This window comes from Rattus norvegicus, chromosome 20 (assembly GCF_036323735.1).
Source record: "Rattus norvegicus strain BN/NHsdMcwi chromosome 20, GRCr8, whole genome shotgun sequence".
NCBI lineage: Eukaryota > Metazoa > Chordata > Mammalia > Rodentia > Muridae > Rattus > Rattus norvegicus.
Genome location: NC_086038.1, coordinates 9,026,074 through 9,170,252, shown reverse-complemented (window position 1 = coordinate 9,170,252; position 144,179 = coordinate 9,026,074). Strand labels below are relative to the sequence as shown.

Here is a 144,179-nt window from a genome sequence, read left to right as displayed (position 1 = left end):
GCCAGGGATAAAGAGGCTGGCCACCCATGTGGTCAGCTCTACTCTGGAGGACCCTCCCCCTCTGGTCTGCTCATCTCCACACTTCGAGAGTCGGTGGCTGGCCCCGGGCCTTGGGTCTCTGGTTTGAGCCTAAGAGACATAGCTCCTTTCCCAGCCGCTCACCCTCCAGAGAGACCAGCTTCTTCCATATCCGGGAGGGAAGTCCGCGCAGCCAATATTACTCTACTTGGTGGCAACTGTCAGATACTGGCGAGTCATCACAGAGGTTGGATGGTGCTTTGGGCCCCTGTAGAACCCGAGAGGCTGGCAGAGGGGAGAGACCAGGGACAGGAGGTGGTCCCAAGGCTATCACAGTCTGGTAAGTCACCAGGAGCCACAAGGATGCTCCAAAGGAGAGAGCGCCCCCTGGACTCGCTTCTGGCTTCTGCCAGGTTCAGCATGGGCGGCTTTCCACTTTGCCAGTGAGGATGGAACTCCGGGCCAGGGAGTGCTGGGGCAGGCATCAGATAAAGGACAAAGGACCCTGTTCTGTGGTATAGGTCATCTCAGGCTCACTTTGGCACACCGTGTTCTGACACTTGGTTTTCTCTTTCCTTCTTTCTTTCTAGAGCTTTCTTTTGTCATCCCGATGGTCGCTTGACTTAAGTCAGCTCAGGTTGCCATGGCAAAGTACCCCAAACTGAAGGTACAGACACTTGAAATGCCACCTTAGAGTCTGAAAGGTGGTTGGTTAAGCTCAAAGTGTGGGAGGTACTGGTCCTCCCAGCCCCTCCTGATCTCTCTCTTCCGGGTTTACAGATAGTGTCTTCTCCCTGGACCCTCAACAGAAATCCTTCTGAGTGAGCTTATGTCCTGACCCTCCTCTTCTTGTAAGGACAAATCAAGATTGGAACAGGGCCACCCCAGTGACCTCTGCAAACAGCCCGTTAAGTCTGAAGCTTAGACTTGTAGCAATATCATCTTGGGAGGTCAGGCCCCTAAGCCTTGTCTCTTCTTGTCTTCATTCGAAGGAGAAACGGAGGTGATGGGAGTCAGTGGAGACTTGGGGGGTGGTGTCACATGATTCAGAGAAGACTGGGGACCACGGAGGCTCTTGAAGCTCACCCTACAAGATGAGGTCATAAGCCCCATTCTACTGCCACATGTAGTTTCCTTTTCTTCTTTGTGTTGGATACAAATGGTCTAGCATCTCCCCCTCAGTGTCAGGATAAGAGAATTCCATGGGAAACAGTTTTTAGTAGTTCCAGGGGACTGTTTCCACCTCAGAAACGAGTTCTTTGTCTCCATAGTGCATACCTCACTGGCAGGGAACCCCAGAGAAACCGTGAGAGAGGAGAAGGAGGACCCTCAGGCTAGCCGGTGCTGCCTTTCCATAGCCAGACACTGCAGTATACATTGTTTTAGCCATTTTAGGCAGTGAAGGGGTTGGGGCTGAACTTGTGAACAGAAGGGCAACAAATACTGTCCCTGGCAACTGCCGGTCAACAGCGCTACCCCCACTGCCTGGCCTTGGAAGGTGTCAGAAGGCATGGAGAGCATCGTGTAAAGGGGCCTTCTGTGGCATTTCCCTTCTGCAGAGCACCTCAGCAGCACTAGAGACAGCAAGGAGGGGGCAAACCGAGCTTCCCCAGGTGACCAGTGAATATGGACTGAGAGACATTTGCCACCACCACCAGCACTACCCCTTGCGCCTGCCATCCCCCCTTTCCCCGGGAACTCTTGAAGCTCCTGCAGGGTCCTGCTCATTTCCTTCTCTGCTCCTTGAGGGCTCAGGGAGCCGGGGAGACTGTTAAAGACGTCTCAGATAGGCTGAGATGTTTTTATTCTATTTTATTTTATTTTTTTTTATAAATGGCTGGTTAATAAGACGCGAGAGCCCAATTTCTCCTTGCAAAGGTATGTGGGTGGAGGGGAGTTATTTTTAAACCAATGACTAACCATCCCATTGTCAGTGTTTCTTTTTTAAAAAAAGAATAGTTTAATCTAAAATATATTAAATACCCAAGGGGGTGGAGCTCCTGGCCAGGCCCTGAGGTTTGCATCTTCTGGTTATTGGGGTGGCGGGAGGGGCCAAGGCTGCAGACCGCTAGTGTCTAGATATCAGTCTAACCCCAGAGCCATGTCTCCTGGACTCCAACTGCTGCATGTGCCTTGCCTAACATGTTCTGATGCCCTCTCCCCCGACACACATGCTCAAAGGGAGGCAAAGAAAATCAACAGAAAAATATCTGGAAGGAAGGAACAAGCATCCCTCTACCCCTGCCAGTTCACATGTATTTGCATCATGCTCTGGAACACGTGTGGCTTGGAGCAGCAAACTCACCATCTCCCGTCTGCCTTCATCCTTCTCTTGCAGCTTCAGATGCGCGGACACCTATGGGCAAAAGAACAACAGTGAGGCTGTGTCTTAGTCAGGGCTTTACTGCTGTCACCAAGGCAAGTCTCAAAAGGACAACATTTAAATGGGGCTGCCCTACAGGTTCAGAGGTTCAGTCCACTATCATCAAGGTGGGAGCATGGCAGCATCCAGGCAGGCATGGTGCAGGAGGAGCTGAGAGTTCTACATCTTCATCTGAAGGCTGCTAGGGGAAGACTGGCTTCCAGGTGGCTAGGATGAGGGTCTTAAAGCCCACGCCCATAGTGACACGCCTACTCTTACAAGGCCATGCCCACTCCAACAAGACTACACCTATTCCAACAAGGCCACACCTTCTAAAAGTGCCACTCCCTGGGCAAAGCATCTTCAAACCATGGCCAGCAGCTCCAGAAAGCATGAGTTTCACAGGATCCAAACAAGGTCCACGGACAAACCATGGTCAAAGCCACACAATGATCCAAAGTCATACTACAGTCAAAGCCACACTATGATCCAGAGCCACACCATAGTCGAAGCCACACTATAGTCCAGAGTCACACCACAGCCCCATCAACTTCGAGCTCCTTGATGGATTCATGAGACCCTAGAGGTCTCAGCTTCCCTCATCCGTGGCCTGATAGAGGTGGGTGTCCAGGGAGAGCCACATGGGTCTGCTATGCTTCAGGTTGTCTCTGGTATCCCCATGAGATAACCCAGATGTGTACAGCACAGAGACAAGGAAACCCTAGGCAGTAGAGTTTGAAAATGGCCTAGAAGGTGACCTCCACCAATTGGATGAGAAACCATTACTGACTTGAAGTTGTCAAGCTGGGAGAATCCACAGTTGGACAGGCATGGGACAGTGGAATGAACTTCCTGGTTTGCTTACCAGGATATAGTGTGGGGTCCCCAGCCTTGCTTGGTTAAACCCTGAGACAGACTCACCTGACCCAGCTTCAGCCCTGATTAGATTATACCTGACTCTGTACTTGGGCACGGCTGGGCCTCAGCTTCCTGAACCAGCACGGCAATGCATTTAAAACCTACCTCATTAGTTAGCGAACTTGCTGAAGGGGTTAGGTCTGAGACTGAGAGGTGGGGGAGGGGACTGAAGAGGCTCTAGGCCTCAGAGTGGGTCAAAAGTAGGCCTGCATTACCTCTACAAGGCCAGCTGCCCATCTTGTGACACTGAGTATTTCGAGAACGAGGCAGGATGGGTGGGAAGCCAAAGAAGCACATTAAAATGTCCAACTGCCATAGGTTGGTAGCCAGCGGCCAGGAAGCAGGGCCCATGGGAAACAGGACCTCGAAGGGTAAAGGTTAGAGAGGAACATCCCCAAAGGGGCTGTGCAAGCCCCGAACTGATTATGTGATTATGAAAACACATGTATTTCACAGCAAGACCCTGAGGAGACACCATCGCCACCAAAAGGACAGGGAAGGAACTGGAGAGTCAAAGCGACCACACGGTCCACTAGTGCCTCACCAAGCATTACGACCGGGTCACCCAAAACGCAGAGGGTCACTCAGGGACTCACGGGAGTAGACAAGCACAGGAAGAACGAGCCCTGGGGTGAGGGAAACCTTCTCAGTAGGCTGCCTGGCCCCGTCTGTGTACAAATCCTTTTGTATCCTCTAAGCCCACCAATGCTCCACTAGAGACCAAGTAAGCAAGCAGATCTCCCCGGAAGCCACTGTTCAAGGAGACTGGGAGGTGGACAGGTGTCCTCTTATCTTGTAGTAGGGCAGAAGAATGAGTTGTAACCCTGAGGGCCCTCAGAGAGCAGGTGGAAGAACGGATCTCAGATCTGAAACCCTAACCCACTTTTCTTTATTGATCTATGACTCCCCTGGAGTCACACAGAGTGCTCTGTAGTGGCCACTGTCTGGGCTTTGCCCAGTTCAAGTTGTGAACACAAAGGCAAGACCTCTCCGTGTAAGACTGCCAATATCCCATCTGCTACCAAAGTGCAGAGCCTCTTGCAAAATTTTCATCAGGACCAGGGAGACCTATCCTACCGAGATTCTATGCAGTGTCAGGAAAGCAGAGAAACAGCGCCAGCTAGGCACGAATTGAGCTGTGACCTGAGCAGAGGCTACCAACCAGAGCTGTGTTAGTTTTTAATCTCACCCATTAATGAGAGGCACCCTAGAGGCTTCTTCTACCGACAATGAGATCACATGGGTTGTCACTGACGGTGGGGTAGGCCTTTATAAAATAAATGGCCCTAGAGGCCCAGAGTTCCTGCATTGGTGTGGACATGGTCTCTGCAGAGAGGACAGCCTGGTTTTCCTGGAAAACCCATGACATAGGCTCCATCTGGTCACTTGCATGGCTCTGGCGGGAAAAGTATTTTTAAACTCCTCCTGGACTTATGCACTGGAGTCTCATGTGAAGATACAAGGAGAAGACATGGGAGAGTGAATGTAATCAGGGCAGACCTGTAAGGACAGCACTGATGAGCCCCAAGGTCCAGGTCCTCCCCCACTCTCCCCTGCGATGCTCATCCACTACTCCAGCAACAGCAGGTTAGTCTCACAGATGAGGAAGCCACAGCCCAGGGGCTAAGGCAACATCATGAAAGGCCCATAGAGTTTAGACAGGAAACTCAGAGACTCCAGAGGCTCCGCCCCAGAATCCCCACACCGCTTTGGTAGACCTGTAGCCCCGCCTCAAGGCTTCTTCACTCTTAGAGGCTCCACTTATCCCTGCTCCCTAGAGCCTGGACAGCCTAGGCCTTGTGGTACCTGACAATGGTTGACTCTGTCTTTTACCTGGCAGACAGAAATGTCTAATGAAGATCTCAGAGAATGGTCACTCCATTAAAGACAGAATGATCCAAGGACAGAGATAGAGGGGTGTGCCTACTAGGCTAGGTCAACTTGACGCAGGTGAGAGCCATTCAGAAAGAGGGAACACCTCAATTGAATAAAAGGTTCAGTCTGATTGACCTGTGGGTAAGCGCCATTACCCCCTCCCACCCACCTTCCCATCCCTCCCCCGATCCCCGCATCCCCTTACCCTCTACCCCTCATCCCCTCACCCCTGCCCTGGGGCTGGTGGTCCTACGTGCTATAAGAGGCTGAGAAAGCTGTGAAAAGCAAACCAGTAAGAGGAACATTCCTGGGCTGGAGAGATGGCTCAGTGGTTAAGAGCACTGACTGCTCTTCCAGAGGTCCTGAGTTCAATTCCCAGCAACCACATGGTGGCTCACAACCATCTATAAAGAGATCCGATGCCCTCTTCTGGTGTATCTGAAGACAGCACAGTGTACTTATATATAATAAATGAATAAATAAAAAAAATCTTTAAAAAAAAAAAAGAGGAACATTCCTTTATGGCCCTGCTTTAGTTCCTGCCCCAAATTCCCCGGGTGATGGACTACAACTGTAAGGAGAAATAAACCCTTTCCTCCCCGGGGTTGCTTTTGGTGCTTAGCCCGTAGGGAAAATATGAAGGCAGTTAACATGGAAACAGTCATTCAACTTAGTGACCAATGACCTCAGGGACTTGCTTGAGACTTTGCCAAACGAGATCTATTAGAACACTGGGCAGGCAGCAAGACCAGGGTTGAAACTGCTAGAGAGAAGAGACCGGATGTGGCCGAGTGTAGCAGGTCTGGGTAGTGCCGGGGACAGGGGTGGCTCACCATCATGGCCTCCTGGACAGTGAGGTGAGGCAGCAGCATGTCATCCTGCATGATGTAGCACGAGACCTTCCGGAAGCAGCGCAGGTCGCGGGGCATACCATTGATAAGGACTGCCCCCTTCATGCCCGTCTCCCTGCCAAGGAGAGAAGAAAGCTGGTCATCAGCGAGAAGAAAGTTGGTCATCAGCCAGGTCCTTCTGCACCTCACCTTCAGGTGGTCTGGAGAAGCAAACAAGAGAGGGGACCTCCCTCCCTCCTAGACTCCTCCCAGTAGGGCCATTCACCATGCCAACAGGATGAGCGATCCAGAGTACCCAACTGGTACTCTGCGGGAAACAAGTGATCAGCAGGGAGATAAGCCACACACCAGGCCTTCTCCCAGATGGCATATTTATCAGACCACTCGGAAATGGCTTTTCTTTGCCTACCAAAGATGTCTGGGGATGTCCCTCAGTACAGCCACGGGGCAAAGGTATATACCAATGGCTACTCTTACCTGCAACCTAGACTACACCAAGTGCCCCAGGACCACAAGTGTACCCATGGCCCACTGCCAAGGCCCAGGGCTTTATAGTGGGTCCTACTTTGCTCCCAGACAATGGGCAGCTCCCTTGGCTTTCCCTGGGCACCCAGCCTGTCAGGGCTGACTCCACATCTCTGGGATACACAAGTACCCGTGGTCTTCTAGGAACTTCTGTGGTAGTCTGGAAACCAGCCAGTCCCAAGAAACTATCCCACTGTGCTTCCTCCCTTTCTGGACTCTGGGAGTTGAGAAGTTAGCTTTGATCTTTAAATGGGAATGTCATTTAAATGTCTTTAAATGGGAAGAGGAGCTTAGAGTGACGACTTTAAAAAAACAATCATAATTTCTGATATTAGGAAACAATTCAGCACTCTAATGGATGGGTGAAATCTCTCTCTCTCTCTCTCTCTCCCTCCCCCCAGTAATTGAAATCATTACTATCACAGGTGTCCTTCATTATTCTCAGGAACGATACCATGTTCTAGCTTGCACCCGAAATGTCTCCCACAGGGTGTGCTTGAACATTTGATCCTCAGATTGTGGTTCTGATATGGGAGGCTGTGGGGCCTGGGCGGTAGAGGAGGGTCGCTGAGGTCAGGCCTTTAAAGATTGAACCCTCGCTCTGCCTCTGGCTCCCCTCTATCTGCTTCCTGGGCAGTCCCAGGACGTAGAAGCCTTCACTTGAGGGACAAACCCAGTTGCTTCATCTGCCACGCCTACCTTCCCAAGGCTATTCCCTCCGAGACTGTGAGGCAAAACAGATCCTTCCACCCTTAAGTTGCTTCTGCTACATGGATTTGGCCATAGCAACAGGACAGTAACTGACATGTGTCCTAGGCAGATACTGAAACCATGAGGAGTATGGACCATGATTTCCATATGTGAGCGCTCGTGTTCTCTCTCTCTCTCTCTCTCTCTCTCTCTCTCTCTCTCTCTCTCTCTCTCTCTGTGTGTGTGTGTGTGTGTGTGTGTGTGTGTGTATGAGTGTGTGTGTGTGTGTGTGTGCAATTTATAAATTAAGCATGGCAAGAGATTAATAATAACCACTAATGGAACAGAACCATTACAATGTGTCATCAACAGTCTCGTCTTTGTCCTCTGAGGACATTATTAAGGAAAACAAGGGTCCCTTGAAGGCCTCTCCACATCGCTCCAGCCAGTCTGATAGCCAAGACAGTTAACAGGCACAGAGTGTGGAAACACTGATGCATGGCCAGGGTAACAATGGTGGCATCAGATTTCTCTTTTGAAAGATGTGTGCCAGTCAGGTTCGAATAGTTGAGAATGGGATTTTAACTCTTTCTGATCACGGCGAGCTATGGATTATTGCTGAGGCTACTCCTTGCTCTAGTTACCAAGGGAAACCTGTGAGAACAGGATTTTAGAGAGCCTTTCTTAAGCACCTCAGAATCAGTCATAGATGAGTGATCTTGGCATGACCTTGGAGGTGGTGATATCCCTAAGACCTGAACAACCATGGAAAGGGCAAGCCTTGGACATGGCAGCGCCTCCTTCTCGTCTGTCTGTCCATCGTGCTGTACTATTGGCTCTCTGTCTTCTGACTATTGCTTCTGACCAGATCTTGACCTTAGTACATTTTGCTGTCCAGGTATTGGGAAGCTGCCTTGTCCACCTGCCTACGGTCTCTTCTCCATACTCTATGCATATGCAGCCTTCAGCAGATACAGACTTTCAGTATTGTTTCTCTGTGCTTTTTCCTTCATGGATTCTCAAGCTCTGGATGCAAGCATACAACACATACACAAGCACACACACATACAAACATGCACACACACAAGCACACACATACAGACACACACACAGACATACACACCACATACAAACATGCACACACACAAGCACACACACATACAGACACACACCACACACAAACATGCACACACACAAGCACACACACATACAAACATGCACACACACAAGCACACACATACAGACACACACACAGACATACACACCACATACAAACATGCACACACACAAGCACACACATATACAGACACACACACCACACACAAACATGCACACACACAAGCAAGCACACATACAGACACACACAAACACACAGACACACAAACACACAGACACACAAACACATAGACACACAAATGCACATACAACACACACAAAGACACATAAACACACACACATACATACAAACACAGATACACATACAGACACACACATACACAGAGAGACACACACACAATATAACACACACAACACACACAGACACACATAAACACACACAAGCACACACACACATACACAAGCACACACACACAAACACAGATACACACACAGACACACACATACAAATATACAGACACACACAAACACACAAACACACACATAAACACACACAAACACATACATAAACACACACAAGCAACACACACATACACATAAACACACACAAAGACAGATACACACACAGATACACACATACAAATATACAGACACACACACAAACACACAAACACACAAACACACACATAAACACACACAAGCAACACACACATACACATAAACACACACACAAAGACAGATACACACACAGACACACACATACAAATATACAGACACACACACAAACACACAAACACACAAACACACACATAAACACACATAAACACACACAAGCACACACACATACACATAAACACACACACAAACACAGATACACACACAGACACACACACAGACATACACACAGACATACACACAAACACACACACACACAACTCACACAGACATATAAAAACACACACAGACACACACACAAACACACACACACACACACACACACACACACACACACAGGCATGCAAGCACAAATGTACTCATCCACACACGTGGCTCACAGGAGCCCATGTGAGCAGAACTTCTGGTAGCCAACGGCTAACAGAACGTTCCCAGAGACCGCACTGAAGCAGCCCCGTCCCTCGCCCAGCTTTCTCTGCTAGCATCTGCTCACCTGTATCCCGCCAGAATATTCATGAGTGTGGACTTCCCAGCTCCAGAAGGACCCATGATGGCCACCAGCTCTCCACTGTTGAACTTCCCAGAGATCCCTTTCAAAAGGGTCTTGTATCCTGCAAAATGCAGATTGGGTTCATTGGGTTCATTGGCCCGACTGTTGCGTGCTTTACTTGACCCCAACACTGAACTGCTGGGGCACAGTCTCCCACGGTGCGGCGTGAACGACTCAGCGACATTTTAGGCTAGAAGCAGACTTGGTGCCTGCTTTATGTTGTGCCGGTTTCCCAGACTGACCTCACGCCTTATATCCACGATCACGGCACATGCATCCTGCTTAAGGTTTTCAGAGCGCATGTCCAAATGGCCTCTGCCTTTCCCAACAGGATACACGTGTGCCTGTGCCAACGGGCAATCAGCTCGGCATTGTCTAGGCAAGGTTTTTTACTTACCCCTTACGTATTTACATAGACACAAATAATTTGTACACGAGCTATGAACAATTACTTTAGGATTAAACAATTCAACCAATGGGATGTTGATTGGTTTATTGGACAATTGAAAGGGCTTAAGGTCCCATCAAATGTCTAGGGAAGTGTCTTCTGCCTGGATCTTTAGAAGGGGCACAAGGGGGTGGCGGGGACAGAGGAGAGATGCACATCTGAAACAAGCCAGAGTACTATGGCTTTCAAGCATCCTGTGGAAATGTTTTATAAACGATAAATAAGGGCAACCAGTTCAGAGATAACGGTGCCGGCTGAGACGCCATGTTTGGTGTGGTGTCAGATAAGAGCCCACCCTATGGAGACAGGCAAGCGTCACGTTCCAGTCCCTGTGCATAATGTCCAAAGAGACCTCAGGAGCCAGGGACAGGTGGGGGAACTTCCCTGGCTTCCCCCAGGCTCCGGCAAGCACCCAAACCTCCAGGTCTGAGAAGGCTGGAGCCCAAGAGAACGCCCTCTGCACTGTCTTAACTGTTTTTCACAGACGGGACACTTGGACATCCCTACCCGACACAGGTGCCACCTTAATTTGGACGAGGAGTCCCCGGAGCCTTGTTTAAGTGAGGCAGGGAGAAGGGGAAGCTAGAGCCAGGAAGTCTGCTGCTCAGAGACTGAATCATTAAGTAGAGGAGGTTGGCTGTCAGCTGTCACCCCAGAGGGCTAAGAATCATCCCAAAGGGAAAAGGGGGCCCAGGAACATAGGGAGGGGCACTGAGGGAAGCTCGAAGCTGTGGAGGAACCAGTCCCCTACAGGACAACGATGATGACACAGGAGAGCAGAAGGAGGTGACTCAGCGGGAAAGGTCAGTTCGCCTCCGGTGGACAGACAGAAGAGCAGGTGTGGAGCAAAGCCAGGGACGGCAGAAGCTCTTCCTGTACAAAGCCAAGCTCCTACAGCTCATCAGACAGAGTTCTGCCCCTTGGGGATAGAGGTGGACCTCCAGGGGCCCCAAATGACATCACCAAGGGGGTAGTGAATGCCCGGGTGCCTGCTCATTACTACACTTATCTACCTAGGCTGGAGTTGGGGTTACTGTCGAGCAAACGATGTCTTAATGCTGCTTCCACTCCAAGGTGGAACCTCGCCTCCTACTGAACCCCCAGGAACTGGAAGCTGCTACCAGTGGAACGAAAGCTTGAGGTAGTGCAAATTCCCTCCATACAGTTCAGAGGAGAAAAACACAACAGACGGGGTGTGTATGACCAGGTCTAGAAGGCCCCCTCACACTTCCCCTGACATGACAGGCAGCTGCTTTAGAGTCTTGCTTTACACAGCCAGGTCGGCGCTGGATAGCTTCTTCTCTTAGAAGTCAGGACTACATACATTCCTTTGCCTACGGACAAATCAGTCCTTCCTCTTTCTCCCCCTTTATCCATTTTCGTGTGCATGCCTGTCAGTCTGGAAGGAATCTTGTCCCCAGCATCTGCCCTACCAGAACCCGCCACTACCACGGCGGATGGATACTGTCCTGCAGGCCAGTGTCTGCTGACTGGCACTCCAGGGGCTCAGCAGACAGAGGTCACCCCATAAGTGGCAGCTAGAAAACCTACCCACAAGGAAGAAAGGGAGACGTATGTCTTGACAGTATACTATTAGCATCTCTGTTGGTGGAGAACCATTGTAGATTTCCGAGGAACAGGCTGTCCCCAGGTGGAATGCAATCTATGCCTGTGACCTAGGCACCCTTAGGGGGGACAGCAGGGAGTGCTTTGCTGTTTTGGGGGGGGAGGAGAGGCTGTGGGGGCCAAGAGAACTTCCAGGGCCTCAGGGAAGAATTGTCCATAAGGCCTCTGGGTCTGGGCTACGCAAAGGCCACCGGACTCCACCCACTCTTCCTGGGACAGGCAGATTGTCAGAAGACAAAAGCTCTCAAGGGCTGGACCATAAACCCCAGCCAGACTCCCAGGGGAGCCAGGCAGTCTGAGGTCATCTGCTAAGAGGCAAGTGTGTGTGGATCCCTGAGCCTCAGGGCCTGGAGCTGGTAGAACCTGAAAATGGTAGGGGAAGCAGGATGACCATACCTTCCCTAGGGAGACAGGTAGCAGAGCCAAGGAAAGGAATACAAATAAAATGAAGAGAGGCTGAAGATTTGCTTCTTCTTAGCTAAATAACTCAGCCTGGGAGCAGGGGGTGGGGGGGGGGGAGAAAAGAACAGACAAAATGTAAATGCTAACAGCTTTCCAGCCTATTGGGACTGTCAGCATGGGTTCTGGGACATTCTTGTCTATATGTGAACATACCAAGTGCACTCACATTTATACACGCCATAGGGGCAGCCTATTCCCCCTCCCCCCACATGTGCCTACAGATTGCCACAGACACCATAGGGACAGCCTATCCCCTTCCCCCACACCCCCAACACGGTGTCCACACTCATCCATCACAGACATGCACACACCTGAACCACACAACCCGTGTACACTTAGGCTAGGTCCTGAGATCACAGCCGGGCTGGCCCCACCCTAGCACGTATAAAGCTGGTGGTTACCCGCATTGGCCTTCAGGGAGCAGCTTTCTGTTAGATAGGACTTTTATGCTTCTAAAAAGCGAAGGTAGTCTCTTTCCAAGCATGATTTGAACAATTTGGTCCAAACGATGGCACCGTACTGATGAGGTCTCCAGATGGGATCCCAAATGTCCCATCAACCTTAACCTGAAGGCAATCTGGCTGCCCCGGTCTCTACACCCAAGGCCCAAACTGCCTCTGCATACGCTAGTGTTCCTAGGATGACCCTAATCTTACTTCCCTGCCTCCCCACCCCCATCCCCACTCTTTAGCTCCTATCTGATCTGGCTCCAAAACACATTGCCTGCCTTTTCTGAAGCCAAAGACCCAAAAGACAGAGGTACGGACTCTTCTCCTCCCTCCTCTTCATCATTCGTATCTCATTATTATATGAGCGTTTGGCCTGCATGTGTGTCTGTCCGCCGTGGTGACCACAGAGGCAAGAAGAAGGGCTTAGATCCCTTGGAATGTGTAGTTGCGAATCACAGTGTGAGTGCTGGGAATCGAACCCAGGACCTCTGGAAGGGCAGCCAGTGCTCAATATTGCTGAGTTTTCCAGCCCCAGAGGTATGTAATCCGCCCTCTTTGGGGGGGCTTCTCCCCCAATGCCCAAGGACCTTCTGTACAGCCAGCCAGCCACAGCAGGAGACAAATCTAACCCTGTCAATCAAATGGATGCTCCTGGTATTCTGTGCTTCCTAAAGGACAAAGGGGCCTTGGAGCAGTGATGGTGGTGGGCATGGCGTCCGGGACACGTGAACCTGAAGGTACAAAGGAATCTGTCTAAGTCATGGGGAACCAGTACCTGAGGAAGACATTGTGATGCATCCCCAGATGCTCCATTGGCTGTGCCTCTCTTTGGAAGAGGCATAGGAGATCTCCTACGCCAGCCCAGGGAGTGGCACTATTAGAGGGTGTGGCCTTGTTGGAGTGGGTGTGGCCTTGTTGGGGTGGGCGTGGCCTTGTCAGAGTAGGTGTGTCATTGTGGACGTGGGCTTAAGACCCTCATCCTAGCTGCCTAGAAGCCAGTCTTCTCCTAGCAGCTTTCAGATGAAGTTGTAGAACTCTCAGCTCCTCCTGTGCTGTGTCTGCCTAGAAGCTACCATGCTCCCATCTTGATGATAATGGACTGAACCTCTGAACCTGTAAGTCAACCCCAATTAAATGTTGTCCTTTATAAGACTTGCCTTGGTCTTGGTGTCTGTTCACAAGCAGTAAGACCCTAACTAAGACCCAAGTCTTTGGAGATCCACCAGGGGCTTTACACCAGCACTGTGTTCTGTCAAGTAATACACAACTGCAGAGCAGGGAGCCCTGTGTCCTTCTGTTTCTGGCTCTACTGGATGGGCTTAACTGGGGTCACTTGGGCCCCCTAATTTACTGTCCTCGCCAATGGTTCCCCTCACATGTTGTGCTGTGAATTCCTGGCCCCCTACATGTATGCAGAAGCCATTTGCCCTTCCAACCCAGATCCAGAGGTCTAGCTGTTCTATGCACAGGGTGACATCAAGAAAAGAAAGGGCATAAATACAACAGGAAATTCGAGGGAAGATGGCCTCTCATCTTCCCCACACCCTCATGAGTCGAGCACACCCTCCTCGCTTCTAGCTTCCCTCTATCCCCAAAGCCAACAGCTGGCTAATCCATATGACTGTTCCCTGTATGCCACCAGGCAGCTTCCATTTTGGGTCTTAGGAACCAGACAGAGAGGCTCATGGGTACTGGCCGGGCCCTCCAAACACCTCTTTCCCCATGAGGCTCCATACTAGAGGTGCAAGGCCCACCCTATCACCTGCCAGGTGGGTATACTTCAATGGCATCGCTGACCTCCAAGGTGACTCAAGGGTTCTCTGTGAAGAAGGTTCTGAAAGAACGTGAAGTCACAGCTGCCGGACTGCGCCTCATTCTGGATCTTTTCTGTTACCAGCTCTCCTCGGTAGCTAAAGAATGTGCTGACCTGGGTCTGAGCTTCTGGTCTGTCTCCAAACAATCCTTTTCACACTGCAAGTCCTCCTGCTGGGAGAGCACTGCCTTGATTGGGGCCAGGATCGATGCATGCCCTCAGACTAGCCTGAGTCTCGCCAGCTATTGGTGCAAGGCCAGCACTGTGAACATGCCTGGCCCTCTGCACGCTGAGACTCTGGTAACACCGGATGTGGCATGCCAAGACATGGGAAGCACCCTGCAGACCTGTGGTGCTGGCTGCTGGCCCACATCTCCCTTCCATGGCAACACTGGTCCTGGCTTCCCTGTCCTATCCTGACACACTTGGCTTGCAATGACTTCAGAGAGGGCGCTCTCCTCAGACAGCCTGCCCAGATCTGACACCAAAGCAGGGTTGAAATCTGAGTGGTGATCAGGGGCTTGGTAGCACATCTGAAATCCCAACCACTCAGGACATTGGGAAGGGAAGATCATAAGTTCAAGGTCCGGCATGAATATCTTAGTGAGACTCTTGACTCCTAACAGAAAATAACCAAATGAAAGGGAATGGGGTTGTGTGGAAGGGTACTTGTCTAGTATGTATGAAGCACAAGGTTCAACGCCCAGTGCTACAAAAAAAAAAAACAAAAAAAAAAAACAAAAACAAAAACAGTAAAAGAGAACCCAAGTTCAACCCTTCAAAACTCAAAGGCAAGGCTTCAAGAGGAAGGCCAGGCAAGATTAGGATGACTTCCATTAGTCCCCAAGCCAATTAGGTCCTTGCGCTCCCATGCCTCTTGGCCGTGAGTAGAGAGGTTTGTCAGCTCTGAGTGACATCAGAGCTACGCCCCACTGAAGCACTACGGTACAGCTTCTAGAAGCAAGTCTTGGCTGGTAACCACCTGGCCTTATGCTCCATGAGTATTTACATAGTGAGGTTTCCCGGAAGAACAGGGCAGCTCACTGCCCTCTGCTCTCCTCCCTGCAGCCAGCAGCCATGGACATCTGGAGATGCCCAGATAAGCGGTATGTGTGTCGTGCCTGGGAGGCAACTCGGGGATCTGCACAGAAATGGCTGCTTGAAGGGTAGCTTCTACTCCGGTTTTCAACAACATGACCTCAGGGTGGGGGTGGAGGCTACATCCTGGACTACCCTCCCCCTTGCTGCTCTGACAGCAGCCACTCCAAGCAGGAGCATCCCTCACCCTACGAGCTCCGGAGAGGCCCATGCAGGAGCCCAGGCTCCATGGCGGACTCAGTATCTTCTCTCTCCTGATGAAATCCCACTAACCTTCCCATAGGACCAACTCCACCTGCTTCAGCCTGCGGCTCTCGGTCACATTCCATGACAGAGCTGTTCTGTCCGTCACCCTTTACACTCAATATTCCCTCAGCTGTCCATCTGGTCTCCCAAACATGTATTTGGCCAGGTAGATCCATCCCCGCCCATTCTTAGAACCAGTTTTTACGCCTCCAGGAAGCACACGGATTTGATAAGCCACGCCCCCCAACCTAGCGCATACATTGTGAGATCTGGAAATAGCCCCATATATCCCTATGGGCCATGCCTTCTCCCTGTAACTTGGAGACAAGGACATCTACTTAGCATCTGGTGCTACTGAGGCATGGCGGGAGAAATACGAAGCACTTGACATATGGCTAGGCCCTACAGACCCCTCTGTCAATACCCACAGCAGCTCCTTTTCTCCAGGAGGGGTCACTACATCTATCTGTCCCCTTTGTGTCTTGGCCATTTCACACCCCTTAGAGAGTCCAACCAGTGTGGAGGTTTAAGTAAAAATGGCTCCCCACAGGTCCATAGGGAGTGGCGCTATTAGGAGATAAAGCCTTGTTGGAGTGGGTGTGGCTTTGCTAGAGGAAGTGCGTCACTAAGGGGGCGGGCCTTGAGGTCTCAGATGTTCAAGCCACTCCCAGTCTCACATTCACTTCCTGTAGCCTACAATCCAGATGCTCATTGACTCTTCCAGTTCAGTGCTTGGGTCCTTTACTATTAGTGTAAACCTACGTCAGCATCACTGTCTCAGTCAGGGTTTCTATTCCTGCACAAACATCATGACCAAGAAGCAAGTTGGGGAGGAAAGGGTTTATTCAGCTTACACTTCCACATTGCTGTTCATCACCAAAAAAAGTCCGCATCAGAACTCACACAGGTCAGGAAGCAGGAGCTGATGCAGGGGCCATGGAGGGATGTTACTTATTGGCTTCCTTCCCCTGGCTTGTTCAGCTTGCTTTCTTATAGAACCCAGGACCACCAGCCCAGGGATGATACCACCCACCATGGGCTGGGCCTCCCCCCTTGGTCACTAGTTGAGAAAATGCTTTACAGTTGGATCTCATGGAGGCATTTCCTCAAGGGAGGCTCCTTTCTCTGTGATAACTCTAGCTTGTGTCAAGTTGACACACAAAACCAGCCAGTATAGTCACTAATATGAACTATCTCTCAGCCACTGTCACCAAGCTTCAGACACTACAGAGTGAAGAAGGGGACAGGGGACAGGACAAGAAGGATTTTTACAACACCTGAGAAACTTACAAGGCTTAAGAGACTAATCCTTGAGGTTATAAAAGTAGTGAATGTCTGCTGGGGGAAGAGGGGATCTCAAGTGAGATTGTCCCTCAGTTGTGCCTCCAGGGAGGCAGTGTCTGTGACTTGTCACACAGGATAGGGTGAACATTTAATGATGCTATTGTCTAAATCACCTATACACCTATGGAAACTCTCACGCATGTTCCCATCACTAACCCCAACAAAGTCATTGGCTCACCATGCCGACTTATGTGTAATGGTTGGTGTGTTCAGTTCCCAATCTGAGGCATCCTGGTTGTTACCTTTAACTGTCAACTTGATTCAATGTATCTGAGAAGGGAGTCTCCACTGAGGGACTGTCCAAATCAGACTGGTCTGGGAGTACAGCTGTGGGGACTGTCTTGTTAATCCATGTAGGAGAGTCCAGCCCATTGTGGGTGGTTCCATTCCCTAGGCAGGTAGTTCTATGCTATATAGGGAAACAGGTTAAGGGTGAACCTGGACACAAACAAACAAGCCTTCTTCAATGACTTCTGCTTCAGTTCCTGCCCTGATTTCCCCCCAAGTGGCAGACTATGACTTGGAAGTATAAACCAAACAAACACCTTCCTCTCCTAAGTTGCTTTTGTCAGAGTGTTTCTTCTAGCAACAGGAAGCAGACTAAAACTGGAGGTGAACAGTGTTTGATCAAGTCTCTACAGGAAAACTCAAGCGACAACCATCCTGTCTCCAGTCCGAGACACCCACTCAGCCTCCTAGGCCTCAACCCCTCCCGATCGCAGTCTCCAGTTCTGCCCCACACTTCACGTCTACTGAATTTTTTATCCTCCTGGTTTTTTTTTTTCTTTCTCTATTTACTGCCTAACTATATTCGTCCTTAAAGAGTCTGAATAATTTTTTGCATGCTTCTGGAATTTATATAAACAGTGCGGTACTGTCTGTCCCAGGGGTGTTTTTCTCACTTGGTGTTCTCGAATATTCTATAGTGAGTGTATCTGCGGTTTGCTAACTAACTCCTCTTTCTAGTGATCACACACGGTATTGTCCTTAGACGGGGATGCTTGAGCAGCTGAAGGGATCTGCAGCATGGACCACTGTCAGGTCATTCCCCAAAGACCTCAATCACGAGAGAAACCACAGCAAAGAGCTCCATCTGTCTGTCCCTGGGCTGTATCCCCATTTCTCCTTCTTGGGGACACGTGACCCACTTCAGCTGATGCTGGAGGCCACCTGCCACCAAGTCGGACATGGGCTATGCTGCGCCTCACTCTTTCTGAACCTGCTGAGTAAATCTTTACCTGGTCCCGATGGAGACTTTCCTTACACCTCAATCAGCTGTCTGCCTCTGCGAACAGGGTAACATCTCTATAGCTGTGTGAAATCCACTGCATACCCCAAGAGTTAACATTATAAATTAAAACAGGATTAGATAAAGAAAGTTAAAGAAATGGCCCAGTGGTTAGGAACACTTGCTGTTTCTGCAGAGAGCAGAGGTTTGGCTCCCAGCACCCAGGTTAGAAAGCTCAGAACCACCTCTAACTCCAGCTCCAGGGGACCAGATGTCCTCTGGCCTCTGTAGGTAGCCACACACAGATACATGCATGAAAACAAAAACGTGTCATTAAAAACATGGGAATAGGGGTTGGGGATTTGGCTCAGTGGTAGAGCGCTTGCCTAGCAAGCGCAAGGCCCTGGGTTTGGTCCCCAGCTCCGAAAAAAAGAATAGAAAAAAAACAAAAACAAAAAAAAACATGGGAATAAAGGAACCAGAGATTGCCAAAGGTCATAAATGATGAATTCTGCCACTCTTGGTGAATTTAAAGGCCATGAAGGTAATGTGACTTGGAATTTATTGCCAACCAATAGATTCCGATAGACATTGTAAAAAGTAGATACAATTGTGTCCATCTATGATATTGTAGAAAGATACAAATGTGTCCATCTGTGTTTTAGACAGTGGATTCACAGCACTTTATAAACTACAAAATAGGCATGGCTGGGCAAGGGCCTTTTCTAACTTAAAGAAATAGTCATGTTATAAACACAGACAGGCATGCATAGACACACACGTTGCACAGACACACATGTCACTGTACCATAAGACGACATTCCTCACTGTCTGCAGGGCAAAATGGCAAAGAAAGTGAAATGCTCATGGAATTATTTTTCAGTCTTTCACATCAGGGAGTTAAAGCTGTGACTGAATCAATCTCTCCCCTCTATCCCTCCCCCTTGCCTTCTCTCTTCCCCCTCCCTCTCTCCTCCTCTCTCCCCTTCCCCCTTTCTCCCTATATCCCCCTCCCTCTCTCTCCCCTCCCCCTTTCTCCCCCTCCTCCCTCTCTCCCCTTCCCTTTCCCTCCCCCCTTTCTCTCCCCTTCCCCTCTTTCTCTCCCTTCCCCCTCCCTCTCTCTCCCCTTCCCCTCCCTCTCTCTCCCCCTCCCCCTCCCTCTTTCTCCCCTGAGGCAGAGCTGCCCTGGCTATTGTTTATGTTCATGGACTGAGGCTGCTTTATGAAATATTTATTAACAAGTAAATTACCAGAGCAGCGTGGCTGTTCTGCCAGTATCTCTCAGAACTGAACCGCCTCGTAATAATTCCTTTCGGAGCTATTCTAGACCCACTGAAGACTCTGAGAAGTTGCTTCCCACGGACACCCTCTGTGGGAGTCCTCCAATTCGGTTCTGTGGAGCGCTTGCTCGCATGGCTGATTCACAAATCCAGATGCCCTGGGACAATGACCTTTCTGCCCTCATCTCTACTTTGGGCTGCTCCCTCCTCTGGCTCTAGGAGGGTCCCACATGCTTATCCAAGCCCTGGGCCTCCCCATGCTTTCTTCTCATGACTGACAGAACAGCTTCGGTCTCATTCCTCTTCTGTTACCTGTCCTGTCCCCCTCCTGTCCCCAGTCAGCCAGGGAAGCTACCATGTGCTCCACTGCAAGCACCAAGAACCACACATACGCACAGAAGGCCTGGTTGGCCCAGGAGGGATCCCTGGGGCAGCCTCTGGAGCATGAGGGTTAAGAGTCTCCCTTTGCCCAGCTCTCGCATCCTGAATTCAACTGAGAAGACAGCTGTTTTAGAGTTCCTGAAGCATCTGTATAACTACAGCCCTCAACCCATGCACTACCTACGGACTGAATGGCGGGTCTGTTCATAGACAGGCTCGGTCTTTCCTTTGGTTGCTGACTCTGCTGTCTCTCGGAGGTCCTATGACACGAGCATTTATTTGATGAGCATTTATGTCATCTCACACACCTCCTGGTACAGAGCATAGCCATACAGATTCCTTAGGAAGCCTGGGGTTGCACCAGGGTACCCAGGGTGTACCAAAACACCACCTTCCCTCCAGGTGCCTGGCACCTTTTGATCCCCACCCCCATCCCCAGGACAGCTTTGGGCCAGTGACTGAGGAGCATTGTTGACAAACATGGGGTGTTCACACCCTGTTTCTTACCCACCCCTCTGAGTCTGACTCTAGCAAGTCACTTCCTGGTACCCATCAATCCTGTGTGTGAAGATACATCCCTATGCAAAGGTCACCCGGAGCCGCAAGTGGGCGTTTTCCCACATCTTTCTTGGTAGGGATAGGAGTTGCTTGTAAACAACCCCAGCCCTCCATCAGCAGGAGTAATAAACAGCCTCCCTTGTCCCCTCCCCCAGGACACTAGAACCAGTGTGGCCACATCTATGCCCTAAGTGCGGTCTTTAAAAATGGTGGGGATTATGATCCTTACACATTAGAATCTGTTGTTATTTAAATAAGGAGACACTGAAGTTCCTTACCCAAGAGCGAGGAGAACTTCGAAGTCAGACAATATGGAAATCAGGCTGCGGGAAGGAGATGCAGGAAACCAAGCATCCGGGGCTTCTGGTGCAACACTGTGCTGGCCAGGCACTGCTCGTGTTCTGACTATCTGCAGGTTTTAGTTTGGGTTTTATTTCTCTTTCGTGCTAGTCACCGAACCCAGGGTCTGTGCCTGTTAGAGAGGGGCTCTACCACTGACCCTCACCCCAGCTCTACCTGTTTCTTACTTGATCCTGAGAGCCTGGAACAGAGGTCTGTGGAAATGTCTACTGCATTCTGTCCTGACACGTTATAATCAAGTTCTGCTCAGCCACCTCAGTGGGGCTGGACAATGAGAGAGGCCAGTGAGCCACAGGGTCTGTATGCCTTCTATATGCACTGGCCAACCCCTGCCTGCACCCATGACATGTTCCTATCCTAGGGCTGCCTGAGGCTTTGCAAATGGTTATGTTGTTTCCAGTGACAGAGGCTGAGTTTTCTTCCAGCCAAAGATAGAAAGGGTTTGCGGGCGAATACAAAGAGCTCCCTGGTCAGAATGGGTCCTTCTTTGGAATGGGTCTTCTTTCCCTACCCTTCTGACAGGACAGGACCCTGGGATCCTGGGACAGATGAGTGTCCTCCATTCACAGGGCATCCTCTGTGGCAGACCTCAGGGCTAGCTGGCAGACAGTGATGGAGGTGAGAGCTGCCTCATCTGGGGCTTAGGCAACCTGCTTCCCAAGCCGGTAGAGGGAACCTCAGCTCCCGTCTCCCTGCCCACTCTCCACTAAGCTCCATGCCCACTCCACCACCATCACTAAGGACCGATACACCGGCTCATTCAGGTCTATACTAGGGGGAGTTGGAATGCATCTCTGGGGTCAGCGAGACAGAAATAAAATCCACACTGGCTTAAAGAACAGTAGTAGGAACTGCTGAACCCGGGAGTTTTGCCCTAGACTCAGCACCAATGTCTGCTGTCCCTGGCAGATAATCTGGGGGAAAGGCTCCTCAGCCTAGATCCCCAGGAAGGAAAGGAGCTGAGGAGCTCTTTGGGTTCACAATGGAGATAGCACCGGGCCCTCCCTGCCCTCGGAAGTCACCGTCTGCATTTCTCACTGATCCTCTAGTGCTTTTTAGGGCAAAGGGGACGTGCAGGGGCTGCCTGGAGCACTGCGAGTGGTCCTCCACCCTGACTCCAGGGGAAAGATGAGCAGAGACACCTCCTGAGCCTGCTTTTCAAAGGATCAAGTGTGGCTCTCAGGTAGCCACGCACTCCTCACTGATCTGAACCAGCGGTTCTCAAGCTGAAGTTCCCCACAGACTGGATCTGCACAGCCAGGATGATGGGACTTCTCAGTGCTGTGCGTCCGTCTGTCCATACTTACGTACATACGTACATCAGACGCACCAGAGTAGCACAGAGTCAACTGCGTTCTAAGCCCTAAAGACCAACACACAAACAGCTTCATGGACTACTACTACCCTGTCGGGGTCCACTCTGAAGGGGGTGGGACTGTGATGCAAACCGAATGAACTCCTGGAGGCCATGAGTCCTCCCCAAAGAGAGAGTTCACAATGTTAATCCATTAGCACCCATGATGCTTGCTTCACCGGTTCACTCCAGGATCAAGATCTATCCATCTTGATGGACCCAACCTCAGTCTGAGGCCTCATGTGGCCCAGGATAGCTATACAGACAGCCCAGCACAACGTTGTAAAGCTACTTGGAGCACTGTAAACTGTCAGGGGAAATGTGTAATTTGACTGTGGAACTCTCAAGCACAAACTTTACAGAGGGCGCCATTAAAAGGTTGCATCCGCACCCGTGGCGTGCTTCAACGTCCTTTCCTGGGGCCCAGGTTTGGAAAAAAAAACAAAAACTATTTTCTATATGGAAATCTAAAAGTCAAAGTATAGGGTGACAATGGCATGTGTCTCCAGAACTTTCTGCCTCATCAATGGGCCCTGAGAGGTGGTAGGTAAGTCTGGTGCTTCATAAGCAGCCTGAGGGGTAGCTTCTCTACCTTATGCTCAATGCTCACCACACACCTATGAAACAGTGGAAGCTTTCAGAGACCCATATACTTCATGGCAGACCTAGAAGAGTGCTGAGGTGAAGGCTGCAGATTTTGATGCCAGCCAAATTCCTTCTGAGCCTGCCCCACAGCCTGATGCCCTCTTAAACTTACTCCCCGTGCCCTCACTCCCATGGGTGGAGCTGAAGGTCATGCTGGCCAAGTGTGAGTAAGCCTGGAATGTTCCAAGCATGGTTGTTTGTTCTGCCCAAGCATGGCTTGCAGGTGTCACCTGGGGAGACCAGCTGGGGGGGGGGGGCTCCGCCCCTTGAAACATCCCAAGCTCACCAAACCTGTCTCTAGGTTAACTGCTTCCCCCTTCTCCGAAAGCTACTGTAGGCAGGAAGCACGGAAGTGTTCAAGGTCCCTGGGTGGCTCTGCTCCTCGGTGGTCACTGACTGTTTCATAGGACCTCAAGGGTCAAACTGGAGGAACTCAGGAATCAAGTCGTGTTGGGCTTTGCCTTGGGGTCCCTCCTGTTATCGGCGGGGTCTCTCTGATCTTCGTGCTGTGGTCTCTCCTTTGACAGGATGAAAATGGTGCTTACAGGGTTGCTGTAAACACACACAGGCTGGCTGGCATCCTATCTTGACCCAATCACCATCCTCAGCTGCCTTTCTCTCTGGCATAATCCGGCTCCCCTCACAGCCCACGACAAGCATGCATAGCATTCTCAGCACTGTAAGAGAGGGTAACTTAGTACAGAGGTGGTAGGGTAATATCGTCACACACCCCTTCTCTGGGTCTGATTTGAGGAACGAGGTGCTAGACGACTGAACGTCCAAATGACTAGAAGAACCTTCTAGAATAGTTCCTGCAGCTTCCTCGATTCTGAAGGAATCGGGCCAAGGCTCTTAATTTGAGTGCCATGAACGTCTGTCTGCCTGTGGGAGCTGCTTGGAGGGCTGGCCAGGATGGAGGGTGTTCTGTTCCCAACCATGGAGGCCACTCTAGAAGTACACATGACGCACAGACATGTTGAGGTAAAGTAGAGTGGAGATGTGTCCAGGACTTAGGAGGTAACATCCCAGGTCACTCTGGGCTCTACCACATACAGACCTGTGACTTTGATCGGTCTTGAACACACATCTTGTTACAAAAGCAGTAGTGACATGCAGGGGCTTGGGACACAGGGCCCAGGAAAGGTTAAGCCAGCATCTACCAACCACCATGTTCTCTGGCTTGGAAAACCTGGTATCACAGCACACTTTCTTTCAGAATGACTACATCCATTTTATTGATTCTAATATTATTGGTTTCTGATGTCACACACAATGCTGTTTATTCAGTCGTGCCTGTGGGGCATAACACTTTGTAGGTGTCAAAGCTGTCTGGCCCACTAAAATATGGTTTATTGCTGTTCTGGTGCTCTATTTTCTAGGGAAGGTAAAGACTCATCCAGTGCCCTGCTGGTGAGTTGAGAAGTGAGTTTTACACCTCCATTCCCAACCTTTCCCCTGGTCCCTTCCTTTGGCCTTTTCCTTTTACTGGAATGGTCTTACATGGTGCTAAGACTTGGAACCATAAGAAACAGAGAAGCGAAATTCAAACTGACTTCAGAGTGTAGTTTAATTTATCACACATACCACCCCCCCTTGGTAAAAATGAGAGATGTGTTTTCTGTAAATTTATAAGATTACGGAATTTACTGTAAATATTCATAAACCGAAGTCTGATGCTCGCACAAGGCCTGGCCTCAGGTGCCACGGCCGCCCCTCTGCCCACATAGCTCCTGCCCCCATTGCAGCTGCCAGTTAGAGCAGTGGGTACTGTTTTCTCGTGTTCGATCATGAAGATCCAGCCACAAGACAGAAATACACAGGGCCCGATAGTCTCACATCCTCCCAAGATGACCTACATTAACCTCTCTCAGGAGGCAGACTCTGAAGTGTAATGTTGCTTACACCCGGCTCTGTTTCAATGGTGGAAATTTCCACCTGGCCACTCACAAATGCCGAGGATGTTTTAATATAGTCTCCAAGAGGCAGAACTCATCACCCAATGACCTGAGAGTTCTCAGAGGGCCTCTCAGGTGTGGCACAGCTATGACCCGTCCTGTACAGGGCAGGGCCAAGTCCTTAGTAAGATGTGTTTATCAATGGCTCTGAAAGGAAGGTTGATTCCATTCTGATCTTCACCACCAGGGAGACACAAGTGTAAGTCTTAGGAAGGCAGCCGTGAGTCTCTGAGACATATAACTGGAGTTGTTGGGGACAGAGAGAACCATCCCTGGTGGCCTTTATAAGCCATGCCCCCAATATGCTGATTAAAGAGACAAAATAATAGTTTTAAAAAGGGGAGGGGGCTTACTCTATGTAGCCACATCGGGAAAAACAAAGAGAGTTCCAGGGTATTGGAACTGAGGGTGCTGACATGAGGCTCGGGTTCAAACAGAGGGAAGGGTGTCTATATAACTAAGCACTCCCAGTCAAAATGTCTGCCCACCTAGCACCCACCATGGATCCACCATTGTCTGGGCTCCAGGCTCTCCTGCTAGGATGGCTAACAAGTTGTCAGAACCGTGTGAAATGCAGCCCTGGGGGACAAGTTCCTCTTTGGCCTTTTCCTTCTAGAAGTCTGAGATTCCTGGGGAAATTCCAATGTCTTGAAGACCATTATTAGAGTCAGAAGGCCAGAGGGAGGGGACAAATATCTCCAGCAAGCTCTCTCAGTGTGTAGCCCGAGGCTCCAAGCGCCAACATCTCGGTCCCTCAGGAGATGGAGTTTAAGGATACTTCTACACGGGGTTGCTGCTGGTAGCATGTGGTCATGTCTTCAGCAACCGCAGTTATCATAAATGCACACTTCCTTCTTTTAACAAGAGGTTTCCGCCCACTTCCCTCCCCGCCCCCCCAGGAAACAGAAGACATTTTCATGGTATCACTGTTACTTCCCACCACCCATCTCTAGCTTGCTTCGGTCCTCTCTCTTGCAAAATGTTAACTCTACCATCACAAAATGATGGTAGAAGAAGCAAGCAGCAAAAAAATAATTAAAAAAAAAAAACCCAAAAATAAAAAAAAAAAACAAAAACAAAAACAAAAAAAAACTACAAGCCAGAGAAGTCACCAGCCCCAAGGGGTCTCCTTGCCTTGAGCAGGAGCCCCAAAGGTTGAGCAGACCATATGTATGATACTGCTTAGCACTTCATAGGGTACCTAAATTAAGCCCAAAGGAGCCATCAGGCCAGCATCTCAAGAAGGCCCTGGTCCTCAGGGAGGGCATGACGTGACACCTCCTGTTCTGCCCTGTCCTGGGCCTTCCAGTTACCTAAATGTGAGAAATCAAGCTTTTCTTAACACCTGTGAGCACACAGACACAGGCGCTACAAAATGCCCCCCTGGAGTTCAGCTATTGTTCATTTTCTGTGGTCTCCGGGATGGAAGTGACTCAGCTGGGACAGGGAAGCCCTCTGGATTCCAGCTGGCTTAGTGGATCCACTAAGGGAAATTCCATGGTTTGGGAACACGCCCTGGTTCTTTTTTAGAGCTGGTCCTAGAGGAAAGGTCTGCCTCTCATGCCTTCTGCTGCTCTGAACACGAAGCAAATAAAACCATTTCCAAGGAGTCACAGACTAGCAGTGTCTCTTGGAAAAGGGTGTGACCTAGAGCTCTTTGACCTTAAACAGCGGTATAAAAGCATACATCACACAGCCCCCCCCCCCACACACACACAAACACACGTCTGATCAAAACCTGAAGGTCATAGCCCGCACACAGAGAAGGCTTCAGCATTCTGGTATCTGCTGCCTTATTCCCACTCAGCCACATCCCCCGATTAAGCTTAAATAGGAAACAACCATGTGCATCAACATATTCATCCTGTAATACGTCCCGCTTCATCTGCTTCAGAGCCTTCCTGTTGGAGAAGATCTCAGTTCTGGGTTCCTTTTGGACCTGGAGTGGAGAGTGTGACCAGGGGCTTTGCTCTTTGTAGGAAGGTGGAGGAGGGAGCATCGGGACCTCTTCAGCCCCCTAGAGCAGCTACATCCTCTTAGCAACAGTGCCCGGTGCGCGCAGCCAATCGCGCAGCTCCCCGCTGCCGCCGGCTGGAGGTTACTAGCGAGCATTGACCGATAGTAACCCCGGCGCGGGCGGCAGCGACAGGCAGGCACGCTCTGCGCCTGCGCAGCAGCGCACACCTGCCCCGCCCGCACCTGCATACTGGAGAAGGCAGAGCCTTGCTGCATCTCCTTCCAGTCACTGAGAATTCCTAAGAATTCCTGCAGGCAGCCTCTACCGAGCCTGCAGCCAGGGTTACTTTCTAGCGATGGCATGGGTGTGTCCTGGCCGCCCGTAGGATGCTCACAGAACCACAGGAGGAGGGTAGGGATGTTCTAAGCAATAAAAACCCGTTTGGGGCTGTCACTTGGCCGGTGACTTCAATACTGGGCCATGTAGATGACAGTTGGCTGGAATGAACTATTCTCTCATATTCTCTCATTCATATTTATGCTCTCTCTTGCTCGATCGCTTGCTCGCTTGCTGGGTGAAGATATGTAACTCCATTTTGGAGAGTGAGGAGAGGTCTAATGTGCCCAGCAGGCAGTGGCAGTTCTAGACTCAGGCAAACCTGAGGTCAAACCTGCCTCCTGCCCAAGCCTGAAAGATTCTCCACCCTACCCCCAGTCCTCCACTGAGAGTAGGCAAAGAGTCTTTGTGTGGACACCTACAGTGTTTATCTCCTGAGCAAGAATTGAATGCCGGTCATCGTATGTGGGTCTGGGCCTCCTGGAACATTTTGAGGCAGAGAGTTGAAGCTCTGGGGTAATGAGACAATGTGGGAAAGGAAACAGCAAACATTAGCTATTTTTAATTGAAAATAAGTATGACTCCCTCAACAGTGGGAGAAGAGGCCTAAGACTGAGACCTCCCACAATCCCTGCTGGGATGCCTGGCCCAGGGGCTTCTGGGCAAAGCCACCAGTTGCCACATGACAGACACAGAGCAGGAGACTCATGCTGCTTCTCGACTGGACTCTACCCTTACCAATAACAGAGAACCTTCCGGAAGGCATGCCTGTCTCTGCCCTGTTACCTATAAGTGTCACCATGCTATGCAATCTCAAAGCAAACCTGAACCTTGTCTTTCCAGCAACTATGTATTCCTCATGCCTCCAATCATGGCTGCTCACCCTGACGAACTTGATTACTTGTTTTGTCCCTGGCCAGTGTCTCATTCTGCCCAGTTTGTGGGCCCACTTCAAGGCCAAGATCACTTGTTCCACAGAGTACCAGAAGCAGGAACTGGATCAACTCACGAGCCGTACTCAAACATGGAAATTTAGCTCGGAAGCATTTTCCAAGAATGAACCTCGTGCGAGCATACCCTTGTGCGAGCATACCCTTGTGCGAGCATACCCTTGTGCGTGCTGTCCAGGGAGTCTTGGTTCCTGATGACTGCAGTAATCAAACCAACTGACTTGTGGGGAGGGATGGTGCAGATGGCTGGCCCCACAGACACGTGGGAGGTTCAGACTAGGGCAGGTCCAAGGCTCCTGTTGGCGCCAAGATCTAGAGGCTAAATATGGGTCTCAGCTGGACCTAATCACAGCCTTGATAGGCCTCCTGGCGTATCTGACTTTTCAAACTGAAAACCATTTGCCCTACTACACAGAGTAGCTAACAACATACAGCTCAGTGGATGGTGAAACTATTGGCTTTGGGTCATGGGGGGTGGAACCAGCAGCCACATCAGCCATCCTTGGAAAAGCCCTTTGACACGTTTCCTCACAGGAGCACAGCACCCGCATCAGACATATTGGATTCCAAGGCAGCTCTTCCCATGCGCAGTAGGAATTATTTATCAGCATTTGCCTCAGGAAGAATGTGCCTTGCTGCGACCACCACCTCGATGGTGTGGCGCCGTAGTCTTAACTGTTTAATCTGGTTCTTGCGGTTACCTCTTTTCCTCAAAGAAGCGGATCTGTTGCTGCTAGAACGCAGTGGGAGCAGGTGTACGGTTACTAACCACCATTTTCCTGCCAGTTTATAAACAAAAGGAACGGTTTTATGTCCAACAAGCTGTCAGCTGTAGTTATTTCTTGAACCAGGAGAGTGGGCTTCAGTTTAAAAAGGCCTTTCGTCTCAGAACGTGGAGGTTTCTGGATGCAAGCCCACTGCTGAGGTGCTCGGTGCAAGCAGGCAGGCACCCAGGACACAGGGCAAGCATGGCAAGAATGTCCTTGGGAAATTAAATAGTGACAACGACACCCGTCGGGCTGGGTGGCCGAGTACAGGCCCGCAAAGCCATCCTGCAGAGGACATATGGCTCAAGAACCGGGGCAACCTTGGGAAAGTGACAAGGTCACATAGCCAGATAAAGAAACTGCCAGACTGAGTGCTCAGAACAACAAGAATCCAGGGACAATGGCATCAGGGCATCTAATCCATGTCCAGATGTTAGCCTGGCCCACACAATACATTGGAAACTCATGCCTCTGACTCCAGCGCTCAGCTGGACACAGCCAGTTTCTCATGTGGGGGGACGAAGGGAGAAGGTGTGCCAGCCAGGGAGGGTAAAACAGGACAGTCTGGATGCTCAGATTATAAACTAGCAAGTAAATGGCTCTTGGCATTCTCAAGAGTCACCCGGTTGTCAACAGTTCCTCAAATTCTATCTTTAGACTACAAAAGAAGTTCCTTATCATAGAGGGTGCTGCTCTCAGGACCCTGAACAGATGGCCTACCCGTCTGCCACCAGGACTCACCAAATACTGAAAAGCAAGAACTGACCTCTGAGTTTAGCAAGGCAAAACAGATAGCCACTGTGGTACTCTTCAAAACACTTAAGCCACAAGAAGTTTGCAAGTAACCTGGGGCTATACGCTGCCTAAAAGGGTTAGCTAACCCTGAATAAAGCAAACCGCTGTGCTAAAAGCAATCTCCTTTTGGGCCCCAAAGAAAGCCTAGCACAAGATAGGCCGAGGGGATCAACAGAATTCTTCCACATTAAAGGGACTGTGAATCCCTCCCCTTAAAACCCGAGTGGCCCATCACGGGTTCTGGGGGTTCTCTGAAGCCTTTTTTTTCTGGCCTGGGTTCCCCCCCCTTCCCATCTCCGATCTTGGGCACTTGGTTGAAGTCCAAGTCTCCTAATGGAATTCCTGAAAGGGGTTTATTAACGGCACAGTCCACTCACTCTAGCCAGCCTGTGACGACAGGCCCTGTGAAAGGGCGGTGGAAATTAAGCGAAGGCAGACCTTAATTTGAGAAGGGTGTTGGGTGTTCAGTGGCCTTTGATAACTCAGAAGCAAGCCAATACACATAATCTGGCTTGGAGCTGATCAGGCTGCTTAACGCCTTCCGGGTTTTTGGTTTTGTTTTTTTTTGTTTTTTTTTTTTTTTTTTGTTTTTTTTTTTTGGTTTTTTTTGGAGGTCTACTCGGTCCACGGAATGTGGCATGTGGAGACATGGCCTGGCTAAAGCCAGTCAAGAAAATGTCCCGAAGCCCCAGGTGTTGATGGCATTTCTTCTCAACCTAAGCTTCACCGCTGGCTGATCTCTACAGGTGTATTCAATTCCTAAGAGCCGTGTCATTTGCTTTGGAGAGCATGTTCCCTGCCCTCGGCTTCCTCCACTGACAAGGACGCAGGGCACACATGTCTCTCCGGAGGAGGATGGAGTTGCAAAGCCCCTCGGACAGCCTTATCAAAGGTTACATCCAAGCAGGACCATGAGATAGGAAACAGGACAGGCACTAATAACTCCATCTGTACTGTGGCGGCCCAGGATGAAACCCGCTCAGGGGTAAAACACCCCTGGGGTTCCTGCAGGTAAGCTTGGTTTGAAATACCACGGACAAGGTTTCAGGTTGGCCTTCCCTACGACCATGACCTTGAGATGGGGAGAGGAGTCAGAAATGGCTCCCGAGGCAGCTTTATGAGCCAAGCAAACTGAAGAAGTCCCCTCAGTCAGGCAGCTAGGCAGGAAACCACTCAGTTGCTCTTGGGTTGTAGAGGGGACAGTATACAGAGTCCCCCAGCCATTCTGTGACCTTAGCATACCACATCCTAATGAAAAAAAAAAAAAAAAAAAAAAAACTCCTGGGTGGCATGAGTCCCCCATCACCCTCCCGTTCCCCGTTTTGCCGTGTGTATTCACTTTAGGGGGATTCTTGGCGACACCACCATACAGGAAGCACCTCCTGTGTCTTCCACAGTCACTCTGGCCTGAGGGGAGAGGCTCCTCCCATCGGTCTCCACCACAACGGCCAGTGTGACAGCAGCCACCGTGACAGCAGCCACCGAAGGTGAGATGTCCCGAGTCATTTGTCCCATCAGCTCACACTCCATGAGTGGGCTCCTTGAGGGAGTATAATTACCAGATCAGAAGCCGGTGAGATGCTCCTTGGGGTAAGCTCTTCCCTCCCGAGACTGGCTCCTCTCACAATTATGTTCCCTACCAGGAATCTATTACACGATCTAGTTTTTCCTCCGAAGACATCATTAATCATAAGATGAAAACTTAGGTACAATTGAAAATACATGTTTGGTTAAGTACCACTGTCAGTGCGAAGGAGTCTGTCCAGCTCTCCTAGGTGTTACGAGAGACAGAATGGCCTCTCCGAAAGCTATACTGTCGCAGCCCGATTCAGGCATCACTCTGCCTGCTTTCCTTTAAGGTGACATTGTATTTATAGTGTTAGGTGCTTTCAGAGGGCCCAGTATGGTAGCACCGCATTCTGGGAGAAATGTGGGAAGGAACTGGTTTCCATGGGATGGGGGGAAGGGGATCTACAAAATGGTCCAGCCTCTAGGTAATGGAAGAGAACAGCTGGGCCCTCCCTCTGGCTTTGACTTTGGGCAAATGCCTCTCTGCTCTTGGACTCCTGTTGCCTCTTCCAATCTATAAGTATGACAGGCTAGATGTTCCCAGAGCACCTCGATCTTAAAAGTTGGGAGTCCTCCCTCCAGCAGTCCTCCCCCCAGCCCTCCTCCCCCAGCAGTCCTCTCCCCAGCAGTCCTCTCCCCAGCCCTCCTCTCCCAGCAGTCCTCTCCCCAGCAGTCCTCCCCCCAGCAGTCCTCCCCCCAGCAGTCCTCTCCCCAGCTGTCCTCTCCCCAGCTGTCCTCTCCCCAGCAGTCCTCCCCCCAGCCCTCTTCCCCCAGCAGTCCTCTCCCCAGGCCTCCTCCCCCAGCAGTCCTCTCCCCAGCCCTCCTCCCCCAGTCTTCCCCCAGCCATCCTCCCTCATCTGTCCTCTCCCCAGCAGTCCTCCCCCAGCAGTCCTCCCTCCAGCAGTGCTATGGCAGCCAACCCCGGAGTTACAGTCAGCTCAGCGCATCAGGGTGAATCTTGAAAAGTCAACAACCAATCATCGTGATATACAGACAGAAAAACTAATCAGGTAGCAGCATACGAGAAGTGGCTTCTACCCTGACAGTCACCTTGGAGCCACACAGAGAGGACAGCAGATCCCAAGTCATCCTTGTGGAGGAACAGCAAGAGTAGCCAGGATATGACCTCTACAGCTCCAGTTACTGCCGGAGCCCATGATGGTCACTAGCCACATGAGGGGAACAAAAGAGCAAAAAGTCCCACCTAGGGGACAAAAGGAAGCAGGATTTTTTAGACATTCAGGAGCAAGAGGCAAGGAGGAGGGCTATGTCGGGGAAAGACAAGGAATCTAGGGGTGTGCTGAGCATGTCAGCTAGCCTGCTGCCTGGTCCCAGGTACAGTGCACACTTTATTGACTGCCTGCTTACTGTGTGTGGTTCTGAGTTGAGGAAATTGAACCTCTAGGTTCAGAGTCACCAGGCATAGATAGCACTGGTGTTAGGAGGGAGGTGACAAGAACGCCCGCAGCCCATGTCATGTGTAGCTGACAAGACAAATGGCTACCTTTTTCCTAGATGTGGCCTGCAGGCTAATGGACTATTTCCCAGGGCACCCGGTGCCTTCAGAAGAGCCTTGTTTCCCTGCACGAAGATGACCCATAGGGTTCAGAACTGGGCAAGGCCTGCCCTCCATGTTGGACTTCGAGTTAGCAATCACCACTGTGGTCTCAGGCAGGAATACAGACAAGTCTTCTAACCACCCTTTGCCTTAGTTTCCCTTCTGTTCAGTGAGGAGGAGGAGGAGGAGAAGGGGGGAGGGGGGAGGAAGAAGAGGAGGAGGTATTCCTTTTCGATCTTAAATTCAGACTGACTTGGAAGAGCATCTCGATTCTGATCTAGCAGTCCGGGAAGGACAAGGCACACGGAGGAGAGGGCACCTTAGAGATACTGCTGCACAGGCAAGAGAGCAGAGCCCCGGAAGAGATCAGACAGCAAGCCACGGCCAGCTGGTCGGGAAGCCAATAACAGAACACATCAGAGTGAGCGCATCCGTCATCCCTCTGACTCATGGGCAAGTCCCGTGAGGCTCGTGTGCGACTCCTCCCAAGCCTGAACCCACAGAGGTTACTACAGGGCAAACAGCCACCTGGCTGAACATCCTCGAAGGTGCCGAGAATGGACACTTGTCTCGGCCTCTTAGGAATCCAATACTGATTGGCTGACTCTGATGGTGAATGTTTACGCTCAGAGGGCACGAGGCCGGTATAGCACCTGACGAGTTGCCCCTCCTGGGCCCAAATTTACGTTCTGGATTTCAACTCAAGATGCTGCCAGGCTGGGAGGGTTCACCTTGGGTGACGGTTTGATGGGATTCAGAACAGCCATGGAGACAAGTATCCGGCTGCTTCTGTGCGGGATAACTACCTAAATTAGATTAAGTGAGGTGGGAAGGCTCACCCTAAATGCGGGTGGTGCCATCCCACGGGCTGGGGTCCTAGACTCAATAAAAAGGGGAAAGGGGGCTGAGCACGGGCATCGATCACACTCTGTTTCCTGAATGTGGAAGGCACGGACCAGCTGCCTTCTTCTCCTGCTGACATGACTTTTCTGCCATGGTGCGCTGTACCCTAGACCGGGGAGCCAAAACAAACCCTTTCTCCTGTAAGTCCTTCCTGTCTCATATTTAAGTAAGACAAGTGAAGGACAGACAAGGATTCAAACATCTGAGCCTCTGCATGGCGAGCCATCTTCATAGCTCTAGCCTGGATTTTCAAACCTCACCACGACACCTCCAAGACCACATCCAACCCACATGCGGAAATTGCCGTGTGCCTCACAGGTCTGTTGTAGTTTAATCTACACTAAACCATGACCCCCATCGGGTCCGTTTTTCTGGAAAAATCTGTATATTCCTACCTTTGGATTCTAATGGGCTCCACAGAATGGACCCAGAGTAATTTCTTTCTTCACAAAATAAACCAGTGTGTGCAAACAAGGGTGTCAGATAACAGTGCCCTACAATCAGCCCTGAGAGGGGACAGGGCCTGGTTCTTGGTTGTGCAAACCCAGACACAATCGTTTAACAACCACGGAGCTCAAAGGTCCTGGGGATTGGCTTCTCGAGTTTCCAAAATTCTGTTTACCACCAAGACCAGATTGCCCTGCCAATGATCTCACCGGCTTAGCTTTAAGAGGCAGAAAAAAACGAAACAGGGTTGGGGGTAGGGGCCGGGGGTGGGGTGGGGTGGGAGAGAGGACAAGATGACAAATTTAAAAAGAGGCTAACTTTTAAAAAAGAAAACAGAAAGGCTGTGTCAATATTTAAGTTTCAAAGAAAAAAACAAATCAACCTTCTGGAGGCACCTGAGTCACGTCGGACATCCCAGGTTTCCTTCCGGTTGGTTTCCAATTCCCATGCATTGATTCCATGGACCTCCTGGTCTCTTCCCTGACTACCCTGCTTCTACAAACAGACTAGGCTGGGAAAGAAGACCCAGTCAAAAAGGTATGCGCGCTCAAACCACAGCAAGCACTGTGTAGAGGAGGTGGGGGACTGGGGAGGGAGGGCCAAGCAAGCGGGTCCCTCACCATATGGTGCCCTAGGGGTTTCCTCTGCTCCATCCTCCCATTATAATGGACAGAGCTCATTTTATAACCACTTGGTATTTATCTACAGGCCACCAGCACTACACATTGAAGAGTCCTTCCAAGATCTCAAAAACAAGCGAGTTCCCAGAAAGGCTACACCAGACCCTCGTATGCTCTTAAACAGTGGAGACCTGGAAGGCAATGCACACTTGAATGACTGGAAAACTATTCTACCTTGAAAAATGAACATCAAGGGTCTAGTAGAGAGGACCCTCATGCTAGGAGCAAGCAAAGTCTGATGCTGGGTGACTGTGAAATTCTTTATCCAATCCCCGTTCTTAGGAATCTAAGATACTTAAGAGTCTCATTTTTCTTGAGCACTAACTGGAATTTTTCCACGTGACTGGTGGTGACAATCAGGATACAGATGCATGAGGAGGAAATGCATAAAGTTACGCTCGGGTGTGTAATTTATAAGTTGTCCAAGAAATAGATGGATATCACGGCTACACTTGGGTGCTGCCCACCTCATTACGAATGTGTAACTATTGCCCCAAATCCAAAATATATATGCGGTCAGAAGCACTTTTCAACAGAGGACATCCTATCTGTACCCACACCACCGCAGTTTAGGGCCTCTGTGAACTCTGAGATTGTCTAATCCGACCTGTGTACTTCACGGGGGGAGAAGCCAGCCGCGGAGATCACACCTCAACCTTCCAAACTGCAGACCAAGGCTCTCCCCGAACAACCTGTGGCTTCCCTCACAGGCTCCCGGCAACTCAAGCCACCAAGCTGGTGGTTTCACTTCCTACCTTTCTTCCTCCACCAGGGTCCCTCGGGTACGGAGTAAGAAAGGTCCTTGAATTCGATATTCACGGCTGCCCTCCGCGGCAGGGAGGAAAAGCGCTGGGCCTCCGTGAAGTTGTTGTCCACCTTCTTCAGGTGCCCATTAAGCAGATCTGTCTCAAGCTCATCCACGTTGCTGGACACGACCTCGTCCACCGACACGCACACGGACTTGGGTTCCGTCATTGCGGCCGAGTAGTTGCTGGCATTCTAGAGGGCAAAGCAGAGGCAATGAGGGACAATGGGCGTTCCCTGGAGGGAAGGGATTATCAAGACACTTGATGATGGGCTCAGGGTCATTGGTCGTCCAGAGAGGTACTTTCTAGATCTTTCTAGAATAATACCCTTGGGCCCAGAGGGAACTGTCCCCCACTAACTGTCCCTTTTGCTTTTAGTCAAAAGGCACCTCAGATGAGACACCAAACGCATTGACTGTCTTCCTTTAGGATCCCAGAAATCAAATCATAAGACTTCAATAAGTGACTTGCTCTCCTCTTGTAAAGAAAAGGCGGGCCACCATGGAGACTCACCTCTTTCTGGTCTACGCATAAGAACCTGGGGGGGGGGGGAGATGCACGGGGTTTATTTAGAATAAGCTGTTGTCACGTGTTCCTGTGTCAGTTCCTGACGCGTCTGTGACAGTGCTATTAGAGCACTGGCTTGTGGGGGCTGACATATCTTACTGTCACACTTTCTAGATCCCTTGTAACTCCACTCTCCTAATAATATCGGAGGGTTGGCATAGTTTGTTTATTTTCTCTGCTATGCAGGCAAGGACACTGAGGCCCGGTCGACTTAAGGAACCTGTGCTGGGGTGCCACCATTAGGGAGTAGGAGTGAGAGTGAGATCCAAACTTGAGCCATTAAGACACACACAGAGAGGCAGGCGCTCTCTGCGCTCTCTCTGTGCGTTACAAAGGCATCCGTAGCTAGCATAGCACTTTTAAGCCTTTCACGAGGAATCAAATGCGCATAGCGGGTGGGCCAAGACCCAGGAGTATTTATGCAAAGCAAGGGGTTTGCTTTTCTAATGGCTTGGCAACCCTGGCTTGATCAATAAGCTTCAGGAACCCTCCGAACACAGCAAAGCTTTAAGGGGACAAATTGTACTAAAGTGTTTCGAGCTGTCTCCCGAAGCCTCGGGAAAAGGTCCAAAAGCGTGGGCCATATGCAAGCTCGGGGCCAGGCTGCTGCTGAGGTGTGGGAAGAGAGCCCACCCCTCACCACTTCTGGTCACCAAGGCCGCTGGTCTGGTAAGGTACACCAATGTCCTAGAAAGGACGCACACGCTGTTCTTCTATGGCTTGTTTAGCGACATTTTGCTATTTATTATTATTTAATAAGGTGGAGTAGAATAAAACTATAGCAGACTGTCCCACAAAAAAAGCATCCTAAAGGGTTGGGGAGGTGACTCAGTAGGATGCGGCCCCAGCACGCGCCGATCCTGGGTTTGCTCCTGAGCACTGTGCGAACTCGCTCCGCTAGTGCACACCCATCACTCTAGAGCTTGAGAAGTGGGGGAAGGAAGAATGGAAATTCATATCCATCCTTGGCTATGTAGTGAGCTTGAGGCCAGCCTTAGACCCTACCCCACCACCACGAATCCCTATAAGCCCAGCAAGTCAAGCCCCTTACCCGCCTAGCCACTGAGAGCGTGCAATTGAACCCTGGGAGAGATGATGTTCTTGGCACGGAGGCATTTGGGGGTTCAGAGCCTAATGGTAAGCGTTGGGGTTCTGAATACTTAACACACATAGGGTATGGTAGAAGCGGGCCGGGAAATGAATTCAGAGTCTCTTAATGACGGAAAATGGGGCTTTCCACAAACCACAGATCCACGCCCACCCTCGTGAGCATCTCCTATTTTTCATAGACAAGTGCTGACTGACTAAAAGTAAAGATGCAGAGGCATCCAGCTTGGGGCACCAGGCCTGAAGCGTGGACACCCTTTCAGTGCCAACAAAGTGGGTTCACAGTTACCCCAAATGATGTCTATGCCTAAGACTTTGAGACCCACAGAGCCCAGTGGAGAGCACCCACGGGTGGCCTCTGTGTTTACTTATCAGGTTCTTTCCCTGATGGGCCTCTTGAAGGGGTGGGTCACTCTGTCATTCCTCTGTAGGAATGCACCTATATAAGTTAGAACCCACCCAGAAGGCACAGGGGCTTTCCCTCGGCCCATCCACTGTTCTTTGTGGCTGTAACTGCTGTGGCAGGTTCATAACCACAAGGGCTGTGGAGGATCCTGGGAAGCACCAGGCGCTGGCTTTAGGGGCAGGGTATCTTGTGGAGAGGCAGTCAGAGAAGGCCAGGTCACTCCCACCTCACCTTGCCTCTCACAAGTTTGGAAGTGCTCCTGGCTTGGCACCAACCCACAGAGAGGTGGGCAGCCCTTCTCTATCTCAGTTCCCAGAACTCCACCCCTCAGGTTCTATCAGCTGAGGGTAATCGCTCTCTCTCCCGCAGGCCCCGGCCATAAGTGTCCAACCCCAGGGAAGCCAAGAAGGGATTATCTCCTTCCCTGTTGAAACCAACAGGAGTAAGAGGCCTCACAAGCCATCACCCCATCCGCCCACTAGTTGTGGCAGATATCAGACAGCCATCAGGCCTGCGTCCTGACCTTCTCTCCAGACCTATCTGTGCACAACGTTCATTCCCTTAACGGACTAGAACACTAGATAACACCAGTCAGCTAGCCAGACACAGACACGGCCTGTGCCCCCAGCAAGCTCAAGTTCAAAACTGAGCTCAGGGAAGAGAGCAACTGTCACAGCCTGATTAGGCAAAGGCGGGGGTGGGGGGCGGGGAGGGGAGGTATTGGATTCAGATCAGACCCTGGGGTGGGGACCCAGAACAAAGTCTGTTTGCAGAAATAGCCCAGGCTGAGATTAGGGAGGTGAGAGCTGTGCTTTGTGTCTTGTGTACTGTGCTCCCTGCAGAGGTCCTCTGTGAACAGTGGGTCTGAAATATGGACACCTAGACCACAACCAGCCAGAATGCTGGGGTGCAGAGGGGGTAGAGGAAAACAGGAAACAGGGTACTTGGCATAGATAAGATTAGAGAGGCAAGCTCCAGAAAGAGAGTTTGAAGATTGCTGGGGACCCAGAAAGGGAACCGGAGCCCGGGAGCTCTAGGCTCAGAAGGCTCTCTAATCAGTCACCAGCAGAACCAGAGCTGAGGGAGCTTTAATCGGCAGGTGGTAACCCTGTTGGAGCCCCGCTATGCCAGCCGGTAGACCAAGGTGGGTGATTAGAATTGAGTAGAGAGGGAGGAAGAAGCCGGAGTTAGCTACTTAGGACGTAAAGTGTCCGAGAGCAAGGCCATGTGCATGCCCGTGCTAGGCAAGTGTCTTTAAACAACGGTGACTAAGATTCAGCACGTTTAGGACACTCCAGCCTGCAGCCTGCGCTCTTAGCATCTGCGTTGTCCATCTGCCTCAGGACACCTCAGTCAGGAGGTCCAGCAGCTCCCTGGGGCTTCTGAGTCTGAGCTGGTCTCCTCCCACCCAGCCATTTGACTGTTCACCCTACCCAGAGGTGCAGAGTTGTCCTTTAGACTGAAATGGACAGCAAACAGGAACTCATGCGGCAGCCTCCCTCAGCAAAGAGCACAGCCCCACCCTTCCTCCACCGGTGTCCAGTGGCCTCACCCAATTAATAAAATCCTGGGAACCTATGTGATGAGGCGGCAGTGGCCTGTCACTCCAAAATAGACCAGCGCTCTGGAAACACATCCTCCGATGAGAGCTGCTAGCTAACAATGTAGGTTACAGCGAGCTCTGCCTCAGCCTCTTGAGCTCATTAAAAATAAAACAAACACCTATCCGCTCCTGTTCTCCCTCCTCGGCTGCTCTGTTTCCCTACCTTCCTGTCTGGACACTGTGCCCTCTCCTCGTGGAATGTGTGTTTGAGGACTGAACAGATGGTGAGGGCAGGAAGTCCGTTCCTGGGGACTTTGTGCACAGGGGGACCCTGCTGGGGGGCTGCTCAAGAGATTGCTTTCTTGGCACAGTGTCCACTGAGTTCTGCACAAATGCTGGGAATCTAGAGACGCCCGAGTAGTGGGGGGAAGTTCACACACAGCCAGGAAGCCTCACCCACAGCTTGGAAGACCCACTTCACGGAGATACATTCTGACCCAGAACTACTCTGTGCACAACGGGGCAAGCATCATTCCCATTTCCCCTGGCTTTTTCACAACCAATGAGGATGCTTGCCCAGAAAGTATCCTAGGACATCCTGGGTTCATCCAAGGGAAACATGCTAACCTATAATCAGAGCAATTTCCCATAGGAAAAAGTGTCCAAATATCACACGCTGAGCTAGGCTGAAAGGGTAGGTCACACTGGAGTGACCATTCACAATGCCACAACATTCTGGTGCTACCATCCCTTCAGAAGATATGGCCACCTTGTGTGTCTTTGCCGCCTCAGAGACCTCAGCACTCCTGGATGCTCTGGCCACCCTCTAGGATGCTGCCCCAAGACTTATAGCTCACTCCACCAGCACCAGCAGGATGCTAAGGCAGGAGACACTTAAAAAGTAAATCTTGAAGTCTTGTTATAACTAAGATAGGACCTTTTAAAAAAAATTAACCACATCTTTGTTTTGTGCTTGTAGCAACTGGTATGCCTAGCGGCTGTCACCTCCTATTCCTAACAAGGTCCCAACCAGGCTGACCCTGCTTGGCTTCCAAGATCAGACAAGATCCATGGATTTGAGGTGGCATAACCACAGACAGATGTTTAAAACGGAAAACAAAAGTGCCGGGTTTCCAGGAAGAAAAATTCTTTTCAAATATATCGATCATTTTCCTAGGAAATAAAAAGATAACCCCAGGCATTATGAGATCAGTAACTTCACAGCAGGGGTCTGGGCTGTATCAAACCCCAATGTTATAAATCAGTATAAAAACCTATATCCTACAGCATTGTGGTTCATTTATCCACGTTTTCAAGCCACGTTTTCAGTGCAGAGAGAACCCATCAAACTTCCCCTATTTCCAAAGATCGTCAATTATCTTAGTTTTCTGTTGCCAGCACAATCCTCACATTGATAGATAAGTGCGCAAGGGCCAATTTTTCAGTGTTAACCAAGCCGCCAACTAGATAAAAGCGAATACTCAGGAAGTGATTCCTGTTTTCATTGGCTCTGACGAGTCGGAAACGGAGCACATCCCAAGGATGGGAAGCAGCTTGGGGGTGGGGTGGGGTGGGGTGGGGTGGGGTGGGGGGTCTTCCTACCTGCCCCACCTCACCACCTACTAACCACCACCACCACAGTGCATCTTTGCTCCATTCTATCAGTTTACACGAAATCATTACATAATGAGTCGGCGGGCTGGGCTGGAGACGAGTTCCACAGTAACCTGTTTGGAATCACAGGATGCGGTTGTCAGAGCAGAGCATGCGCACAAAGCCGGGTGCTTTTTTTCCCTCTAGCGCTCAAGGCAAGAGGTAACTGTCGGTCAAATCCTGCTGAGCCTTGCTGACTTCAAATACAGGATGCTAAAAATGAAAAAAGGGGAGGGACTGTGCAATGTGGGTTTCCAGCGTATTGGGGAGGAACAGGCAAGCTAGTAACAGAGCTGGGAGGCACAGAAAGGGACGATTCGGGTGGGAAAACGGAGGGCTTGCTGTTTTGTACTCTACACAGTCTGAAGTCAGCCTAAGAGGTTATTAATCGCAATGTCCGCTTGTTAAGCAGATCCGGTAGGGCCAAGGGTGAGACCAGACAGATGGTAGGCTGTGTTCTGTTGTATGTTCGCTCTTTATCCTGGAGAACTGAGTGACGGCGCAAGAGAAGACGCTTGCCCACCTCTGGGGACAGTGCTTGTCTAGCAATTCAGTAGCACCCAGGTTTTGTCCTAAGATTGGTATGGGGGGTGGGCTGTAAATGCCCACACCCTGCCCTCGCCCTGGTAGGGATCTGGGCTCGTCCTCCTCTGTCTCCCCTGGGACTCCGCTGTCTTCTCCAAGAGAAGCTCTGTCCCTGGGGAGCGCAGGAGAGTAGGCTCCGTTTTGTGGGGCGCAGTTTCTCTTTCTGTCTCCCCACTATGCCTAGCGCTCCAGAGGGTGGCGCAAGAAGTCCCCGGCCGCCTGCCTGCCCCGCAGAGCTCCCCAGGGAGACCCTCCCCTCCCCTCCCTCGGGCTGAGCCTGTAGTCCCTCCCCGGTGCGCTTCCACATCCTGAGCCCCTCACCCAGGAGGCGGACAAGTCAAGGCCATCTACCTGTCCACTTGTGGGGCTGCTCGCTGCCCCATGCCCCACTCCGGGCCCCTCCACCTTCCGGGTGCCCTAAGCCAGTGCAGGAGCATCCCGAAGCTCCAGGTGGCCAGGGTGGAGGCGGACACAGCCGGGCACCTCTCCAGAGCGCCCCAGGTCAGCGCCCGGAGGATGCGCTCAGAGGCGGCTGGTGTGGGAACCAGCCAGCCGGGCTTTGGATTTCCTGTTTCCTTAGAAGATAAAAGCCAGCCCCGAGTGCAAAAGATGTGCGACTCACCATGGCGGTGCCGACCGAGAAAGCGGCCATCAGACAGGCCATGCCCCGGGGGCGGCGGCGGCGGCGGCGGCGGCGGAGACGAGGCTGCGGGCGGCGGGGACGAGGTTGCAGGAACGAGGCTGCGCTTGCTCCTGCTCCACGGGCGCGCTCTGCACGGGTTCCGACTGCGCCCTGGCCCCGCCCCGGCCCGCGATTGGGCCGCGCGGAGGGGGCGGGGCGCCGACAGGTGCGCGTGCTCTTGTTTTGCTCCTGTTGCAGAGCAGCTAGAGGATGCTCTGGACTGGGAGCCATCTGCTAGGCCTGTCTCCCGGCCCAATGCTTAGGCGTGGGAAGCCCAGTACACGGACCCCACAGGGGCTGGGCCAGCTCAACCCTAGATGAACCAGTGGGGGCGCCCAACAAATCACGGGGTCCTTGGTTAGGAAACCTCCGGAGGTAGCCCGAGATCAAAAGGATGGGGAATAAGGCAGGTGGCTCTTTTGTTCTGCCTTTGTTGTGTAGAAGCCTCAGGGGACAAATGTAGAAGACTGTTGTAGGGCTCTTCCCACAGCTCTGGTGTGGGGGTAGCCCCTAAATTGAGGCAGCATGGCCTTACGTACAGATAGCACATTGACCTCCATTAGCACCACTCCATCCCCAAATAAGCCATGGGGGTGTTTCCAATGTCATACACAGCCATGTTCTTGAACCCACCCTGCTGGAGCTTCTGTTATTTGTAAATGGGCTGTTAACTGATAATCATGGTGAAATTCTTTAATCCCAACCTCTGATAAGCTAAGGCTTCTGTTGAAACTATTCTGTCACCCCCAGCACAGTAGGGCCACCCCCTCCAACACTTGGGCCAGGGCACTTTTTGCTCTCCTAGAAGGAGGCAGGCAAATGGGTGTCACACCCTCAGAACCTTGACCTTGGCCAAGGTTTTCCCTAGAATCACAGAAAGGAAAGCGAATGTGGCTGAGTTTGGAGGGAAGAGGGTGGGCCTCCATGCCGCAGGGGCTGATGTCCCTATCTGACATCAAGAAGGCTGACAAAGCCAGGGCATTCTAGAAAAAAGTTAAGAGTACAAACCACCGGGGCTGGAGAGATGGCTCAGTGGTTAAGAGCACCGACTGCTCTTCCTGAGATCCTGAGTTCAAATCCCAGCAACCACATGGTGGCTCACAACCATCTGTAATGAGATCCGATGCCCTCTTCTGGTGTGTCTGAAGACAGCTACGGTGTACTCATACAATAAAATAAAATCTTAAAAAAAAATAAATTTAAAAAAAAAAAAAAGAGTACAAACCACCCAGGGAATAAGAAAGGTTTCTGGGACCTGGGCTGCTGTCTGCCCCCGTGCCCAAGCACTGAGCAGCCTAGATAGACAAGGGGAGACTGAACAATGTGACCAGGACAAAGGCCATAGTATCATCATGCCTGTTTTTGCAGATGTCTGCTCTCTGTCTACTCTCCCTACTTCCAGAATTTTCTTCTGGCATTTCTCTCCTTCTCAAACCCCTTCTGCTTAACCCCGCCCCTCCCCCATTTCTATGCTCCCCCCCCCAGTGCACTTGATGCCCTTTAATTCAAACACGGGCCAGTGAGATTCCATCACCCAGAAGACTCCACGCACCCTGTCCACGGGAGCTTCCGATGGAAGGCAGGACTTTCTGGGCTCCTGAAAATGCACAGGCCTCAGCGTGGAGCCCAAGGAGGAAGCCAGAGAAGGCAAAAAGAGACAGCCATGTGCTAGGTCCTCATTAGTGTGGCTTGGGCCACTGAAAGGGTTCCCAATCACACATACATACGTGGGTTATTGGTCCCCCTGACCACAGTGGACCCCACAAGTGATGGGTGCTTCCTACCTACACACGAGTATCTATTTCCGCTGTTTACTACTGGCGGCCCTCTCACGCCTGAGCAGGGAATGAGTGAGCGGTGGAGCTGGACAGACTTACGTTGTAAGTGACAGAAAGCCAGCTTTGACTGGCCGAGTACAGTGCTTTCTATAGTGAATAGGTTCTGAACACTGGTTTCAGGCATGATGGGGCCAAGGACAAGCACATGTGCGCATATGTGCACACACATATGTATACACACACACACACACACACACACACACACACACACACAAACACACTTTGATTTCTCAGTAGCTCTACCTTCATGTGGTGGTCTCCCTCGGGGAATGTTACCTTCTGTGCTGGCTGGTCTCGTGTCAAAGAGACCAGACACACAAATTAGAGTCATCTAGAAAGAGGGGACCTTAACTGAGAACGCCTCGATCAGATCCAGCTGTAAGGCATTTTCTTAATTAGTGATTGATGGGGGAGGACCCAGCCCATTGTGAGTGTTTCCACCCCTGGACTGGTGGACCTGGGTTCTATAAGAAAGCAGGCTGAGCAAGCCAAGGGGGAGCAAGCCAATAAGCAGCACCCCTCTATGGCCTCTGCTTCAGCTCCTGACTCCAGGTCCCTGCTACGTTTGACTTCCTTTGGTGATGAACAGCAATTTGGAAGCATAAGCTGAATAAACCCTTTCCTTCCCAACTTGCTTCTTGGTCCTGGTGTTTTGTTGCAGCAATAGAAACCCTAAGTAAGACTCTGGCACTCCCATTCTATCAGTCAATAATGCCTAATCCTGATGGGCCCTCCCAGCCGGAGTCACACGGAAGGAAAAAATTCACATAGCTGAGTCCCAGAGCACTACAGAGGGAGCTACAGCCAGGTTGCTTTCTGTGCCACTTGGAGACCTTCTAACCACAGGTACCAGGCCAGCAAATGTGAACCGGGCACAACTCAGCACTGTCCGGGCCAGATACAACCCCTGTGGGAATTTCTACCAAGACATGACGGACCTAGGTGGCCTTGAGGACTTCTGGGAAGAAGGCACTTCCTGTTTCAGCAAGAAGGCTTTCCGTTAATATTGTCCTCTTTGGTACCTTTGGGAGTCTGGTTTCCAGACCCCTATCCAATGCCAAAACCTCATAATCCTTACAAGGATGCAGAGTTTGCTTATAACATGCCCATCCCCTCCTGTGTACTCTGAACTGTCTCTGACTCACTTCTACCAGGATACAATCTTATCTAATGAGATACAAGTGTCCGTGACACTTAGAGGAAGGTTTCTTAAGCTGTGGGTCCCTCCTCCCACAAGAGCTGCATGCAAGACTGTGTGGGTCATGGAAAAGTTGGCAGAAGTTCATTCGAAATCAAACATGGAATGAACCCAAGGGTTTCCCGTCAACACTTAACCCTGTGATGTCCTTACAGCCTTGATCCCGAACACGCCACAGAAACACACTTTGCACTACAAGAGGCTATCCTACTAACAACATATTAGTCCAGATTTCCTAATACTCTATGTTGAGTTTTTACTGTGCATGTAAAGGTGTGGGCTGTCACGGAAACGTAAGGGTTTAATTATTGGAAAATAACATCTCTTAGTATTTTCCTGGCCATGGCTCCTCAGCAGGTGTGATGGTTACTTTTGTCAGCTGGACACAAATCTAGAATCACTTGGGAAGAGCGTCTCTGTGAGGAATTGTCTAGATCAAGCTGGCCTATAGGCCTGTCTGTCGGGGACTGTCTTGATTACACTAGTTGATATGGGAAAAGCTAGCCCACTGTGGGAGGCGCCATTCCCTGGGCTTGGGTCTTGAACTGATAGGAATAGAGAAAGCCAGCCAAGTACTAAAAGCACCCAGGCATTATACATTCATTTCTCTCTGCTTCTGACCATGGATGTGCTGGGGCCAGCTGTTTTAAGTTCCTGCTCCCTTGGCTTTTCTGTTATGAAAAACTGAAAACTGGAATTGGGAGCTGAAACAGGCCCTCTTTTGAGTTGTGTTTTGAGCTTGTGTGTGTGGGAATTGAACTGGGTTTCACCCATGTTCGACCAAGAGTTCTACCACGGAGACACGTGAGATTAATTTGTTTGCCAGAGCATTTTGTCGCAGCCACGGAAGTGAAATTAGGACAGCACGTAGGTATCAGATTCGTACACCTTGGGACTGGATTAAGTTAGAAACACATCCGTCTCACTTGCAAGCAGTTTTGCTTTCCTCTTTGATAGACGGCGGAGATGGCATATGCTAACGAACTGTTTTAAAAATAAAGTTGTGACTTATTATCCATAACTGTTTGATTTGCAGACCTCTTTTATAAAATTATATACCCGGAGTCGTGTAAAAAAAAAATTATCTCGGGCAAAAAAAAAAAAAAAAGTGGAAAATTTCCAAGAAGTTTATTTTTAAATAACAGCATCAGGGACTGGAGAGATGGCTTAATGGTTAAGAGCACTGACTGCTTCTTCCAGAGGTCCTGAGTTCAAATCCCAGCAACCCCATGGTGACTCACAACCATCTGTAATGAGATCCGATGCCCTCTTCTGGTGTGTCTGAGGGTAGCTATGGTGTATTTATATATAATAAATAAATCTTTAAAAAAATAGCATCGTGGTGGGGCCGGGCGGGGTGGGGTGGGGTGGGGCGGGGCAGGGGAGCCTGTAGACACACAGAGAGCTGACTATAGAGGCCTCCAGTAACAAGGCACCCCTGTATCTGCCTCCCTCTCATCCCTATTGCTTTCAGTCACAAGGATATGTAGTCTGTTGGCTCCTGTCTGGCACCACAGGCCCCAGTGAGGCAACCAAGCTATAAGCCATCTGTCCAGGCTGCTGCGCCTTTGTCCAATCTCCACATCCCCGGCTCTCCAACAAAGCTTTGCAAGGCAAGCCTCCTGTCCCTCCTTCTCTGGATGCCTGCCAGCTCCCCAGGATCCTTTGTGAAATGCTGGGTCTACTATGGAATGCTGTTCGGTGTGATCCGACCCAGACGAACAGAGTGGTTAGGACAGTCCACTCTCAAATCTAGATGTTCTATTCTGTTAGCCCAGCCAATCTTGAGTTGATGGTGCGGGAAGCTGCAGCAGCCTGGAGGCCTTGAGTGACAGCCAGCCAGCCGGAGCCAGGTCACAGCCCAAATCTGCTGCTCTGACATTCCTCTGGGACAGACACGTGTCGTGCTGGGTTTTCATAAGCCGGCTCCATATTTATGTCGAATAAACATGTCCCTCTATCTCACACTGACTCCATGCCCAGCTCCATGGCAGTGGTCCCTGAGTGATAACACTCAGGTAGTCACCACAAGCCAATACCTGTTTTCATGGCCGGTCTGTCCTGCAGCCAACCACTGACTTGATACCCAGTCAATGGACCCTCTGCCATTTGGCTGCAGTCACCGCACTTCCCGTATGGACTTCTACTGGTCCTGTGTGTGCCTTCTTCTCAAGGTCTAGCCCTAAGGTGTATACAGTTTCTCCATGATGGACAGGTAGCTGTTGAGTATGCTAAGAGGGGTGGGGGAAGGGGCCCTGAGGATTTAGTCTCTGAAGCAAGAACTCTATAGTTAGGATGTGATATAAATGGGTCCATTCAAGACAGGTGCCCAGGATTCTCCACAGGGCTGTGGCTTCCCTGACGAGCATATGTAGGTATCCGAACAAACATGATGCTGGCTTGGCCTCTTAGAGTGTCCCTTTCCTGGAAAGTTCCAGTAACAGGTCTGGTGTGCCTCCAGAAAAGTCTTCAGGGACAATCATTGGACCAATTCTCCTGTCTCTCCTCAGCCAGCTAAAGAGAGCTCGGATGAGTTATGTCCCATGACTTGAGCCTTCGGTGAAGCTGGGTGATGTGACTTTCAACACTGACCTGGAGTTGGCTTTTGTTCAGGGCAGGGCATGCGGCTCTGGATGGATGAGAAAGAACTCCCATAACCCTCTTTCTTCTAGTTGGCTGTAGAGCTGTGTCAATATCAACAGCATTTCCTGACTAAGATCCTGCCTTGGGCTTAGCAGATCCAGAGAAGCTGGGTACCAGAGATGTTCTCGGCACAGAGGATGCAGGTGACCTGAAGAATCCAATCTTGAAGGATAGGAAGGTTTTGGAATTCAAATACATAGCTCTGACTCCCTCCAGGAACCCAACACTCTGGGAACTGTCCTGTGTGTGCTTCAGCCAGAGAGAGACAAGCTGGGGATGTGGATCTCTCATGGTTGCCATTGCTTCCTTTCAAGCCTACCCTCTAGGTATCCGTCCTGGGGATCCCAGCTCTGGGGCTATCTCCCACAAGCTGCCTCACCCCTGTGTAGCATTTTTGTAGCCTGTGAAAGCATAGCATCCTTTGAGTCAGCTCTACTCCTCAGCCTTCCTGGATATCAGCCTCAAGATTCAGGCATGTTTAACCATAGCCAGGTTCCCGCCATGGGATAGTACCAGCCTGGGCTAGGGTATGCAAATCAAGTAGGGACCCCCAAGTCTCTCTGGTTTGTTCTCTTCAAGTGGCTACTCTCCCGCCAGTGTAAACTCCACTAGTCAGTGTGGGTAATGTGGCTGCCAGTGTAGACATTGCATGCCAGTTGATATAGGCATGTGTCTCTCAGTATGGACACACTTCTCAATATGGACACGCTTCTGCCAGTGTAGACACTGTCTATCCATGTGGACACCAACCCCTGGGCATGTGTGTGGACACATGCCGGCATAGACTAGTCCCTGTCTTGCTACTATATGTCTTTCATTGTATGCTGGGGACATTTCTTCCTTTGGCCCCTCTTCATATTTTGAAGGAAAACACAAAACTAAAGAATGCTGGTCACCGGGCTGGAGAGATGGCTCAGTGGTTAAGAGCACCCGACTGCTCTTCCAGAGGTCCTGAGTTCAATTCCCAGTAACCACATGGTGGCTCACAACCATCTGTAAGGGGATCAGATGCCCTCTTCTAATGTATCTGAAGACAGCTACAGTGTACTTATATATAATAAATGAATAAATAAATCTTTAAAAAAAATGCTGGTCACCCTGTGCCCCACATATGTTGCTCACTGCCCATGGCAGTATTGGGCATGGCGGATTAGAAGGCTTCCTTTCTTCTCCAAAGCCACAAGCATGGGTAGAGGGCTGGTTATGGGAGAGGTATTTGCATGCACGATTGCAAAAGCACTGGCCGCCCTTTGCTCCAACTTCCTACCACACCTTACAAATATCCAGTGGAGTCTCTCTGTCCCCCCACCCCCCAACCCTGGCACAGCTAGACAGCCAGAAAGGTCAGGGATGTGTGCAATGGAGAACATAAGGAGCAGGCGCTAGGCACATGGGAAGAGCCTAGAAAGCATAGATGGAAAGGTAAGATTAACTAGCAATGTCTTGAGGGGAATGAGAAAATACACATATATACTTTTCAGAGAGTGGCCAAGTGAAGAAGTGTCCCCAGCATACAATGAAACACACGGAGACCAGTCCATGCTGGCCAGCATGTATCCACACCCACTCATGCCCAAAGATGTGTGTCGACATGGATGGGCGGTGTCCACACTGGCAGAAGCGTGTCTATGTTTGAGGTGTGTCAACACTGAGAGGCACGGGTCTACATCAACAGGTCTGTGTCTATACTGGCATGCAGTGTCTACACTGACAGCCACATATCCACACTGACTAGCAGTGCTATGCATTCATAGAGTCCAAGAATGCTGCATGTATGTGCGGCTATGAAATGCATGCTGCTAAGAGCTTGTTTCTGTTCTTCTTATTAGCCTGCAACATGGAAGGGCAGGTAAGGAAAATTAAGGCAGACATACCAGAGACAGATGGACCCTGGAAACTTCCCGGAGGCCACCTTCCCACTCATACTTAGATCATCCTGTCCCCTATAAAAGGTTCTTGCTCAAAAAGCATTGGTAACCTCTAGTCTTCCTTTCTTTAGAAGAATATCCCTTTTTTTTCTTTTTTTCTTTTTCTTTTTCTTTTTTTCGGAGCTGGGGACCGAACCCAGGGCCTTGCGCTTGCTAGGCAAGTGCTCTACCGCTGAGCTAAATCCCCAAGAATATCCCTACCTAACTCTAGGGACACACTCCACCCAGAGCCAGTCAGCATCCCACAGCTCTAGCATTTCTGGGGTTCCATACATTTATATGTCAAGAGGTCTTCAGATCTCCAGAGACTAGCCTGGTCCCCAGAAGAAGGCTTCGGGACAAATACAGTGGCCTTCTTTCTTGCCCTAAGGCCAAGGTGGAGCTGAGCACATGTGAAGGTGACTCGGTGTGCCCATCTCCCCTTGGGATGCTCTGCAAGAGTTCCTGATTGCCTGAAAATGTGGACCCTCTGAGAGCAGCTTCCCCACCCCTGTCTGTCCCTTAGGGTAAAGTTTAATTTATAATTAGAGAGAAATAAACAACAGCAACTAATAATGAAGTGGAACTGTTAACAATGACATAGTGCCATGAAAGACACACACACACACACACACACACACACACACACACGGCCACTTTTCCTTGAAAGGGTTAATGTAAGCAGAAAATTCCACAGTCCTCGCAGTCTGCCAAATGCCAATGAGCAGAGACAGGGACTGAATCTTTAAGTTGTGCTTTAGTTAGAGAGCAGAGACAGGGACTGAATCTTTATCTGGGAAGGTAGTGTGAGGTGACACCCTAAAAAAAACTGCTCTGTTCTATTTCTCCAACCTGGCAGGGTTTTTTTTTTTTTTTTTTTTTTGTTGTTGTTGTTGTTGTTGTTGTTGTTGTTGTTTTTGTTTTTTTCCGGAGCTGGGGACCGAACCCAGGGCCTTGTGCTTGCTAGGCAAGCGCTCTACCACTGAGCTAAATCCCCAACCCTGAGTCTGGCAGGTTTTAAAGGGTGGGGACAAAGGACATCAGTCCTTCTGGAGCCCCCAATCTGGTCACGTGGTCAGTTGACAACCATCTCTGACGTGGGCGTTGTCTGCGCCTGTTGTGGTATCATTCCCTGAGTTCTTCTTCCTTTACTTTCTGCACAGCTGTACTCAGGCACTTTGTAGAATGCCAGCTCTAGTCAAGTGTCTGCTGCCATCCACCCTCGGACCTCCAGCCTGGAGAGTTAGCTCCGGGCAAGCCAGTCCTCCTTAGCTCTTATGAGCTGAGCTTGTATTGATATAGACTGGAATATGAAAGTACTCCTACCATCTCCCTCCTCCTCTCTCCCATCATTAAAGCGAATAATAAAAGTTTGCAGAGCACGTAATGGTGGGTACCTGAAACATCACCCTAACACTGGGAGGAGGTGTCTGCTTCACTGCTCAACAGTGTTTAAACTGTAAAACACATCCCTTGTGTTTTCCTTGGCAATTTCGTACTTGCATGCAATGTATCTTCATCCCTCCCTGCTTTTAAGACTCTTAGGTACTCTTGCTAGGAATACTAGCCAGTGTGACAGAGCAAGAAAAAGAAATAAAGGGTGGATAGGTTGGGCCTGTACTTTCAAATAAAGCTGGGGTCTGCACAGGGAATTCACAAAAAAACCCTAGAGTGGTGGCTTCAGGAGGTAAAGTCCAAATATAAGAGGATAAAAGGGAGAATATTGGGGTTGGGGATTTAGCTCAGTGGTAGAGCGCTTGCCTAGCAAGCGCAAGGCCCTGGGTTCGGGCCCCAGCTCCAAAAAAAAAAAAAAAAAAAAAAAAAAGGGAGAATATTTATCTTTATATTCTAGAAGTGCACACATGGACATTGGCCATACAATGCTACAGCATTTATAGTTGCTCAAACAAAACTATAATCCTTACAGGTAAATCTCAGCTTTGTTTAATAGTAACTTCAAATTCTGCTTGAAAGTCAAAAGATAAGACTTTTTTTTTTAAATAGGAGAAAAACATTTTAGGCTCCAGGGCCAAATAAATACTTCTTAAAATGCACAAAGAGAATAAATAAAATTGATAAACTGAGCTCATCAAAATGAAAACTGTATTCTCCGAAATGATGATTCCTAGACCAGCAGAAAGCACTTGAAAAAAATCTCACAGCCAGGGAAGGGCTGGGGTTGGGAATTTAAAGAAATCCTCAACGTTTGGCAGTAAATAGTCACTTACATTATAAAATAAGCTGAAAGAACCAACAGACGTTTTATGGAAGGTAGCCAGCTACCTCGGAGGCTACAAAACACCCAACCTCATTAGGAACCTACAGGAATTCAAATTAAAGCACAATGAGACAACAGTCCACACCTATCCAAATGCTAGGGGAAAAACAAAAAACAAACAAACAAACCAAACGGAATTCCAAGAGCAACAGTCAGAGGTCTGAGGATCTGAAAACCCCATCCTGTAGTTATGGCTGGAGACGTGAATGGTGTAACCACTCCGGTAAATCCTGGCTGTCTCTTTAAAAGTTCATACGAGGGGCTGGAGAGATGGCTCAGTGGTTAAGAGCACTGGCTGTTCTTCCAGAGGTCCTGAGTTCAAATCCCAGCAACGACATGGTGGCTCAACCATCTGTAATGAGATCTGATGCCCTCTTCTGGTGTGTCTGAAGACAGTGACAGTGTACTTATATATAATAAAAAAAATCTTAAAAAAAAGTTCATACGATTACCATCCCAACTCAGTAACTACACCACAGAGGCATGGGAAGTCCTGTGTGCACAGAGCCCTGAATGCCTACACTTACAGCAGGTTTGTTTGTGAGAACCAGAAATGGAAGTGAGCCCAGCAGTTGGGCTTTGGCTCACCTAGGGGCAAAGAATACTATGTAGCAAGAACTCTGGAAACAAGACCTAGGCTGAACCTCCAGAATATTCACCTACAAAAAGAGAATCTCACGGGAACATGCCGTAACATTCTTGAAACCAAGGTGGTGTAAGGGCGGGACATGTTAGCCACTGGGCTTAAGAAGGAGATAGAGGGGGTTGGGGATTTGGCTTAGTGGAAGAGCGCTTGCCTAGTAAGCACAAGGCCCTGGGTTCGGTCCCCAGCTCCAGGGGGGGGGGGAAAGAAGGAGATAGAGGTAGAGGGGGAGAGGATGTGACCACAAAAGGGTAACAGGAGGAATCCCTTCAGGGCGATGTGTTTTGTTTCTGGGCCGTTGTCCAGGGCAATACTGTGGTTGTGACATTAGATCACAACTGTGCAAGAAGTCCCCGTTGTCGAAACTCAGGCAAAGGCTATATGGCTCGGTTTGTACTGCTCTTTCTTAAACCTTCAGTGTGAACCTAATTGTCTCAAAAAAAAAAAAATGAACATCTGAGAAGTCACAGGATGGTGAGGGAGACTCACACCCAGTCTGGGAAGAGGAGACATCACATGGGGTATGGGGTAGGGATGGGGTGGAGGTGCTATTGGAAGATAGGGAGAGGCAAGGACCAGGCTAGTTAGGACCAGAATAGGTGGACTCTGGGTCAGGATGGAAAGCCACAACAGTCAACAGCTAAAAAGGGGACACTCTCATTGGACCCATCCTTAACTGACTATGGGTTGATGAGGCTACTGGGTATAACGGCCATCCCTGACGATTAGTCTCAAAGAGTACTCGACCTGTTTCTGGAACCTTCCAGGGAAGGAACAATCCAGAAGGCCAGACCAGCTTCCTACAGACTCCTTGGGTGTCTAACTCGATGAGATCCATCCATTCCACACTAAGTACAAGATTCCCACCCCACAGACCAAGGCCTCAGGGGCCACCTTTATCCTGATTTTCTTCGGTTCATCCTCACTGGGCCACTGACTGGCCACTTCAGTATTTGTCGACTGACTTTCTGAAGTCATAGAAGTTAAAATTCCCATGATCCTTTGCTGTCTCAAGTGGACTTACACTTTCCTTGACTGTATCTAATTAGTGACAATCCACACATTTAATTTCTTTTTTTTTTTTTCCCCAGAGCTGGGGACCGAACCCAGGACCTTGCGCTTGCTAGGCAAGCGCTCTACCACTGAGCCAAATCCCCAACCTCATTTAATTTCTTTTAAAGCAAGAGTCACATTGCCCTAGGCATGGATACTTCTCACTGGACTACACTGTTGCAAAACATCTGCTCTCCACTTTAAGACTCTGCAAGTGTCCAAGGGACCACACTGTTGCAATCCATCTGCTCTCCACTCTAGGACTCTGCAAGTGTCCAAGGGAAGGAGACCCTTTCATTTAGGTGGGATAGGATTTCACTTTTCACTGCAGACATGCAAAACAACCCCCCCAAACCACCCCCACAGGCTCAACTTCCGTTTTCTGCTTCTCCGAGAGCGGAGTTAATTGAGGCCCGATGCAGTCATGTGTTGCGATGGTATTGCCTAATGGAGCTGTCTCTGCATAGGCAGGAAGGGCTGAGGTTACTCCAGGGCAGTTCTGAGGAAAGCAAAACCCAGTTCATGTCTCCAGGGCTGCAGGATGAAATCCACCCGTGCCTTGCTGCCACATCGTCACCTAGACTGGACCTTGCGTGGCGAACACAGCAGGCGGTTCTTAATACACACTGTAAACCTGTGGATCTTGACCTCTTGGCGGGGAGGGGTGTCAAAAGACCCTTTCCCAGGGGTCGCATATCAGATATTTACAATGTGATTCATAAGAGTAGCAAGATTATAGTTATGAAGTAGAGATGAAATAATTTTATGGCTTAGGGGTCATCTTAAGGCTTGGGGGTCTTGTGTTGTGCTGTGGAAGCTGGCTGTGAAGGAGATCTGAATGACTTTAGTCCAGATGTACGTTTGCACTTCTAGATGGGCAGCCAGTGGTTTGTTCGGGTTTTTTCTTTCAAATTCTGTTCCCACTCAGACACCCTTTGCACCCATCTTACCCAGCCTTTCCATGTAAACATGTCATCACAGTTCCCAAGTCCTTGGCTATCAACTCTGTTTTCCCCACACCATACTGTCTTCTGGGAAAGCGGCAGAATCGGCCACCCATAGCCAAGTTGCCTTTTACCCATTTAGTGTTGCTGTTCGCTTCAGTTCCCCGAGCTGTTCCCAAATACCAGGAACCCAGGTAGCAGATGCAATTACCCACTGCACTGAAGTCATTGGACTGTGACTCTGAGTCAGGGGATGTCAGGTCTCTCCCATAGCCAGTTTGGGAACCCTTGTAGGGCAGTGCTGGGAGTGTGCCAACTACCACGTCCTTCAATTGGCCTATCCACAAGGAAGCTCACCAACACATCCAGTTACATAATGAGACTAAGATGTTTTTTATTAAAAAAACTGATCTGAAATAACCTTGGTGTCTCTTGGGGCTTTTTTTGTTTGTTTGTTTTTGTTTTGTCTTGTCTTGTCGATACAGGGTCTTACTATGTAGCCCTGGTTGGCCCAGAACTCTCAGTGTAGATCAGGCTAGCTTCAATCAGTGAGGATTTATAGTGGACAGAGCTCTAGTGAGGGCTCTCGGGACAGAATCCATTAAGGATTGCGGTTACTGCAGACGACCCAATATGTGAGTGCTCGGCGCTATGCAAGTGAGACTAGGTGAGGAGCTCCTGATCCCAGGGAAGAACCCAGAGTTCCCTCGGTTGCTATGTGGCACAGCCCTTAGTCTGAGGCAATCCAAACGATTTCCACTTCAGTGCACTTGACCTCAAGCCAAGGAAGGCGAGAGGTGCTGCTTGCGCTGTTAGATAGCTGTGCTCAGGGAGGGAGTATATAGGGCAGCCAGGCCACAACATAGCTCTGAAGCAGAGTCAGTGAGGGCTGTGTTGGGGCGACCTGAGGTGGGCCTGGCGGTGCCTACTGTCCCGGAAATCTTTCTGGGCTCATGTTACCAAGGCAAACTCACCCCCACCCCTGTGCTATGGTTTGAGTTCATCCCTCAGAGTCCATGGGTTAGGGTATGACGGGTGGGGCCTGTAGAAGAAAACACAGCTCTGCCCTACTAGATGCGGGAGTGGGCGTCTGATGGAAATGTGGGCCTGACCCCTTCCCTCCCTCTCTTACCACTTGAAACCCAGGTGCCTCCTGAATCCTGCACCTTGGTCTTGGCCTCTCGAACAGTAAAATAATACAGCTCTGTATTTAAAGTTTATCCAGCGTTGGGTATCCTTTACAGTGGCGCAAACCAGACCCAGACGCTAAACTGCCCTGGCCTCATGCCTAGCTGCACACCAGCACCTAAACATCCCCATGCTGCCCCTGTGTGGCTCCAATGTAGCCACACATGCCTTCCTCTACGCCCCCCTGCTCCCACCCTCAGACACCAAGCTGCCAGGCCATTGCTCTCCTGCTATGGAGACCAGACAGACATTCTGCCCTGGTCACACACATACACAAAGACACAAGTGACAACATAGAGTCTTTATTATTCCTCCCTAAGTTTGATGTGTAGAAAGCCCTTGACCCTCATATTCCCACGTTCAGGGTGGTGAGGAGCCCAGAGGTGACTTGTGGTCTACAGAGGATGTGTGTGAACTCTGTGCAAACGCTACAAATGCTACAACACTTCATATAGTGGGTTTGAATACCTGCATCCTGGGGTACTTGGAAACTGCGCCTACAGAGGCTGAGGGATGACCATGCACAGGAAGAATCCAGTAGCACAGTGTGGCAGGCTATTCTGTTTCCATAGAGCGGAGCTGTAGGGCTGTTACCTCCTCTGTCCTCATCAAATGCCACTAAAATTCACCCTTCATCAAGGCACTGGCTTCCAAAGGTTTTTTTGTCTCGGGAAATCATGAAACGGTAAACTTCGAGCAGAACTCTATTATCTTTACAGAATGTGCTAGAATACCGGAGGAAGAGTTCCGAGCAGCTGTCATGAGAGCTTTGTGCCCCCCCCCCCCAGTCTCTCAAGACGCTAGAACCCGGCCGTGCTCCGCAGCAGTTCCTCGGCCCATGGGTGATGCTTCGCCTCTGTGCCAGAGCGCCAGCCGCCCCTCCACAGGCTCGCTCGCACTTCCGTGGGTGTTTTGTTTAGAATGCAGCGCACACTTTCCCATCGGGTGGGGGTTAGGTTCCCAGGGCAGCCCATAAAAGCCCTGTTTTGTTCCGTTTGCAGAGTGTGCCACTGTGACTCTCTGTGGCAGTGAGCGGTGGAAGTCAGAGCTGTGCAGTGCTTCGTCGGTGGGAAAGGTTGCCAAATCCAGGCTCCGTCTCCACCCCAACACAAGACTCTGGCCACTGGGACCTGATCTTTCTAGAACCTACCTGCTGCAGGTGGTGTTTGGTGTGTGGCCAACAGGGCAGCTGCATTCATCCAGCCTCCCAGGGATGAGGACAGTTGAGGGCGAAGAGCCAGGTCTAAGACCAGGCACCCATAGCAGTTGAACTTTGGGTAGTTCTGCAATTTCTCAAGGTTATAGACACGGGTACCGCGGAGGTTTAAAACCCCTCCACTGCAAAGATAGTGAAGTGAGCTCAGACAGAGTTACTGGCCAGCACAAAGGAGCAACCCGGGGGAGGAGGAGGCAGAGACAACTCTTCTTGTCTGCCTCATTGATTAGTTTGATCGATTAGTAGGGCTGTCATTTGACCCAAACCCACACTCAGCCGCACCCAACACCCTGATCAATTAGTGATGTCTGCCTCGGGAGAGGACAGGGTAGTGTGCTGGGTATTTGCCAGCCTTTTTGAGTCTCACTGGAGAAGGCAGGACCTCTGATGGTTTTAGGACAACTCCTGTCTCACCTCTCTCCCCTTTTGGAAAAATGTGTTGTTGTTGTTTTTTTTAAGATTTGTTTATTTATTTTATTATATATGAGCACACTGTTGCTGTCTTCAGACACACATCCTGTTACGGATGGCTGCGAGTCACCATGTGGTTGCTGGGATTTGAACTCAGGACCTCCAGAAGAGCAGTCAGTGCCCTTAACCACTGAGCCATCTCTCAGCCCCCCCACCCCCCAAATGTGTTCTTATGCACAAGCAAACACATGTGTCTTTTTCAGAGTCCTTATGTCTGGTGATATCTGTGCAGGGTTAGGGGGTCAAACAGTAGTTGCGACTGGAGAGATGGCTCAGTGGTTAAGGCCTCTCTTCCAGAGGATTCAGCTTTGATTCTCAGCACCCACAGGGTGGCTCACAACCATCTGTAGCTTTGAGTTCTAGGAAACCTAATGCCCTTTTCTAGTCCCAGCAGGCACCAGGCACTTAGGAACAAGTAGGCAGAACACCCATGCATACCAGGTAAAATATAAAAGTAACATCAAAAGTTAATTACACTCTGAGAGTGTAACTTTTTGTCTTGCTTCCTGTAGCCATGTGCTACCCTGATAGCTGAAATCACATCTGGGAAATCCGGTTTCTTTGATTCCAGTATCCAGAGAATCTCTCCTGAAGAGTGTGTGTGCAGCCACTGTGAATCCCACGTGATTTTTTTTTAAAAAAAAAACTCTTAATGCCTTCATGTGCTTGTGAGATATTAATATATTTCAGAAACATTGTTGCCAAAATGATTCAGTTCTAAAATTAATTAATTAATTAATTAATTTCAGGGTCTCGTGTATCCCATGAGAGCTTGAGGCCAGCTGTGTAGCAGAAGGTAACTCTGAACTCCCATTTCTCCCACCCCCACATCCTGAGTGTTGGGATTCAGGCCAGCACACCTGGTTTTATGAGGTACTGAAGATGAAGCTTAGTGATTAGCGCACCTAGGGGCTAAGTGCGCCCAGGGCGAGCACCACCTTAACGGAGGCGCACTCCCAGGTTACAGTTCTCATGTTGGTTAAAAGTGTTCCTCATTTGCACATCCCCCTTACAACACTGAGGGTTTCAAGGAACTTCCCCCTAAGTAGTCTTCGGAGTGTTGGGAGACGCTTCAAATACTCAAAGACAGTGCGGCACTCAGGATGCCCCGCTATGAGTGGTTCCATAAAATCCTCTGATCAGCACCGACAGGGAACGCAATCTAGAATCGTCCACAAGCCTGTGACCGGCTCTCTGAAGACCCGAATGGGCAGAGTGCAGAACTCAACTAGAAAGATGAGCCCCTCACTTGGCAGATGTCGGCCTGGCACTGAAACCTACTTTCATGCTTTTATTAAAAGAAGCTTTCAGTCACTTCGCTGAGCTCAACACATGTGAGGAAATGTCGTGCCGTGTGTGGGGCATATCTCTGAAGAGAGGAGGGACAGGGACAGGTGGTACATAGATAGGAGATGGAAGAGGAGAAACGCCGGCCCTAACCTTTCCTCCCGGCCTTATCTGACCTCCCCCTCTAAGTTCTCAATGGCGGCCAGAGCCCCGGCTGTGCAGGGGAAGACTTACTCATTATCGAGAGCCCCTTCTAAACCACCAGCTGCTGGTTGGCACAGTGGAGGTCATGTGGTCTCAAGCTGAGAACTATCTCTTTTGGCTTGTCACTCCGCCTCCTGGCAGCCCTTCTCTTCCCATGGAGGAGAAACGGTCACCCCCAGGGGCTCTTCCTACCCACAAAGTCCAGGGCAGGCCCTGGCTGCTTTCACTGTGAGCAGCCACTGAGTGTAAACCAGGTATGGAGCGGGCTCTGTGGGAGAAGGAGGGCGCCTGGCCGCAACTCTCTTTTGCCTTCTCTGGCCTTAGGAGACTATGACTACCTCAGGTCTATAGCGAGACTTTGCCAATTCACTCTCCTCCTAAGTGGAGGATGCTTTGTTAACTATTTCCATCTCGGGCAAACCTCCTTACCCTACAATGGCTGGCCCCTTTGTTTGCTGAACGTGGGCGTTGTTTAGAGTTCACCACCTGCTCTGTTTTGCCAGGACTGGAGTAGCCTCCGGGATGTTACAATTGTAGCAGTAAATCCGTGCAAGGTATCTGCTGTTATTTCACAGATAAGACAGCCAGGGACCCGTAGCTTGTCAGAGCTTGTGATGGGGCAGCCGGATCCTGAGCGCCAGCTCTCTTAGCCACTCCACAATGGGCTTCCTCTTTAGCAGGCGCATGGAGGTGTTCTTAGCAGTCTAGACTCAAGCGGCCTCAAGTACATCCTGAACACACAGGTGCACAGTAAGCTATGTCTACAGACCACCTGAGGGGTCCTGTTCCCCTCTGGGGCTAGGACTCCAGGAGTTGTAGCCTCTTCCGGACCCTTCTCTTCCTTGTTCTGCCTTCTACAGTGTAGGACTCCACCAGGAGCCCCACCCTCCCCTGCTCAGGCCCCAGGACCCCCTGAATCTGATTACTGCTCCCCACAAGGCACCTACTAACCCTGGGAGGCTAACACCCTCTCAGTCACCCAATGGTGACAACAAAGGTTGTTCAGAACACGAAAGAAAGTGGAAACTCCCTTAGTCACGAGCTGCACGTCACCTGCATAACAGAGGAAACTAAAAATATATTAAAAACAAGACCTTTTTCTTTCTTTTTAATAAAAGGACATATAACAATTGTATATATTTATGGGGCCAAAAATGCAATTTTGATGTACTCAAAATCCTTATTTAAGATTTTTTTTTTTAATACGAGTATATAGTCACTGTCTTCCGACACACCAGAAGATGGCACTGGATCCCATTACAGATGGCTGTGTGGCTGCTGGGAATTGAACTCAGGACCTCTGGAAGAGCAGTCAGTGCTCTAACCACTGAGCCATCTCTCCGGCCAAAGTTCATATTTAGATCAAATCAGAGATTTGTGGCTGTAGCTCAGCGCTTGAGGCACGCATCACGTGCCCAGCGTCAAACAACAAAACCGAAAGCGAAGGATCAAGTGAGTTAATCAGTACATCCGCAGCCTAAATGGTTATCCTTTCCTGGCGGTAAGGTTGGAATTAGCGATTTTCAAATCTGCTTCATTAGTGCTGAGTCAGCGTGCTGCTAGGCCCGGGTGTCTGGAACCTGTCCCTCTTCTCTCTCATCTCTTAATTCCCCCAAGTACATTCGTACGGCAAACCAGTTTGCTGTGTGTGTGTGGTGGCTAGGGTGAATTGTTTACCTGATTAATCTAGGATCTCCCAGGACGCAGAGCTCTGGGCATGTGTGATTATCTTGATTATATTCATTGAAATGGGAAAGCCTGCCAGCTACGGGTGTTGCCACTCCCTGGCTGGGATCCCAGACTGTGTGAATGAAGAGAGAGAGAGAGAGACCCGAATAGCGGCCGGGCACTCACCGCTCAGTTCTGACCGGTTGCTTCAAGCTCCTGCTTCCTTGACTTGCCTTCTGCCATGGATTGTGCTACCTTGAATCGTGAGCCAAAATACATCTTCTCTCTCTGAAATGGCTTTTGTTCCAAGTTCCCTCACAGCAACGGGATAGGATGCCAAGAGAGTGTATAGACAGTGCGTGTCACCCCGAATCTGTCTATTGGGATCCTGATTCTCAATGTGTTAGCATTTGGATGAGGGCCCTTGGTGGCCATTGGGCTACAGTGGACCTCTTTGATAGGACTGCCGCTTGTAGAGGAAGACGAAGGTAGAGACGTCAAAAATGTTGTTCATTCACTCTTCTCCGTGTCACGAGAATACAGCAAAAAGTCAGCCAAATCAAAAAGTCAGGAGCCGAAATCACCAGGACCTAGCCCTGCTGTGCCACTCAACCTAGACCTTTGTCTTAGTTAGGGTTTAATTGCTGTGAACAGACACCATGACCAAGGCAAGCGTTATAAAGGACAGCATTTAATTGGGGCTGGCTTACAGGTTCAGAAGTTCAGTCCATTATCATCAGGGAGCATGGCAGCATCCAGGCAGGCAGGAGTGGTGCATGGGGAGCTGAGAGTTCTACATCTTCATCTGAAGGCTGCTAGCGGAAGACTGGCTTCCAGGCAGCTAGGATGAGGGACTTAAAGCCCATGCCCACAGTGACACGCCTACTCCAACAAGGCCACGCCCACTCCAACAAGGCCACACCTCCTAATAGTGCCACTCTCTGGGCACCATACAAACCATCACAGCCTTCCAGCCCACAGAAGTGGAGGACACAAATGCCCGTCTTCTATAAGCTACCCAGTCTCTGGCGTTTCGTTCGTTTCAGCAGCTCAACCTGACCTAAGGCAATGCTAGCACGGAAGGCCAGTACCTCACTGCATCAGACACCTAGAAACCTGAGTGTAACTCTAGGCTCAATGTCTAGACTATGCAAAGAAATGCTACAATTCAATAGCAAAACCTTCAGCCTTGTATTTAAAGCCGTACACAGGCTATGAATAGGAAACTCACATAAGGAACCCAGATGTCCAGTGAACACTCAAGAAGATGCTCAGAGTGGCCAGTAGGTGCAAAGCTGGGAATTACAACACTGCCTCTTTCCACTCACTCCTGCCCCACAGTCAGCTTTCTGTTCCTGTAACAGAATACCTGAGGCAATCCTCTTTAAAAATGAAAAAAAAAAACTTTATTTTGTCTCATGGGTTCAAAGCTTTCAGTCTGTGGCGGTCTGAATAAGAATGGCCTCCTCCACAGACTCATGTGTTTGAATATTTGGTCACTAGGGAGTGGCACTATTAAGAGGCGTGGCCTTGTTGGAGCGGGCGTGGCCTTGTAGTGGGCGTGGCCTTGTTGGGGTGGGCGTGGCCGTGTTGGGGGAAGTGTGGCACTGAGCACTGGGAGCAGGGCTTTGAGGTCCCAGATGCTCACCAGGCTAGTAGCTCATGGTCTCTTCCTGCTGTCTGTGTAGAAGTAGAACTCTCAGCTCCTTCTCCAGCACCCTGTCTGCCTGCATGCTGCTCTGCTTCCCGACACGATGACAATAGACCAAAGTTCTAAACTGTAAGCCAGCCCCAATTAAATGTTTTTCTTTATAAGAGTTGCTATGGTCATGGTATCTCTTCACAGTAATTGACCCCTAGAGATTGTCGCTTGGTCAGTAGAGAAGCAGCAAAGCGTGGCAGCTGCACAGGAGGAAGCCTTTACCTCTTTGGGACCCTGAAGAGAAATACAGAAAGAGCTATATCCGTTGAAGGCCACATCCCAGTGACCTAAGATTGCTCACCGGGGTCAACCGTCTTGAAATAAGGTCACACCAAGCTACGACCAAGCCTCTAATGCATTGGCTTTTGGGGAACACATAAGATCTCAGGCCCAGCTCACACGAAACTACCCCAAGCATGGACCCCAAGCACACAGATGAGTTTCACTTCTGCCAAGCTCAGTGGTACTTAAAAGAAGGGAATGCTCCATGTAGGGCACCTTCTACAACAGGTGGTTGTGACTCCTCTGTCAGCCGGTCCTATTAAAGATCAAGGCTAGGTGTGGCTGTAAAATCATAAAAAATAAAATGGGGTCTTTTACCCCACACTAGGTCCGGCACTGCAGTGCCCTAAGATATCTGGTAGATATCGTCATCTCAGCCAGCAAAGCCTCTCACCCACTCTGCTCCATCCCATATCACACTGCCGATGGCTTCTCTCTGAGCAATCTCTCTACCCATCTAGTTCCCAAGGCAGGTTGCCATCATACCAGAAATGTACATCCCAATTCCATGGCGGCCTAGTGTCTCCAGTCACCACAAACTCTCTTGAACTTAAGTCGCCACAGGAAAGAACACACAACACAATAACCTCTGACTCAATTGATAAGATATAATTGCTAGACACACAAAACCCTGTACACATCCATACCTTAAGAATATTCATAGCATCTTGTAAATACACAGAGTGAAATCTTAACATCCGCCTCCATGTCCTCTCTGCTGCCTCTCTCCCCCTTGCTCCAGTCTCCTCCTCCTCTCTAAAACTTTTCTCCCGCCCATCCTTCCTTCTCATCCAATGACAGGCCTCGTTCTATCTTGTACCTGCCTTCACCTATATGACATCATCCTATAGGTAGGTGGCCCAGAAATCAAATGGCCTGCATGTAGGACACAAGGTGAGACGTGGCCGTGTGTGACTGCATCCTGTGCTCTAGGAAGTGACCCTGCTCTCCAAATCAGGTGCTAATTGCGTGACAAGATCCATCTCTAGCGGCATTTGGATATTTCAACAGCTCCTAATTTGTCCACTCTAATGATTTCTCATGACTTAAAAAAAGAAAGAGAGAAAAAAAGAAAGAAAGAAATTTGCAACGTATTTCATTAAAACAGAAAACCTAGCCATCCGACGTCAGATGTTTGGGTGCTTCATGACAAGGGACGTCACCATTGCAAGCACAGAAAAACCTGGTGGGTTTACTTTTAGCTGGGTGTTAGCATGAGGTGTTCAGCTCAGGGATGAAAGCCGGCTTCCGAGAACACTTTTCACCACTTACAAATGGCCTCTTTTCCAAAAAGAATTCAGGACGTCGGCTGGAGAAAAACCCACGTTTCTAAGAAGACAATAAGATCTTTCCATCTGTCAGGCGCTGCCCTGGGAATTCCTCTCTGGTCCTGTAAACATGAATTGTGCTCCTGAGAAGCCTTTGGGTTCCAAGTAGCATGGACGGTGGGTGTCGTTTAGCTTTATCCAGCCAGATTAAAAAAAGGTGCCTGGTCTGTCTGACTTCCCTCCAGTTCCTGGTTAGACCTGGATGATGGTGTTTTTCTAGACATGTGTGACCTTCCTCAGCCTTAGAGGGGTACATCATCATCCCTACTGGGAATGGCTCAGCAATTCCAAATCCTATCAGAAGATAAAAAGATACAGTAACATTGGGTATTATGGGTAGCAAGTATAACCACTTAGAGAGTCTGGGAAAATGCAAGGAGTAACATTGTGTCTTGTTGGGGTTGGGGATTTAGCTCAGTGGTAGAGCGCTTGCCTAGCAAGCGCAAGGCCCTGGGTTGGGTCCCCAGCTCCGGAAAAAAAAGAAAAGGGGGAAAAAAACCCCAAAAAACAAAAAAACAAACAAACAAAAAACCCAAAAAACATCGTGTCTTGTTGCAGCCTCACCCCACCCCCCCACCCCTGCCCCAAAGGTGGACGAGTCAGGATCCCTAAGGACACCTGATAGTAGGAGCTAGAGGGAGCACCAGGAAGCAGACAAGGGAGGACTTTTCACGTTTGTGAATGTTGAACCTGGTGTTGACGCTGTGCACCTGGATAACATGCAATGAGGTGAGCATTGTGAGGAATTCAAAGCTGTTGAAACTCAGTCCTCAGTCTGGGGCAGCCACTGACCCTATTATTCTAGAGATTCTCTGGCTCTCGGTGCCAAACTCTGCCAAATACCTCAGAACCACCTGGTTAGTCTCAATCACACAAAGGCCTCTGCCCCTTGGTTTAATTTTCTGTATTAGTTCTCTTGCTTACTGCCATCACAAAATGCCCGACAAAAGCCAGTTAAGGAAGGCAGGGGTTTACTTGAGAGCACGGTTTGAGGGTATAGTCCACGCTGGTGTGAAAGCATGGAGGAAGGGGTGGGAGGCAACTGCTCGCCTCGCATCTGCAGTCAGGCAGCAGAGAGCAATGATTGCTACCGCTCAACTTGCTGTCTACCTCCCGCCTTCTCTAGAACCATGGGATGGTGCCACCCGGAGAAACTGTTCTCTGCTCAGTTCACACTCCCCAAAGTGTGTTTCCATGGTGATTCTGAATCCCATCCTTTTGTCAATGAAGACCCGTTGTCATAACAACTTTCAAAATACAAGTCAAACCAGCGACTCAAACAGCAGCTTTAAAAACCCACACATTTTAAGCCAGGCAACCCAGTTTTCATGATTTGATTCTTACGTACCACAGAATGGCTGTGGAGAAAACAAGACCGATTTCCTTAATTAAACTGTGGTGTTTCTGAAGGCGCAGAAAACTTTGTGTGTGCACTAAAAACGCCTCCATCCACAGCATACGCTTGCCTGAAAATCTGAGCCAAGGTGTTGCAGGCAGTGTTTGTTGGCACTTGATGGGTGGGAATGTGAACTCACACTCTGTACGACCAGGACCATGGCTGAAGTGAAGCCACGTGCAGCAACATGGGTGAGCACAGCCAGAAACACCTCGGATTCGTCATTCACTCGATAGAATTGACTTTTGGCCATTGAGCACCCAGCAGCGTTTTCCCGCTGCCAATTTTTCTTTTTCTTTTAAATCCACAACTCCCCAATTCAGTTACGTGACCCACAGCCAAGAAGCTGTGTCTCAGAGGCAAAGGGAGATGACTTTGCTGAGTCTCTCAGAATCCTTGAATTGGAAGTGGAGTGCCAGGACAAACGGGCTCAGTATGAGGGCAGAGTCAGACTGAACATCGCCAACAGCAGGCAGGCAGCAAGGATTCGAAATACAACACAGATGCAGCTAGCTGTAGATTCCACGCTGGGAACTTGCCAGGCCCTAGAAATGATCCAGTGGTAGAACATGATCTATTCGTGGATTCATCCACACCTGGCAGCTTAAAAGATAAACTAAAAAAAAAAAAAAAAAAAAAAACGAAACAAAACAAAAACTAAAAAATGTCTGTCACCGGGTGCCTTCCCGCCTAGCACACTGACCTGCCTTCCTGAAAGGAACCAACCAATTGGCCGGGCTTCCTAGTTCACTGATCTAGACCTGACCAATAAGAGCGTCCCCGCTACCAGCCTCCTAAGTGGACTGGTTACGCTCACCATGTGACCTCGGTTGAGCCAGTCAGGGTCCTTCAAGCGTCTGATCTGGGAAGCAATGGGAGAAGCTGTTTGCTTCTAGAGACATTGTTAATCCAGATAATGGGTTTTGGGACTCTGCCAGCCTCCTCTCCAGCCTTGGAGGGACAGGAGGACATCACAGGGCCCCCTACCAAATAACCTGTGGGTTCCCTTTGTATGAGACAAGATCCACTTGTCCTGAGAAGCCTGTCTGAGGAAAATGGCAGTCCAGAGCCCATCTAAAAGGAGTGCTACTAAGGTGGGGCTTAGAAACTATTTTAAGCACATTATAGCCTAGTCCTCTCAATAGCTAATATCTCCCCTGATAGACAGAGGACTAGCTAATTCAGGTCACTCAAAAAGGCCAATGATTCACGTTTTACAGATACAGATAGACGATTATGTTATAGATAATTTTTTCAAGCATGCATACACTCTTGGACTTCTTCCCTTTCCCCTCTTCCCTCTCTCCATACCCCCCATCCCGTGTGTGTGCACACACGTGCTCTCTCATATATCCAGGGTGTTATTTATGAGCTGAAATCAGTTTCTCCAGGTGCTGGGACGTCCCCAGAGTAGTAATTTCCTAAATGATACCCCATCATTCTGGAAGAGTTAATAAAACTTCTCAGACAATACCGGCCTCACTTTTCTCAGAGTCATTTTCAAATCGGTTAAGTCAAGCTGAACACTTCTAGAACGCTCTGAGCTTCCTTATGTCAAAAGGATTTCACACAGCTTCCTCTGGTGGAGGGCTTTGAGGAGTCTGAAGTGGTAATTTAGAATGTTCTGGAGCCATAGAATGCTTCACAAGGAACACGTCTAGCTAATTCCCCCTGAATGTCTTCTAGACTCCCTGGGATATCCACAGTCTCCAGATCAGAGGTCCCCTCTCCCTGCCACCATACCACAGCTCTCCACAGTGGCGTGGCCCAGACAGACCTAGGACTGACCCTTTCATCAGATCCCAGACCCTTTTAGGCTCAGAAAGGTTCTCTATTGGATGACAGACACCAGGAATTTCCAGCCTCCAACCCAGCCAGCCACTTTCACTGTATCTACCCAGGCCCTTGTTGGAGTCCAGGGGGTTTAGCCACTTCCCAAGGCAGTCCTCTCTCCTCCCCACTCAAATCGAGAGCCACAAGGAGTCTCAGACGGGTGTAACTCAGAGAGGTGGTATCTATGAGAGATGAACCTGTGGGGGGCCAGGACAGGTTGCTGCATCTCTCTCACAGAAGCTTGCCTGGGTTTCAACGAAGACTCCATGATACAGAGTGTGGGAAACCGCAACTGAACTACACATGCCTGGAGAAGAAGAAAGTTCCAGAACAGATGGGTAGCTATGCTGTGTACATTGTCTTCTTGTTTGGGGCGTGGAGCGACATGGGTCTTCTTCCACCATAGCAGTAGGAGATGGACCCAACAGAATCCCAACTCACATGCTTAGTAAATAGACAAGGGGGAGTGAATTTAAGGGGGGGATGAATTAATTTAATTAAGTATATCCCCTTTAAACAAGACCATGTGCATGCCTAAAGACCCCTCTTTGAAACGAGTCCTCTTCTATACTAGCTTAGAACCACCCAAAAGGGGGAAAAATATTATTTCTGGTTTTTAATTTATTTATGTAGAAACATTCAATAAAGCACATTGTGAACTTTTTTTTTTTCCCCTAGCCATCTCAACATTTCAAGGCTTCGAGAACGACCCGAAGGTCAGCCAAGCATGGTTAAAAAAAAAAAAAAAAAAAAAAAAAAAGGCCATAATGCTGGAATTGTTCCGGATTTAAAATGCTAGAAGAGAAATATTTCCCCATCCTTGTGTTCCAGCGGAGCCGAGAACACTGCCGCCCATTGTCAGCAGCCTTGGCCTCATCCAGCCCAGAGCCCTCACCCAGCCACTTCACACGGCCACCGGCACAGATCAACCGAGCACTCAGGCCCATCCTAAGCATGGATTCTAACCATATCATTAAGCAGGCGGTACAGTAGTTGAGTTCTAGAAGGTTTTTTTGTGTTGGATAAAGATGCTAAGCTTCCTCAGTATCCCCAGGGAGATCAGGAGCAAGCGTGAGACCCTGAGTCACTTTCCAAAGGCAGCTAGAAGGAGGGCCACATGTGATCTGGTCCTCTTCCCTGAACCCTACCTACAGTCACACGCATTCTAATGCAAACACACCCCAGGGCTCTGGACTTGATACACACTCAAGTGTCTAGAGGGAGGCCAAAGCAAGGACTGCAGAAGGCCTCACTGCAGTTGGGGGACTTTTATAGTCAGGTCACTGGGACCTACCATGATGGCCCCTGCTGGCCTTCTTCTTGCTGAATCTTGCGTGAAAGGTTAATGGTGATGGTGGAGACAAGGGAAGACACACCCAAGAGCCATTGTTTGGTCTGTTGGCTGGGACATGCCCAAGCCCGTGTTCGGTGTTTGTGTTTCTGTGGCCTCATCCCTCTGTCACCCTTCCAGCCAGTTGGCAGGCAGAAAACGAGTGATGGCCCAATGTTTGCTGAACTCCTGCCCAATACTGGGCATTGTTTTAGTTCCAGGATGAACAGATACGGCTTTGTCTCTCAAGGACCTTATTGTCCATTGCAGAAGAAAGACAAACAAATAAAAACAACATTAAATTAACAATGTCACAATCAGAGCACAAACGGTGTGCACCAGAAGTCAGAGAAGAAGCCATTTATTCCCTACGGTGTCTTGGTGTGTGGCGACCGTGACAAGCCACTTGTAAATAGTTGTCAGTTCTGTGGTGATGTTTTAGAAGACCTGCTTGAAACCAATCTGGGTGCTATGCGACTCCTAATGTGTAAAGGTGAAATACACACAAACAGCCATAGATAAGGAGGGCAAAGGCCATGGAGCAACAGGTGAGGCTCTGAGGCTCTTACCCTGCCCAGGCGAGGAGAGTCACCCGCGGGTGCCCGCTCACAAGTAACCCATGCTGTAGGCGCAACATTGAAAATCTTCACAACACTGAAGAAGGAAACAAGACAACTGGAGATCCCACAGCAGAGAGCAAGACTTTGTCTAAATCTCTTACCTCAATGGAAGAAGTACTCACTCTGCAATTGACCAAAATAAAGAGGGAAATAAGATGAAGGAAACATCCCTACCCAACCCCCACCCTCCACTCCCAACAGTGGGCAAAGGGGCACCTTATCCTTGGTGGTGTTCTTATACCAGTCAGGGGCAGAGCAGATGACAATGCTTTGTTCATCCTAGTTTGATGCCTGACTTGGTGGCCAGGCTGTCTTATGCCTAGGACTCATAAAAGTCAAATCAAATCAAATCAAATCTCTGATTCCTGACTGTGAATACAACACGGCCGGGTGCCTCAAGCCTCTGCCATCATGACTTCTCCTGCCATGATGGACTGTGCCTTCAAACTCAGAGCCCCAAACTCACCCTTCCTTCCTGATTTCCATCCAACTTCCGGCCCCCACAGCAGCAAGACCCTGCAATTAGTGCAGAAGATGTGGCTGTCACAGATACTATGTCTACTCAAAGGAAACACTTTGACACTTTGTATCTGGACACTAAGAAAGATGTTTTGAGAAATGACCAGACCCCACTCCTGGTACTAAAGTTTTATCACTGTTATGACCAGACAACTGACAGAAGCAAATTAATGAGGGATGATTTTTATTTTGGTTCAGATGCTTCAGCCTACAGTCCTTGCTTCTGTTGTTCTGGTGAAGCAGAATGTCAAAGTGGACTGAATGTGGAGGGTGGGAGGGCGCTTCCTGAACATGTTGTGTAGGGAGCAGAAAGAGTAAAGACCAGTGACTAATTTTGGTCCCATCTTCTTCTTTTTTTTTTTTTTTGTTCTTTTTTTTTTCGGAGCTGGGGACCGAACCCAGGGCCTTGCGCTTCCTAGGTAAGCGCTCTACCACTGAGCTAAATCCCCAGCCCCTGGTCCCATCTTCTAAGGTTGACAGACTGTTCTAAAAACCACCACTTCCCGGAAGTCAAAACAGCCAACGCCTAAGACTGTGAGGGACATTCATAGCCAAATGTGCTGGTGCAATTTTAAAAGTTTAAAAGCAACTAGCATTGGAAAATTAAATATTCTTGCCTCAATGGTTGATAGATTATGCAGAGAGAAAGTACTAAGAATTCTTTTTGTACCTGAGAGCAAAGTATTAGCCACTGTGGACCAAACAGCCTGCTCTTGACTCCTTGACTCTGCCTTTTCAACTTTGGGGTCCTAGAGAGCTGTGGACAATTGTCAAACCATGGTTGAATTAGAAATGCAAGAGCTTGACACCTACACCCCCCACCCCTCAAAAAAATCAGTACAACAATTCTGTGTAGTTTAATTGGTAACACAAATTTACAATATTAAATGTCTATTATTTATAAATCACACGCATTCTGTTTAGCAAGAAGTAGAGTGGGGAGGGGGGCTGGAGAGATGGCTCAGAGGTCAAAAGCACTGCTGCTGTTCCAGAGGACCTTAGCTTGGATCCCAGCATGCATGATGGGTAGCTAACAATTGCCTGTAACTCCTGCTCCAGGGGGGTCGGATGACCCTTCTAGCCTGTACAGATGCAGTACTCGTGTAGGAATCAGACACACACACATGAGATATAAAAAGATGAATCCTTGTGAGAGGAGGAACAGAACAGTATATGCGCGCGCGCGCACACACACACACACAGAGAGAGAGAGAGAGAGAGACAGACAGAGAGAGACAGAGACAGAGACAGAGACAGAGACAGAGACACACGCACACACGCACACACGCACACACGCACACATGCATGCACACACAGACAGGGTATTCCTATGGGGAGCTAGTTGCTGATGTTTTCACATCTGGACTATGGCCTTCCCAGCCATCTGCTGCCCAGCCTCACCTTCTGAGTTATTCAGTTGTCCCAGCACCCCACGCTTGTCCCTATGTACAACAGTTCTGAGGAGCAGCAGCGGTTGGAACTGGAGTGGGCATGTTGCAGAGTCAAAGTTGTGGAGAAATACCAGGAGACAGGTCCTCAACCTCCAGGGAGTACAGCGCTCTGTCCCTTTGACCATGGCCCAGCAAACCCCATAGACTGCTCATCTTGGGAAGCTGAGGACCCTTGTGTGTTATTTCCAACCCCTCTCCTGAACTTGTAGCCCTCGACTGCAGCATCCTGGCTCCCTCCACAGTCCATGTGATTCAGGGCTCTCTCCTCCTGTGATATATGACAGGCCTCTGGGTTAACCTGAGGGCCTGGGCCAGCCCTGCGACACTGACCTATTGAGGGTCTGGAAATAGGGACAGCAGAGCGACTTCAACAGATGGTTGTGGAGAGTAAATGGGAATGAAAGGGGAAGGACTGTTACAGTATTGATGACCAGGCACAGAAGGCACGGGGCACAAGGAGCTGAGTCCTTGAAGCCAGAGTCTGGGAGGCCAAGGGCCACTCTCCAATGTAGAATCAGCAGATGAGTGTCCCCAGAACCTGCCACTGTGTATTGTTCACAGAGGCAGCAGGCTGCTTGATGCCTTCTCTAGCCCGTGGCTCTGAGCCAGCGAGGCTGGTGGTTCTGCATGCGCCTTTGTCCTTTAGCAATGAGCTGAAAGCCATCCTAGGGTGTGGCCGCTTCATAGAATGTTCCCATGGACCCCTGTCCTCAGCCGTGATCGCGGTTGAGTGCCACACTCAGTGCCTCTTGTGCCTGCCTTCCGTCCCACCAGCATCTGCACCTGAGAGTGGGCGTGGTTGGCACAGAAGCTACAACTGCCACCAGTGCCTAGAGGCTGGACACAGGTTGGGGCAGTTTATCTTTCACAACACAGCTGTGAGAGCGGAGAGGCTAAAACCCAGCACGTACCGCCCACACACTCACATGCCCCAACTGGACAGACTTCTCCTTCCCTTTTTAGCTCCTGCCAAGGCAGTGATCCCCAGTCCTCTCTGGGTCAAAGGTATGAACCTCACTGTCCTGAAAATTCCCCAGATTAAGCCTGTGGCTGGCAGGACAGACTAGGGGAAAAGTTGGGGGTGTGTGTGCGGGGGGGGGGGGCATTGCCACAGGTGGTCTTAGATTTCCCTTGTGTCCTGCTTCCAGGTTGATGGGGTAGGTGGGAAGCCTGAGTGTGGGGGTGAAGGGCTGGGGGCTGCCTCAGGGTGTCAGGAAGCTTCCCCAGCAGGAGGTTGGGGCCCCTGGAAAGACGGAAAGTTTGCCCGGAGTTACTATCTGGACAGTAAATAGTTGTTCTATTGCGGGGGGGGGGGGGATCCTCCAAAGTTTCAGGACAGGGTTTGTGGGTGCCTATGGAATTCAGGTAGTTTGCTGTCTTCCAGAATTACAGTAAGGACCCACCATCCACAACCCCTGCAGTCTTGCCCAGAGTGTAGAGATTGGTTGCAAAGAGGAAGGGATCCCTTCGGTGTTCTGTGGTCACCACGATCTGGGGTCCGCCCAAGCAGCTTGTGAAAGAAACTTTAAGCTACTGTTGCCCAGAATGCAGGAGTACCTGTGAGAAATCAGAGGGGTGCCGCTTGGGGATCCACAATGTCTGTGTCGGTGTAGGTAGAGGAAAGTCTGACCAGTAGAGTGGCTATTGGCAGGACCTAGCCAGGCCCCCCAGAAATGCCATTCCTGCTAGCAAACCCTGGATAAGCTTTGAGACTGGAATGTAGAGCACCCCCCCCGACTTTTCTGCCTCCCACAACCCAATTCTTGACGTACGCTGGCAGATCTGGGCCCCTGGGATGATATTGCGAGCCTAGTACTTCCTATTCTGTATCATAGTCTTTGGGGACAAGGATTGTTCTTTATTTCCCCCACGATGGCTCCCTTTGGAGTCTGGGAAAACGTAGGAAGTACACAGACCATGTTTTTGGGAGGGTGGAGGTTTTCCACAGGAACTCAGGTCCCCCAGAGAATTATGGGTACCGTCAAGCTTCAACTGGCCTTTGCCGGCAAACGTCTTTATACAAGGCTGTGGTGGCTTATGGTCTTAGCCTTTTTCTGTACTAGTTACTGTCATGTAACTAGTGATCTTGCAGAAAAATCCTCTGTGGACTCTGCGGGGGCCGACACAAAGGAATACATCTTGATTCTTACACCTTGACCTTCTTGGCTTAATGGCCCTCTCAGCTCTAAGGCTCTTCCCACAGCGCCCTCTAGAGGTGAGTCTCTAGGACCGCAGCCTCCAGCTCTTGTCCTTTGCAACACTCGCAATCGGTTCCCTGCAGCAGCAAGTATCCGTTTGGGGTTTGAAAAACGCCAAAGAAGATTCAAGTCTTGGTCAGAGCAACGGGAGAGAGATAACTGTCTTACATTCTCCCAGTACTTTAAGGACATACTCAGGCTAACTGTGGTTTGTCAAACCAGAAACTCCTCCCTATCCCACCTATGGGGGGGGGGCGTGCACGTGCGCACCCCTCCCCCCCAATATGCGGAAGCTGTGAAGGATTGGGGTCAAGCTAGAGGTGCCATGTACCCGAGTCTTGCTCAAAACAGCCCTGCATCATGACATCTCTCTCAAGCCTGGTGACCATATGCCATTACCGCCAGAGTCCAGTGTAGCATCGGACCCCTGAAGACTGGGAGGGGCTCCTCCTGTGGACTAGCGCAGGAAAAGCTGTGATTTAGTCTATGGTCCTTTACTGATACGGTCCAGAAATGGAGAAGAACCATCCCCCACTGGGACTTTCCTGGGTGGTTTTTCTCGTGCCCAGCCTCCACTCTGCCCTCCCCCAATGTTCACCAGAAGGCCATAACTTCAGGAGCATCTCGCTGCCGGGGACACCAGCAGTCTGGTCTCCACTCAGCTTGGCTCCTGTGGACACTGGTCTGCCCATGCCCAGCCATCAAAGTTTCTGGGACCAATTGATTGAAATTTTACAAGCCCCGTGAGAAGAAGGTCGTGGGTGCTTGCATTTCCTAAAACGCCATTTCTGGGGTAGCAGGTTCAGGGTCTCTTATCCACGGGGCTTGCAAACAAAAGTGCTCTTGGGAATGTTTGCATATTTCTAATTCGGCATCTTCTGGTCAAGACCCAAGTTTAAAGGTAAAGTTGTGTATGCGTCGTGAACTTACCCACACCCCAAGAAGTTAAATACCGTTTTTTGATGTACTTAAACTTCACGGCAGCCCATCTACTGAATGAGGTGAGGTGTGGAACTTTCCATATGGAGTGTCTCTTACACACACACACACACACACCTTTTGATGGTTGCACACACACACACACACACACACACACACACACACACACAGGGAAGTAGCATGAATTTCATATATTTGGGTAGTGGATGCTTGGGCTTTATCAACTCCAGCCCACGAAGGCACAGCTGTTGGCCATGTTCTGGACTTTCCTCTCCCAGAAAGCTCAGGGTCTCTCACTCACTACTGCCATTTCTGGGAATATCTGTGTACTGCGGCTTCTCTGCCTTGTTTCTTTCTCTTGCCAGGAATCTCCCTACCACAAGGCTGAGAAGGCCCTGACTCAGCCTCTTTTCCGGATAAAGACGTGGCTTGCAAGCTGGCCTGCTTTTCTGAACATCGCTTCATACTTGTTCTGCTGAAGCCGATGTGGACCAGGATTCAGGCACAGCTGATTAGTACCTGTGCAGATGCTCATTCTGAACGCGCGCGCGAGCGTGTGTGTGTGTGTGTATGTGTGTGTGTGTGTGTGTGTGTGTGTGTGTGTGCGCGCGTGCCAGGCTGATTTCCCACCGAATGTACTGAATAGGAATTTATCTCCTTCCCTCTTGACTGTACTGCTGTCTGTTTGTTGTTTGTACCTGTTTCTATCTCTCATATTGCAAGATCCAGAGAGAAAGACCTGCTTTCATTGGACTCCGAAATCACTGGCATCGACCTTGACACAAACCTGAAAACCCAGCTTCCTAAGCAGAGTTTGGCAGACTTAGAGAAAGAAGCCTGGATGATTCCACTCTCAGACTCCTACCTGGTCCATGCTTGCTAACAGCCCCACTCGGAGCCCAGGCTGGGCACCAATGGCCACTGTCATCGCTAGAGATTCAGAGCTTGTGAAATGGGAGCCGATGCCTCCCTAGAGGAAGACCAGGGATTCCAGCCCCAAAGACTAAAGGTTTTGGTCTGATCCGTTCACCACAGCTCCATCTCCCAGGTAGCATGTGGACCTCCCTCCTGCCCACCTGAGGCCTCAGCCCGGTGTGGGGTTACCATGGTTACCAACATGCTTGCTTTAACGGCCATCTCTGCTACTCTATAAAAGGATATTTAGAAATGCTTTTAGAGACGCGTGAAGTATCAGGCTGAATATGATCTGAGGAGGCCTTCCGCCACATATTCTGTCCCCTCCCATAGCCACCTACAGTCTGTACAAACTGAGAAACCCTGAGCTAGGATTGCCTGGTCCTTTGTTCGGCTCTGCCTCGTCTGGGTTGGAATGAGGTTCTCACTCTGAAGGGAAACCAGAGCTGGAGACAGGAAGAGGCTGGATCCTACAACCTTGGGAATCAAGCATGCAGAGCCATATCCCTGAGCACTGGGACGGAGAGACTTTGCTCCTACAGGTCCTCACCACATGTTCTTTTTTTTTTTTTTTTTTTCCTTCCCGGAACTGAGGATCGAACCCAGGGCCTTGCGCTTGCTAGGCAAGCGCTCTACTACTGAGCTAAATCCCCAACCCCTGACCACATGTTCTTGATGCAGTAAAGATGGCAGAGGAGCAAGAAACACTCAGACCCTACGTGTTTCAGACCGGTTCTCGGGGATGGGGGAGGTCCTGGGGTGTGAGGTATAAGTAAGCTCTTAGAATCTCCCACTCTAGCCGCTCTGGCCAAAGAGAAGCTATGTTAGGGAGAGGCATATCGTCAAACTGTTTGAAATACTTGATCTCAAGAACTAAAATTTCCCCTGAGAGCCTCATCCCCCACCCCAGGAAGAGATTTCACACAGTTCCCACAGTTTGCAGGAGAGATTAGAACTCAGACAACGTGTGTGTGTGTGTGTGTGTGTGTGTGTGTGTGTGTGTGTGTTTTCATGGTGGGTGGGGGTACAATTTGAACAAGATTGTGTAGTGAGAATTTTGGTTTCTTTAAACACACACACACACACACACACACACACACACACACACACACACACCACACAGAGGAATGTGCTTTCGTTTTATACAAGTACACTGTAGCTGTCCTCAGACACACCAAAAGAGGGCATCAGATCTCATTACAGATGGTTGTGAGCCACCATGTGGTTGCTGGAGTTTGAACTCAGGACCTCTGGAAGAGCAGTCTGTGCTCTTAACCATTGAGCCATCTCTCCAGCCCGTGCTTTCATTTTTTTTTTTTTTTTTGGTTCTTTTTTTCGGAGCTGGGAACCGAACCCAGGGCCTTGCGCTTCCTAGGTAAGCGCTCTACCACTGAGCTAAATCCCCAGCCCCCCCCCCCCCGTGCTTTCATTTTAATTCCAGGTGTGGGATATGGGGCTGCTTCATAGCAGCTGGCTATGATTTGCCTCGTGCTCTAACAGAGGCGTGATTTTGGCCAGCTGCAGAGAGTTTCCTCGGTGTGTGATGAAGGAATTCTGGGGATTTTTCAGAGGGTGTATTCACGCTAGCAGCATGGTGGATTGTTGGTGGCAGTCTACTAAATAGTTGTACACAATGAAGAAACAAGAAGAAAACAGATATCCTGACCGCAAAGATCAAACTTGCCCCCAACTAGCTCGAAGCCCCTACCCAGCAGGAAGTAGTCTAAGGATAATGTCGTCCCTCTTCCAACCCCTGATTTTTTTTTCAGGAAGCTCCTCCCTTCCCCACTCTATCCTTTTTTCTCTCTTATCTAGTGTTGGGGGCGGGGGTGAGAGGGGGAAAGAAGAGCCCACAAAGTAGCAAAAGTCTAAGCTACAGAACTGCTTAGCTTTGCCCTTCATTTAAGCCTGATCCTCGTGTGAGTGCCCCCACAGAAAGACTTGGGGGGAATCACTGGATCCCTTTGTTCTTCCGAATGTGGACAAGATGAATCACCCTTAACTCTCAGTTTCATACTGTTGTCTTTTTAATTGGCGATCTTGAGGACAAACAGCCAAGCCTAATTTACTGGGGTTGTCTGGGCCCAAGCTTTGACCCGAATCATACCAGCACGTGATGACTGTTTGCCCACCTGGGCCTGGGTGATGCCACTGCTGTAGGAGTATAAGCTCACACGGTCCTCTGTGTCTGAGGCTCTGGGTCATGCTGTGAGTGTGTGTGTGTGTGTGTGTGTGTGTGCGCGCGCGCGCGTATGTGCGCGCGCGTGCACACAAACGTCTTTGGGGCCTGGCCTTTGAGAAGCCAAGGAGGCACATTCAAGTATCATTAACCAGGTGACTGATCCCCAGTAATAACCCCAGATGCGAAGCTTGAGTGGGCTTCACTGGGGGATCCATGTCGGTCCCTCTCCCAGTATGATCACATACAGAGGCCAGATCCACTGCTACTGGAGGACAGCCAAGCCAGTGTCTTCTTCTCTGCCCAGCATCACAGTCAGTCAGGGTTCCTTCAGAGCAAAGGGGAGCTTAAATGTACATCACATGTTCTGTGGCACTGCCTGGCACATGGTAAAGGATCAATAGGCGTCACCATGAAAAATCTAGCCTCTAGGGTCGAGAGATGACCCAGTCAGTAAAGAGCTTGCCATGTAACCTTGAGGACCTGAGTCTGGTCCCCAGGACCTACACAAAAAGCTGGTCCTGGAAGGCCGGGGAGTGGCTGGAAACCACTGGATTTGGAGTTGGTACCAGGGACTTAGCTCTGGGCTCTGCTAATCAGGCAAAGCACACAGAGATTCTCCCTATGAGAGCCATGGCCCTCTTGTGGGTGGAGTTCGGAGAGAATTCAGAGAGGAACTGGGTAAGAAGAGACGTAGGCTATGTCTAGGAGATGCCAGGCTAATGAGAAGGAAAGGTGGGCTGGAGCCTGAACAGGGCCTAGGTCTCTGTGGGATGCGCAGCCCTGGGACAGGACAGCTCGCTGTAGGCTTGCTGGGAGCACAGCTGAGTGCCCTGAAAGATCAACCATCATTCGGAAGGGAAACAAACCAGCCCTGGCTCAGGTTGTGGCCAAAGAGGTAGAGGTGTTTCCTGAACTTGAGAAACATCTGCCAGGGAGCTCAGGGACCCCAAGCCACCCATTGGACTCTCTGTCTAAAGTGGTTGTGATGGCTGTGGTAGCCAGGTATAGCAGGGTTCCCCACTCACAGTGCCCGTGGCTCCCGCCTACCTGTTGGTTCTGGTTTATACTGGCCTCTCTTCCTTGTGGCTTAGTCATGCTGAGTCAAAAGGAAGCAGGAAGTCAAAAGTCAAAAGCAGGAAGAGCAAATTAAACACATCGACAGGATTGGGGTGCGTACCAGGGCCCAGGAGCCACCTGTGTATCGAGCAACCATGGTCTCAGGCACTTGTCCATTACTCAGAGGGCCCTCAAGTTCCATCCCTGGACCCCACATTCACACTAACAAAACCAACACAAGTCAACAGACTCATTAGCTTTCCACAATCCTTCTGTACCTGAGTAGGGGAGTCCGGATGCTTCACGAAACAAATGGAATAAATTAAACTTCTAAACTTGGTTTTTAAAATGTCTGAGGGGGATTTAATTAGCAGGATGGTTGATGAGGTTTTTGTGGCCAGAGTTTGGCCAAACATGCAAACGAGGGCCCCTTGGAACGTGATTTGAAAATTCCCAGATGTACTAGCTAAATAAGTAAAATTCCGGGCTGGAGAGATGGCTCAGTGGTTAAGAGCACTGACTGCTCTTCCAGAGGTCCTGAGTTCAAATCCCAGTAGCCACATGGTGGCTCACAACCATCTGTAATGGGATCTGATGGCCTCTTCTGGTGTGTCTGAAGACAGCGACAGTGTGCTTCCAGACAGGAACTGAAATCTGAGACAGCCTGAGTACTCTGATCCGCTGCTCTGAGGAGGACCCAGGTGGGCTAACTTAATGGACACCCATCTGGTAAGCGGTCATCTGTGACAGTGGGAAGGGATGGGACAGGTCCAATATACCTGCACAGGGGAGAGGGGCCGGAGGGAGCCATACTGCTCTTGTGAAACTAAATTAGTATTGGTGCCCGCTCTGGAGAAAGAGAACCAGGAGCCATTCCCTGGATCGGACATCTACGATAGCAGCTCAGCTCCTTGGGGAACCTGGATGCCATTAGAAATAGGATTCATCGCCAAGAAATGCCACGGGCTTCTAGGGGCTGAGATCATCGACAGCAAGCCGATCTCGATAGTTCAATAGACAGGAAGGGGAAAGGCGCAAAAAAGAGGGCTCCTGGGGGAAGCTAGTGACTCCTGTAAGGTTAACTTGTTTATAGGTACAGCTTGAAAGTCAAATGGCTACTCCCTCCTCTGAAGCAGCTCCAGACCTCAGCATAGGGACATGGTGAGCCAGAGGCCATTCCAGCTACTCTGGTGACATCCTCAGCCAGGGTTCCTGTAACTTTAATTTTTTTTAAGCCCACTTTTGATGATGGTCCTTAAATGCTTTAACCTCCCTCCTAGCCTGCTGCCCACCAGAGGTAGTGGGAAAGAAAGGATATGGGGAACCTGTTTAGAAATGGTTCTTTGGAGAAAAATCCCATTCGTGCCGTCAGGAAATCAGCAGTTCAGTTCACGGGCCAGCAGCAGAAGCTGGATCACTCGTGGATGTTTGGCAGGTATACCAGAAGTCCAGTTCAGCAGAGTAGGGTTAGCAAACCAATCGTCAGCAGGGGGCGCTGCCTAGCAGAGACATCTAGGCCTCAGCCTCCGTACAAGTCAGCAGGAGGGACCAGGTCCGGCTGAACACCAGGAAAAGTTCTCAGTCAAGCCTCCCTCAGTGAAGATGGGAGAAGGCACAAGGCAATTGTTGTCCAGCCAGCTCTACAGGCAACCCAAGCTCAGCCTACATTATAGTCTGTTGCGTCCTTTTTATATTCCCTCCAAACATCATGCGTCCTCCACGGTCTTGCCTCAGTGAGCAAGTCTGTCTCAGCTGGCATCACGCTGCCAATCGGCCCGAGTCTACTGAAGCAGTAAGAAACTGCGACACACTACCAGAATTTTTTTTGGGGGTGCATTTCTTTCTATGGAGTCCCAACAAATGGCACTCAGTGTAAGGCAGACCAATACATGTATGTTGTTAGCAAAAAAAAAAAAAATACTTCACGTGTCCTTTCATGGGCTTAGCAGAACACCCTCTCTCCTGTGTCTGCCTCAGTGAAAACGTTCCCCCACCAGTCTGCCTTAGTCTTCCACAATTTTCCAACACAATTCACTTTCCAAAGAACCCTTTAGTTTCCACTTCAGGCTCCAGCACAGGCTCCTGCCCTGGATGCCCTCATGCCCGCCCAAGGTTCCTAGGGCAGCACTTGGAAGTCCTGGAGGTGGGAGCTCCAGCAGGAGTAAGCGCTAACAGCCTGTCTGGAGACATCCCAGGTTTGCTGGGGGCGGGGTGTGTGTGTGTGTGTGTGTGTGTGTGTGTGTCCACTTACCTGCCCCAGGCCCCGAGATTTATGCAAGCTATATCTACTTCTTCCTCTCTAGGCTCCCTCTAGGCTATGTAAGCCCACTGTGCTCATCCCTGTATGCGGGGGTTGTGCCAGTCCAGCCACTGCTCGAAGCAGCCAGATCTTCACTTTGCAGATTAAGCGGATGGTGACCAAGAACCATGGTGGCCAAGGTTGGATTGGCGGCCCTGGTACACCTGACAGAAAGATGAGTAAACCATAGCAATCTTGCCTAACCTAAATGGAGAAGGGAGAAAGGGACTATTTTCCCTAAAAAGTCTGGGTAAAGCGGATGCTGTTGTGCGCCCTCCCCGCACATGCCATTCCGCACTTCCTGTAAGTCATCGTGCTGAAGAGAACTACAGGGTCCTACTCTCAAAGCCTAACGTCGCCTCCAAGGCCCCGTGGCAGCAGGCACAGACCTGCAGGAAACTTTCAGATTCAACTTTGCTTAAGAGCAGGAGACTCACATCCAGCAAACAAGAGAAGCCAGAACTGTGTTTGCTGCAAAAACTTAAGGGTTTGCACTACCCTGGAGCAGACTTGGCTCGGCGCGCCATCTAGTGGTAGTACTGGAGAGTTGCAGGTTGGACCAGGTAGTGGGTTAAAGCTCAAAGGTTCGCCATTGTACATCTATATGCTGAGCTGTAAAGTGAGTCCCCCCCCACCCCCATCCTCCCGAGGCCCCGTGAGTGCTAAGTGAGGAAATGTCTGCCATCCCCCTCCACCAACAGGAGACACGACTGTTCATCTGTGGACTGGAGTCTCCAGAACTCTGAAGTTTGTCCTCACAGCTAGCACGGCCTGCCATTGAGACTGTGTGGCTGAGGTGAAGTGTGAGGGAGCTGCCTGGTCCTGGGCTCAGTACCTGGGTTTTCCAAGATTTTTATTTCTCTCAATAACAGTGGAAGATGGACGGATGGCGCCGGGCGGTGGTGGGGGTGGGGAGCCTCACCTCGGCATCTCCCTGGAGTGCCTGCCTCGTGAACTGAGCCACACGGGGGAGCCACTCGGGGGAAGCCACACGGGGAAGCAACAAGGCAAACCACTTCAGTGCCAGGAAAAATTTATTGCTCAAGGTCAGCTAGCCACGAAGCCCCCCTGTTGTCATTCTCACCCCCAAGACTATGCAAGGAGTCGAAAGACTCATTTCCCCAAATGGTCTGAGTAAGTGACAGTCACACTCGACATAAGTAAGTGTATTAATTAAAAGCTAGAATGCCATTATGATCCTAATCTCATTAGGGAGAACGCTATGGCCTCAGGTGTAAACTGCGTAACCAATCCTGGTCTCTCATCAAATCAACAAAGCAAGGACCTGTTAGCATGGGTATGCACCTCCCCAAGTGGGGAAACAAAACAAACAAACAAACAAAAAAATCACACCTTCCTCTTCATGGAATTAAATGGGAAAATGGCCACGGGTGCACTGGGAAACCTGCAAGAGTGGTACATACACAGCATGTGACTGAGACTCATTAGAAAGCTTCCTGTATCCAACCTAGGTCGTCTGCATGTGGATAAGGAGAGGAGAATTAGCGTTGTCTGTGTATGGGGAGTTTAGTGTATGGGGAGTTTAGTGGGTGGATCCGCTCGTGAGTGAACCTCACAGGCACTGGGGATGGTCTGTGAGGAGGTAGTTGTCAGAGAACGAGGGCCTCGGGAGCAGCTTGGATGTTATAGCTTGGAAGACTGTGGTAACTGGGGCCGTGTTTGTGCTGGGTTTGAGGATGAAGGCCCCTCCGGTGTTCTGCCCTCATATTCAGCAGGCCTGTCACCAGTCTGCTGGCTGGTACTTGGTGTCTTCAGGCTCTCGGGGGCAGACAGAGGTTTGCTGGCATTGAAAGGTCTCATCCCCAAGTGTCGGTACAACACCGTACAGAGTTGGACTCCTGTCAATGTTCGATGAGTTAGCCACTGGACCTTATTTACAGGGTGCTCTGTGTGGGGAAGGCGGAAACGGGGGTCAGTCCACAGGAAGGAAGAAAGGAGTTAACCCTAGCCCTAACCCCCACCGCCAACCCCCCAATGTGTCCTCAGGTTCTGCAGCCATAAATCCACCAACCAGACATCAAAACATTTTTTTTTTTTAAAATAGAGGCTGGAGAGTTGGTTCAGTGGTTAGGATCACTTGTTCTTCTTGCAAAGGACCTGGGTTCAATTCCCAGCACCCACGTGGAGGCTTGCCACTTCCCTGGGCACTAGGCATGCATGTGGTACACAGACATACATGCAGACAGAACACTCGTATGAATAAAAAAGTCTTAAAAATAACGTGTCCCTGGATCTTTATGGCTCACTGACGAAAGGAACTTGGTGCCAAGTCTGAAGACTGGAGATCAATCCCTGGGACCCAACATGGAAAGAGAAAAACCAATTCCTGTGACTGGTCTTCTGATCCCCACTTCCCCCTGACACACATCCACACTGTCCAAATAAATTAATAAAAAAGGACTGTAACTTGTCTGCTCCAAACACGGACAGACTTTTCTGGCCATTACTGGCTTATTACTCAAGCGACACAGTGTGGTGATCACGCAGCATGGCCGCTGTGTGAGCTTTCTTGATCCAGCACGAGGTGGTTTGAGAAGTATCTAGGATGCACTATATGCACACACTGCCCTCTGTGGGAACAAACTATACTCCCCTAAAAGCCAGTACGGCTGACAACGTCACAGCCGAAGACCTCCCATTTCACTCATCAGTGCTGGCCATAGTGTTGTGGTTGACATCCTGGGCTACCAGGGTCACTGCACCCTCTCTGGCTCCCTGGGACCATGGGGTGTAAATGACGGAACTCTTTGCCAACCTGCAATTGGTCCCTGCTCCCTTGATGGCTTCTCTCCTTTGGGAAGGAGAGGTTTCTCAGTTACAGACCGACCCCTTGCCAAGCCCACTTCTGCCATCTCCACAGGTGACAGGGGCAGGACGTGGTGCCATTCTTACCCATCTCCCAGGCGGCTGGGCCTCCTACTGAGAGAACACTTGGTAGCTGAAGTCGTCAGACTGGATTCGAAGATTGTATTTCTGCTTTACCCTCTGGTAACGCAAGATCAGAAGGGTTGCGGCCCCTGCCACCACCACAAGCACAGCTGCTGCTATGAGAATGATGTAACCAGTCCCCAGGCCTGGCTTTGTACATGCCTGTGCACCTGTGGGCGAGATAGGGACCTGGGTCAGGGGAATCATGTGTCTGTGGTTGGCACCTTGGCCCAGAAACGGTGAAGTGGCAAGAAACAAAAGATGTACTTAGATTTCGGGAAAGGGTTGGGGTTGAGGGAAGGGGTAGGCTCTGAGGTACTCAATCACCATTTCTTTTTTTCTTTTTCTTTTTTTTTTTTTTTTTTTGGTTCTTTTTTCCGGAGCTGGGGACCAAACCCAGGGCCTTGCGCTTCCTAGGTAAGCGCTCTACCACTGAGCTAAATCCCCAACCCTAGCTATAAATATTTTTTTTTCCTTTTTCTTTTTTCGGAGCTGGGGACCGAACCCAGGGCCTTGCGATTGCTAGGCAAGCGCTCTACCACTGAGCTAAATCCCCAGCCCCAGCTATAAATATCTTATAAGGGATGGACACTTACAAAACAATTTGTCCAATCCAAGTAGGCAGCTTATATCAGTATCAATGTGGCTCTGAATTCTTTGGGAGTTTTGTGGATTGAGAATTTACTGATAGAAATCTGACTGATAAATTACGAGCCTCTAGAGTTTTGATTTTTTTACTGGGATAAGGGGATTTATGACAGCTAATTTGTGACAGGGGGTAACCACCTGGGAATGTGACCAGAATTTGTAGCAGAACTTTGAGTTGGGCAGTCGATGCATTGGGGCTAGCCATGGAGGTATCGAGACCACCGGGGCCAGAGGGTCACGAGCATTAGTGTGGGGATAGTGCCTTTTTTATATTTTAAGCTACAGGGGCCCCCATCCAATGAGAACAACTCAGCCTGCAAGCGGGCAGGGTGAAGCTTCTACCCAGAGGTAGGGCTGTAGAGAGCTTGTGGTCCCCTCACAGCTGGAGGGTCAGCCAGCTCCTCATGGGGAGACATGGGGCATGGAGGTAGTAGGGGGGTTACCATGCACATCAGAGGCCAGGGCCTGCCCCAGAGTAACAGCCAAAGTCCGGGAGAGTGTAGACGCCAGAGAATGGAGGGGGAAAATAATCTTTTAATGATGTTTGTACACTGTGATCACGGCAGTCTTGCTCATAGCGAGTGAAACATGGCCCAATATTCATCAGCAGGAGAATGGACAGCCCAGCTGTGACCAGGACACACAGTGGGGTTGATTTTGTCCGTTCAGTTTGGTTTTTGAGATACAGTCTCACACTGAGCTGGCCTGAAATATATCACTGTATAACATTGGTCTCAGCAATCCTCCTGCCTCAGTCTTCCATGTGGTAGGGCTATGGGCAAGAGCCCCACTATGTCCAAGTTATACGACGGACGAGTATCAAGCCACCGAAAGAAGCTGAGCTGTGACGTCTCCTACAATGCCATGTAGGAGACAGCGTTTAAGGGAGTCCTGGAGGGACCTTGCTTAGTGAGACCCATTCATAAAATCTCTCTAGAATAGGCAAAGTGGAGACAGACAGGAGGCTGTCAGTGCTGACCCTAGGGAGGAGGCTGGTGTGGGGTAGGATGGATGCTCCCATACTATCGGAGTTGGGAGAGATGGCTCAGAAGGAACGAGCCCTTCCTGGAAAGAGCATAGAGACCCGAATTCAAATTCCCAGAACCCACATAAAGGCTACAGACCTGGACTCCTAGTGCTGTAGGGGTGGAGGCAGGGGGATGGCTGGGGATGGCTGGGGATGGCTGCCCTTGCCTCAAGAGAAATAAGGTAGAGAGTGACAGAAAGGACACTGATGTTCACATCTGGAGGCGCACACACACACATGCCTCACGCTGTAGGAAAAAAGATTCAAGCCGCCAGCCAGCCCTTGGCTTGCCCTCCAGTGGCCTAAGCCCCATAACTGCTTTGTGCCTGAGTGGGACACATTATCAAGGCCATCGGTAACAGAGATCACGGATGGACCCCAACTATGCTCACACCCCCCACCCACTCCACCTTTATTATACCTGAAAGGTCTGGTTAGGAAAGAGCCTTGGTAGCCTGTAGCACTCAAATCACATTTCCCTTCCCCACGGGACTTCTGGACCCCACTGTGGATACTGTGCTGTCTTCTAGGAGGTGGCCCCGAGGGTGTTGCTGTCGGCCAGTTGCCCCACGGTGGTCCTGAGGTTCCCTTTGGGCCACTTAAGACAAGGAGCTTCAACCGGACAACACTGTTGTCTAGACATGCTGGGGCGGGGTACCAACCCCTAGCTACAACTGTGTAACTTCCCCAGGAGCGTGTGTCTCCCCCCAACCCCCTGCCTGGTCAGTTACCAGATTTTATATTTAGCCAGTTGCACAAATTAGGGACTCTCAAAGGACCTATATTACACACTAGGTTTAACCCTGGGAGGTAGACAGGGCAATTTGCTCTAACTGCAACCTTATGAAGGAGAACCAAGGTTCCTGACACACAGTGGATGGAGGAAGAGAAGTCTGTCTGTTTGTATGTATGCAAATGTGATGGATATACGATGGGTGGTAGATGGATAGATGAACGTGTAAATGGATGGATTAGTGAAGATTAAATACATCCACGAATGGTTATAAATGGATACATTGATGATGGTAAATAGATCGATGGAAGATGAACAGAGGATGCATGGACAGATAACCGGTAGTGGGTAGAATCGATATTACAAAGACCACACAGCTCAGGCAGCGGCCTAGGATCAGGTCTACTATCCCAGTCCAATGCCTCTCACTCTTGACATTCCCCCAACATCCATGAATGAAGGAAGAGGTTTCACTTCTATTAATGAGAGCCCGATACACATATACTCTTTCTTATTGCGGTCCCAGGTCGACCAGTTCTCTACAGCAATTTACGAGGATGAGGAGTTGAGAAACACCATGTGGTTCCTGAACCTAGGCCAGCAGTTACCTGAGGACCCTCACCCGGGTCTCAGACCCTAGGTTAGCAATCATTTGTGGACCTCCACCTGGGTCTGGCACACTCTTGGGTCTGTGACTGTGACTGTGACTGTGACTGTGTGTGTGTGTGTGTGTGTAGGGGTTCTTGGCAATGGTGCCTAAGCCTTGATCTTCCCAATGCTTGGATGAAAAGCAAGGGTTGAGAAACGCCAGCCAGGTCCTGCCCGCTCACTTATCAGAAACCCAGCTCCACCTGGACCTGAATACCCCGGGAGTTGTTGCACAAGAAAACACAGAGGCACAAGATCATCAGGGTTAGGAGAAAAAAAAATAATCAAAAAATAACTTGAGCATCGAGAAAGCTTAAATCTCTTTCTGGCAGAGACAGGAGATGACATTGGGGAACAAGGAAGAAGTAGTCATGGATGGCATAGGATGGCCCTTTAGGAGGCTCCAGTGAGTTCTTTCCTCTCTCACAGGCCGGAATTGACCTCCCCAGCCATATTCAGCTGCCCAGGAGGTTGGAAGCTGTGGTTTTGACTCCAGGCTGCCATGTGTCTGCTAAAACCTGAAAACTCTTCTCCTGCACAGAGGTGACAGAAACTAGGAGGCATCTAGAAACTTCCGTCTCAGCACCCAAAGCACACAGCTTCCCTACCTCTTCCAAATAATTAGACTATATAGAGGAGGAAAATACGTTTGGAAAGTTGATCCTGAAAATACATTATTAATATAGTCTTCTGATAGGCATTTATACTCAGGGCAACTGAAGGTACTCTTTGTCCATCCTCTGAATTAAACAGCTTTCCCATGTAAATATGCAATTACACATGTGTGTGCACACGCAAGTGCATGGACATGCACGGATGCATGCATGCGTGCACAAACACATGAAACAAACACAGATGGACATACTACTCCAGTTGTCTGTTCACAGCCTGGGCTTTTCCTCTTTGCATCCACTTAACAGGTTTACTCAGGGTCAAAGACCTTCTCCGCTTCCTTGGACTCCCACCACAGCATCTTACAACTCAATGCTCTGGACGTCTGGGAGCTAGGATTCTTCCCCACAGCATGGCCACAGAAGGCAATCTCACCTCTCAGGGTGGCCAAGAGGGACAAATCTTGCTCTCTAACTCCACACGAGCAACATTAAAAGTCTTGAGGCAAATTTTAGTCCCTGCTGTGAGTTTTTAGTATAAAAAAAAAAATCTTTAAATCCCCATATTTCAAACAGGCACTGTGCAAGTTGGGCTGGAAGAGTTTCCTTGCCGTTGAAACCCAGAGGACTAACCTTCAGACCGATGGAGGGGCCCCCAGGTCATCTGGTGTATGGCTTCACTGCTTCTCAATAACCGGAAGTCATTGCAGTTCTGGTTTGAAAAGAGAAACCTCACTTCAGTCTCATGGTTCTTTCAGGGCGTAAACTCCCTGCCTTCTCCATCTGACCCTGATTGTTTGGGCCTCTAGAACAGGGTGTTGAGCCATTGTGGGTGAGTCTAGATGTGGGAGCAGGGGAGCCTTAACAGTGGACTCTGGTAGGACAACCGCCTGTCTTAGGGTTTCCGTGGCCGTGATGAAACACCAGGGGCAGATGCAACTTGCAGAAAAAAAAAAGTTTGTCTGCTTGACATATCTTGGGTCACAGTCCCAAGAATGAAAGCATGAGCCAAAGCAGAGGCCACGGAGGGACGCTGCCTATTGGCTTGTTCCCTGAGGCTTGCTCAACCTGCTTATACAATCCAGACCACATGTCCCAGGGTGCACCGGCGGCAGTGGGCTGGGCCCACATCAATCATGAATCAAGCAAATGTCCTACAGAGTTGTGTACAAGGAAATCAGATGCAGGCATTGCCCTCTTCTAAATCACTCTAGTTTGTATCGACTTGTTTTCTAACCCCAACCATCTTAGTTAGGGTTTCTATCGCTGCGGCAAAACGCCATGACCAAAAGCAACTTGCGAAGAAAAGGGTCTATTGCGCTTACATACCCAGAGTCACAGTTCGCTGACGGAAGCCAGAGGGTGACCTCAAACCAAACAGGAACCAGGAGCCAGGGGTTGATACAGAGGCAGCGGAGGAGCACCGCTCACTGGCATGCTCCCCTTGGCGTCTTCAGCGGGCATTCTTATAGAACCCAGGACTGCCAGCCTCTGTAAAGCCCCACCCACAGTGGGTGGAGCCCTCCCCCATCCATCACTAATTAAGAAAATGCCCTCCAGGCTGGCCCATTGCCTGATCCCTCAGAGGCGTTTTTTTCTCAGTTGAGGTTCTCTCTCAGATTACTCTAGCCTGTGTCAAGTTTACACAAAACTGGCCAGGTGCCCTTATTTGAAAAGATGAGCAGGTCGAGATGAACTCTAAACCCTCGGAGGTGAGACCAACTAAGAAAAGGGATCCGGGCAGGTAAAAAGAAAGAGCTTCTACAAGTCAGGGAATGGCGAGGCCACAAGGGCAAGGCCAATGGTAGAGTCCCCTGTGCCGTTCGGGACCCAGCCTGCCAATGCTGTGAATTCCTGGCTCACTCCATAGTGAGTTTCTAATACTTTAATGGCCTAGTTGTAGTGGCTTTGGAACCGGATGGAAAGCCTACTCTAAAGGGACTGGGTGGGGGAGGGGAGTGAGGTCAAGGACAACATTGCTATAACCACTAGCCCTGTGCCTCTGAGGACTCTATGGCTCCAGGCACGAACTGGAACATTCCCCTACAATGAGTGTCTTGGGGAGTCAGCTGTACCCACAGGAGAAGCCGCTGTGTGAGAAAGCAGGATGGCTAAACTATCCGGCACTGTGTCTCTTAGCCACACCCTGCTAATTTCCGAAGGCCTTGGAAAGACCCCAGAGTCCGAATCTGTCACTGTTGGAGGTGGGTACAGTAGCAAGCATGTCTCCCAAAGGAGGGACACACATAGTCTGATGAAGAAGCAGATTATTCCTAAACTCCAGGTAAACGCTGGGCACAAGATGAGAAAGAGTTGCTATGGAGGCCGAGAGCTGCTGATGCTCTTCTCATTTCCCCAAAATGGTATTAGGTTAAGGTATTGTTTCACACTTAAGCTTCAAAGTCATTGGCGGGGAATGCTACCACAGTTGATTGGGGTGGGCTGGTTAGTTTTGTTGTCAACTTGACACACCTGGCAGGAGAGAACCTCAACTGAAGGCTCGCCTTGATTGGATCGGCCTGTGGGCAGGTCTGTGGGACAGTTTCTTTGTTGCTATTTAATGTAGGAAGGCCCAGTTCACTGTGGGCGGTGCCATTCCTAGGTCTGAGCAAGCCAGGGGCAGCAAGCTAGTAAGAAGCAATCCTCCACCATTATTTGAGTTCCTGAGTTGGCTTCTTTTTTTTTTTTTTTTGGTTCTTTTTTTTTCGGAGCTGGGAACCGAACCCAGGGCCTTGCGCTTCCTAGGCAAGCGCTCTACCACTGAGCTAAATCCCCAACCCCCGAGTTGGCTTCTTTTGATGATGAGTTATTACCTATAAATTAAAATAAATCTTTTCCTCCTAAAGTTTCTATTGGTCACAAATTTTATCCCAACAATAGAAAACAAACTAGAACAGAAAGCTCAAGTATAGCTTCAAGAGGTCTGAAGGGAAGAAGAAGGGACGGGAGAGGGTAATGGTATGTGTGTATGTGTGTATGTATGCACATATATGTTTGTATATATGTATAAATGTATGTATGCATATATGTTTGTATATATGTGTGTGTACATGTATACTTTATATATGTATATATGTGTATGTTGCATTGTGTTTGATATATATGTGTATGTATGCTTATGTATATATATGTATATGTGTATGTATGTGTTTTGTATTATGTATGTGTGCAGGTGTATGTATATATGTGTGTGTGATGTGTCTAAGTGTATGTGTATAGGGTGTGTATGTGCATGCAAGTGTTTCTATATGTATGTATATGTTTGCATGTATATGTTTGTGTGGTATGTCTGAGTATATGTGTGTATGGTATATATGTGCATGTGTATATTTATACATATACATGTGTGTGAATGTATGTAAATGTATATGTGCATGTAGTTGTATGTGTATATATGGTATGTATGTGTGTATGTGTGATGCAAGCAGAAAACTGGACCATGTGGGGAGGAAGGGGAGATGGGCAAATAAGACCAAAGCATAACAATAAATAATATGAAAATGCCACCATGACACTCATTTCTTTGCCTGCCGACTAACATGTTAACAACAGAAACCCAGGAAGAACATGCTCGGCCTGAATGAACACACCTAAAACATGCCACTCCCTGTCCCGGCCCCTCCCTCTAAGCTTCACGCTTCTGAACATTCTCATGCATGGGGCCGCTCCTCTACCAAGCAGGAAAGCCCCTCCTCCCCAGACACATGGAAGAAGGAACCAGCACTTACTATTCTGCAGGAGTTCCTGGGGTTCTCCATGCACACTCTCAGCTTGCAGTGCAGGTAGACGATGGAGTTGTTGATGAAGGAGAAGATTCTCAGCTTGAACTGGGCCTTGCTGGAGTTGCCGTTCTGGATCACGCTGGTGTAGGTGTTGGGAACGGGGCAGCTGAGGGACGGAACCTTAAGTCAGTTGTTTCCCGGTTGCCGCTCAGGCACTGTTCTTGTGAGCACCCGCCTCCCACAGGCATCCTATAGCCTCCTTGGAAGTCTCACCCGCTGCTGCCTCATCCAGCCCCAGATCACTCAGAGTTCGCCTGGATTCCAAGGGGTTCAAATAGGCAAGGGGGCTGGGCAAGGCGGCGTGGCCTCTCACCTGTTATTGATGAAGCCGAAGGTGACGGGGTCCTTGGCGTTGCTGGAGGGGGTGGCCCAGCACTCAGTCAACACGACCTTCAGATTGCTCTTCTGCCTGTGAAGCTCCACCTCGATCTTGATCTCATCGCTGGCGGACACGCTATAGTTCTGGGGTATGGGAGAATCGCCAATGAACAGCTGCATTTCCGTGACAAAATTGCCGGTACCATGGAGGTCTTCGATGACGGTGTAGACCCTGAAGGGGAGAGGCTCTGAGAAACCTGCTCTATGCAGTCCTTTCTTCCAGTACCCCTGCCCCCCTACCAAAGGGGATTCTGGGGAGGCACAGAAGTCAAGGAAGACTCCCAGGTGACAAGAGGCGGCGGCAAGGAGCTGACTCCTCTCTTTGTGGGAGGCTGCCCTAGAGAGAGGGTGGCCGTGATGGAGGTCGTGGGTCTGAGGAGCTGGGGGCTGCTGCCTAGGAACTGTTCATCCTAGCTGACTGGCCACAGAGAAGGAATTTGGTCTTCTCTACTTACCCCTACAAAGGACTGGAGACAGAAATGGGGCGGAGGCTGGCAGTTAGCACAAGTCCTGTCCACTTGTATAGTCAGACTCAAGAAAGCCTTTGGGGGAGACTGCTGCCCCAAAGAGCCTTCAGGCAGAGGTCCTAGAGGGAGCCCCACCCCCACTCACCCCCACTGTGGGGTGTAGCCCGAGGAGGTCAGAAGGTCATTCTGGAAGGCACAGTGGATGGGACTGAGGATCTGCAGGTGGTGGATGACGCCCTCTGGGGACAGGTCGTTCCTCAGCGTGGTCTTCACCACTGTGGTGGTCATGTTCTAAGCACCAACAGATGGGATGGGGATGTAAGTGAACTCCTGGGCCTGAGGGTGCCCCAGCCCCAAATGCAGCTATATTCCAGGGGCTGTAGGATTGTCCCCAGAAGGGGAAAATCCTGACAAGTGTCCCCCCCCTCCCCCATGTCACCTGCTGGAGACTTTCATGTTAGGCATTGGTGTTTACCACTCTCTAGTTCCTAACTCACCAAAAGGGTACCAGCCTTCCAATCACATATATGGGCATCATGTGTCCTTGGATCAACCTGTATCTGATCATGCCATGCCGTATCTAATCAACGGTGTTCCCTTTTCTCTCGGCATTCCCCAAACCCAGCTGGACTGACTGCTAAACTATTACACTTGATCTTAGCCAAAAGGCCGAGAAGCGATGACTGCTAAACTATTATATTTGCCTCCTGAGAACAGAGAGGTGTCCCTAACCCTCCATCTGTCAGATCCTGCATCCGGTTCCTGCAAAGAGGTGAAGGACTCTCGAAGAGCAGTCCGGAATGCAGGGATGCAGAGGACACTCGTGTGCTACAGCCACTGGTCTTACGCTTGGCCTCCCAGTGGATGTTCCTTAGACGCGGGAGCTCACGAGGGGCTGCTGGGGCTGTGTTGGGCCCCTCACAGTGGCTGCTCAGTTGTGGGAGGTTTTTTAGGAAGTGGCCCTTGGGGTGGGGGTGGGGCTCAATGGAGCACTTGGAGCTTAGTATGTGCTGGAGCTCTCTCTCTCTCTCTCTCTCTCTCTCTCTCTCTCTCTCTCTCCTTCCCGCCCTCTTTCTTTCCTACTTCATCTGCCTTCCCCTATCCCCTCTTTCTCCTCATCTCTCCCCTTCCCCACCCCTATTCTCCCTCCCCTCTCTCCCCTCCCCTTTTCCTCCTCTCCCTCTCTTCTCTCCCTCTTGGCTCCTCCCCCTTTCTGCCTCACCCCACTTCTGGCCACCACCACCACGTGAGCAGCTTTGTTCTACCACACTCTTTAGCCCAGAGCAACAGAGTCAACCAGCCATGGACGGAAACCTCTGAGTGTGAGCTAAAATAAGCCTTTCCCTCCCTTAAGTTGATTTACCTCAGATTATTTTGTCACAGTGACAGAAACCAGGCTGGCACACGTGAATACTTATACGTATTTATACACACATGTGCACACAGGTACATTTGCACATGCTTAGACTTACACATCCATGCACACACATGTTCCCACCTTTCCTACCTCGCCTTTCCATCCTGCTTGGGCAGAGAGGACTCTCTTTAAACCCTGACCCCGGCCAACCCCATGGTCCTTTGCACCAGAAGAGTTCTGCAGTGTGGGTCATGTACCTGCCTTAGGATCCCAGTGTGTCAACTGTGTCAGTGTGGGCCTGTCTGACTTCCTCTTTCGGGGTCTCTAGCTTAGAAGTCAGAGGCCCAGGAGTGAAGAGCCCTCCTGGTCTCCCTACCAGGTGCAAAACCTCCCCACGCCGAGGTCCCTTCCCGTGGCTCGCAGCCAGGTGCACTCACGCTCTGTACGAGGGTCCCGCATTGGCCCCAGCCAGTCACCAGGAACACGTGTGTGCTGTTGCTTCTGCTCACGTTGCAGGACGGCTCTCCCAGGTACAGGGATGCCTCGGGTATGGCCTCCTGCTGCAGAAAGCGCTTCTGGATGGCGATGACCACCATTTCGATCTCACAGGACACACGAACGGCATCCGTCAAGTTGAGTCTGAGGGGCAGGTCCTGGGGTGTGGAGCTGGCATCTGGCACAGGGGTAGGGAGCCACTCTGAGCCTGGGGTCTGGGCCGCTGCCGGCTCCAGCCATATCAACCCCACAGACAAGGCTACTCTGCTTTCTTTGGTCCTCAAGTGCCATGGATGTGCTGGGCATGAGTGAGCAAGTGACCTGTCCCAGAGTCTCTGAGGCCTATCTCTAAGTAGAGCCCTAAGGTGTCCCCTCAGGAGCCTGTACCCCTTGCTCCCGCCCTGAATCCTTCTTGGCCCCAAACTCACACCTTTGTAACATCCAGGGAGCCCTGGACAGGTGTCCCATGTAGATGTCACCCACACTCCTCTACCACCCATTGCTGCAGACTCCCAAGTTTCAGCCAGTCCTAATTGCATGCTTGTACCCACAAGGGCAGGTGCTGGCTTAGCTGGCCCTAATGGCCAGCTCGAACATGACTTGACCTTCTCCGTATTCTGCTTCCCCTAGGCAAAGCAGGTTTCCTGTATCAGACACTGTTTACTTACATAGATGGTTGTCTCCTTCCCCTGGACACATAGGAAAGAAGAGGGAGGGCCAGGCACACACACACACACACACACACACACACACACACCCTACACATACATACACACATACACACATCCACTCATACACACAAGCGGTACACGCACACACATACATGCACACAAACACACACTACATCACACCAAATACATGCATAACACATACCTTACATGTATATGCATATATACCCAACATACATGGACATGCACACACACAATACACCACACCAAACACATACACAACACATACCCTACATGTATATGCATATACATCCTACATGTATGGACATGTGAATACACACACATGCATATACATGCATACACATGCACACACATACATGCGTGCACATATACATATAGAAAACTTGTCTAGGTCATTAAAAAAATATGCTGACTTCCTTTGGACAAAGGCCCTTTTTTTCTTAGGAATGAGCATCCTTAGGAGTGATGATGAGACTGTGTCTCAGAAAAGGCTTATGAGACTTACCATCACAGGATCTTCCAGAATATTCCACCTGTGAGTTAGGTCTTTCCCCATCACAGCTACACGTAAAAGACCCAAAGGTGTTCGTGCACGTCCCAGGGGCACAGTCATCCTCCCTCATGTCGCATTCATTGTAATCTGAAAAGCATCAAGAGAAGGACAGAAGCCACGATGGACCAGCAAGTGGCCCTGGGGTGGCAGTGCCTTTAGCTGCACAGTTTTGCTGGGACAGCACATGTCAGGAGACAAGGTGGAAAAGTACCCAGACAACAGGCCGCACGAATGTGGCGGGCTCAGGGCAGTCCGTGAGTCTCTTCAGTGTGGGTGGGAGGTGTCGTGGGAGTGGGGAGCCAGGGCTATTCAGCTATGAGACAGGGAAGGGGTCCCCATGGAGCTGAACCCATTCCAGCCCACTGTTACGACCATTGCACAGAACTGGAGCAGCAAAGCACTGAGCCCAGGAGACCTTCCTACACCCCCTTCCTCGTGCTGTCCACCTTTCTGCCCATTTGGTCTGTCACCCCTGCAGAATGGGGGTCTGAAGAGCGAAGAGCGCAGACCACAGAGTCACGGGGTCATGCATTTCCTTCTGGTCTTTACAAAGCAGACTCCAAGGCCGTGGCTGCAGCTCCGTGGTAGCACACTTACCTAGCAGACACACGCATGTCCACATACACACTCTCACACATATGCATACACATATGTGCCTGCTCAGCACATACACGTGTATGTATTCACAAGCAACACCCCACTGTATCTCAGCATATGACCTTCCAGCATCTTCCACAGCAACAAACTCATTCATAGGTGGCAACAGCCTCTGGTGTGGAAGGAATTTAGCATACGCCTTAGCCAGACTATCGGCTGTTTCCAATTACTTTGCTTTGGAGCACACTCTGACAATGGCCATCCTTGCATTAGCTATGGTCTAAACTGAGGTCTCTCCTCTCAGGACAAAAGCCCCAGAACGAACTGCCAAGCCAATGAGGAAGATGCTATGGACCACTGACACCCATCACTGCCTTGGTTTCCAAAGAAGGTGAGGAAATCCTATCCCATCAGCCCACTCCACAAGCTTGACAGCACCAACTACCTCGCCATGCTTTGGTAGGATCCACCCTACTCTCAGAGAGAATCTGAGAGCTGGCTTGTTTTAACTTAGTTTTGTTTATGCTATATCTTCCTTTTGCGATCTCCTGGACAAAGGGAGCCATGTCCTCAGTGATCACGTGACTTGCCAGTGACTCATACTGCTTTAGGGTTTTGTCTGCTAGTGTCCTGTGCACCCTGGCCTGTCAGATTCAGTGTTTGTCATCTCTGTGTGGTCTCGCTCTGCACTCAGGCTGTTAACTCTTCATGACGTGGTTGGGGAAGTTTTCTTCTATCATTTCTACAATAGCGACTTCATTCCACTTGACAGGAGGATTGATATTTTTAGGTGATTCGAGTATTGCAGTCTTTTCCTCTGAAAACCTGAGTTTACTGAGGAAATTCTTCTCATTCTTCAAATTAAAAAAAATTCATTCAATTTAAAGTCTTCATCAAAGAAGAAAAGGAAGAGGAAGAGGAGGAGGAAGAAGAGGAAGAGAAACAACAAGAGGAAGAAGATAAAGAAGAGGAAGAAGAGGAAGAGGAGGAGGAAGAAGACTATCTAGGGCTAGGCATGGCGGCATACACTTTTAACCCCAACACTTTGGAGGCAGAGGCAGGTGGATCTCTGTGAATATGAGGGCAGCCTGGTCTACAGAGTGAGTTCCAGGAAAACAAAGGCTAGAGTGAGACCCTGATCCAATAAAATGTATGCGCCAATTATCATTTTTCTTCACTTCTCAGGGAGGAGGAATCTAAATTGCCCATCACTTCCTGCTTTCTTCACCAGGACTTTTTGCTAGGATCCCTGTGGACTTTTCCTGAACAGTCTGACTGTCCAGAACGACCCATTCTAAGCCTGTCAAAGACCCGGGTGACAGGGAAGAGACATCCCCGAGACTTTTGGAAGGTTCAACCCTTCAATTTTTGACACTAATACGGTAACAGAAAGAAAGACAAGGAATCCATGCCATGCTTCAGACAGCTCCTTGGAATCCCCTCGAGGAGGCTCAGAGCACATCTTCCTAACCAAGAGGCACACAGCTGACTTTGACCGGGGCAGATCAACATTGAGCACAGCCCAGCATACCTTGTATAATGGTTTTGCCTCTGACTACCTCCAGCATCGATGTGTTCTGGAAGGCAGAGAGGAAGCCAGCAGACACCTCCCTGACATCCAGGTCTGCTGTCATTAGCAAATTAAACTCCACCACGACGCTGCCATTTGTGATGTTGATGATGTCCACTTGGATCCTGCCCTCGTCCATGTGCTGACGAAGCGTGGCTGGAAGAGAGTCCCGCACCTGTGAGAAACAGGCTTTGTGAGAAGGGCTGCCTGCTGAGGTCACAGCCCTAAGAATAGATAGAGACTCTTTGTATTCTTCCTGGCAGGCTTGTCCAAGGTCCAGTCTCAAATCAGTTCTTGGCCCTTGCAGCCCGGCCCAAATGCCTGTGGGTATTGATGATGCCCAGAAGAGCCCTTTCCCCCTACAAGCAGCCAACAGCTGCAGACAGCTGCCTTTGAGGTGAACAGGGGGCAATGCCAACAGAACCCCACCCATACAGGCCCATAACACAGAAGCTCACAGTGGTAGTTAACAGTCACCTGCTCTTAGCTCAGAGGTAAGCTTAGAGCAGGAGGCTGAGTGAATGAATGGTCCTGAGGAAGAAGACCACCTACTCCCTTTGTTTTTCTAGAGTGTTTCCTTGCCTCTAATGCTTCAGAACATAGCCCCACACCTACCCCCACCCCACCCCTCTTCTTCCTCTCCACCTGTTCCCAGGCTACTTCTAAAGGGGCTTCTAGTAGCCAGCCCTATCGTAACACACACACATACTTCCTGCTTCTGAAAGCCGTGCTTTTGTCCTCTGTGTTTTAGAGCACAGTCACATGATCATTCTGATCCAGTCATTCTGATCCAGCCCAACACAGTTAAAGGCACATGGTTTTATAATAAGCCTTAACAGTCCATGAGTTTCAAATCACCCTGGAAAGCACCTCCAGGAACTGTCAGAGAAACTGGGGGGCGGGCAGTGCCCCACAGCATGAGTTCCTGGCCCCCTTTTTCCTCCTCTAGGACACCCAAGGCAGAGAGCCCCATTATCCACCATCAGAGGCTGGGTATCATCACCCCCACCCTTGCCACCTTTGGGTGGCTCAGTCAGACAGCCACTATGATTATCTTGGGGAACTCCTGCTTCTCAACCTCCTCCCCTGATTTCCTTAGATAGATCCGTCAAAGCATTGGGTCACCCCTGAAACGTTGTGGGAGGATGTCACAGGTGAGGCAGGTATGAGATAGAAGGAGGCCTGTCATTGGACGAGAAGGAAGGATGGGCGGGAGAAAAGTTTGAAGGAAGAGGAGGAGACTGGAACGGAAAGGAAGATGAGACAGGAGGGAGAGGGAGAGAAGCCATGGCAGGTGACGTTAAGATTCTGCTCTGTGTATTTACAGGTTGTTATTAATGTTCTTGAGGGATGGATGGTACTGGGCTTTGTAATGTTGAGGTGGGCAATTATATCTTACCAATTGGGCTAAAGGTTATTGTGTTGTGTGTTCTCTCATGTGTAGATTTAAGTGTAATGGAGTGTAGGGTGGCTGGTCTGGGCCACCACGGAGTTGGGATGTGTGTTTCTGGCATGGAAACCTGCCTTGGGAACCAGATAGGTAGAGAGATTGCTGACGGCTCAGAGAGAGGCCTTCAGCAGTGTGATACGGGATGAGTGAAACGGGTGAGAGGCTTTGCTGACTGAGAATTAAGATATCCAGCAGATATCTTAGGGCACTGAGGTGCTGGACCTAAAGGGGGGGGTGGTAAAAGACAACCTTACTTTTTTATTTTTTATATTTTTACAACAACAAAACGTCACCATTTCAAAGCAATCTCCAGGCAAAACTCTCATCCCAGCTAGGAAATGATGACCTCCAGAGCTGGGCTTGGTATCTTGTGGTGCATATGGTACGCAGTTGCTTTCTGCCCTGAGACACTAGACAAGTAAAGCAATTGTGTTCAAAAGGATGGGCCAAGGAGGAAAGAGTTTTAAAGGGAGAGGCTAATCTAGAAACCTGGGATGGAGCTGGAGTCGCTGGGATTGGCCATCGAAGTGGGGAAGGGGCTCGATGCTATATACACCATTGTTTGCTAAAGAGAGGCGATGCACGTCCTCTCGGAGGACTCTTGGATCCAGGCACTTGGAGAGTTGAGAAATCCGGGATAAGGAAAGCAGGGCTTCAGAGCCTCCAGAGCCAGACTGGCACGGCTCCTGAGGCTGCACGGTCCACTGTGCCAGAGAGTAGTGCTTACTGGCTTCTGGGCATAGCAGAGTGTTAATCCCAATCAACACTAGGTGGCACTGTCTGGCCCTCCCGCTAAAACTCAAACCTCCCTGGCTAGGCTGAGACATTTCCACCAGGTAAGATCACTAGCTTATAAACGCTTTATCTGTACTTTGACAAGTTACACAATCTAGGGCTGGGTCTGGGGGAGGGGCAGAGAGGGGAGTAACTTGGAATGGGTACAGGGTTTCTACCGAGGGTAATTAAACATTCTGAATTTAGATGGTGGTGGTAGCCACAGACATTTGCAGGCAATGTAAACCGCTGGATCTAACACTTCCGAAATGGAGCTCAACTTCTAAACTTTCATCAGTCCCTGTCTAAGTGAGTGCACACACATGCCCTTGTGCATTCGGTGAATACATATTACAGGGGGCCGAACCTAGGGTCTGGCGAATTCTAGGGAAACATTGTAACACACTTAGCTTTCTACTTTATACATTTCAAAGCAAGTTTCACTAAGTCCCCCAAGGCAGCCTTGAGATTTCTCTGTAGCACACACAGGCCTTGAACCCGGGGTCCTCTTGCCTCTGCTTCTTGAGTTGCTGAGATTATGGATCTGGACCAGCAAAACCCCGATTAAGCACTTTGTTAAACATAGACGGGGCTTTCTGCTCCACGGGGGACACGAGGCAAGATGCATGGGGATATGGGTTCTGTCCGGCCTCAGCCAGACAGTTCAGGATGCTCAGACCTGCTGGGGTCTGGCCCAGCTTCCCCCAGAAACAGGTAATCCACCAGACCCAGGGGTCTTATTCCTAGTTGGAAGCATCTAGAATCACCCTCCTTCCTTCCTTCATTCCTGGGAAGTAGGGCTGACCGTGCTGACTCACCGTCCTGAAGAACATTTGTACGAACTCTTGATGCTCCCTGCTGCTGGCATTGCGGAAGGATTCCGAATACTGCATGCTTGGGATCCGAACTTTACCAGTGAGTTTGTGGGCCGCTGCAGGATGTAACGCGCATTAGGTCACGGACTGTCATTTCAGTGTCCCTGCTGGCTACAAGAGCGTCAAAGCTGTCCTGGCTCCGAAGGAGGAATAAGAGACTGCTGGATGCCTGCAGTCATGGCCCACCAAGCTCTGAAGGATGTGGAACAACGTGCAGCTGGCCTCCCTTGAGGCTTCGCTGAAAGCCGGGGAGATGGCTAGCTGACCAGGACAGTTTGAGAGGAAGCAACCACCAAGAGGCAGTCAAGGGTAAACCAGGCATACCTGGATACCAAGCCTGTTCTCAGAGCCTATGTCTCACTGGGGTCCTTGTTCAGTCAGCTCCTTTCCCGCCCCATGGTCATACCTCTCTGTGGTCTCAGGGTGGTCTCAGTTGGACCTGGCCTATTCTCTATGAGTCCTTACCCTTTGGGGGCTTCTAGAAACACACGGAACACGAGTGTAATCTGGAATGTTTCCAGTCCCATCCTGGCTTCTGACAGGTCAGTCTTTACTCCCATTCAGCCCCCTTCCCTGGATGTCTGTGGCTTACCTGCTCCACATAAGGGGCCTGGGACATCAAATGGGCATAACAATCTTCTCCCCCTGGTGACTTCAAGGGCACCTCCCAAGAGAATCTCCCTCAGCCCTAAGACAAGCCGTAAAGCTGACCCACTACCGTTCCCGATGACCCTCAAACCCCATGTTCTTAAGGGGACACCACTGTCCTTGTACCTAGGGGCCAGAACCATGGCCAGGGGCACACACAACTTGATGGAAGAGCCATGGTGACAAGGCAGGAGCAACCGTAGGAGCAGACAGGGGACTGGTCTTAAGGGCCACACACCCATAGACAGCTCCTTCCTTCTAGAGTGAAGGAGACCTTTAGATGTCTTCTGGCTTGGCTCAGACTCAAGGGTTTTTCTTGCCTGACCATGCGAACACCACCTAACTCCCTCTCTTCCAGATGGCCGTGAGCTGTTTTTTTTATTGCACCCTGATAGGTCATCTTGGGCATCACCCAAAGAATGTATTCCCAAACTCTAGACACAGCACCCAGTGTGTGGGAAACTCCCCGAGAAGTGAAGACCGCCTACAGCATCATGCACATAGGACAGTCGTGTGCTTGGAAAACAGGTGTGAAGAAGTAGTGTAGAAGAAAAGGGAGTGTTATCTGGCTGTGTAACTGTGGAAAGGACCTGTGTACTGGGGCCCCTGTCTGCCGCCATCTCCCAAAGTGAGCCAGGTGCTTCTACGCTAAGGGAATGGACACCCAGTATCCCACAGGCAGATCCTTCTCTGTCCAACCTTTCATGCTTGTCTGTTCGTCCAGAGATCCTTACTTGTCCGCACTTTCAGCTGTGTTCTGGCACCTTCCTTCCCACACACCTTAGCCATAATCTCCACCAGGTACAAGGTTCCAAGTTCCAGCCCTGACAATGTCACATTATTGTGCTGGGTCTCCATAGTCTTGGCGGGGCCCCGAGGAGAGACCAATGTGAGGCAGAAGGCAGGGGAGAGGTGGAGGTCTGCCGACCACTTGAGGGAGAAGCTGGTACTGGTCACATTAGAGATTGTGACCTTTCCAATGGGTCCAGGAACTAGGAAGTGGGATTAAAAAAAAACATTGATATGAACATTGAATGAATCATAGTATGGGAAAAGAGCTTCCAAAAACCCAAAGTCCAATACTTAACAAAGTGTGTGTGTGTGTGTGTGTGTGATGTCAGGCAATGATGCAGACTGTCATGACCCCCACACAGATAGTACACCTGTGTACAGGACTCCTTGGGACCCTTAGCTTGGCTTCTTAATGGAAGGCCTGTGTTGGGCAACAGGAATCAGTTCCTGGGATATTTCGTTTCTGGGGATAGTTCATCCCCAACCCTGGGGTCCTAGGCTGCCTCAAACCACTCCCCCTCTGCAGGTTCTGGGTGGTTCCTCTACAAGGTGGTCTAGCCTAACCCTTTGCAGGTATCCCAGCGGCAGCCAATGGCATTGCTGGCTTGAGAGTCCCTCTGACAGGGAAGTCTCTGACTCCTGTGGAATAATCCTGTCACACGTGAGTTGGTCCTAGAGCCTGTGTTGTGCCTCAGAGGACACAAGGGAGGAATTCACCCTTGATAGTGTCTCTGTTTGGGCAACATCCACAGGGGAACCAGTGTAGTAAGCTTACAAAGGAAGCAGGAGCTACTGTCAGCTAGGCCTAGTGAATCTCAGCCCATATGCTGGTTGGAAGGGCCATTCATTCCTGGGTGTCCCCAAGACTTGGTGACAAGCTAAACCCTTTGTGCACAGCCTGGACCAGCTGGGGGTTGCAGTACAGCTGTGACGTACAGAAAGCTGACGTATAGACGGGTAGGTATTGAAGGCTGGGAGTGTTCAGGGCCAAGTGGGGATTCAGTGTGGCTGGGATGAGGAAGAGGGAGTGGGTTTGATGGGGTCAGTGGGAAAGCTGGGATTTGGGAAGTTGGGATAGAATAATACTGGTGACAGATGAGGGTGCAGTGGTGCTTGGGATTATGGGACAGAATTGCTCCAGTACTGGATGGGATGTATACTCCCTAAAGTCCCTTCTCCTTCCCGCCCATCTTCTGCCTCAGCTGTTGAAAGCCAGGGGCTCATAGGGAGTAAAAGGGAGAGAGCCAGGGATGAAAAGGGAGCCTCTCTTCTCTCTCGCTAGACCAGACACCTGATGCCGAGGAGGACCACACTGTCCTACGTCTGAGCCCACGTATGTTCGAGATGAGAAAGCACGAAGTTTGACACCAGGGCTCACACAGGTTGAGGTTCCAACTGGGGTCCCTGTCCCCAGATGACTCACCACAGGCAGGGGTCTCTGGAGTCACAGCAACTAGGGTCGATGGTGGGCCTGGGAAAGAGGAAGGTGGAGGGTCTTCGTTCTGCGGTCTTGTGGATTTCAGAGGTGTCTCCCAAGTGGGACTAGGGTGCCACACAACATAGCCCGTGGATCTAGCGGTCAGGAAGGGTGGACCTTTGGTCATGTGTTCCTGTGACTCTCTCGTGGTGTGCGGGTTCTGGGTCACGTTGGGCACCTCCACATCCTGTCCTGTGCTATTCCTATCTTGCCTGGCTGTGCTACCACCATCTCTCCTAGATGGAGGCCCTAGGGTCGAGGCTTGGCCTTCTGCTGGGGTGCTCCTTAGATGCTCGGAACTTGGTGACAAGGTGAGGGTCTCTGGGCCAAAGGTTGTTATTCCCATACTGACAGCTGCGGCTTTGACCTTCGTTGTTTCAACAGACAGTCCACCTCCTGTGGGAGTCACCATGTCACCTGCAAGATACATCCGCTGTCAGATGCCAGAAACAGCCCTCAGAGTCTCTCCACAAGCAAAAGCCATCCTCAGAGAAAGATGCTGCATTGCAGAAAGATGCCCTTGACCCCTTGCGAGTCTGGAGAGATGACTTAGCGGCCAAGAACACTTGCAGGAGCTTCTATGGAAACAAGTTCAGTCCCCGGATTCAATAGGGGTCCTATATCTCCACCTCTAAGGAATCTGATGCCCTCTTTTGACCTCTGTAGGTAACTGCTTTAGTGTACACCCATCCACACAGATGAGCATGCAGACACATAATGAAAACAATTCTCAAATAAAAAGATGGCTGTGTACTTGTAATCCCAGCTCTGGGAAAGCAGAGGTGGAAGGATACCTGGAGCTCAGTAATCAGCCAGGCCAGATCCCAGTGAGAGACCTGTGGTTGTACACATGTTTAATCCTAACACAAAGTGTGCAGTTCCTGAGGAATGACATCCAGGGTTGACATTTGGCCTCTAGGAGCAAATGCACCTATGTGTGTGACTAGCACACACACACATATGCACACATGAGTGGGGGAGAAGGAGGAGGAAGAGGAGGAGGAGCAGGAGGAGGAGGAAAAGAGGAAGGAAGGGGAGAAGAAGGAAGAGAAGACTGAGGAGAAGAAGGAGGAGGACGGGGAGGAGGACGGGGAGGAGAACGGAGAGGGAGGAAGAGGGGAGGGGAAAGGGGAGTGGTAGGGGAGGGAGGGGGAGGGAGAGGGGAAGGGGGAGGGAGAGGGGGAGGGGGGAGAGAGAGGGGGAGAGAGAGAGGGAGCTCATCTGCCCCAGCATGCTCCCAAGGCAGACATGACTAATCAGACAGGGCATCTGATATCTCTAAGGATAGACTTAACTAGTAGCACACAGAATCAGATATCTGCAAGTAGCTGCCTTCTGCTTCTTAGCTTAGCCCCCTCCCACACTAAAAGACTTGGAGAGTGGGTAAAGATATCTCAGGACTAGGACTCCAGGATCTTCTCCCCCAGTCCCTGGAGAGCCCTCTTTTAGCAACTTAGTTTCTACAGTCTCTCCATCTTGAAGCCATTAAGAAAGGATTCCCTGCTGCTGCCTCCCCCTTTGCCACCCCCTTACCCCTCCCCCACTGTTCCTGGGGATATTTTGTGACTTTCTCAGGCTGGGGTACTTTGCTTACATGAATTCTTTATTTACATATATATATGTGAATATATATGGATGCATATATGACTGTATATATATACATATATACATATATATGTACTCTATATTTTATGGATGCCTTGGGATTTGCATTTGCTCTTAGGTATGTTTATCATCACACTGATTCCTTCTGAATAAAAGACAAACAGACAAACAAAACAAAACAGAAACACCACTGTGGCCCTCAGCACTGTGCCTGCTGAAGCTGGCCCTCCCACCCCAAGTCTCAGAGCACTGCTGGGCATACGCACCCTCGCAGACCCTGCCAGCCCTGGAGGGGTTGGCGTCCCTGGCTGTGAGGCACTGGCATGTGTAGGAGCCCTCCAGGTTGATGCAGCGTGCGGCTGGGTGGCAGTCATGTTCTGAGCTGTGTGCACACTCGTCCCAGTCTGTGAGGAGAGGAGGGAGCATTGGTGAGAAAGGGGCCTGGACTAGTCAGGAAACAAAAGGGTAGTGGACGAAATCTTTCTGCCCTTCCTACAGAGAACCAATGGGCACTGATGGGCCTCCTGAGGCCCAAGTCTATTAAACACTCAACATGAAAATTCTCTTTGGCTTGCCCTGCATCGGGGCAAGATGAATTACTAAAAGGGCCAATGAAGCAGATCTACAGGTGAGCAGCTGACTGACAGACATTGTAGTACTGTGCTCTGACTACCAGACATGGAGGTTCTCCCCAACCCCACCTCCACTATCCCTCCCCTCCCCCCAGTGGACCTGTAATCTCCTTTTGCCCTGTGTGTCTGATCAGTGACTGCAAAAGGCAGTCCAGAGGGAATGAACCTACATCAAGAGAAGCCTGTGGGGGTTGGGGATTTAGTTCAGTGGTAGAGCACTTGCCTAGCAAGCACAAGGCCCTGGGTTCGGTCCCCAGCTCCGAAAAAAAAGAAAAGAAAAAAAAAAAGAGAAGCCTGTGGCCCTTGCCCTTGCTTCTCATAGAAGAGCCCAGGATATGGTTTACACTTTTATGTTATTTGACTTTCAGGCAAAGGGAAAACTGGCTCAAACTATTGCTGCCTGGGCAACTTGTGAACTGGAGGTATGCCCCGTTGCCCTAAGAGACATACCTTGCACTCGTGTCCCCTGCTGGTCAACCTGGAACACAGTGCTCATAGACAGAGGCTGCAACATGGGTTTCAGTGTGCCAACATTCACTAGAAAGTCAGGATCTTGCAGGGTGAGTCTAAGCGTCACCACCAGACTCCCTGCCTTCAGAGACACGATCTGCATCTTCAGCCTCCCCTGTCTGTACATGTTAGAAATGACTTGGGGGAAGGAGTTTTCCACCTAGCAGGGAGACACACATGGCTGATCAGATGGCCGGTAGAGATGCCTCCCCCTCAACCATGAGGCCCACCCAGTTCTCCCTAGAACAGCCAGGGAGATCCACAACACCCACAACCCAGCCTTCAGCTACATGTGGATAGTCTGCCCAGCTGTCCTTGAAGGGAATGTGTGTGTGTGTGTGTGTGTGTGTGTGTGTGTGTGTGTGTGTGTGTGTATGCGTGTGCTCGCGCGGGAATGTGAAATATGGAGCCAGTCAGCTTGATCGATGACCTTACTGACAGGGAGGGCCTACTAAGAAAGTCCCAAGTAAGCTGTGTCCTCCTTACTGGAGAGACACCAATCTCTCCCCCACTGTCCTGACAACCATCCCACAAGCAGTATGATTAACTTTGGGAGACCACCACCACCACTACCACCACCACCAAAAATGATGAAAAACCTAGCTAGCTAAGAATCTTCAAGAGCTGCTCCTGGGAACTAGGCAGGGGGAATCAACTCTAACCCAAGGTTAGACCAAGCTATATGATGAGCTCTCAGCCAGCTTAGGATGCAGAATGTGAGCCTGGCTTAAAAAAAAAAACAAACAAAAACCACTACAAATAAAAGGAGCTGGTGTCCCTAGAGGCAGATACCAGGAGCAGTTCCTCAATAGTATGGCATTTCTGCACACCCTGAACATAGAAGACCCTAGATCTTTTGTTCTAGACTCTTTTCAGGGAGGTTGGTATGCACAGTAGCCTGGGGAACCTCTGGATGGTAGCTTCTTCCAGAACAAAAGACAAGCTCTTCCACCATCAGCAGAGCAAACATAACCTCCCCTTCTGGAACATGATTTAGGGTCTATAAGATTGGGGCTCCCTAAGACAGGGGTTGCTCAGCCGACGGATGTCCCCTTTGCAGACACAGGTCCATATAGGTATTGTCCTGCCTTTCTGGGAGGACAGCCTTATCTCATTCTTGGGCCACCTGCTGTACCTCTGACCCAGGAGCCTTGTGTTTTCGGCCAATATCAGCAACACTATTATCCAGCAGCCTATGATTTTCCAAAGGGGTAAAATCCCAGGCCCTAGGTAGCTGGAGAAGTCAGCTTTCTGCCCAACCCAGAACCAGTGTTAGCTAGTAAATACTGGCTCTGTTCTCTGGGCCTGGCACCAGTGTCTCCTGCCAACCAGAGGGGACAACAGATGCTAAGACTGGTGGCAGAGACTTGCTCAGGAAGCTACCATGAAGCAACACAGACTAAAAGCATCCCAAGGCAGAGGTTGGTACAGTAGATCCAGCCATATGATCAAGATGCTAATTTGATGGAGGATTCTATCTCCTGAGGGGCCGTGTTTGGCGGGTGTGACTTTATGAAAATATGACTTTGCCCAGGGGAGAAGTCAGGTTGATGATATGTATGTGTGGATGTGAATATGCACATGTGTGTGTACATGTGCATGTACATGTGCATGATGGGTATGTATGTGTATGTGCACATGTGTATGTACATGTGCATGGATGGGTATGGATGTGTACCTGTGAGCATGTGTATCACGTGTGTCTACATGTGTACACATGTGAATGTCTGTGTGAATGCATGTATGCATATGTTGTCCTTCATGTGTGTGTGCCTTTGTTCTGAGTACTTGAGGGCAGGTCAATGTTCTGCCCTCCTGCTACCTCCTGAAACAGCTGTCGAGAAAAGTTCCAGAATTCCCTGCTGCTGCAGTTGAGAATCTGTTCTGTCAGGTTTCGGTTCATGATCCGTATCGTGACCTGGAAAACCCGAGCATCTGAGACAGAAGTGACACAAATTAGTCACATGCTGGGGTTAAGGTATCCCCTAGGTGGCAGAATGTTCAACTAGCACGCACACAGTCCTGGGATCGATCACCAGCCCCACTCACTCAAACACTGCAGTGAGAGTCAATCCATGTTAGAGGCACGCTGTCAGTTGGGACAGGGACAGAGTCACCAGACTTGTAAGAGCTGGTTTTCAGGTTGTTCATGCGGGGTCTCAAGGCCCCTCCAGCTGTGCTTTCCTGGGGTGGGGGAACATGCTGAGTCCGGGGCCTAGCCGGGTCTTCGTGTTCAATCACTACCCATGCTCCTACATTAGAGGCTGCCGGCCCCAGTCTGCCAGGACCTGCTGGGTTTCAGCATGGCAAGTGCCACCACTTTGTACCTGAGAAACTAGTAGAGCTCGTCCCCTGCCACAAGGTTGCCTCTCCTCGAGATGCTGGATGCCCATGTCTCTTTTATGGGAGCAAACCCAGTGTTCACAGGCATTGGGGTGAGCTCCATTTCAGACTATCATGTGCTCTAACTGTTAGACAGTTAGCCACAGATTAACTCTAGCCCGGAATGGAGACCCTTGGGCCCACGGGCTAAGGGCTCAACCCAACAGATCACATGGGCACGTCACACTGAAGCGGCGGAAATGTTGCTAAGGCTTCATGGAGGCTCTTGTCCCTGAAGAGGCATTCCTTCCAGGGGACATCTGGAGCCAGCACCCCGCAGGCTGTTTATCCTACACTCAGTCCTGTGATAAGCTTAAGCCACTATGGAAGGGAGCAGATTCTGTAGTGGCAGTGAGTCTGACCTCAGCCTGCAGCCACCATCTGTGCTAGGGGAGGGACAGACCGGAGAATCTAGGACCTCAAGGTTGCAGAGTTCCCTCCTCTTTCCATACCACAGCCTCAGAGCTAAGGGAGCCACCTCATTGCCTTGCCTAGCCTGGTAAGGTCTGTGGGTCGCCATGACCAGACAGAGCCAGGCAGGCAACCTATAAAGACTGGATGTCCACATTGGCTGCCACCCAGTGCCAGGGGCCTGAGCATGTGCATGTGTCCTGTAGGTTTGGAAGGATATGTCCCTACTGGTGGAGGTGGCACAGGCAGGGTGGAGGCTATGAGCCACAGGACATAGGATGTGCTTCCATTTCATCAAGACACCATCGAGCTGCCCTGATAGTGGGAGGCTATTCAGATGATCCTGAAGGAGTCTGTGTGGCTGAATGTCTGTGACACGCTGTGATCTGTGACTGCCTCCTCTACCTGACAACATTCATGTATGCCAGACTATTAGAAGGCAGGTTACCACAGAGCTTGTACGCCAACAAGCAAGGAGGCCGTGTGCAGCACTCTGTGCAGTGTGGGATGAGATGATCAGAGGACCAGGGGACACACATGTAGTGTCCCCTCTGCATTCAGGAAGAATCATGTGACAAGCTGGGACAGAGAAGCCTACTCCAGGAAGATGCGCGTCTCTCAGACTAGGACCTTACCTGTCTTGACAACCAGTGTGGCAGAGATGTTGGCCCGGCACCCCTGGTAGCTAGTCCTCACTCTGTAAAGTACTCCGGCCTCCAAATCAGGCACAGCCAGAGTCCGGTCCCCTGTCCAAGTGCTTCTGAGTATTTCTCTGCCCTTGTACACTTGTACGTGGAAAGTGTGGTTCTGAGTGGAATTCAAACTCCAGGACACATGGAAACTGCTGCTGGTGACGTCAAGCGCCACGAAGTCTCGGATTGGAGGGCAGTCTGGGGAGAGAGATATAAGGGGTTGGGGATTTAGCTCAGTGGTAGAGCGCTTGCCTAGCAAGTGCAAGGCCCTGGGTTCAGTCCCCAGCTCCGAAAAAAAGAAAAAAGAAAAAAAAGAAAGAGAGAGAGAGAGAGAGAGAGAGATACGTGGGTCTCAGAGAGGAAGCATCTCAGCTTTGGTCCTACCTGCTTACCTGACAGGGTGACCAGTGGGCAGAACGACACTCGCTCATCTTACAATAATTAACTAATTACTCAGTTTAACATCAAAGGTTGAAGGCTGGGAGGATGGCTTAGTAGATAAACCGATTGCCTCAAAAGTGAATGGGAACCAGATCCCCAGAACCCATGTAAAGGTCTGGCAGTCATGGCAGCTGCCTGTCATTCCAGCACTCCTGAGGCAGGGATAGGGGATCAACACCTCTCACCTAGAGCAAGCTGGCTAGTCAATCTAGACCAATAACACTAACAAGCTCTGACCCAAGTGAGAGGCCCTGCCTCAAAGGATATATTGGAGAGCAATTGAGGAAGACTCCTAAAGCCAAAATCAGGCTTCGTGTGTGAATGCACATACGTGTATGTGCACATGTATGTACCAATAAACACAGGCACATATGTACATGCACCACACAGGCATAGACACTAAAGTGAGTAACATGGTAGGGAGAGATTGAGGAAGTTACCTGATGCTACCTGACCTCCACTTGCACCCACACATAGAAGTTAGAACAGTCAATGGGGATCATGAAACCATGACCAAAGTCTACAGTGAAGGCCACTGTGCTGTTCTGTAGCCAGGGTGTGTGTGTGTAAAATACAGGCTCTGCATGCATTCCCAGGTTACAGTCATGCCAACTGCATGTGCACAAGGATTGTATCCTGCCTAACTTCAGCCATTGGCCTGGGAGTCAGCCTGGGTTTCCTCCACAACCCTGTTCTAACGTTTTCATCTAAACATGAGCTCTGAGGAGCAAGCAAGGTACTGAACAGTGTCTGTTCTGTAACTAAAGCAGACTCGAGCCCTGCTTCGGGTGGACCAATGCTCTGGCTTTCCAGTGGTCAGATGGCAGTGGGAACTATGTAAGAAGTAGGTGCCTTCAGGTGAGTCATCAAGAGTTTTTGCACCAGAATTTCAGTTCTGCCAAAAGAGAGTAAGCAATCAGGACTTTAAAATATTTTGCAGAAGCCATAGTAAAGGAAAATAAGAATCCTTAAATGATATGGTTTCCCAAAGCCTTTTGTGTCAGAACTTGTAGGATACAGTTGAGGAGATAACTCAGTCAAGTGTTTGCCTTGTGTGGCAGTTTGAGGGAGAATGTCCCCCACAGGCTCAGATATTTTAATGCCTGTTCCCCAGCTGCTGGAACTGTTTGGGAAGGATCAGGAGGTGTGGCCTTGTTAGAGAAGGCATGTCCCTGGGGGTGGGCTTTGAGGTTTCAAAAGCTCACACCTTTCCCAGTTAGCTTTCGCTGCCTTGTGCATGTGGATCAAGATGTGAGCTCTCAGCTGCTGCTCCGGCGCCATGGCTGCCTGCCTGCCTGCCTGCCTGCTGTCATGCTCCCCGCCATGATGGTCATGGACTCACCCTCTGAGACTGTACACCCCAAACAAATTCTTTCTTCTAGAAGTTGTGCCGGTCATGGTTTCTTATCACAGCAGCATAAAAGTATCTAAGACACTTGGCAAGAACAAAGTCTTGAGTTTGTGCCCAGAATCCATGTTTGTTGTTGTAAAAGACAAAGAGTAGACATGCTGGCCTGTGCTCATCATTTCAGCACTGAGAGAGGCATATCCCCCATGCTCAGTAGCCTGCCCTGCTTGTAAGAGCAGTGAGCTCAGTGAGACAGTGTCCAAAGAATGACACCTAAGTCTGCTCTCTGGAACACACACACACACACACACACACACACGCGCGCGCGCGCGGCACAAATACATGGGCACATGTCCACATGCACACACATACACATGCACACATGCATGCGTGCACACACGCATATGCGCACTTGCACACATACACACAGGCACACAGGCATGTGTGCACACATGCATATGCACACTCACCCGTACATGCACACACATGCATATGCATATACACACATAAACACGCACACATACACATGGGCACACAGGCATGTGGGCACACAGGCATGTGTGCACATGCATATGTACACTCACACGTAAACGCACACACATGCACACACAAGCATGCACACATACAATGCACACACATACACATGCACACGTGCACATATGCATATGCACACACACATATGTGCACGCACACAGGTCCTGCACACACATGAACAAGCACACATTTGCATGCACACATACAGGAAAAGGTCTTAAAGGATGTTTGCTTTCTAATGGTATGAAGATTTTGTCCTTCTAAGGTGCATGACTGTTTCCTTCATTAAAGAAACGATTAACAGGGACTGGAGAGGTGACTCGGGGGTTAAAAGCACTGACTGCTCTTCCAGAGACCCTGAGTTCAATTCCCAGCAACCACACGATGGCTCACAACCATCTGTAATGGGATCAGATGCCCTCTTCTGGTGTGTCTGAAGACAGCGACAGTGTACTCACATAAATAAAAGAGAGAGAAAGAGAAAAAAAAAGAACATAAAAGGATAACAGTTAGCCCATCCCCCTCTTCTCCTCAACTGCCAAGATTCCCAGAGTCAAATATAGTGCCTGGTCCCAATGCTTCAACACAGCCCTCTGTCTCCTCCCCTCAACCAGCATTTAGCTGCCCATTGTCATGCTAGCTCCCTGTGCAGTAGGCTTCCCCGGTGGAGAGCTCTCTCAGATCCACATCAAGGTGGAGGGCTTAAATTGCTAGAAGTCCAAGTTCCCTGCCTCAGCCGGACAGGACTGGTGACTACCAATCAGAGTTGCACTGTTTCCTTAGTACTCCTAGGATGCAGAAGAGAGCGGGCTTTGAAGTCTCAGCTATGGGAGTGGATGTGGACCTAGTTGCTCACTTGATGAGTCTTCTGGTTGCGTTTTATCATCTCATACCGAGCTGGAGTCATCTGGGAAGAGGGGCCTTAGCTGAGAAAATGCTTCCGTCAGATTGGCCTGTGGTCAAAGCTATGGATATTTCTTAATTAATGATAGACACAGGACGGCCAGCTCAGCAGGTCAGTGCCAACCCTGGGCTGCCCGCTCCTGGGTATAAGAGAGCAGACTGAGCGAGCTATGGAGAGTGAGCCAGTAAACAGCGTTCTTTCGTGGGCTTGGCCTCAAACCCTGCCCCATCTTAACTTCATTATGTACTGTGAGCTACAAGCTGGAATAAACCCTTCCTCCCCAGGTTCCTTCTGGTCATGATGTTTATCACAGAAATCTATGGCAATGGCGTGTTCCTCAGCGGCAGGGGAGGTGGAGCCCACGGGCAGCTGCAGCCCTGGCCTGACTGTGTTTCTTATCCCTGACTCCAGTCACAGGGACCCTGAAGTGGAAAGTTCCTTCCAGTCACTGCAGGGCCTCAGGAAGTGCCTCACAGGAAGGAGGAAGGGAAGGAGGGAGGCTGCGCTACACTTGCCCTCTCAGAAACTACAGCCTTTAGCCCTCTCAGAAACTACAGCCTTGTCTGTGCCGTTCCTGTAGTCGAGACACACAAGGCCAAACGGGGCTGAGTCCACACGTGTGGACGACAGTGATATAGCAATATACTAGTCACCAGGAAAGCGGAGGCTGGGAGCTCACCCAGAAGCCAGCCAGCCGTTCCTCAATCCCATTTCCCTGCTACCATTCCTGTAGACAGTCTGTCTGCCCGCCCGCCCGCCCGCCCGCCTGGCTCTCAGTTTCAAAGAGTGCCTTAGGATGTCTCCCATCGGGCGAGATTTAAATAAGAAAGATCCCTTTGGAAAAAAGGCAGATGATGGGTTAGGAAGAGGTCAAGGGGTGAGCAGTTGGCAGTGCACTTGGAACCTTACTCTCTCAGGTCCGGAGGGTCTTTGACTGCAAGGATAAGGGCTGAGGACTCTGCACTTTGACTGCTAGGAGACCTTCCAGGCATCTGTGGAAGTTGATTCTGACATCAGCAGAAAGGAAATCTCCAACCCAAAGGCACGCCCGCCAAGGGCAGCCACCGCTGAGAGATGTTTGTGTGGCTCCTTCTCTGACATGGTACCTTGAAGAAGGCACAGTTGACAGAGTCCACGTCCGACCGACCTTGACCTACAGCAGTGACAGTTTCCCACAGCTCGAGATTATTAATTCATTGTTGTCATAGATGGGGGAGGGGGGGACAATGGATTCACATCCACCTCTGTGCCGGGCGGGCACAGTGAAGTGTGCAAATTAGCACTGCTCGCATGGTGGCATCAACACGCCATGCTATATGCTCATAAGGGCCATGACACACAGGCCACATTCCATCTAAGCTGTCTATGGCTGCTATGAAGCCTTTCCTCTGAGTGCCGTGTGTGCCAGCCCTGTGAGTGAGACCTCACCCCAATCCCAGAGAAGACATCTTTCTATGGCCCCACTTAATGGAAAGCAAGACTGAGGCCTAGGGAGGTCAATGCAGAAATAACACTGTCTAACAACCAGCGGCAGAGTTCACTTGCTCTGCTCCTAAGCTATTCAACCACAGGACGGAGAATGCACGATGACCTTGAGAGAGGCCAGGTTCCCAGGACTCTTAGGTAGAAAAGGAGCCTTTGTGGGTATGATTAAGTCTGGGGTGGTCGTAACGCAATCACAGGTGCCTTCACAATAGAGAGTCAGAGGGACGGTTGCGTTAACACAGCAGAAACAGGAGGTCACGTGAGGACAGAGTGGATCGAGAACTGAAGGCGCTGACTTCCAAAGCCGGAGAAGCAGCCATAAGCCAAGGAGAGCAGGTAGTCGTCGGAAAAGGCAGGGAGCAAATCGTCTCTAAGAGCTCCCGGGGACCCTCAACCCAACCACCCCTTCATTTGGCCAAGTGATGCCTGATTTGAGCTCGTGGTGGTCTCCTGGATTTCGAGAGGATGCTTTCCCATGATTTAAGCCATGTTGTCTGAGGCGCTTTGTTATGGCAGCTCCTGGGTGGTTATACAACCTCAGGTCTTGTTGAGTGAGTTTCCAGGCAGCCTTCCCACACTGGGCAAAGAAACTTGTGAGGGAGCTCTTGGTGCACCAGGAAATGGACAACACGAGCACCCTAAGGCCGATCTGCCTCGGTAGGACCCTCCTGCGGTGTTTTAAAATAAAAACTCTCCTCACCCCCTCTTTCCCAGGGTCTTGATTTCGTCCTCCATCAACCATGATGCCCTCCTATGGTCACTCTGAAGCTTAACATGGCCCTAGGAAATAGCACTTGACTCTTGAGTTTTCTCCTGATCTAAGGGTGTGGGGACCTCTGTCCTCTAGCTTAGGGGACACCATTGTCACAAGAACACCTGTGACCACCTGAGAGAGACCCTGAAGATCTGTTCTGATGACCCTCCTTCATGGAAGAAAGGGACAGGAAGGCCATTAAACCCTCACCTGAGATTCCAACCATGTCTTCCTCCAGCCCTGCTCTGAGCTGCAAGTGGTCTCAGCGGGTGCTAGAGGGTGGAAGGCTTACTGGATGGTGGGGGGCAGGGGAGGGTACATCTAAGCAAGTATGGGGGCGTCATCATTCACACTTGTAGTGGCTATTCCTGGTTGTCAACTTGACTATGTCTGGAATGAACTATAATCCAGAATTGGAAGGCTCACCTTTGATCCTGATCTTGAGGCTGGGAGATACACGTTTCTGACCTGGATCTTGGTATGGAGATCTTGAGGCAAAGTGGCTATGAATCCCGTGAGCTTAAGGCAAGGAGAGGTCTGAGTTCAAGGTCACCTGGGACAAAGCAAGACCCAGACCCAGGCTGGGTGGTACACACCTTTAATCTGGGACACACCTTCTGCTGGAGAAGGAGATTTACATAAGGACATTGGAAGAAGGAAGAGTCTCTCTCTCTCTCTCCCTCTCTCTCTCTCTCTCTCTCTCTCTCTCTCTCTCTCTCTCTCTTTGACTACCTCTTTTTTTTTTTTTTGGTTCTTTTTTTTCGGAGCTGGGGACCGAACCCAGGGCCTTGCGCTTCCTAGGTAAGCGCTCTACCACTGAGCTAAATCCCCAGCCCCTTGACTACCTCTTGAGACTGAGCCACCGACTTCCATTCACAGCTGCTGCTGGAGATTTACATAAGGACATTGGGAGAAGGAAGATTCTCCCTTCTCTGCCTGCCTGCCTTGTGGGACTGAGCCACTGCTAGATCCTTGGACTTCCATTCACAGCTGCTGCTGACCATTGTTGGGGAGTTGGATTACAGACTGTAGGTCATCAACCAATTCCCTTACTATATAGAGACTATCGGTAAGTTTTGTGACTCTAGAGAACCCTGACTAAGACAACACTCCTATGAGACTTGTCGTTGATGACTAAGAGCCATTCATGTGCCCGTGGATGAAGGCATACTAGGCTTGGAACCTTCTCTTTGGTCTGTTGTTGGAGCCTTAGATCAGGTAAGTAGATATCTGTTCACACAGCAAAGTGCTACAGAAAGAAACCCTGAACTTCCCAAATCCAGGCCAAAGCTCTTGCTCTGTGGCTCTCACCATGCTGTGACTGGGGACAGAACCCCAAAATTCAACGATCCCTTTGGATCATCAGAGTGAGTCACCAGGGCTGTGGGTCTGGGATCTTGCTCCTTCCAGTTGGCCCTTCGTCACATCCCTCAGATCAGGAGGAACACCGGGACACCGGGCTTCATGAGATCTTTCTGTCTAACTCCGTCCCTCTTGTCTTTTGCATCCAGCAGCTTGACACCCAAGCCTTTGTGGAATGTGAAGTATTGAAGCCAGGCTCAATCAAACAGCCTGGAGTCCACAGAGCAGGGAATCTCTGACACATGGGGGCATACAGCAAATTCCCTGGCATGACAGTGTGTAAGGTAGGCATCCGATTCTTCAGAAGCCGAAAGGTCCTGGGCTCCCCCAGATACAGGAGGACATCAAACTCAAATGGAAGCCACAGGATTGCCTGAGGGAATCTGACCTTACTCCATGCCAGCCCTGCTCACTACAGCAGTTGGCACCCCTGCCCCACCAGGTCACAAATCTAGGTGGCATCTAAAAAGGTGACAGGTGCCAGTTGAGCGTGGAGATTGTATGGGGGAGGATCCAGGGCTTCCTCAAAGCAGGACACATTCCTAGAATGGCAAAGGTGAATCATACAAGACGTCTTTTGGCTGTTGTCCTGTGCAAGAATTCAGCTGCCCCGTGGCACCATCCACTGGGTGACTGATTTCACAAGAAATGCATCTGAGATTTGTGCTGTGTTTTCCAGTGACTTGTACAGTTGAGGCAGTCCAACAGACTGTTCATTTGTATTAGCTTCTGGATTTAAAATACATGTGGTTCTTAGAGCAATATGCAGCAAAAACTGGTGCGGACTCTCAAATCTGGGAACACACACACACACATACACACACACATACACACACATGCACACACACACGCACACACACATGTACACACACACATACACACACATACACACACGTACACACACATACACACACATACACACATACACACACGCACACACACACACGCACACACACACGCACACACACATGTACACACACATACACACACATACACACATACACACACGTACACACACATACACACACATACACACATACACACACGTACACACACATACACACATGCACACACATACACACACGCACACACACATGCACACACACATGTACACACACGTACACACACATACACACACACGCACACACACATGTACACACACATACACACATACACACATACACACACATACACACATACACACACATGCACACACATACACACATGCACACACACATACACACACATACACACACATGCACACACACACATACACACACGCACACACACATGCACACACACATGTACACACACGTACACACACATACACACACGCACACACACATGTACACACACATACACACATACACACACGTACACACACATACACACATACACACACATGCACACACATACACACATGCACACACACGTACACACATACACACACATGCACACACACACACATACACACACACACACACACCTATTCCATCTTAGAGAAGCCTTCCCTTGTCATGGTCCCCATCCATCCTTAGTCCTTGATCTGGAACGCTATTAGAGGTTTCTTCTACCTATGACATAGCCCAATTTAACCGGCAGCATAACCAATTGTAGAGAGAACCTAGCACCTTATTAGACCACTAGCCACAGTCAAAACGACAGTGTCACAGCCTGTCTTCCCACCTCAAGGACAGGGTTCTCAGCTTGGAGTCCACAGACCAGGGAATCTCTGACACATGGGGGCATACAGCAAGCTCCCTGGAAGGACAGTGTGTAAGGTAGGCATCCGATTCTGCAGAAGCTGAAAGGTCCTGGGCTCCCCCAGATACAGGAGGGCTTTGCAGGCAGAATGGAGTCGCCAGTTGTCTGCCTTCATATATGTACTCATATATGTATACTTCATATGGCATTGTCTTTGTAATACCAGGGGACTCTAGGAACAGAAACTTCAAGGTCCTTATATTGCAGAGATGTACAGTGTGACCCCACTATGTTTTACTGCTGTGAACAGATACCATGACCAAGGCAACTCTTTTTTTTTTCCTTTTCTTTTTTTTTTTTTTTTTTTTTTTTTTTGGAGCTGGGGACCGAACCCAGGGCATACGTGTGTGTGTGCGCGCACACATATGTGTGTTCAAAGTTCCCATAGCCTCCCTGCCTCACCTCCAGTTCGGCCTTTCTGATCCCCATCAAAGCCAGAGATGAACCCGGTTCATCCCTTCGGGATCGGTATAAATAGTCCTTGAGTCTCTATCTCTTTTTGTTACAGGAGATTTGATCACACTGTGCACCCCGAAGATTGTGAACTGGAAAAGCCTCGTGGTGGCGTGGCTCAACCCTCCCACGCACCTCCTACCCAAGGGCTTTCTCTTTACTGTAGAGAAGTAGTTATGCGGCTCGCTCAGCCCCGGTGCACACAGCACACCTCGAACCCCAGAGCTTTCTGTAAACAAGCGCTAAAGTAAAGTCAACCACAGGTCAAGGGGCGGAGCAAGAACCCAGCTGACCCGGAGTGAACATAGGAAAATCCAGGAAAGAGAAAGGAGGGTCTCTGAGCTCAAGAGTGTTTAAGAACCGTGGAGAAGAGGAAGCTTTTTCCTTCTGGGATTTGGTGGGGTTGGAAGGTCGCTTTGGGTGCTTCCTCTGCCTCTCTGAGCTAACAAGGGTTTCCCCACAGCGTCTAGCTCCTGGGTCTTCATTTGGAAGAATGGAACGTTTGGGATTTTTTTTTTTTTTTAAATAACACCTTTTGGCACCTCAGCGAATTTGTGACTGTCTCTTTCCTGTGCCACCCCATGCTTACTCTCCGTGTCTCAGGGCAGGGTTCTGGCGTGGACGCTGCATTTCCTGCATAGGCCGTGCATTTGCCAGCTGCCATGCCAAGGACTGACGGCAACCTGCTAGGAGAGTAGGCAAGATGGCAGGAACCGAGCAGCCTTTCTGTACGGGGGAGCAGAGGACAAAAGGCTGCCAAGACAGTTTAAGTTTAGACAAGATGGCGCCGATGGATCTCCAGGTCCAGATGCCTAAGGCTGGCCGTCTAGAGGAGCTGTGAACCAACCCAAAATGGCGCATACCAACGTGTGGGGGTGGGGTGGGGGGATGTGTGGTGGTGGAATGGAGCCATTCCTGGAAGAATGTTGCCTTTGTGTGATTTGACATAACTATGGCCTTGAGGTCAGAGCTTTGTGCCTTTGCCAGTCTGCCTGTGTGTGTGTGTGTGTATGTGTGTGTGTGTGTGTGTGTGTCTGCCTGAGGCCTGTGTGCTGGCCTGTGTTTGTGCCTGTGTGCACCTGTATGTGGCCTATGTGTGCCAGCAAGTGCCTGCTTCTGTCTTCCTTCCCAGCGGCCTGAGGGTCAATGAATAAGTATCTCCTATCTGTCCATGACTCCTCAGGTTCTCTTCAACCTCTCAGCCTACCCCGACCTTCCTCTGCTCCTGGCTTTGGAACCTAGACCTCACACCCTCATGGGAAGAAGATAGCCAGAGTACCTGAGGTCCTTTAGCCATTTACCCTAGGCGCGGTCTCTTTGTCTCTCACACGCTGTCTGAGGCCTCTGGCATTACCTTTATCTGTGTGGTTCAGATGCTGGGAAGGCAAGGTGGTCAGCTGCTGGGGAGACACACATTGGTAGGAGCCCTCCAGGTTCCAGCACTGTTTTCCTTCAGAGCAGGCTTGGAGCTCACTGTGAAGACACTCGTTCACGTCTGCGGGAAAGGGGGAACCGGTGAGGTAAAGGGGAAGCTACTTCCTCATTCTCCGTGACCTCACACAGAGTCAGGCAAGGCCTGAGCATGCTCACTAATAGCTTGCTGATCCCCACGCAGCTGTTTTAGCCAGTGCATATGGCTCTAGGGCTGGCCTAAGCCTTAGTGATCATAGCATGTCGGGTCCAAGAATAAACCAAAGGAACCAGAAGTTTCCTGAGCCAAGAAGATTCTGGAACATCGCCCAACATTTCCAGCTGGCCTGGCCTTCCCTCTTGTGTCTGCCATCTTCCCGTTCGAGGCCCCAGAATACCTGCCTCACAAAAAGCCACTTGTTCAGGCTGAAGAGAGCAAAGCTAGGTTGCTTCATATCTAAATACGTTTACGAGTAAGCAGGGAGGCTCATGGTCACCCACAAAGCAGCAACCCCTTCTCCTGGGGGTAAATAAGTGTGTGATTTTGATTTGTCTTCATGTATGTTCTACTTTCCATGCATGTGATTTATGGAGATAGCCAATTGGACCATGACCTCATGTTATGACAGCCTCCAACCTAGAGCCAAACCTCACCAATCCAGACTCCCCCCATCCACCTCCCACCCCCAACCATCCGGTGAAAGGCCACATTTGTAGCAGGTCCTAAGGATGCTCACTGGCCTCCAGAAATGAGCCTGTGACCCGTGGCTGAGGGACATTTGCAGGAGGACAAGATGAATGCTTTGGTCACGGGCCCCGCCCTTAACATGGCTGATGCCAGAGACAGGGCTACACAGGAGCCTCTCCCCAGCTTCACCAGGAGGAGGGGTGAAGTCCCCAGGCCTTTGCTCATACACCAGTGACTGCTACATGCCAGCATCAGACCTAAGGGACTGAAATAAAAAATTTGCCAAACCCTGACATAGATTTTTTTTAAGCCACTGGTGTTATTGTTTCTTTCCTGGAGAGTCTGAGTTTCCCATGAGTCATAATCTGTAGCTTTCAGTTTAGTGTTCCATGAACAGGTGATGAGTATCCTAGGGAGAAAGGGAGGGAGTAGAGGAGACTCTGTGAGTGTGCGTGTGTGAATGAGTGTGAGTGTGTCAATGTGTGGGTGAGTGTGTGTGAATGAGTGTGTGAGTGTATGTGTATGTGAGTATGTTAGTGTGTGTAGGCACGTATTGTGTGATTATGTCAATGTGTGTGAGCATGTCAATGTATATGAGTGTGTGTATGTGATGTATGTTAGTGTATGAGTATGTTAATGTGTGTATGTCAATGTGTGTGTGAGTGTGTATGTGAGTGTGTGTCAATGTGTGTGAGTGTATGTGTCAGTGTGTGTCAATGTGTGTGAGTGTGTATGTGTCAGTGTGTGTCAATATGTATGAGTGTGTAGGTATGTGTGTCAATGTGTGTGTGAGTGTGTATGTGTGTGTCAATGTATGTGAGTGTGACAATGTGTATGAGATTGTATGTCAATGTGTGTGTGTCAATGTGTGTGAATGTGTATGTGTGTGTCAATGTGTGTGAGTGTATCCATATATGTGTGAGTGTGTCAATGTGTGTGTGTGTGTGTGTGTAGTATGCACTGGGAGCAGATACTGATGAAGCAAATACAGTTCCTCAGATCTGCACACAGGAACTTGAGTTGAAACTTGGTTTGGGCTGGAATGAGCAGAAGATGAACCAAGCCACACCCATGCTCTGCAGAGCAATTCACCCAAACCAGCCATCTTCCACATTAGAACTTAGCCTGTTTGAACAGGACCAGCTCTAGCCTCAGAGTCAGTTTGGCAGTGTCCCCAGAGGGCAGGCTCACCTTGCACCTGGATGCTGATCACCTCATAGACTCTATTCACCATGTCATCCAACATGGTGGAGACATTGGCTACAGTCATGCGCTGTGGGAAGCCCAGCAGCAGCCATGACACTGTGGTGAATGTGTCCTTGCCACCAGTTGAGGTCAGGTAGTGTACAGCTGGGTTCAGAGGCTGCAAGGCACTGGTGACCTGGGAAACAGAACCAGAGGATCAATGGTAGAAGGACATCCTATGTGGGGGGGAGGAGCCAGAGGCAAGGGACACTGCAACAAATTGTATACAAGCACACACACACACACACACACACACAGAGGCACACACATGCACGCGTGCACACACACATACACGCACACACAGACAAGCACATACACATACACACACGCACACACACACAGGCACATACAGACACACACTCACACACACACAGGCACACACAGGCACACACAGACACAGACACACACACACAAGCACACACAGACACCACACATGCACACACACAGACACACTCATGCACACACATACAGGCACACACACATGCACGCGCACACACACACATACATGCACACACAGACAAGCACACACACAGACAAGCACACACACATAGACACACACACATGCACGCATGCACACACACACACATACATACACAGGCACACACAGGCACACACTCATGCACACACACAGGCACACACAGACACCACACATGCACACACACAGACACACTCATGCACACACACAGGCACACACACATGCACACGCGCACACACACATACATGCACACACAGATAAGCACACACACGTACACACACGCACATACACACAGGCACACACAGAGACACACTCACGCACACACACACAGGCACACATAGACACAGGTACACACAGGCACACACAGACACAGACACACACACATGCACACATATGCACACATAGACATACACACACACACATATGCACCTGTCTACCCAACAGTAAAGAAATGTTACGGGGTTGGGTTGTGACTCAGCTGGTACAGTGTTTGCCTAGCATGCATGAAGTCCCAGGTTCTCAGCACCACATAAACTGGGCACAGTGTCATACATCTATAATTCTAGCACTTGGAAGGTAGAGCCAGGGGAATCAAGTTCAAAGTCCTCTTTGACGACCTGGTGAGTTCAAGGCTAGCCTGAGCTACATGATATCATTAAAGGAGATGAAGATGATGAAGAAGAAGAGCAGGAGGACGAGGGAGAAGAAAAAGAGGAGGGAGAAGAGGAGGAAAGAGAAGAGGAAGAGGAGGAAGGGTAGGAGGAGGGAGAAGAGAAGGAGGTGGGGAAAAGGAGGAAAGGGAGGAGACAGAAGAGGAAGAGGGAAAGCAAGGTGAGAAAGAGGAAGAGTAGGAGGAGAGAGAACAGGAGGAGGGAAAGAGGAGGAGGGAGAAGAGGAGGAGGGAGAAAAGAGGAGGAAAGGGAGGAAGAGGAGAGCAGGAAGAGGAAGAGAGAGCAGGAGGAGGAGGGAGAGCAGGAGGAGGAGGGAGAGCAGGAAGAGAGCAAGCAGAAAGAGGGAGAAGAGGAGGAGGGAGAAGAGGAGGAAGGAGAGGAGAAGGAGGAGCAGAAAGAGGAGGAGAAAGAGGAGGAGGGAGAAAAGAGGAGGAAAGGGAGGAAGAAAGCAGGAAGAGGAAGAGAGAGAGCAGGAGGAGGAGGGAGAGCAGGAGGTGGAGGGAGAGCAGGAAGAGGGAGAAGAGGAGGAGGAAGAGGAGGAGAAAGAGGAGGAAGAGGAGGAAGAGGAGGAGAAAGAGGAGGAAGAGGAGGAAGAGGAAGAGGAGGAAGAGGAAGAGGAGGAAGAGGAAGAGGAGGAAGAGAAGGAGGAAGAGGAAGAGGAGGAGGAGGAGGAAGAGGAGGAAGAGGAAGAGGAGGAAGAGAAGGAGGAAGAGGAAGAGAAGGAGGAGAGGGTTGCTACAATATCTTTTACATCTGTGACCTTCACAGAAAACCAGAGTGACCTCAGCTTCTGTGGGTAGATCCAGCCCCACACAAATCAGGTGTGAAGCCCTGACCTCCAGCACCAGGTGTGGCCTCAGTTGGACATAGGTGTGCCTGGATAAGCTGAGGGTGGACCTCGATATTGTCACTATTAAAAGGGCAAATTTGACCTGGGTACAGTGGCATAGGTGTATCCTGGCCGCTTGAGGGTCTGAAGCAGAAAAATCACTAAAGCCCAGGAGTCTGAGACTCAGCCTGAGCGACTTAGTGAGATTCCATCTCGGTCCCTCACAAGGCAAAATGTGGGCACACAGCTGGGCATGCTCAGAGTAAGGACGATGTGAAGTGGCCTAGGGGACAGAGGGCTATGCAAGCCGAGAGGGAAAGCTTTGGGTTCTCTGGGGCTCTTGGCCTCCAGGGGGAACATCACTGCTTACCCTGATGACAAGTTTTTCCAGCCTGTGGAGGCCAGAGAGAACGCCTTCTGCCAAGTCATCTGTTACCAGTGATTCTGCTGGGGCAGCCCCAGGTCACCTGCAAAGCTGTGACCTCGGGACCTGAGCCCCAACCCCTGTAGAAACCTGGCCTCCTGTTGTCCTGTCTGATGATTTTATTTTCGATTGACGGGTCTTTCTCTTACCCTTTGTAGGCTGCTTCCCAGTTAGCCTGCACCTCAGCATCTCAACCCCAGGGAAACCAGGCATTGTCGGCACTGCACACCCTGACCTGTGTCTCCAAAGCAGGTTTGTAAACAGACCTGACTCTGAGGGACCAGAGACCTGGAACCTTCCCAGGAGACAGAGTGTAACTAACTCAGGAGGAAAGCCAAGGCCCACCCATCCCCCACTGGAACTCTTTAGTTGGGAGCAGCCAGCACCTGAGGCAATCAGGAGCTTGCCTGAGCAAGCTGGCTCCCTCAGGAGGGAGGCAACTGCAGGGCGACAGAAATAGTGGGTTCAAGTGGCAGGTCTCAGGGACTAGTGTGTCAGGAATTGCTGCAAACGCCCGCAGGCTGCGATGGTTAATACTGTCGACTCCTCGGTAGGATTTAATCAAGGAAGAGTCAAGTCTCTGAGTGTCTGTGAAGGACTCTCTTGGTTAAGCTAATCGAGGTGGGGAGATCCACCCTGAGGGACACCATTGCATGGACTGTACCCTGTGAGCCCAAATAATCCTTCCTTCCTTGACTTGCTCAGATACTGTCCAAGATATCAGTCCCAGATACTGTTTAAACCACAGCTGCCATTCAACATGGATTTACGATCATTTGTATCTGAGGCACAGAGAGGTGAAACAATTTATCCAAGGTTACACAGCAGGTATTTTTATACCCTGGTGGCTTGGCTGCAGAGATGTGCCCTTAGTGGCTGGTTGGGTAGGCCCTTGACAAACGTCTAGCAAACTAGGATCGTGGCCATCACAGGGCTTCTTGGCGGAGGTGAGGTTACAGAAGACCCCAAGGGGAGCAGCATCACTTCACATTGACAAGGACAGGGTAAGTGTGCCCCGGATGTTCTAGGCTGCCTGGCTGGTAGGTGTAGTGACTGAGGAGGGATCCCATTCTCAGCCTTGCACCCGTGGGACATTATCTGTGGTGCTTAGAGATTCAGGATGGAAACTGTCACCCCTTGCTGGACTCGTTATGCTGTGGTAAGCAGGGCAGCAAACCCCACTGTGCCCTCCTTGTTTATAGCCTTCTATTCACAGTTGGCTGTAAGAGCAGGTTGCTACTTAAAGACACAGTGGAGGGCAGGGGTGCCCTGCTGTCTTAGGATCCCCAAGTCTGGGGCAATGCTGCCATAGAGAGATACCCTGGCTTGAAATAGCTGAGACATGTCTGAGGTGTGGCTGCTGGGCAAGGGTCTCTATCAGGGTGGCTTTGACCCCAGGGACACTAGGCACTGCCTAGAGCGATGTTTGGTTGTCACACTGGGGGATGTTCCTGGCTTAACCAGGACAGACCAAGAGTCTACAGAGTAAGAAAGGGGACTTCAGAGTTGGGGACTGAGGGGCTAAGGCCATACTGATGAGGACATCCTTTTATCTCCTCAACTGAGCATCTCAAGGAGGCTGCCCCATCCCACACACCAGGTATGGCTTCAGGGACATATATCAGAACTCATGGAATTACACTCCAATCACAACCATTCTAGTATATCTCTCTGTTTTTTGTGTTTGTTTGTGTTTGTTTTTTGAGACAGTCTCAAGTAGCCTAGGCTGACCCTAAACTTGCTATGTAGTTCTGGATGGCCTCGAACTCCTAATCTTCCGGTCTGCACACCCCATGGGTTAGGGTTACAAGTAAGGCTGATTTACTTTTGTTAAGAATTCAAGTTTGGGGCTGGAGAGATGGCTCAGTGGTTAAGAGCACTGACTGCTCTTCCAGAGGTCCTGAGTTCAATTCCCAGCAACCACATGGTGGCTCACAACCATCTGTAATGGGATCTGATGCCCTCTTCTGGTGTGTCTGAAGACAGCTACAGTGTACTTATATATGATAAATAAATCTTTAAAAAAAAAAAAAGAATTCAAGTTTGTTTCAGAGCCTGTCACTCTGGACATTTAGGGGATGTCACCCATTTCTATCTGCCCAGGGAAAAACATGACGTTTGTAACCACCACTCACCAAAGAGTAGAGCAGGCGCGTGTGGTTCCGGAGCCCAGGGTCCTCTCTCTGCAGGTCCTCGAAGCCCATCTTCACCAGCACAGTGACATTGTACCAGCCCACTATGCTCCTCTCTGTACCTGCGGATCAGATGCCAGTGAGTTACAATCTTGGGGACAGGATGCAGTCACCAGAGGCTGCAGGTGGTCAGCAGGGTGTGGAAGGCAGGAGACCACTTTTCGGCATGAAACGCCTGCAGGGAGCTTCCCACTGTCCGCCCTCACTTCCCTCTCTGCTGTTGCTAAACAGACCACTGGCTCCCACCTGTGAAGAGTCTACTTCCTTGCTTGAAGAGAGACCCTCGGGACACAGTTCAGATCTACAGCCTTTGTAACAATGTAACATAAAATCCATCCAATCTACCCTCGCTTCCTTCTCCTGACAGCAAATAGTATAGTGTGTGACGGTCTGGGTAACATTGTTTATATTCGATATCACCTGCTGTCTAGGTGACATTAGAGCATCATATGGGACTACATATTAGAAGGCTGCTGTCCCTTGTAGCACATCTAATATTCATACATTCAGTCTATTCGATTACCCTCAGAAGCAGTAAATAATAAAACAGTAAAAAAGTGTTCCAAGACTGGCAGGCATCACCAGAGTCTGCAGATGTCCAAGTCCCCGCCTAAAACGAACAAGTTGGGCCAGAGAGATGGCTCAGTGGTTATGAGTTTTGGCTGTTCCTGTAGAGGACCCACACACAATTGCTTCCAACCATCTGTAACTCCATTCCTAGGGAAGCCAACGCCTTCTTCTGTCTGGCGTTTGTGGGTCATACATGCAAGCAAAACACTCATACAAACTGTAAATAAATTAAATAAAAAATACTTGGGGCTGGGGATTTAGCTCAGTGGTAGAGCGCTTACCTAGGAAGCGCAAAGCCCTGGGTTCGGTCCCCAGCTCCGAAAAAAAGAACCAAAAAAAAAAAAAAATACTTAAAGCGGACAAGGGTTTGTTTGTCAGCAAACTCCCTCCCAGACGCTCTAAGCCTCTCTAGATAGTTCTGAATGCAGCATAAATGCCCGACAGTCTTTGTACATGGATTGTTTAGGGAGCAGTGATTTTTTTTTTTTAAAAAACATATTCTTTTAAGTCCAGTACCACTGTGCCCACCTCAGACACATCAGTGACAAAACGTTTTTCAAATGTTTTAAATAACTCAGAATGCAGAACCTTTGAATATGAGGGCCAGCTTCGGTTCAGGAGTATAACTGGAGCATAGAAGAATTATAATATGTTAATCCTTAGTACCATATGTGATCATTTCATGGCTATATGCTAATAGGACAATATAGTACATGTGGTATATATTCATATACATATATATTTATTCGTTTTCTGTATTTCTTTAGTTATGAATATTGGTCCAGTCATAGCACAGCCCCCCTAGGCCAAGAGAATTTTCCGAAAGAGTGGGTACATGTGCCAGACCGTCAGTGGCTGCTCTGGGCTGTGAGGTATGAGTAGGTCTTGTTTCCTCAGGGCTACAGCTTCAATGAGCCTGCCTACTGTGCCAAGCCTTGCCTTCCCTGACAAGCGGCCATGGCTCTGCCCAGCACTGCTTCCTTCCCGCTCATTTAACTCTCTCAGGGCTCTAGGCACCACCTGTGGGGACAGGCAGACCTCTTGTCTGCCCTACTCCCAGTTCCAGGCTCCCCAAGGAACTGTGGCTGCCACCTTCCTCAGATCAATGTCTTCCTGAGTCGCTCCCCCTTTGCATCCCTACCTGTGGGTGTAGGGGACACACAGCGGTGCCCGCCTGGCCAGGCGCAGCACTTCTGAAGTCCAGGGCAGTCTGTGTCCAAGCTGCATGAAGATGTAAATGGCCCTGGCTCAGCTGTTGGGCAGACCCCGGGTCTCGATGCAAACTCCCTGGACCGGTTCCGGGCTGGTGGATGAGACAAGTTAACCATATTACAAGTTAACCATATTAGCATTAAAAGCAGGCTCAGCTGGCACTGTGCTTGCAACAGGAAGCCCCCAGCACCTTAAGAAAAGGTGTGCATGTGGTGCTATGTGCCGAGAATCCCAGTGCTCAGAGGGATCAGAGTTCAAGGTCATTCTCAGCTGTGTAGCAAGTTCGAAGCCACTCTGGGATGCACAGGATCCTGTGCACAACCACAGTGGGCAGGATAGGTGTTTCCATGGGCTCAGAGCGCTTGCTGTTTTTGCAGAGGACCAAGGTTCAGTTCCTAGTACCCACATGGTGGCTCACAGTCATCTATAACTCCAGCTGCAGGGTAATATGATAAACTCTTCTGGCTTCCACAGGCACACCACACATGTGGCAAAATCGGACAGACACACATACACAGAAGTAAAATAAATGAATCTGTTTTTAAAAGCAACCACCGATACATAAAAGGCAGTGATCCTAATCGAACTGAGGGCTGTACACATTCACAGTTGATGCTACCTTCTGTTTTAGAAGTTCTACGTATTTTGGTCCGGGCCTTCTCCACCAAGGCAGAGCCCCTGGAATTGTTGGAGGCTTGCTTACACTGGTTCTGACACCATTGGGCTTCTTTTCTATTAAGGTAGGTTCCGGGGAGAACCCAAGTGCTTCCTGTTCCTCTGAACCTTAGAATTCCAGTTACAGGGACCTTCCATTTTTTTTTCTGAGGACGAGTACACACACACACACACACACACACACACACACACGTTTACTCAGTACTTCAAAGAAGCCATACAAGCTGTTTGGTACCAGGGCCACAGACGTGGCTGTGCCCCATCTTTAGGAGATGATTTCCAAAGCCAACATGCTAGCACTTGCTAGAAGTGAGCAGGGCCAGAGCCTCTATTCTGGCTCCCCACTTCGATCAACGTTCACGATGGTCATGGATTTGAAACAGTGAGCCCCAAATAAATGCTTTCTTTTATACATTTCCTTGGTCACGGTGCCTGATGAAAGCAATAGAAAAGTAACTAAGACAGTATCCCATGAGGCAGGAGGAAGGCTAGCCAGGGCCCTGGAGGGGTGGAAAGGCAGCCGGGAGATGCTGCAGTCTCAGAGATAATCCTCTTGGGTCTCCCAGGGTCTCTGGAACTTTCTGTAGCTAATGAAGAGGACTGTGGCCTCACTTCTGTTGGGAACAAGTCCCAGGGCTAGCCACTCAACCAAAGCAAATATAGCATAGGAGGTGGCACTGGCCCTGCTCTGGAAGCCGATCCTTGAGTCTTTTTAGAAACACGTGGTTAAAGGTCATGATTAGTAACATTGTCATTTTAATTAGTAACATTGTTATTTTACTTAGTAACATTGTCATTTCCAAGCTATGGGCTTGGTCCTTCATTTCCTTTCTATCTAGATGCCTATACAATGGGTCCACGTCTGAGAGAAGGGATTGAGCTGGGTCAAGCTGCAGGCCAAGGACGGAATGGGGGATCTCTGTGCGATCTTCCTGTCAAAAGCAGGATAGATGCTCATCTGACAATGTGACCGTCAAAGGCTGTGGGCCAAGCAGACAGGAGGATGGGCGAGGGGGGTCAGGTGTCCCGAGACAACAGGAAGGCCAAATACAGTGTGAGGTTTGATATCAGCTATGCTCCAGGTTTCTGAGCCGTGAGGCAGGTCCTAGTGAGGTAAGATGCCCACAGTGGAGGAAACTGCTCTGCGGGATCTAAGCACATTTTTTCTGTAGCCCTAAGACAATTCTAAACTGAAAAGATTTACCGAAATACAGGAAAAAAAAAATAGGCTGTCTCATAAGAGATGGGTAATATGCTAGCCACACAAGTGCCATGACTTGAACTCAAGTCCCAGAAACCCAGGTAAAAAACAGCCTTGCATAATGGTGCACATTGGCCATCCTAGCACTAGGGAGTCCCAGATGGCTGGATCCCTAGGGCCACGGGCTAGTCAGCATAGCTGGATTGAAGAGAGCTTCAGGCAGTGAGAGATCCTGTCTCAAAAAAGGAAGATGGTACCCAAGGGTGACACCTGAGTTGTTCTCTGAACACACACACACACACACACACACACACACACACACACACACACACACACACCAGGAAAGGGTTCTAACAATGGTTGCCTAGCAACAACAGGGTTCTGGAACCCAGGTTCCTCATCTGAATCTTATTGCCCCTGGGAATTCCCCCTCCCCTTTAGGGTCTGGTGACTAACACCACATCCTAAAGGAATAGCCCAGTCACCTTGGTAAGGAAGTCAAAAAGGGGGCTGGGGATTTAGCTCAGTGGTAGAGCGCTTACCTAGGAAGCGCAAGGCCCTGGGTTCGGTCCCCAGCTCCGAAAAAAAAAACCAAAAAAAAAAAAAAAAGGAAGTCAAAAAGGAGAGCCTTTCTCAACTCAAGGCTAACAATGAAACAGCTCTACTCAGTGCTTGGCAACCCAGTGAGTCCCAGCTCAGCCAGATGGCCCCAGAGAGTCCTATCTGGAACAGAGCCTCCAAGGCTGCTCACCCAGGGCTAAGGAATTACCAGCTGGTGGTGCAATTCTGGGATCCTCCTCCCTCTGCTTCTTAGCCTGGTCAGCACAAGGCGCCCCTGGGCATTTGTATGGAGATGGGAGGTTAGAGGTGGCCTGATCCAGCAGGCCCTGCGTTTATACAAGGAGAGTTCACCAAATTGCTGGCCGGTGGAGAGGGGCCATGCTGCACACAGGGCTCTACCTGCTGGAATCTTTTCTGACTGAGGACAGATCCAACAGGTGACGGCCATCCCATGCGGCGATATCGATAACTAAACGTTAGAAACAGCTGATGGCTGATTGAGCAATTACGAATCCATACAAGATAATTCCCCGAGGCCACTCAATCAATGGCTACAGTAGTATTTATTGACGAGGAAGACATTCTGGGGGAAATCGCTAAGTGATAAAAAAAAATTTTTTTTTCTTTTCAACGAAAAAGTCCAGCAGGGTGGCCGGACTCTTGTGCAGCGTTAGCCCTAGGGTATGATGGGAAACATCACCGGAAGTGACTTTTTTTTTTTTGGTTCTTTTTTTTTCGGAGCTGGGGACCTAACCCAGGGCCTTGCGCTTCCTAGGCAAGCGCTCTACCACTGAGCTAAATCCCCAACCCCACCGGAGGTGACTTTTGAGTGACGGACTTTGCCCTCTGATCTCTCCTTTGCTTCTAAGATGTGTACCTGTTGAGTTCACGTTTGTAACTGCATATCAGACATTTGCAATATGTGACTAGGTGGCTTGGCATCGCATTCCAAATGTGAGATTCTTGGGGTTGGAAAGGGGTGCTGGCACTAGAGGTCATAGCAAGCGTGCCCCGGGCATCATTTCCCTGGTTTGGATGGCCGCTTACTGAGTGGGTGGAAGAAGAAAGCCATCATCTGGGGTTGCACCGCTGGCTTGGGGAGCGACCCTGAGGCTCAGACACCGGGCCTGATGGATAAAGGCTGCCCCTACTTAGGCAGAGGCGAGTGTGTCTTTGGTCCTGTGTTTGCTCCTCCACAACAACTGTGGGCCCAGCTGGGACCCAGCCTTGTTCTGCACACACTTGGGCCTTGGACTGGAGCAATTAAACTGCAGTGAAGGTGACTGGGAATGAGCAACTATGAAATTCACTTCGGACCAACAGCGTGGGGAAGCCGCCCGCCCATGCCTGTGGTGTCACAAGGCAGCATCAAGCCACCAAGGGGGATGTCCCTGAATGTACAGCTGGAGACACTTAGGTGATCAGTTCTCCATGACAGGATAGGGGACACTACAGTGGCCCCACGGGGCATATCAGACACCAAGCCTTGACACCAGCAAGGACCTCCCTAAGGGGAACCCCAGCATCAGGATAAAAAGGATAAAAAGACAGAGAAGCTATGGTGACTGGGGAAGAAAAGCAGGGGGAGGAGGGAGGCCCTTCTTCCATGGCACCGCACCAGGTTTTGTCTTTTCGTTGATAAGGACAAGAGACCTCAGGCCCCATGGATGAGGCCCAGACCGCTCAAGCCAGCAAGCATGTCTTTTCCTACAGACATCTCAAAGATGACTGACCAATAAACCACGTTGATTTAGGGACAAGATGGGGGTAACCTGTTGCCAACTCTGTAATGCTGAGGAAGCCCCAAATCCCCGTTTCCCCTGAATGGAGGTCTCTAAGCGGGAAGAGAACCCTTCAAGCTTCAGAGAGTGACAGAGGAGCCTCTGTTTCTGCCACCACTGATGTCCTCTGTGTCCTGAAATGCCTCCCCTGCTTGCCTCTCTGGGACTACTCGCCTCAAATTTCAGACTCCCTTATAGCAAGCCATACACCCTGAACTGAAAATTTTGATTCCTCAATGTGGGGTAGAAGGGAAGACTGGGCACTCTTTTTGTTTTATTGTAGAAGAATTTTGTATATCAACAATATTAGTAACCTAGCACAACACACTCTTAACGGCTTGCTTGTTCTGAGTTAACCCCCACCCCATCCCGAATCATGATGTCCTTGGACACATCCAAGGTTGAACCTGACTCTGTTACTAAGAGGTGCCTGGTGAGCTGGTAAGATGGCTCAGTGGGTAAAGCCACTTATTGCAAAATACCAACCTGAGTTGATGCCTAGGACCCCCGTGGTGAAAGGAGAGAACTGACTCCTGCGAGTTCTCCTCTGACCTACACACATGTACACACGCACACACAAACACACACGCATGCATGCATATACACACATACATGTATTCACATGTACATGCATGCACATACATGCATGCATGCATATACACACATACATGTATTCACATGTACATGCATGCACATACATGCATGCATGCATGCATAAATAATTTTGTCTTTTTTTCCTCTCTGGAGTTGAAGACTGAACCGAGGGCTTTGTACCTGTTAGACAAACACTCTACCCAGCTAAATCCCCAGTCTCTGAAGTCACTTAAAAAAAGAATTGTGTCAGCCCAGGTGTCCTCAGAGGAAGGAGGAATCCTAGGCCTGATAAGAGGGAGGTCGAGCCAGACACCTGCATCCCAGGGGCAAGGCTGACCTCCCAGCCTTTCACCTGTCCCTGTAGAGCTTGCTGGCTGGAGATGAGAGGGAGGCAGGTTCCTGGGGTTGCAACCATCCTCCTTTCCAGGCCACAGTCCCTCTGAATACAGCACATTGTCAAGCGTCTATTCCTGCCTTCCTGCCTTTGTGATGACCGACACGACTGTCCCAGTTACAGTAGGACTGCACAGCTCAGAGCTTACTCCCAATCTCATCACAGTTGCACTGCCTGCCAGGTCACTGCTCTGTCCCACACTGTGTCTTGGTGGCAGACCAGGGACCTCCTGTCCTCAGTGACCCAGGACAAGCTCTTAGAAGACCATACACAATGCCAACGTCCTTCCCCTACTCTCTGGTCTGTTCCTTAGCTGCACATCACCCTATTTGACTGGGCCGTCTAACGTCTAAGGGGTCAGGCCCTGTTCAACCCTACAGGACCACTCTCCCTCGCCAACAGCCATCCCATAATCACCAGCCCACCTGCCCTGCCCCTGCTGCTCCACTCCCCTGCCCCTGACTGCCCCACCACTGCCATCTCCGAGAGCAGACCTTCACCTCTTCCTGCCCAACCTGGGGGCCCTAACTAGGGTTCTAAGGAGAGATCAGCCAGCCCCTGATCTCCCTAATGAAAGGCAGTAACACCCCCAAAGTGGGGCTCAAGTCCCACAACAGACTTTTCTCGCAGAAACAGTTTGGTGAGGTGGAGAGGATGAGGGACAGGGAAGGTCACAGGGAGGGACCCAGTGCCACTTTCTCTTTAATGGATCAGGTGAGGCAAATGGTGGTTGCTGGGGCTGGCATGGCTGGGCGTGGCAGAAACTGAGGCTCTGCCTCTCCTGACAGCCTCCTCCCTGAGCTTCCACTGTGTGGCCCTCCATGAACAGCTAGGAGATGGTGTGGCAGGTGCCTGAATGAGGGTGGGCCAGACCACAGCCACCCATCCACAGCCAGACTCTGGCAGAGCCCACACACTCTGAACCACAAGGCCAGGGTTCCCAGGGACTTTTTCAAGGGTCACGTGGACCCCTAGCGGAAGCCACCACCCAGCCTAGGAGCCGCAGTAGCCATCGAGTTGTGTAGTTGGAGTCCCACATGGGCCTTGGAGTGGGACTGGGGAACGTGGGAAGGAAGCAAGGGTTAGGGCAGGAAGTCTAAGATCGGCACTGGGCAAGATAGCATCTCCCGTGTCCCTGCAGGGAGACAGTGGAAGCAGGGAATGACTACTGGCCCTGACTGGTTCTCACTGGAGATGGAGGCATCCTTTAACCCCCTGATCAGCAAGCAGCAGGTCTACCACAGCCATTAAACTGCTCACACCAGCACCCAGTCTGACCCTTGGATTAGGCCAATGGGAAACGACAGTCATCACGTCCTCATGATGACACACTGGAGGGGACTGGTGAGTGGGGACAATCAGGAGGCTTCAGTAACTTGAGCCAAGGTGGCCTTCCACAAGTTTGCACTGACTTAGTCTCTGAAGCCTGCGACCCCTGACCTGGGGAGAAGTCACTCCTCCCCCTCCCCCCTGAGTTGGGGGATCCACCCAGTCGACTTAACTTGCTGATGTCCCAGCCCAGGGACACAGGGATGGGTTATGTGAGATTCCCTTTGGAGCACCCAAACTTGTACTTCTTGCTCTGGGGGGCAGCAGCCCTCACCCCTCAGGGTGGCCCAAGCTGACACTCCATGACCTGGGGGCTCCACCCTCCATAATCACGTACACACACATCCTATGCGTTTTGATGATAGGCAGGACCTTCTGACTATACAGAAGCCCATTCTAACCTGATACTGCCTCACAGCAAGCAAGCACCTCCCCCCTACAAACCTTTGCTAGAAGACCTACTTGGTGCACCGCTCTCCAAGTTAGGGGCTGGGTCCTGCACCCCAAGCCATGCCCAGTTCCAGCTATGACACTGGCAGTCACGTGGATCACCTGGTAACTGCCCTACACATCCTACAAACCTGCACTAAGGAGTAGGAGGCCCAGCCCCTCCGTCTCTTTCTTGTGGAGACCAGATTAGGATTTCAGGTGAGACAAGGGTCCCATGGCAGCCTTGGGAAGAGAGCATGGTCTCCACTGTCGGAGAGGTTGGGACACTGTGACACACACCACTGTGTCAGAACCACTCCACATTGTAAAAGCCACAGATGTTCATGCTGGACCTTGATCAGTGCTGTCACCAGCTCTAAGGCTGCTGCACCCCCAAGTATCCCAGAAGCCCTTGCTGTACCGTCAGCTCTGAGGACCACTGATGCTCACCAGCCCACAGTATCTCTCCAGCACATTAAAAGGCTGATGGAGCCAGACATAGTGGTATATTCCTCTAATCCCAGCAGTCAGGAGGTAGAAGCAGGCAGATCTCTGTGAGTTCAAGTCCAACCTGGTCTTAGTGAGTTCCAGGACAGCCAGGGTTACAAAGTGAGACCCTATCTCAGAGACAAACACTAAAAACCACGGGGCTGGTGATTCTTGTACTCAATCTATGAAACCAGAAATCTTGGGGGGGGTTCATGAAAAGCACCCCTAGAAACCCCAAGGTCCAATAAAGATGGAGGAACAATGTTCTAGAAAGACCTAGGGCTTCAGGGAGAGGTCGCAGGCTTGCATACACAGCCCCAGCAACTCCAATCTCCAGGGGAAAAACAGCTCAGCCCAACCCTACCCCATCACCCTGGACTCACACAGAACACAGTAGAGGCCAAGCTGCTCAAAACCTGCACAGCAGTCGGTCACATTCCTGGACTCAGGGACGTTCATCTCCAGGTATTGGGTCCGGTACACGGTCTTGGGGCACTTTTTCCAGGGGATCCATCCTCCACAATATACGTAGGCTGTGTAAGAGGTCTGCACCGCCTGCAGCTTCTGGACACTTCGGGTCATGGGGTAGCTGCACAGCTGGTAACTCAGCAGAGAGAGGCCATTTTCTACAAAGAAGACCACAAAGGATGTGTTAGCAAGCCAAGGTGGGGAAGTGTCAGATCAGATCCCTGGGATGTGTCTGAGTGCTGGCTCTTGGCAACACCAAGCTAACCGAGGTCGCTACTGTCGGATGGGCCCTAGAACTAGCCCACCAGTCCTAGTGTGGCTTTTGCCTTTTCAAAAACCAAAACCACCCCTCTATTTGCATAAACACATTGCCATTGGCGTCACCCTGTACTCTAAGATCTCTCTTCCTGTTCAAAGCCAGGAGCCATCCAGGCTGGATTTGAGTGCCATATTAGATTGAGCCAAACCAAGCCACAAAGAGTTGGAGTCCAAGACCTGGATATCATGTTCCCGTTGTCTCTCTGCCTTTGGTCCCACTTGCTGCAGACTTTCTTACATATCAGTATCCAGAGACTGGTCATGTGGGTCACAGACAGGCAAGAGTCACCCAACAAGTGTATACTGTTTGGAATGGAAGATGGGTAACCAAACATTTAATGTATGTATGTATGTATGTATGTATGTATGTATGTATGTATGTATATGTATGCATGCATGTATGTATGCATGCATGCATGTATGCCCACATGTACATACATGAATGCATGCATATATATGTGTGCACACACATACATATGTATTTTATATCTGTAAATGTATGTATGCACATTTACACATGTATTTTTGTATGCATGTATGCACACACATGTACATATATGAATGCATGTATGTGTGTGCACACAGTATACATGTATTTTGTGTGTGTATATGCATGTGTGCACACATTTTCATATGTATTTTTATATGTATGTGTGTATACATATATGTGTGTATATTCACATATCTGTATGAATGCATACACACATGTAAGTATGTATGCATGTATGTATGCATGTACACATGTATGTGTGAATGCATATATGTATGCACATATGGACATATGTATGTATGAGTATATGTATTATCAGCATCACTTAAGGGGACACAGTTGTCCTTGATGGAGGAGGCCAGCCCATCTTAGCACATCTCCTCAGGCCTGCCCTGAGCCTCCCTCTCTGAGTCTGGCCTTGGGGCTGAGATACTGTCCTCTTCAGCAGCAGCAGCGTGGCTCCCTTGACGTGCATACCCATGACATTTTCCAGCCCCTCACTGCTTCATAATGGGCTGCATCCCATGAAACCTCTGTCACTTTATGTCACAGAAATGCTAGGGGTCAAGGTGTATCCTTCCAAAAGATATTAGAATCTGAGTCCAGGCCCTCAGACAGTGGCCTTGCTGGGTGGGCCCTGGTGGGACTGCTGTCTTCTTGTAAAAAGGAAACTGCAACAGGCACTTATGCATATGTGTGCATGCATGCATGCATATATACACACATACACACATGGAGAGAGAGAGAGAGAGAGAGAGAGAGAGAGAGAGAGAGAGAATACCACCGTATGAAAGGGAAGGCAAATGATCTTCTTCTTTTTTTTTTTGGTTCTTTTTTTCGGAGCTGGGGACCGAACCCAGGGCCTTGTGCTTCCTAGGTAAGCGCTCTACCACTGAGCTAAATCCCCAGCCCCCAGGGTGATCTTCTATAAGCTAAGAGGTACCGAAGATTTCTAAACCCATCAGAAATGCGGGCTTTAATGGACTCAGCCACCATGGCCCCAGAGGGAGCCAGGCCAACACTTGGCAGTAGATCCCGGTCCTCAGAGCGGCGGGAGAAGCTTCTTTACCTCAGCAGAACTGAAACTCATGCAGGGTCCATGGATGCCCCCTCCCAGGACTCCCCTCAGCTGCTAGACAGCTTGATACACCAGCATCTTGGAATACTCAACTTTAGACCTGACCCCTCCCCCAGTTTTCCTAAATGGCGAAGCCTGTAGACAGAGCCCAAGGTCGAAGCTCTCTTCCCCACCTTGAGGATTTGTGTCTGGTGGGGATGGCACGACAAACTCCGTTGCTGCTGTTGGAGGAGGAGCATTGCAGCCTCCTCCCAGGCAGACACAGCACAGAGTCCCACCTTGTCCCAGCATAAGTCCCCTCCTGGGCCCTGTAGTCACCTCCAAGGGCAGAGGGCGGCTAGAGCCCAGTCACCCCCATGAGGTCGCCTGGCCTTTGGAAGCCTATGATTCTCCTCACTGAAAGTGGTCACAGACTGTTCTGGAGAGAAACTGAGGCTATCAGAACACGAATGTGGCCAGAGGTGACCACATCTCAGGGGTGACCCAGGTGAGGGGTGGCAGAGAGCAGGAGCTTGGCTGTGCAGAGCAAGTCGAAGCCGGGGTACCCTGCACGAATCTACTGGACTTGATCAGCCTCCGCTGAGATGTCAGCCATGTTAATGAAGGGCACAGGCTCTAGGGAGTCACCTGCCTCACCTGATCCTTACAGGGTCAACAGTTCCTCCTTTACAGACACACACACACACACACACACACACACACACACACCCCATATACCACACACACACACCACATACCACACACACACACACACACACACACACCACATACCACACACACATACACACACACCATATACCACACACACACCACATACCACACACACACAAACACACAAATACACCACCACACCACACATACCACACACACACACTACCATACCACATACACCCCACACACAAACATCACACACACCACACACCACACACACCACACACACCACACACACCACACACACACACCACACACTACCACACCACAAACACCCCACACACACACATCACACACACACCACACACACCACACACACCACACACACACACTACCACACCACATACACCCCCCACACACACACCACGCACACACCACACACACACACACCACACACCACATACACACCACACACACACACCACGCACACACCACACACACACACACCACACACCACATACACACCACACACACACCACACACACACACCACACACCACATACACACCACACACACACCACACACACACCACACACCACACCACCTCCTCCATCTCCAGGAAAGCCTGGGAAAGGTTTATTTTTCTTTGCTTTTGATCCTCCATCGAGGCCACTGTGCCATCTTCAACCCTGGCCGCAGGCAGAGCTACGGTAGAAACCCCCTTACAGGACCGGCTGTGCAAAAATCTCTTTCCAGAGCCTTCACAGCAGCAGTGGAAAACCTCATTGCTCAAGCCCAGTGGGTCTCACCCTTCCAGACCCTGTGACCCTTCAACACATTTCCTCATGGTGTGGTGACCCCCAACCATAAAATCATTTCCGTTGCTACTTCATAACTATGATTTTGCTACTGCTATGAAGCGTAATGGAAATATCTGTGCTTCCCCGGGGTCTTAGGTGACCCCTACCAAAGGATTCTTTGACCCTCCAAGAGGTCACGACCCACAGGTAAGAACAACTGTTCTAGGGTGAGTGCGGTTCCCAGCTCAACCCGTCCCCTGCACCCCACAACCCTCACATTGCTCCACAAATGCCCACTTATGTCGTGAAGCCCTCCATTACCCCTGAGAGTATGCCCTGGACAACCCCTTGGTGAAGGCAAGTAACTCCCTTCCTCAGAAGCCTGCTAACCCCATAGTCATACTGGGATGGGGTAGGCCCCGGGAATGTGTCATACGTCGCAGTGTCCCGCCCCATCATTCCTAAAACAATCCCATAGTTGTGGGGCTAAGTCGCAAACGTAATGCCTTGCACGAAGTGATGAGACAGCACAGGTTCCACGGTTCTCCTGGTGAGCCATGAGCAGGCAGGTGGCCCCAAGGAAGGCTGCGCTGTGTCCTGTGGTCTCACATGGCAGCCTCCCACGCCCGTACGAGACGAGATCCCCCATGAACTTCCTCATGTTCTATTCTTTCTATGACTAAGTTGTTTGGCGCTCTCTCTCTCTCTCTCTCTCTCTCTCTCTCTCTCACACACACACACACACACACACACACACACATAGAGCACACAACAAAATCCCAAGTACAGTAAAATCCTCCTCTAGACAGAAAACAACAGGGGACCTGGCTCAAAAACAGAGGCGACTTCAGAAACAAAATAGATCTCTGAGCTCCCAACCAAGCCAGAAGGTGTGTCAGAGGAAAAGGACTCAAAAGGTTTATGGTCACAGGTCCTTGAAGTCTGGGGTTTCCGGGGAATACTGGTCGGCAATTCTGGTCAGGTATGTTGGTTTGGTTTGGCTGTTCTGGGGATAGAAGCCAGGGCTCACACGTGCTGGGTACCCTGAGCTGTACCCCAACTCCGCAATGTGTTTTCAACAACTTTGTGAGCTGTGAGCTCCCCCGTGCTTGGCCAGCCCCCTCGCTGCACCCCTCACTCTGTACTTGAGAATATGTGTGGCTGAGCCCTGCTCTGTAAGCCTCCCTGCCGCTCTCCTCTGATCTGTAAACAAGACCTTGGTGCTGAGTACCTAAGAGCTCATTTTGCACATCCACTCCTCCCTCACAAATGTAGTGCTTCAGGCCCAACCCCAGCCTCAAAATCAGCTTCCCAACCCGGTGGACCCCAGACACCGGAGGTACACTCCCACTGGGGAAGCCCTCCTTCCGAAAGCGTACCCAGTGCTCCCCCGTAGCCTGTTGCTATTGGCACAAACAGTGTGGCAGGCCAGGACAAGATGCCTCTCTCAGAGAAGATGCTCGCTGGCCGGCCAGGGTCCCAGCAGGCACTGTCCTTTTGAGACCCACTCCTAGAGGTCCCTTCTCCGGATTCACCCCAGATCCCTCACCTGTAAAACCACTGGTCTGGCCCAGGTCCACAGTGCATGTCAAGGCCAGGAGGGCCAGCCCCAGGGCCCGGGACATCTTCCCGTGGTGGTGCAGGCAGGGCTTGGGACGTCTAACCGCTGTGGCCTGAGTCCTAAGTCGGGCCCGAGTTTCCCCAGCCTGGAGAAAAGGCCCCTCTGTCCCCTGTGCTGTTGCTAGTGGCGCTGGGAGCAGTCCCTTATGCCTGCTCATTAACGCCAGCCACCGGCGTGGCTGTTTCCCTGGGGGCCCCTGCATGTCAGAGCCCATTCTTGCTCTGAGCAGATGGGATCTCTTAGGAAAGGTGAGCAGTTTAGCAGCGTCGGCCACATCAGTCGGTCTCATCTTGTTTGTACGAAGAAAATGCATTGCGGACCCAAATCTGACTCTCCGCATCGGACGCCAGAGTATTCCGTTACCCAGCTGCTCCCAGCTGGCGGGAGAAGACGGGGCCCACATCAAAGTGTCACATCGGCTCCAGGAGGGAGCCTTCATACAGCTCGACAATAGAGGTCAGAGGTCACAGCCAAGTTCGTCAGTTCCCTTGCAGTCCTAACTGGGCGTGGTGGAGATGCTGGGCTCACAAGAGACTTTCTGTGCCCATCCCGGGTTCGAAACGGAGAAAGTATGAGATGAAAAGCTGGAGGGGAGTGGGCAAGTCAGTGACGGGAGAGCATCTGTGTACCAAAGACATCTGGGTGAGCTTAGCTACGAGAGGCTAGGACAAAACCTCCCAGAATTCCCCTGTACATAGGTGCCGCCTTGGGGCTAGGAGGACTCAAAGGCATCCAGCAATGGTGGAAGGGAGAACGGTCCTGAGGGTTGGTGGAGGTGTTGATGACCTACTGTGTTTCAATAGTTATCGTGTTGTGCAGAAAAAGGGCTTTTAAAGGTTCTGTCTGGGCTGGGGCTGGGGCTCAGTTAGCAGAATGCTCACCTGGGTTCAATCTCCAGGACGCAGAAACCTGGTTGGCAGCGCATGCCCATTACCGCAGGACTTAGGAGACAGAAGAAAGAGGGTCTGAGGTGCTACTCTGTGCTACCCAAGGAGCTCAAGGCTACCCTGTGCTACATAAGAACCTATCCGAGGGACACACACACACGCACACATAAATATACACATGTATACACCTAAATGTACACACAATATACAAATATGTATAAATGTACACATAATATACAAAATGTACACATAAACATGCACATATACATTAAATATGCACATACACACTTGTACACTCACATAAATACACACATGCACACTGGCATAAGTATGCTTGTGTACACATACATAAACACGTGCACACACATAAATAGACACGTGTGTCTACACACGCATATAAACATGTACACACACATGAATATATGTGTGCAGAGGTGATGACTGGGGGGGGCGGCAGGGGTGTCCCCGTGACCATCGTGGCCAGCAGAGTGAGTGACTATCTGAAGGGGACAAGAAGGTAATTCAGTTCAACCTGACTAAGTGGGTGGTGTTGGTTCAAACGTCAGGAGTCTGACCCTGACCAGTTTATTTTAAGGCATATTTAAGCACAGCTCACTTGGGTGAGAAATTTTTCCTGGTGATGGGGACCTCAGTCCTGTATCCACAATAAACCACAACGTGATCTAAGTCAAGATCGGACATCGCTACATCAAAGCTCTTTGTGAAGTACATTGGATACATTTCACCAAAAAAAAAAAAAAAAAAATGGGTTCTGCAGATTGAAAAGGACAAGCTTACATGTGGGGAGGATCCCGTGGTGAGAGCTTTTGGGGGCGGCTTCTAGGAATTTGGCATTTGTCACTCGACTCAGACAAGGAAATAGGCTCATTTAAGGTTAGAAAACAGGGCTGGAGAGATGGCTCAGCGGTTAAGAGCACCGACTGCTCTTCCAGAGGTCCTGAGTTCGATTCCCAGCACCCACGTGGTGGCTCACAACCATCTGTAATGGGATCTGATGCCCTCTTCTGGTGTGTCTGAAGACAGCGACAGTGTACGCGTATCAATAAAATAAATCTTAAAAACAAACAAACAAGCAAAAAAAACAAGGACAAAATATAAACCATGATATTTAAAATAAAAGGCGTATTAGAGACGGTGGCCAGGGGCTGTGTTTACTGCTTTGCTGAATGACTCACCTTATGTGATCTTTTTACTTTGTTATTTCCGAATGTGGTCCGTTTGCTTACTACTTCCCTTGATTGCTTCCTTCTGCAACCTCTTTGCTTGATTACTTTGTCTTTGATCTAAGAACTGACCATGGTTTTTGGATGTACCTAGACTGATACAAAAGCAGACTGGGGGAAAAAAGTGAGGCTGTTTCAGCCTCAGCCCTGGCTGGAGTCATGTTATATAATGTTGTCTAATTGTCTTTTTCTTTTCTATCCTCACTTCCTTGAGACCCGGTTGGCTGACTGAGCTGGCTTGGTCAATCCAGTGTGGTCTTAGCCACAAAGGTAGTTCAAAGGTCACCAGGTTACTGATCCCCGGCACTCGCAGCCTTCTGGGTGGATAACATCCTTTCTTTGAAGGCATGAACTTCTGTATTTAACATTTCCAGGTTCTGCTAGTGCTCGAGAACAGAAAGATCCCCATGCCTCCTACATCTCCCCTGTGTTTACTTCTTTTTTTTTTTCTTTTTTCGGAGCTGGGGACCAAACCCAGGGCCTTGCGTTTGCTAGGCAAGCACTCTACCACTGAGCTAAATCCCCAACTTGCGTTTACTTTTTAAAGAGAAAGTTGTCAGGGTTGGGGATTTAGCTCAGTGGTAGAGCGCTTGCCTAGCACTCACAAGGCCCTCGGTTCGGTCCCCAGCTCCGGAAAAACAAACAAACAAACAAACAAACAAAAAAACAAAAAAAAGAGAAAGTTGTGGTTGGAATGGAGGCCAATGTTGAATGTGCTGCCTGTATATCTAGTCTAAATAATTTAGACAGGCATAACACAGTTATAAGAATAGCTAACTGTGGGGCTGGAGAGATGGCTCAGCAGTTAAGAGCACCCGACTGCTCTTCCAGAGGTCATGAGTTCAATTCCTAGCAACCACGTGGTGGCTCACAACCATCTGTAAAGAGATCTGATGCCCTCTTCTGGTGTATCTGAAGACAGCTACAGTG

At 50.1% G+C, this 144,179-nt stretch overlaps 2 protein-coding genes, 1 long non-coding RNA gene and 1 other non-coding gene across 4 annotated transcripts in view; 2 read left to right on the top strand and 2 right to left on the bottom strand.

Moving 5' to 3' along the window:
- The window catches only part of Abcg1 (ATP binding cassette subfamily G member 1), a 56,257-nt gene extending 14,060 nt beyond the window's left edge, over positions 1 to 42,197 (bottom strand). The window contains exons 1-5 of the mRNA NM_053502.2: positions 42,079 to 42,197; positions 35,545 to 35,788; positions 9,524 to 9,641; positions 6,007 to 6,139; positions 2,324 to 2,374 (exon numbers count right to left, since the gene is read on the bottom strand). Coding sequence (NP_445954.2) covers positions 2,324 to 2,374; positions 6,007 to 6,139; positions 9,524 to 9,641; positions 35,545 to 35,788; positions 42,079 to 42,120 — 588 coding nt within the window. The 5' untranslated portion in view covers positions 42,121 to 42,197. The remainder of the gene's footprint in view (positions 1 to 2,323; positions 2,375 to 6,006; positions 6,140 to 9,523; positions 9,642 to 35,544; positions 35,789 to 42,078) is intronic.
- Positions 42,198 to 69,356: 27,159 nt separating this feature from the next.
- LOC120099076 (small nucleolar RNA SNORA48) lies at positions 69,357 to 69,499 on the top strand. The gene has a single exon (XR_005497897.1). It is a non-coding gene; the product is annotated as a small nucleolar RNA SNORA48 (small nucleolar RNA).
- Positions 69,500 to 81,742: 12,243 nt separating this feature from the next.
- Umodl1 (uromodulin-like 1) lies at positions 81,743 to 141,228 on the bottom strand. The gene is made up of 22 exons (XM_039099227.2): positions 141,047 to 141,228; positions 136,076 to 136,318; positions 128,169 to 128,330; positions 126,401 to 126,519; positions 121,813 to 122,002; positions 119,878 to 120,018; positions 109,422 to 109,676; positions 107,816 to 107,928; positions 105,934 to 106,153; positions 105,118 to 105,255; positions 103,193 to 103,663; positions 101,712 to 101,969; positions 100,273 to 100,385; positions 97,192 to 97,405; positions 95,016 to 95,150; positions 93,764 to 93,999; positions 92,115 to 92,260; positions 91,438 to 91,674; positions 91,071 to 91,230; positions 87,976 to 88,054; positions 83,640 to 83,845; positions 81,743 to 82,633 (listed from the first exon to the last, which is right to left on the bottom strand). The coding sequence occupies exons 1-21, from the start codon at positions 141,120 to 141,122 to the stop codon at positions 83,664 to 83,666; spliced, it is 3,888 nt and encodes a 1,295-aa protein (XP_038955155.1). The 5' UTR covers positions 141,123 to 141,228; the 3' UTR covers positions 81,743 to 82,633; positions 83,640 to 83,663.
- LOC134483780 (uncharacterized) lies at positions 102,858 to 104,006 on the top strand. Its single transcript, XR_010060768.1, has 2 exons — positions 102,858 to 103,102; positions 103,631 to 104,006. It is a non-coding gene; the product is annotated as an uncharacterized LOC134483780 (long non-coding RNA).
- Positions 141,229 to 144,179: the final 2,951 nt, after the last annotated feature.

What these genes read in the sequence shown, in the direction of transcription:
- Umodl1 (XM_039099227.2), bottom strand. Translation starts at nt 141,122, where the DNA reads ATGTCCCGGGCCCTGGGGCTGGCCCTCCTGGCCTTGACATGCACTGTG. An exon ending in TGGCCTCTACTGTGTTCTGT is followed by an intron (nt 128,331 to 136,075) that starts GTGAGTCCAGGG and finishes CTCATCCACCAG; the next exon opens with CCCGGAACCGGTCCAGGGAG. An exon ending in AGGCAAAACCATTATACAAG is followed by an intron (nt 95,151 to 97,191) that starts GTATGCTGGGCT and finishes GATGCTTTTCAG; the next exon opens with ATTACAATGAATGCGACATG.